Here is a 144,179-nt window from a genome sequence, read left to right on the forward strand (position 1 = left end):
AACTGGGAGATTAAGGAACTAGCACATTTTTTCTTAAGCAAAATCTACTTGTGGCCCTACTTTTTACACATTTATGGAAAGTTTTTCTTGTCTTGTAAATTTAGCAGCCTAAGCAATTTAATTCTGTCTCCCTTTTAACTCAGTTGTTTAAAGATGCTATTTCATTTACACTTGCAACAATTACATGTAGATACAAGAAATATTTTGCTATCAAAATCAGTTGTCATTTGAAAGTATTTCTTATTGCTAAATTTTAAGGATTTCAGGGTTGCATTTTTTTACAGTTTTTATTTTGAAGAATTATCAATAGTGTCCAGAAGATTAAACCAGATCTAAGACATCATCTAATAGACCATAATATGTTATCTTAAAATTTTTAGTTACTTAATAAGATAGACTATAATGGCTTCAGAGAATACATTAAAGACACATGGATATACTTTTAAGTTCCCTCTGTGGATTATAATTATCTTGCTCGGTGTGTGGCATAACATCAGTGTGGCCTGTCTAGTGCATAGCAGTGGAAATTTGTGGCAAAAGAAAACATAATAAGAAGACCTGGGACTATTCTATGCTCCTTTAAAGGCCATGAACTATGGGCTTTGAGGGATACCTTCAATAAAATTGGGTAAATTATTACTTCAATCATTATAGTATTGCTTGGTAATTCAGGAACAAGAACACCAATGTCCAAACTGACTTTGATCTAAACTATTTCTCTTAGTTAAGCACCCTTTACAAGAAAACTTTCTCAGTTGACCATTGTAAGAGTTTGTTTATCTGTCTTGTCCTGAAAAATCTATGTGCTCTATTATTTGAGTTTGGCACAACTTTCTAAGTTTACCCAGCTTTTGATTAGAAACTTGAATAAGAGAGGTCATATCTCCCAGTGATAAAAGAATGGATTGTTTCATAACTGCCTTACCATATGGAGAAAATAATGATGTATATACGACTTATACCACCCATAAGGCATATTTCAGATAGAATGAAGACCTAATGTAAAAAATAAAATTATAGAGCTATAAATTATAGAAACATTTTTGTAACCTCAGAGATGGGAAGAACTTCTTTTAAGGAAACTAATATGATAAAGTAGAGTATTAATGGTTTTGATTACATAAATATTAAGTTCTATTCAGAAATGACACCATAACAAAACAGAGAAATAGATTGGAAAAATGCATAGAATATCAAAAACTAATTAGGAGCCAAGACAATTTTATGGGGAAAAAATAGTCTTTTCAACAAATGGTGCTGGGACAATTGAATATCCATAGACAAAAGAATGAAGTTGGACTGCTTACTTAGACCATACTCAGAAATTAACTTAAAATAGATCATAGATCTAAATATAAGAGCTAAAACTATAAAACCCTATGAAGAAAATAATGGAGTCATTCTTCACAATTTTAGGCTAGGCAACAACTTCTTAGATATGAAAACAAACAAACAAGAAACAAGAAAAAAAAGAAAAATAGATAAAATGGACTTTATAAAATTAAAAACTTTTTTCTTCTTTTTTTTATTATGTTAATCACCATACATCATTAATTTTTGATGTAGTGTTCCATGATTCATTGTTTGCATATAACACCCAGTGCTCCATTCAGTACATGCCCTCTTTAATATCCATCACCAGGCTAACTAAATTTAAAAACTTTTGTTCTTCAAAAAAACATCATCAAGAAAGTGAAAACACAATCCATAGGATGGGAGAAAATATTTGCAAATCATATATCCAATAAGGAACTTATATATAGAATATATAAAGAATACTTACAACTCAAGAATAAAAAGATAAATAATCCAATTTAGAAGTAGACAAAGAATTTTAATAGGCAATTTATTTAAAAGATTTATTTATTTGAGAGAGAGAGTGTGTGAGCATGGGGGAGGGGCAGAGGGAGAGGGAAAGAGTCCCAAGCGGACTCCACACTTAGTGTGGAACATGAGGTGGGACTCGATCTCACAACCCTGCGATCATGACCTGAGCCAAAACCAAGGGGCAGATGCTTAACCAACTGAGCCACCCAGGCACCCCAATAGGCAATTTGAATTGGCATTTCTACAAAGGAAAAAACTAGCAAGTCAAAACTACAATGAGATAATACTTCACACCCACTAAGACAGCTATAATAAAAATATAGATAATAACAAGGTAAGCAGGGATGTGGACAAATTGGAGCCCTCATACCTTGCTGGTGGGAATGTAAAGATTCACCACACACATACAAACAAACACACAAAAGAAAGAAAGAACAAAATACTATGTGAGATGATGAATATATTAATTAGCTTGATTGTAGTAATCATTTCAAAAGGTATACATGTATCAAAATATTAAGCATTATACCATGATGAGCATTTCATGATGTATATATTGTTGAATCACTATGCTGTACACCTAATATAATATTGTATGTCAACTATATTTCAATTAAAAAACATTAAGTTATACACCTTAAAAATAAATAATTTTTAGTTATCAATTTTATCTCAGTAAACCTGAAAAAAAAAAAAAAAAGAGAATTCATCTTCCCAGTTCTCCCTGGGACTCCCTTCACCTGATGATCTTTCTCTCTACGATCTTCCTTCTCTTCCTACCCATTAATGGGAGACATTTCCAAATGCTTTGCCCTTAGTCATGTTCTCTTGCTCTTGATGTCTACATTCAGGTAAATAACTTCAGACATTACCTCAATATGACTGATTTCCTGCAATGTAGACCAGAATTTCCAAAATATCACCTTGTGAATGTTCCAGAACAAGCAGCATCTCAAATTGAACGTGCCTCAAATTGAATTATCTTCCTTTAAAGACATCCTCTTCCTATTATATATTTCATCTCAATAAGACTGTTTTGGCCACTTCATCTAGCAGCCTTCGCTAAGACATTCCTAGCATGCTCAATAGCCAACAAGTCATTTTTATTATACGTCCTCAGTCCTCAGAGCCTTCTAGTATCCCTCCCCTCCTCTTCATTCCCACTGCTACTCCCCTAACTTAGATCTCAGATCTGCATTTCCTCTCAGATGGATTTTTCCTATCCCTTCCTAACTTGACCAACAGATAGTAATTCTACTTGGGTATATCTTTGAGCCAAAAATACAAAGTATCTCCCTAGAGAAAAAGTATGATGGTAAAAGCAGGAATCATAATAGGAAAAACCCTAAGGAAAAGGACAAAATTAGGCGAAAGACCTATGAATCCCTTTTTCAGGGAGATTAATTTTTAAGAGTGCTTTTCTGTTAAAATATTGGCGAGTTTTTGCTTTATTTTCATGGGCATGTCATTCTCTCACACACTTATTCCTAACATGTATCAAGTCTATTTTGAACGCTCTGCTTCAAAATAGTCTAACTCCTCACTATCTTGATTAACTTTGAATAATAGTCTCCTAAAGGAATTTTTCTGGCTTTAGTTTCTTACCTGTCATTCAAAGTTTAAAAACCTCATTCTTTAAAGAATAGATACTATTTTTCACCTATTAGATTGGCAAAAAAAATAAAAAAGACCAGTATAATGCAAGTATGGCGGAAAGAGCTCCATCTCCATAGGACTGTAAATAAGGGCAGCTTACCAGAGATGAATTTGGTAAATACAGTAATGCTTTTTAAATATGCATACAATTTGACCCTGGGATTCCACTTTAGAACTGTGTCCTACAGAATTGCTTGCATAGGAAAGCAAGAATGTTCTTTGCAGCCTTCTTCATAGGAGGAGAAATTTGAAAACCCACTTAAGTGGCCATCAGTTTGAGAATATTTAAATTATGGCATGTCCATATTATGTAATACTATTTACATTTTTAAATGATGAAAAAGATCTACATACACTGGTATAAAAGTATACCCATGAAAAATAAATTTATAAAATAATTTCATTTTTTTGTGAAACAAAGAACAAAAATATATACAAATTGAGTGTGCACGTGTTATGTGTATGTGGTATAAATATTGCATAATTGTGTGTGTATGTGTATTGCCTAAAAATTTTAAAAAGGGGTATGTATTACCAACTCTACCTCTCACAATGTTTCCAGCTTATTCTTGCTCCCCTTTCTCTGAATTCCTATGGCATGTCCCAAGCCTGTCACATGGATCTTGTCCACACAAACAATTGTAAGCTTGTTGAGCTAAACTGAGTTTTATGTATATCTTACATTTCCTACATTGCTTATATAGGTACTAAAGAATACTTGCTAAGTTGGGTTAGATACTTAACCTCTGTAACATTAGAAGTAAGTATTTTAAAAATATGCTCCAAAATATATAAGTTTATGCTTGACTCAGTTTAGAACTGATGGCTTAGTAAGACCCTTTGGATGGATTTCATAATCCACTAACTTACAAAAAAATTGCTAAGGAAGGGAACTAATTACCAATCAGTCAAAAATTAGACATGTATTTGGTATTCTGCAAGACAGCATAAATCTTTCTACTCATTGAGTAATAATTTGGTTCTGTTCAAGAGCCTGATAATTAAGAACAAAAAGAAAGTGCATCTTGTGGGCCTGTAGGGGAGGGGAAGAGTCCATATTCTGATAAAGGAGTGCCAAGGGAAATTTGTTACCAGGAACGATATTTAGTAAGTCAACAAAACTCAAAATATGTTTTCTTGGGGGAAAATATGGCACTAGAATTCTCCAGTATTACCAATGCTTCTGTCTCCTTATATTAAGTTCCAAAAGTTTCCCAGAGCAAATATAGCAAGTAACATTTATAAAAAAGAATGTTAGTATTGTTGTAAGCATTTTCACAACTTAACATTTTAATAAATATTTTCTAATTACCTAAGTGTGTATTTCTCATAAAATTCCTACAAATAAATAAGTACTGTAACATTTATATTATATATGTGATATGTATAATACTCATATACCCATTTTCAAATAAGGATTGGCGAGGTTAACTAGCTGTTCAAAGTGACTCAGCTGTAGGTTTCAGTACTACCTTCTAGCCTGAACTCGTATAATTCTGAGTCTTTTCCAGCTTCCCTCTTATTCCACTGTCTGATACAACATCCTAGTGAACTCTAGGAAGAAAGGAAAATGAAGCGCCAGCATATTTCAAATAAGAAGTCCCATCACTACTCAGATTTTGACAATTAAATAAATACATCATGTGAAGGTTCATGTAGAAACCTTGCTGTTAACTCTGACTCAGCATCATCAGCAATTGTGACCAGTATACAATATAGACAGCTGTTACTCAGCCACGTCTGCAGACCATGGATGTTTCAGATAGCCTCTGGAAAAGTTGTTAATTGCTTTTCCTAGTTTGTGCTTTAATTTCATGTCCTCTACTTTTATGGGAAAGCTACGCAAAAATCAGCAATGAGACATTGCTTCACCTTTTTATAAGACTGTCATTGATAACTTGGCATGGTGGCTCTCAGCTCAGACAACTACTTGAGTTTGAATCCTAACTCTGCCACTTACCATATAACCTTGGGTGAATTGCTTCATCTCTCTGAGCCTGTTTATTTAGCTATAAAGTGAGGATCACAATACTACTGATCTCATAGGAGTAACTGAGGTCATGTGTGTATGGTGTTTATTTCAGAAGCTGGCTCATAGTAAGGTCTCAATATCAAATCACTCATGTTTTATTAAAATTTGTTTTAGAAATTATTGTCAGGAAATAGTCACGTTGCTCCCTTACACCCCAACCTCTAAAGAACTGGGTCGTGACTCTTCCATCCTTAAAAAGAAGGCTAAGTCACCCAGGGTAGTGATTCTCAAATGGGAGGCAATATCTGGAGACATTTTGGCTGTCACAGGAGGGGAGGGAGGGAGCTACCACAGGCATCTAGTGGTTAGAAGCATCCAACAATTCACAGGACAACCCTCTACATCATAATATTGTTCAATCCAGAATGTCAAAATGAGGTTGAAAAAATGCCTGACTTCGGGTAGCTCTCTCCTTGCCAGGGCTACAGAGAAACTCACAGCCAAACTCCCACTCTCTCATCATTTTACCATTTCTTACATTGTTCAGATATCTTATTTGTATATTATAATCTTATCATTCTTTTGCCATAAAAATGCTTCAAATTATTTTTGGTAAGTACTGAGTTACATGTAAATTCAATAAATTTAATTTAAAATGTCTAGGTGAATCCTTCAACCTCATGTGCCATCTTTCCTGATGAGTATGTCAGTCAATGTCCATTCAGTTATTCTTATACTTTTAGAACTCACTGCTAAATTTTAAGTAGCACCCAGAATAGTGTCATGAACAGATAAATGATGTTTATGATGATTATGATGACCTTTCAGCATCTGAAATATTAAAAGGAGTCACAAAACAGAATGCTGGCAATCAATCAATACATGTACAAGCATTCATTGAGCTCCTGTGCTAGATGCTATAAGAGAAGAGAAGTATGTCTTATACTACTTTTATATCCCTTGAGGAAGGCCCACTCAAGTTCAAAAGAGAAAAAGAGTGATACTTTACAACATGAAATACACATAATACTATGTGTCCCTAAGTGCAAGGTTATACAAAACAGTTAAGTTTTAGTGGATTTCTCATATGGTAATTAGATAAAATAATTTAAAAAAAATTATTAGAGGGGCTTTTTTTTTTTTTACAATTAAGTAATGTAATCATATGATGGAGTCATTGAAAATATAGGTAGCCCCCCTTTTTTACCCATTATGTTACCCCAAATTAAATAATTTTAATTTCTAAAAATAATTTACACAAATTAAGATAGTGCTTTTGCTTCCTGAATGTAACGTAGGGCCATTTGACTTGTCTCAGTTTAATCTAAGAACTGTTGTGGGGCTGATGTTGTATTCGATAAATCCCTAATACATCTAAAGTCCACCCTTTTATTCTCAAGATGGTTATTTTTCAGATTTTTAATATCTTTGGCATCCATATAGAATGTATAAATTTAAGAGGCAAGAGAACTCTTTCTTGGTTTATCATATTAAATCAATGATATTCTTCAGGCCAGAAATTGAATTGTTTATTCACAACAAACTAGCTTATGCAAACCAACAAACCTTGTCAAGAAAAGAGCAGGTATTCTCCAGAAAGATCACATACAAAAAGTGAAGATGCAAACTAGTTCCCTGGACTTTTTCTTTGGATGCATGAAAGGAATATCTGGCTCTGAGATAGTTCAGGATGTAGCTGTGTGTTTTGTGGGGGATACTCAGCATTCTTTACCTTCAGGGTGGCAATTACCTTCACAATTGCATGCACATGGAGAAGAAAATATACTCCAAATTACATTGTGAACTCTGGAGATTAGTGCATCATTTCATGGACAGTTGAACCTGTGTCCCATATAAATGTTTCCATAGCAAAAACAAAGAACATCATTATACTGTCTTCTGGGTTTCCAAAGAGTTTGCATTAGGGTTTTGCCACCTGACTTCCATTACAGAGAATGGCAGTCAGGGGGCTGAGACCGCAAGCCAGGCTTTGAAAATTTAGGGGGATGTGTCAGTGTCTGGACTTAAACATTCATCTTTGTGTTCTTTGGTGGCAATTGAGTATAAGATGCATTGCCTCTTCCATGCCTTTTGGGAATGGAATTATATACAAATTGTACCTGTGTAGTCAAGTATATATGGCATAACATATGTAGGTATAGAGCACTTTAAGCCTGCAAAAGGAGTTTAAAATGCTTTATAGTTTGAAGTCAACCTCTGAGGTATTGACCCTATAGGAAAATTTGTATAATGACTTCCTGTGTTATTGAAATTGTGAATTAAGGCAGTGTTTCCCATTCTGAGGAGCTGTATTGTCAGGGTGAAGAAAATCTCTATTTGATTGAGGTGAGAAGGTTTCTCCTAGTTTTTAGCCACCATCACTCCCCCTTTGCTTCACTTTTACTTATACTCACTGGGTCCTGCCCCTCATTTATGTAACACAGAGTTGGGCTTAAGTTCATGGTTTCGGTTCCATTGTGCTCAAAATGCTTGTAATTAAAGCATCCAGAGTTTTGGTTATTGTGTGCTCTTTTCCCTGAATCCTTCCTCCTACCTTACTGTCTTCCCTTAACTAGTTCAGTCTATTTTCTTTGCACAGAAATTTAAATATGATTCTGACACATAAAAGCATATGAAATGTTCAGTAACAGTGGTGAGAGTGGACATCCTTGACTTGTTCCCGACCATAGAGGAAAAGCTCTCAGTTTTTCCCCATTGTGGATGATGTTAGCTGTGGGTTTTTCATATATGGTCTTTGTTATGTTGAGGTATGTTCCCTCTAAACCTACTTTGTTGAGAGATTTTATCATGAATGGATGTTGTACTCTGTCAAATACTTTTTCTACATCTAATGAGGGGATCATATGGTTCTTATCCTTTCTTTTATTAATGTGGTATATCATGTTGATTGATTTGCAAATATTAAGCCACCCCTGCAATCCAGGAATAAATCCCACTTGATCATAGTGAATGATTTTTTTAATGTATTGGTGGATTTGGTTTGCTAATATTTTATTGAGAATTTTTGCATCCATGTTCATCAGGGATATTGGCCTGCAATTCTCTTTTTTAGTGGTGTCTTTATCTGATTTTGGTATCAGGGTAATGCTGGTCTCAGAATGAATTTGAGGTTTTCCTTCCTTTTCTGTTTTTTGGAATAGTTTGAGAAGAATAGTTATTAACTCTTCTTTAAATGTTTGGTGGAATTCATCTATGAAGCCATCTGACTCTGGACTTTTGTTTTTGAGGAGTTTTTTGATTATTGATTCAGTTTCTTTGCTGGTTATTGGTCTGTTAAAAGTTCAAAAAAAAAAAAAGTTCTCTATTTCTTCCTGTCTCAGTTTTGGTCATTTATATGTTTGTAGGAATTTATCCATCTCTTCCAGGTTATCCAATTTGTTGGCATATAATTTTTCATAATATTCTCTTATAATTGTTTATATTTCTGTGGTGTTGGTTGTTATTTCTCCTCTCTCATTTATGATTTTATTTATTTGGATCCTTTCTCTTTTCTTTTTTATGTCTGGCTAGGAATTTATCAATTTTATTGATTTTTTCAAAGAACCAGCTCCTGGTTTCTTTGATCTGTTCTATTGTTTTTTTGTTTTTGGGTTTTTTTTTAGTTTCTATATCACTTATTTCTGCTCTGATCTTTATTATTTCCTTCCTTCTGCTGGCTTTAGGCTTCATTTTTTTGTTCTTTTCCTAGCCCCTTTAAATGTAAGGTTAGGTTATTTATTTGATATTTTTCTTGCTTCTTAGGTAGGCCTGTATTGCTAGATACTTCCCTTTTAGGATGACTTTTGCTGCATCCCAAATCCTAGAGGAGAACACAGGCAGTAACCTCTTTGATATCAGCTGTAGCAACTTCTTTTTAGATATGTCTCCTAAGGCAAGGGAAATAAAAGCAAAAATAAACTATTGGGACTTCATTAAAATAAAAAGCCTCTGCACAGTGAAGGAAACAATCAACAAAACTAAAAGGCAACCTATGGGGTAGAAGGAGATATTTGCAAATGACATATCTGATAAAGGGTTAGTATCCAAAATATATAAAGAACTTATAAAACTCAACACCCAAAAAATGAATAATCCTATTAATAATGGGCAGAAGGCATGAATAGACATCTTTCAAAAGAAGACATACAGATGCACAACAGACATGTGAAAAGATGCTCAACATCAGGGAAATGCCAACCAAAACTACCATGAGATATTACCTCATACCTGTCAGAATGGCTAAAATCAACAACATAAGAAACAGCAGGTGTTGGCAAGGATATGGAGAAAGGGGAACCCTCTTGCACTGTTGGTGGGAATACAAACTGGTGCAGCCACTCTGGAAAACAGTATGGAGGTTCCTCAAAATTAAAAATAGAACCACCTTACAATCTAGCAATTGCACTACTAGGTACTTACCCCAAGAATACCAAAATCCTGATTCAAAGGGATACAAGTGCCCCCATGCTTATAGCAGCATTATTTACAATAGCCAAATTATGGAAGCAGCCCACATATCCATCGAATGATGAGTGGATAAAGAAGATGTGGTATATGTATACAATGGAATATTACTGAGCCACAAAAAAGAATGAAATCTTTCCATTTGCAATGACATGGATGGATCTAGAGAGTATTATACTAAGCAGAATAAGTTAGTCAGGGAAAGACAAATGCCATCTGATTTCACTCATTGTGGAATTTAAGAAACCAAGCAAATGAGCAAAGGGAAAAAGAGAGAAAGAGAAAGGAACCAAGATAGCCAAATTATGGAAAGAGCCTAGATGTCCATCAACAGATTAATGGATAAAGAAGATGTGGTATACACACACACACACACACACACACACACACACACACACAGAGGAATATTATGCAGCCGTCAAAAATGAAATCTTGCCATTTGCAATGACATGGATGGAACTAGAGGGTATTATGCTAAGCGAAATAAGTCAATCAGAGAAAGACAATTATAATATGATCTCACTGATATGTGGAATTTGAGAAACAAGACAGAGGATCATAGGGGAAGGGAGGGAAAAATGAAACAAGACGAAACCAGAGAGGGAGACAAACCATCTCAGGAAACAAACTGAGGGTTGCTGGAATGGAGGGGGGGTGGGAGAGATGGGGTGGCTGGGTGATGGACATTGGGGAGGGTATGTGCTATGGTGAGCCCTGTGAATTGTGTAAGACTGATGAATCACAGACCTGTACCCCTGAAACAAATAATACATTATATGTTAATAAAAAAATAAAAAATAATTAAAAAAAATAAAGAAAAATGTTAAAAAAAAAAAGAAACAGATTCTTAAGTATAAAGAACAAACTGATGGTTATCAGAGAGGAGGTGGGTGGGGGATGGGTAAAATAGGTGAAGGGGATTAAGGAGTATATTTGCTGTGATGAGCACCAGGTATTGTATGGAAGTGTTAAATCACTGTATTGTACACCTGAAATTAATATTACACTGTATGTTAACTAACTGGAATTGAAATAAAAACTTTTTAAAAAGAAATTAAAATAGAAAAAAATAGATTAAATGTTCAATAATGCCTATAAATTCTGACCAGTTTCCTAGAGAGTACACAATTGTAAAACAACAATAAGAAAAATGAAATACAAAGATGAAGAGCCAAAAGCAGAAGTGCACACAGGGGCAAAGCCATTATGCCCAGATGCCAAAATCTCCACTGACTAGGATCCCCCAGTCCTCCACCAATCTTACTTCCCCATTAATCCCTGGTTATTGGGTGGATGCTCAGACAAGGTCTTGGTTCCTGAGCCTATCGGATATTTGTCATTGAAATGATCTCCATCATATCACCAATGGACTTATCTCTTTTTGTTTAATTTCACTGCTTGGAATTTGAAATGGGATCTTATGATCGGGTCTTAGTAAGATATGACAATACTAATGGATTTAGTCTAAAGGATCTGAAGAGAGGGTCCCTTAGTCTGGGAATTGCATTATTTGAAATGTTCAAACAGATGTCTAAATGACAAAATACTGACAAATAATATAAAATGTCAGGGTCATAAGGAATTCTGTGGAGCCAGCTACTCTTCTGGTAGTTGATCAATAGTCAGAACAACCCTAAAACCTCATCCAGCTTTGGAAGACCTGAAATAACAACCATCAAAGTAGAATGTGTCCCTGTAGGATTTTCTATGTTATGTATCAGTCTACAGTACTATTTCTCAAAACATTGTCCAGAACCCCTGAAAGGCCCTTGTCTTGCTTAAGGCTGGAGGTGCATGGGTTGGTCTCATAGCAATAAAATTTATAGTACAGTACTGCCTATATTTATGGTACTGTGAGAAGTAATTATTCCTATTATATATTTATTTTTAAAGTCAACATGCCCTTTTCAAATTAGAATTGTTTTTCAGCAGCAGTAAATACAGCACAGAATTAGGAGGCCCATAGTCCTCAAGATAAATCTGTTTGATGACTATTTCTCTGTTTTAAGTAATGGAATCACAATTTAGATGTACATTCAAATACACAGAGAAAGTGCGCTCTATCACTTTGTATTTTTCAGAGATAATTAATTTTCCTCATGACCACCCTCCCCCCAAAATAAGGAAAAAGCAAGCTTAGTAGAATATAATAACCATAGTCCTATGCAATAATTTAAGCTATTTTAAGGTAAAATACCCTGGTGGTAGGTAGTCCTCAAAGATGTCCATGCCCTAATCCCTGGAACCTATAACTGTGTTATATTACATGGTAAAAGGATCTTCCAGACAAAATTAACATTATAGATCTTAAAATAGGGAGATTAAATTCTAATATCCAGATGCCTCAAAGGTAAATGATACGGGCCTTTAAAAGTAAGTCCTTGTAAGTAAGTAAGAAGAGGAAGACACAAAAATCACTCAGAGATATGATGAAAGAAAAGGCAGGAAAGATCTAAAACATGAGACAGACCAAACCCACCACTGAAGCTTTGGAGATGGAGGAAAGGCCCACGAGCCATGGAATGTTGGCAGCATCTAGAATCCTGGAACAACTCTCAGCTTATAGCCAGAAAGGAAATGGAGACCTCAGTCCTACAAATGCAAAGCACTGAATTCTGCTTGTAACTTGAATGAGCAAGAAAATGGATGTTCCCCTAGAGCCTCCAAAAATAAATGCAGCTCTGATGACATTGGCTTAAGTCCAGTGAGCTTTGTATTAGACTTTTTACTTCAGAACCATGAGATAATACATTTGTGTTATTTTAAATTGCTGAATTTATGGTAACTTGTTATGGAAGCAATAAAAAAAAATTTCATACTCTTCCCTCTTTTTCCTCTCTCTCTGTAAAAACCCCCAAAATGGTGTTTGGGTGTATGGACAGGAGTATGATTTTTCTGAATTCAAGACAGTGGAGTGAAGGGTGTAAGAGCCTTCTTTCAGAGCTAAAGGTGGGAGCTGGTCTAACCTGTGATCTCTCAGCTGGTTCCCATAGTCAGCCTTGTGCTGTCCAGGCTCACTGGGCTTCCAAAGACTTCAAGAGACCCAGAAACCCCTCTCATCCTGGGCCTGTCATAGAAATCCCCTAGGTTAGAAAATTAACCTATCTCCTTGTTGGTGGAAAGGGTGAGAGAGTTTGCTGAGGGAGAGAAACAACACGAAAAAGAATCCATGACTAAATGAATATTAACAAATTATCTAACTGTATAGCTTTTGCACTATGCCAATCCCCAAATATCTGAATATAAACAATAAGTATAGAAAGTGAGGAGACTTTATAACCCCAAACTAATATAACACTATGTTAACTATACTGGAATTAAAATTTTAATTATTAATTAATTAATTTTAAGAAAGAAAAAAATGAAAAGGCAACCTACCAAATGGGAGAAAATATTTGTTAATCATATATCCAGTAAGAGGTTAATGTCCATCATATATAAAGAACTCATACAACTCAATAACCAATAAACAAGCAATCTGATTTAAAAAATTGGCAGAAGATCATCTTTCCAGAAGACATACAGATGGCCAAAAAAAAAGCACAGGAAAAGATGCTCAACATCACTAATCATTAGGAAAAGGAAAATCAAAACCACAATGTAATATCACCTTACACCTGTCAGAATGGCTAGTATCAAAAAGACAAGAAATAACAAGTGTTGGTGAGGATGTGGAGAAAAGGGAACCCTCATGAACTGTTGGTGGGAATATAAATTGGTGCAGCCATTGTGGAAAACAGTATGGAGGTTCTTTAAAAGTGAGAAATAGAATTACCATGTGATCAAGTAATTCCACTACTGGGTATTTACCTGAAGAAAATAAAAGCAGTAATTCAAAAAGATATATGCACCTCCATGTTCATTGCAGCATTATTTACAATAGCCAACATATAGAAATAACCTAAATGTCCATTAACGGATAAATGGATAAAGAAGATGTGGTATATATATACAACAGAATACTATTCAGACATAAAAAAGAATAAAATCTTGCCATTTGTGACAACATGGATAAATCTTGTGGGTGTGGTGATAAGTGAAATAAGTCAGAGAAAGATAAATATAATATGATCTCACTTATATGTGTAACTTAAAAAGCCAAAGAAATACACAAAACAAAATAAAACTCATGGATAGGGAGAACAGAGTGTTGGTTGTGAGCAGCGACAGGGCTGAGGTAGGAGAAGTGGGTGAAAGGGGTCAGGAGGTACAAACTTCCACTTATGAAATGAATAGACCATGGAGATGTGGTGTGCAGCATGGCGACTACAGTCAATGGTGTTGTAGTACATATTTGCTGGAAGAATAGGTCTTAGAATTTCTAATTACAAGAAAAAAATGTTTGTCACTTTTTATGGTGATGGATGGTGACTGGAATTATTGTGCTGATCATTTTTCTGTGTATACAAATGTTGAATCATTATGTTGTACACCTGAAACTAATACAATGTTGTATGTCAATTATACCTCAAGTTTTAAAAATGTGTAACATAATACCTCCTTCATCAGATTGTTGTGATGAGGAAATGAATAATGTAAGTTAAGCATCTGGCACCCATGTTTGTCTTCCTTAACAAAATTCTTTTATACCTAGTAGTTCATATTTATATCTGCCTCATTTCCTTCAGGCTTTGGGTAGAAAAGGCACTATTCTTAGGTGCTTTTGCATTGGATTTCAGTTTATCTCTAAAAGATTTTACGAATCCCCTATTCTACAGATAATACTTATCCTGCTAGACCACTGATATACTTACTTGCATATATACCTCCTTGAATATAATTTATGAGAAAATATTTTATCTTTTTTTTTTTAAAGGTTTATTTATTTGACAGATAGAGACACAGCGAGAGAGGGAACACAAGCAGGGGGAGTGGGAGAGGGAGAAGCAGGCTCCCGGCCGGGCAGGGAGCCCAATGCAGGGCTCGATCCCAGGACCCTGGGATCATGACCTGAGCCGAAGGCAGACGCTTAAAGACTGAGCCACCCAGGCGCCCCTATGAGAAAATATTTTAAAATATATCATTCTATCTTGACTAAATTTACTATGTACTTCTGTTAAATACGAGAAGGATGGATTTTGTGATTATTATTTTTACCTGATTTTTTATTATTATTAGCTTTTCAATCATTGGAAATATCTGATACTTTCTGTTGTAAATGAAAACTGCAAACACAGCCTCCTTAGATTTTTGTATTGAAAGCAAATTTTAAAATTACTGTGTAATGAACAGATACATTCGTAAGTCTTTTTCAAAAATACCTGCACAAATAAAGTATCAGTGACGTTTAGAAAAATTTTTAATGATATTTTAACAGGATATGAATGAAGTTCCACAAGTAACAGGAGGGGAACCCAATTATTGCTCATCAGCAGACCAATAAAATTAAGTAATCTTATAAAAATGGTCTACTTTAAGCAAAAAAAGAATGTAGGGCAACAGGGTTGGGTTCTTTTTTTCATGTAATGTTTTTATGAATATAAAATGCTTCAATGGCAAGTAAAATTTAAATTTAATTAAATTATTATAAATCCTTTCCAATTAGTCACCAATTATAAACATAAATCTCTTTTATAGTTCAAAGATACACACTGGTAGGAGCTTTGGTAAAAATTGAAGTAAGGCTATCAGATTTTCTTAGCTTTTGCTTTTAGAAATAGTTTTGATCCATTTTTCTCTTGTGTTTCTTAGTTAATACAGATGAAAAATGTACTTATTTCTATCTAAGGTGATGTTACATTTTTTGGTCATAACCTTTTAGTTTTCTTTCATAAAATAATTTAATAACAGAATTTCATAAAACTATCAGTGACTTGATATGAAAATAGAACTTGACCAAATAAGGTAACACAATTAATTTATATCAGCACTGAACTTACTCACTTTTCTATTTGTTTTTATATTTGCTTAAATCTTTGTTGATGTGGAATTGTTATGCATGCTTGTTAGAATTAGAGAGAGGTAAGTAGACCAGGAGGAAGTGATAGCTTTGATTAGTGTGAATTCCAACCATGAAAACTCAGTGGTGTAGAGAGAACTTTTGAAATATAATCCTAAAGCTAGTCTGCTCTAATCTCCAGCCTTGCAGCAAAATGACACTTAATCATCCCAGACTAGTATCTTTCATAATCGTAGGAAGAGATTTTACAGTGTCCTAAATAACACATTTCAATACCATAAGATGTTCTTGATTCAGAAGTTTCCTCTTCAATGTCTTCTTGAAGTGATGGGTATCTCCTCCCTGTTTTTCTGCCTGCACCAGAAATGCAGAATAACTCCCACTCCACTCCTAAAATCATATCCCTTCAATTTTTTGAGGACAAAATTACAGTAACATTCCTGAATTTTACGTTGTTGCAGAGAGAACCCTCTATTGCTCTGAAACTACCTCTTCTAGGTGTATTATGAAATAGCCATATGATTAGTTTTAAAGAAAGATTGATATACATAGCCTATGTTAGCATGAGTTGGATATGTTTGATCATTTGATGGACTCCTTTATGAATGAGGCAAATTTTTAACCAGACTTGAGTTAAAGATGCATAGGGCATCCATGTTAGGTTAGTCAGCAAAACAGCCAGTAACATGCTCATAGTTATTTTTTATGATCTATCAAATTGAATCACCAATCCATTAAATTTACACTTCTAGCATATAGCAAATCTGTAACTAAGCTAAACTAATTAACATTTTATCCTCATGTGAAGAATGCATTTACTCTGTATGGGATTATAAGATTTTCTATAGACCATCTGCGTGGTCTCTTCTAAAGCACAATCTATCTTGTAGCATATTCCTTAGCAAAAAAAAAAAAAAAAAAAAAAGAAAAGTCTGTTGTCAGCACAGGATATTTATTCACCATTAAAAAAGCATTTTCTAATTTAGAGACAAAAAAGAGGTACAGTATATTGTCAACTAACTCTTACCGCCTAGAGAAAGATTGATTTTGTTTGTAAACCATATGTTTGATATCTAAATCATGTTCAGAGTCTTTCATTCATGATTGCAGATTGATACAGTCCTCCTCAAAAAATGTATTTATCTTTTCCAGCACTCATCAAACACTAAATACCTAACTAGGTTGCAAGAAGTATCTTTAATTCCATCATTTTACTCTGGTAATTGCTTTTCCTTCCTTATGTTTAACCAGAGTAAATTAACTATAATTTTAAATTTGTCTTGACACTTACTATCAGATGCTGTATAAAACATGAACAAGGTGAGGAATGATGAAAAAGGTAACAGAAATAAGTCTTTCCTGCAAGAAAAAAGAAGGAAGAAGGTATTGCTTACGTGGGTCAAAATGATTACTACAAAGATATCCAGATGCCTTAAATCACCTTAATCCCGAATCAGAATTCCAAACTCCAGTGCCTCTAGGGGCCACGTGTAAATTGAAGAACAAGTGCCCCATAGAAAAGGGGGGCCACCTCTGCGTTCCCACTGCATCAGTACTGGGGGAGGGGGGTTTCCAGCCTTGCATGCCTACATCCTCTACTTTTTAAAAAAATTCTAATATCTTTTGTAAAATCTCCTTACTTTAAAATGTGGTCACCTAGTCTATTTGTTTTTGTTGTTATTATAATGCTGTTGAGACCAAGCAAAGCATAAGTGCAAATGATTTGATCAGCCCTTGATCTCTCAGTTTACAATCTCTTCCTTACATTTTGTTGCCAGGCAATATCCTCAGCTGCAGAAGAAGCTTATGAAATAGACTTTCTAATATTAAGGATGAGCTTTTCTGCCTTACATATATTTAATTGGTATCATTGGCAAGGTATTCAGCGGGAAGCTAGGAAATCTTAGTTCAGTTGCAATTCTGCTACTGTCTAGTTTTTAGTCTTATGGTGTTAGCAACAATAACAAGCACAAACATTGAAGTACTTGCTGTTTTCAGTTCACAACATGATACTAAGTGCTTTACTTGAATTCTGTCATCTAATCCTCTTAACAATTCCATCAGGAACTGTAATTATAATAACTCCCACACTCTGTTATAAGAAAAAGCATTCTTAGCCCCTAAGATATGCCAGACATCACATAATATATTAACCATTATTAATTAATGGATTAATTTGATTACTAATTAATCATAATTATTAAAACATATATTTCCTGCAATCCTGGATTATTATGTCCAGTAGAGAAGACTATAAACAGTAAACAACTGTGCAATACAAATCATGATAAATGTCACAAAGTGCTTAGAATAAGTTGTCTGAAGGCACACAGTTAATTCATTGCAGAGGTAGAATTTAGAATAACACTTATTGAGCACTTACTGTATGCCAAGCACTATTCTAGATGCATTACACAGATTAGCAAATTTAAAACATCAAAACAATTTTGTGAGTAGGTGCTACTATTATTCCCATTTTTTCAGGTGAGCTACATGGGGCAATAAAAGGTTAAGTGATTGATTCAAAGTTGCATAGCTAGCAGTGATGAAGCTAGGATTTGAATCCAGTCAGCCATGTTCTTTGCCACAAACCATTCTGTCATAGTTAAGCAAGTCATTTATTCTCTCTGCAGGCTCAACTGGAAATTCCTCACCTAGTTTACTGAAGTAAGTGGGGAAGCCTAATAGGAGGAGAGGAGAATTAGACTCAGTGATTTATAAACTGTCTTTCTGATTTCTGATTTAAAATTTGAATTTTTGGTAAAGGATGTAGATTAAGAGTGTGTTTCTTATACCTTAGGAATTTTTGTTGTTGTTATTGTTATAAACACTGTAAAATCCTTCTTAGGCCAGATATGTCTCACATCAAATATTAATAAAGGTTAGTTTATACTTTTAATGTGAAATCAACTTACTACTCTATCAGATTATTAGCCAGGAGATCTCCATATCAACAACTGTTGATTATCTTTTGTGCTCTGGGAGCATAAGTAATCCATTTTCTTTCTCAATCTTCTGGAATACAAACTTGTGGTATCATTGAGTTCAAGCTCCCAATTCTTTAAAAAGTAGATGTTTATATTTTTACTAAAAATATCACAACATCATTTGTCATTTATTGCAAAGAACAGCCATTCACCTATACCCCAGCACCTGATTCTTTTGGTAATAGAAATAGCCGGAACAGAGTATTATTATGAGAACTTAGATGCTGTGTGAGGAACAATACCTGTAATATGTATATTGCTTAAGACTCTTACTAAAGTATAGTTTTGATATGAAATGATCAAGTCCTATATAACATCAATTACATAGAATGGGTATATTTAATTATTTCATTTGGCTACTGGGATTTGACTACAAATCATAACACATCAAAATATTCCAAAATGCATCCTTTTTGTCATTGCAAAATAGAATATCAAACACAGTGTTTGTCAGTATCACCATATCTTGTCCAGTAGGAAAAACACTTGATATATAGGCTTAGAATAAATTCTGTGTAAACAATAGCTAACACATTCTAGGAAAATTAAGTGTGGTCTACCTTTATGGTGGAACAAAAGATTTTCCTTTTAATGTGGCATGTAACATGCTCCTGAGATGTGATGTTGTAACAGCATTTCCAAATGGCTTATATTTGTCATAGACTAGTGAGGAAATCTAGATAATAGCATTTTATGTTGATGGCTGTATATCAGTTCCAGAGAATTTACACACAAGAAAACAGTCTTCTAGGTGAAAGGAGAACATCTGGCTCTTTACAGGGCCTCAGAGGAAGTGACCTAATATGATGGAAGCCATTATAATCACAAAGTCCTAATGCACTTTAGAAGAAATGGCATAGTAACCTATGAACTACTATAGCTAATTAAAAATCTCCAGGGAAAACCATTAAACTTATGGTAGATAAATATTCATTATTAACATTTTATGTTCTGTGTTTTCTCAGGGTACACTGGTAAAATCTTTTATTCTTCACACAAATCCCTCCTTGTGAAAATATGAATGTGTTAGTTGCAAACACTGGTCTCTGGACATCATAGTTCAGTTTTGGTGGAATTAAATTATTCACCCATTAGTTATCTGAAGATTTTTTTTAATTGAAGTATAGTCAACAAATAATGTTACATTAGTTTCAGCTGTACAACACAGTGATTCAACAACTCAATACATTATGCTGTGCTCACAAGTGTAGCTACCATCTGTCATCATAAAACACTATTATAATACCATTGCATATATTCCCTACATTGTACCTTTTATCCCTATGACTTACTCATTCCATAACTGGAAACCTGTATCTCCCACTCCCCTTAACTCATTTTGTCTGTAGCCCCCCTCCTCTCCTCCAGTAACCATCAGTTTGTTCTCTGTATTTATGGGTCTGTTTCTACTTTTGTTTATTTGCTCATTTGTTTTGTTTTTTAGATTACACATGTAAGTGAAATTATGTGATATTGTCTTTCTCTGATTTATTTCATTTAGGATAATACCCTCTAGGTCCATCCATATTGTCACAAATGGCAAAATCCTTTTTTATGGCTGTGTAATATTATATCATATGGAATTTTATACATCTTCTATTCATTCATGTATCAGTAGATACTTGGGTTGCTTCCATATCTTGGCTACTGTAAAAAATGCTGCAATAAACATAGAGGTGTATATATCCTTTCAAATTAATATTTTTGTTTTTTGGGGGGTAAATATGCACTAGTGGAATTTCTGGATCGTATAGTATTTCTATTTTCAATTTTTTGAGGAACCTCCTTACTGTTTTCCACAGTGGCTACACCAGTTTGCATTCCCAACAGTGCACGAGGGTTTGTTTTTCTCCACATACTTGCCAACACTTGTTATTTCTTATCCTTTTGATACTAGCCATTCTGACTAGTGTGAGGTGGTACCTCATTGTGGTTTTGATTTGCATTTCCCTGATGATGAGTGGTGTTGAGCATCTTTTCATGTGTCAGTTGGCCGTCTGTATTTCTTTGGAAAAATGTCTATTTAGGTCCTCTGCCTATTTTTTAATTGGATTGTTTGTTTTTATTGTTATGGTTGAGTTGTATAAGTTTTTATATATTTTGGATATTAATCCTTTTTTGGATATATCATTTGCAAATATCTTCTCCAATTCAGTAGTTATCTGCAGATTTTATTATTTTTTTCTTTATTTAAAAATTTTTTTTCTTTTCTTTTCTTTTTTTATTTTAATTGTGGTCCTTCCAATTTTTTTCTTGTGGTTGACTTCAAGTTTCACAAGCATTAGGGTCTGAAAATATGCATGGTATGATCTCATTCTTTTTGTACTGGTTGAGTCCTGATTTGTGACCCAGCGTGTGATCTATTCTGGAGAATGTTCCATGTACACTTGAAAAGAATGTGTATTCTGCTGCTTTAGGAGGAAAAGCTCTAAATATATCTGTTAAGTCCATCTGGCCCAGTGTGTCATTCAAAGCCCTTTTTTCCTTGTTGATCTTCTGCTTAAATGATCTGTCCATTGCTGTGAGTGGGGTGTTAAAGTCCACTACTATTATTGTATTATTATCATTGAGTTTCTTTAAGTTTGTTATTAATTGATTTACATTTGGCTGCTCCCACATTAGGGGCATACATATTTACAATTGTTAGATCTTCTTGTTGGATAGACTCCTTTATTATGATTTGGTGTCTTTCTTCATCTCTTATTACACTCTTTGTTTAAAAATCTAGTTTGTCTGATATAAGAATGGCTACTCCAGCTTTCTTCTGATGTCCATTAACATGATAGATGGTTCTCCACCCCCACACTTTCAATCTGGAGGTGTCTTTGGGTCTATAATGGCTCTTCTGTAAGCAGCGTATCAATTGGTCTTGTTTTTTTATCCATTCTGACACCCTGAGTCTTTTGATTGGAGCATTTAGTCCATTTACATTCAGAGTAACTATTGAAAGATATGAATTTAGTGCTATTGTATTACCTGTAAAGTCATTGTTCCTGTAGATTGTCACTGTTCCTTTCTAGTCTTTGTTACTTTTGGACTCTCTTTCAGCTCAAAGAGTACCCTTTAATATTTCTTGAAGGGCTGGTTTAGTGTTCACAAATTCCTTTAGTTTTTGTTTGTCTTGGAAACTATCTCTCCTATTCTGAACGACAGCTTTGCTGGATAAAGTATTCTTGGCTGCATATTTTTCCCATTTAGCACATTGAGTATATCATGCCAGTCCTTTCTGGCCTGCCAGGTCTCTGTGGACAGAGCTGCTCTCAGCCTTATGTGTTTACCCTTGTAGGTTAAGGACCTCTTGTTCCAAGCTGCTTTCAGGATTTTCCCTTTATCTTTGTAATTTGCAAGTTTCACTATAATATGCCATGGTGTTGACCTATTTTTGTTTATTTTGAGGGGAGTTCTCTGTGCCTCTTGAACTTGAATGCCTATTTCCTTCCCCAGATTAGGCAAGTTCTCAACTACAATTTGTTCAAATAAACCTTCTGCCCCTTTTTCCCATTCTTCTTCTGGGACTCCTATAATATGGATATTATTTCACTTTATGTAACTGCTGAGTTCCCTAAGTCTACCTTCATGATCTAATAGTTTTCTTTCCTTCTTCTTTTCAGCTTCATTATTTTCCATAATTTTATCTTCTGTTTCACTGATTTGCTCTTCTGCTTTGTTCATCCTCGTTTTTATGGCCTCTACTTGGGACTACATCTCAGTTACAGCATTTTTAATTTTGGCCTGATTAGATTTTAGTGCTTTTATCTCTACAGTAAGGGATTCTCTAGTATCATCTATGCTTTGTTCAAGCCCAGCTAGTATCCTCATAATAGTTGTTTTAAATTCTAGTTCAGACATCTTTATCCGTATTGGTTAAATCCCTGGCTGTGAGGACTACCTCCTGTTCTTTCTTTTGGGGTGAATTTCTCCATCTTGTCATTTTGTCCAGAAAAGAAGAAAGAAAAAGAAAAAACAATAACAACATTAACAGCAACGACACAAAACAACAACAAGAACCTAGATCCTGATTGTGTTTTGGTCTACTTGTTAAAAAGAAACTAGATTCCAGAATAAGAAAGAAAGGGGAAAAAAAAAAAAAAAATATATATATATATATATATATATATATATATAAAATAAAAAAACAATGAGGGGCACCTGGGTGGGTCAGATGGTTAAGCGTCTGCCTTCAGCTCAGGTCATGATCCCAGGGTCCTGGGATCAAGTCCTGCATCGGGCTCCCTGTTGAGCAGGGAGCCTGCTTCTCCCTCTACCTCTGCCTGCTGCTACCCCTGCTTGTACTCTCTCTCTCCTGTCAAATAAATAAAATCTTAAAAAAAAAATGAAAGGAAACAAAAAATAATATATATATAAAGTATATATAAAATATATAAAAATAAAAATTAGAAAAGAATAAAAAAGAATAAGATAATATTTGTCATTCTAATCATGTTCTAACCATCAGATCCTTGGTTGGGTCTTTGTCAATCTCTAGATTCCCTCCAGCAAAGGGAATGTGGAACATTAGGGGGCTTCAGAAGATAGTGCAATCATAATTCACATTGAGGGTAACAGATAAAGTATTGAAGCCTTCAGCAGAAAACAAAGGGAACATTTTTTTTTTCTCTGTAATAATGTATAAGCTGTATTTTGGTATTGTAGAGGTGTCTTTTCTTGCTCTTTGTGCTAAATGGAAGCCAAAGACCAACCATCCACTAAAGATAGAATAAATGTTGAACTTAGAACAACTTCAAATAATTCTCATGTTACATGTAAGAAGCAAATTTCTAATGAGTCATTAAATGTAAAACAAATCTGAAATTCTTAGAGTATTTTATAAAACAAGATTGCCTCTTAACTGTTGCAGACATCATATAGGCCTTTCACAATGTGGGCTATTGCACTCATTCTTTGGATCTTCACTCCCTGCCACCTTTCTCACATACTCTACAATGAATGTAGCTGGGATCATTCATTTTCTATATAAACTTGGCTGGGTTAAGGAATGTCCAGATAGCTGGTAAAGCATTATTTCTGAAAGTGTCTGTGAGGCTCTTCCTGGAAGAGATTAGTATCTGAATCAGTAGACTAAAGATATCCAATGTGAGTGGGCATCATCCAATCTATTGAGGGCTCAAATAGAACAAAAAGGTGGAGAAAGAATATCTTCTCCCATTCTGTACGTTGCCTTTTAGTTTTGTTGATTGTTTCCTTTACCATGCAAAAACTTTTTATCTTGATGAAGTCCCAATAGTTCATTTTTGCTTTTTGTTTCCCTTGCCTTTGTAAACGTATTCATTTTTTATTCTTTATTTTCAAACTCCTGGCTTCTGGCACAGTATCTAGCAGATGGTGGGAGCTGAATACATGTAAACTGTTATATATGTTATTATTAGATACTTAATAACAATTTAGGGATGAAATGTTACATAATAACTAAAAATAGTATTTCATATTTGCATAAGGCTTTATTTGCATGAATTTAATAGTAAATTATTTTATTGTTGCACAATACTTCAAATACTTCACCTTTTTAATATTCAAATAATCCTGTGTGGTAACCAAGGCAGATATTATATTCATTTTATAGATGGAAGGACAAAACAAGGGAACTATAGGTGCTAACTAGATAGCACTAAGATGTTTTCTAGCTTGGAAAGTCTATAAAGGGATAACAGGTTTGTTAAACATGGCAAGTTATATACTTGCTTATCTCCCCTCTCTCTTGAAATTCCATTAAAATTGAAATAAAATGTTTTTAAAATGTGAATTTAAAAATGAAAAAGGGAGAAATTATGATAGTAGAGATGGTAAAATATTGAAGACTAGATAGTGGTAACTGCCCTAGCTGGCTTGGAAGCCTAAATTTACAAGTCAGGGATGGGGAAAGGAGGGGAACCCAAAAGAAGTCAATTCCCACTCTAGACCTTTGGAAGGCTGGGGAATTTGAGGCTCTGAGTACCTCTGAAGGTAGTGCATGGTGAGGCTTAAATCATAAAATCTAAATGGAAGATTGTAGAGACTAGCTAGGATCCCGAGATTCTCTTGCAACCCTCTGTTGACTCCAGCAGAAGACTAGAGATTCTAGAACTAGAATTCATCTGGAGTTGATAGTAGGCATGTCTCAGGGCTGAGTGGGGTGTCATTCTTAAAATAGGGAAATACGGGAAAGTCCACATCCTAAAAGAGGAGATTGTGGACATAGTTGAACAAGTAAACTGGAAGCAGAGAAAAATGTGATCAGAGAAAACAGCATACTTGAACTAATAATTCTGGAGTGAAAGGAAACACTGGTAATGCTAAGATCCAGGCATGCCAGGAAGTAGATTGCTGAGGTGGAGTGGAGACAGAGGTCCTTGGAGTTGTAGAGGTCATGGGTCTGACAGACAGTATATTAGATCACCTTTCATTTAGACAATAAGACACTCAAAATAATCATGGGATTTTAATGCCCAGATTCTTCAGTTGCAAGCAACAACCTGGTAAATTAACTGATTCAGTTAACACTGGTAATGTAAGCAAAAAGGAGGAATGTAATATAAAGATATATGGAGAAGTTTATAGCTCTATAGAAAATACAGAAGACATATTCTTCTGGAAGAATGAAAACCAGAATGGCTCTAGGATTCTTGAAACTGATAGTCTTTTTTGGAAGAAAAGTCCACTTTAGAAGTAACTCAGCCCCACATTTCATCCTTCCTCAAAACTCAAAATTCCCAGAAAAAAAAAATTAAACTCCTACTTCTGATCATGTGCATCTTGGCTAGTAGAGGGTAGGGAACCTTCATTGACATTAAGAATGCACATAAGGAGAATGCTTCCAGTTTTCTTGCCCAAAGTGAATGAGGGTGCTACTACCAGAAAAAGAGGGAATCGCTACTGGGCAGACAGGAGTAGGAAATGTCTACTACAGATGCCTACTGTTGGAGCATATGAAATTTATTCTAACTTTGTATAATAAATACTTTTCTGTGTAAAAACTCACTATATCCTAATGAGAAAACACTTTAGCCTTCTTCTGTTCTTTAACTTCAATTGATGAAAATAATCATAAAATTATAATATGACATTCTGAAAATGCAAGCCTTAGTCTAGAAAAGAAACTTTCCAGAATATGGAAAATAATAAGAATGCAACTTTATGAATTTAGTAGCTAAAAAAGTTTTTAAAATCTTTTAAGACACCCTTTCTGATGCTTCATTTGATTTGTAGTACATAAGAAAAAGAATATATATTTCCCAAAAAGTTAATAGTAAAAAAACCTCAATAACAAAACAGGTTCCAGAGTCCATATTTCTTCATGAACTCTCAATTTATACACATTTTATGCTGTCAAAAACAATAGAGTCAGCTATGCTTAAGTTATGGCTCTGGGAAAGCTTGATAAGATTGAGCATTTAACAAAACTTGTGACAGAATCAGGATGAAGCCCACCCATTTGTCTTGCTGGCCCACACTGACTAATTTAAACGTTCACCCATATAAACTAAACTGGTAGCAGGAACGAATCATTTTGATTGGTTTATGTGCTTACACAAAAACCAAAGCTGCCAGGTGGAATGAAAGCTAAAAGTGAACAGAACAAAATGTCAACAATCTCTCATTTTTAAATTTTCATTCAAGAGTAAAGGTACTTTCTGTAATAGTTCTGTGGTTCTTTACTTTCCTATCACCTAACATTTACTGAACAGATGTTGTTGAAGTAGTATGGTATCCTAGGTGCTAGGTTAATAAATAAGATAATGAGGAAAGAAAAGCAATAATGGCTATGTTCAAACATGCTTATGGTAACCTAGAGATACAGCCTTTGAATCCCAGGTTACTCTCCCTAAGCTAATTTAGTTTCTTTATTCAAGTCTGAGTATGTTTCTTGAATTTCTTGAATTCTTGAATATTCATTTCTTGAATATGTCCTTATATTGACTTTTTATTTTGGCTTTCTTTCTTTCTTACTATTTTTGTCAGCTTTATCAAGTATAATTTGCATGCCATAAACAGTGTCAATTTTAAGTATCAGTTTTAATTCAATGAGTTTTGACAAATATATATATTCATATGATCACTACCACAATCACAATGTAGAACATTACCACCATGCCGAAAAGCTTTCCTGTGCCTCTTAGCTACCCGTCCCTGAAGTCCCTGGCAAACACTGATCTTTCTCTTTGGGTTATGTTTTTTTGTTTTATTTTGTTTTGTTTTTTTAGCATAATACTTTTGAGAGTCATCCATGTTATTATGTGTATCAGTAGTTTATTACTTTTCATGGTGGATGGCATTCCATTTTATGAATATACCAAGAATTGTTTGTGCATATACTACTTGATGGACATTTGGGTTGTTTCCAGTTTGGGGCTATTATAAATAAAGTTGGTATGAACATTCAAACACAAGTATTTATATACAAATAGATATCATTTCTTTTGAGTTATCACCTAAGAATGGAATTGCTGGGTCATATGGTAAGAATATTTTTATAAGAAACTGTTAAACTGTTTTTGAAAACGGCTGTGCTATTTTGTATTCCTACCAGCAGTGTATGAGAATTCCAATTGTTCCACATTCTTACACTTATAGTTTTACAGATTTAGCTCTTCCGGTTAAATTTATGATCCACTTCAGTTTCAATTGTGAATATAGTTTGAGGTAATGGTTGAGATACTCTCTTTCTCTCTCTTTCTCTCTCTCTCTTTCTCCCTTGGTACATGGATACCCAATTTTTCCAATACCATCTGTTGTTAAGATAATAATTTTCCCTTTAAATTGTCTTGGCACCCAGCTTGAAAAATCAATTTATGGACTTCTATTCTGTTCCAGTGATCTATATTTCGATCTTTATGCCAGTCCACCTGTCTGGAATGCTGGGTCTTGATACTAGATCTCGAAATCAGATAGTATAAATCTTGTACTTTGTTCTACTTTTTCAGAATTGCTTTTGGCTAATCTAGATTCTTTCATTATATAGGAAAATTTTAGAATCAACTTTTAACATCTACAAAAAGTCTGCTAGGATTTGATTGGAATCAAGCTAAATTTGTTGATCAAATTGAGGGGAACTGACATCTTAATAATGTTGCATCTTCTAGTTTATAATCATGGTATTTTTCTTCATTTGTTTTGGTCTTTTTATTGTGTAGTTTTCAGTGCATGTGGCTTACACATATTTTGTTAAATTTATCCCCAAATATTTAATATTTGCAATATTAAGATAGTATTTTGAATAGTGTGGTTCCCTTACTTTTGACTTTCAATTGTTTCTTGCTAATATATAGAAAAAAATTGATTTTTGTGCATTAACCTTGTATCATGTGACCCTGTTAACTTCAGAGTTCTGTAGATTCTTTATAATTTCTATATATATGATCATATGATCTGTAAATAAAGGCCATTTTATTCTTTGCCTTTCCAATCTGTAAGCACTTTATTTCTTTTCACTTCCCTATAGCACCGGCTAGGAATTCTAGTAAAATGAATGAAATTGTTGAGAAAAGACATCTTTTCCTTGTTCCCTCTTTTAGGAGTAAGGAATTTAGTATTTTACCATTAAGTATAAAGGTACCTATAGATTTTTTTTTCATAGATGCCTTTAACCAGATTGAGGATATTCCCTCCACCTGCTAATAGGCTTCAGAGTCTTTATCAAAAATGGATTTTGGATCTTGTTAAATGCTTCTTCTCCATCTGTGGAGATGATCATATGGGTTCCTTTTTTCATCTGTTAATATGGTGAATTACATTGATTCATTTTTGAACATTAAGCCAACTCTGCATTCCTAGGATAAACCCCACTTGGGCATTATTAATCATCCTTTTTATATATTTCTGGATTTAATTTGCTAACATTTTATTAACTCTTTTTTCATCTATGTTCATGCTGAATTCTGACCCTTGGTTTTCTTTTCTTATAACATCTTTGTCAGGGTAATGCTAGACCCATAGAGTTGAAAAGTGTTTTTTTCCTTTTTTTGTTTTTTGGAGGAGATTTTGTACACTTTCATCTTTAAATGTTAGAATCTGCTAATGAAGTTACTTGAGTCTGGAGTTTTCTTTGTGGGGAGATTTTAACTACAAACCAATTTTTTTTATTATGTTAGTCACCATACAGTACATCATTAGTTTTTGATATAGTGTTCCATGATTTGTTGTTTGCATATAACACCCAGTGCTCCATGCAATATGTGCCCTCCTTAATACCCATCACCAGGCTAACCCATCCCTCCATCCCCCTCCCCTCTGAAACCCTCAGTTTGTTTCCATAGTCTCTCTTTACAAACCAATTTTTAAAATAGATCCAAGATTGTTCAGGTAACTAACCTCTCCTTGAGTGAGCTTTGGTAGCTTATATCTTTTAAGGATTTGCTCATTTCACATAAATTGTTCAATTTATTGACATAAAGTTATTCATGATATACTCATACTTACGCTTGAAGGGTCCATAATGATATTCCTTTTCTCATTCCTGATCTTGACAAGTTGTGTCTTTTTTCTTTTATCCTGATCAATCCACTAGAGATTTATCAATTCTATTGATCTTTTCAAAGAAACATGTTTTGTTTCAATGATCTCTATTATTTTCGTTTTCTATTTTAATTGATTTTAGCTTTTATATTATTTCCTTCTTCCTGCTTACTTTGTATTTAATTCAGTGCTCTTTTTCTAGTTTTGTATAGTATTTTAGCTCATTGACTCAAGACCTTCCTTTTTTACTGAATTATAATTCACATATACTATTCTATTAATTTCATTTTTATAACAGTGATTGGACATTTGTACACATTGCAAATTGATTACCACAGTGAGTCTAGTTACCATCTCTCACCATACATAGTTAATACAATATTATTTACTGTATTTTTTACTGTACAACATTATTCCCCATGCTGCATATTATATTCTCATAACTTATTTATTTTATAGCTGGAAGCTTGTATCTCTTGATCACCTCATCCATTACACACACACACACACACACACACACACACACACACTACATTCTCCTCTGGAATCACCTCTCTGTTCTCTTTATCTATGATTCTGAGGTTTTTTTTGTTTTTTTGTTTTTTTTAAATATTTTATTTATTTTTTTGACAGAGAGAGACATAGCGAGAGCAGGAACACAAGCAGGGGGAGTGGGAGAGGGAGAAGCAGGCTTCCCGCAGAGCAGGGAGCCCGATGTGGGACTCAATCCCAGGACCCTGGGATCATGACCTGAGCCGAAGGCAGATGCTTAACGACTGAGCCACCCAGGCGCCCGATTCTGAGTTTTGTCTTGTTTGTTTGCTTGTTTTATTTTTTAGATTCCACTTATAAGTGAAATCATATAGTACTTGTTTTTCTTTGACTTCTTTCACTTAGCATGATATCTCCAAGGTCTATCAATGTTGTCATAAATGGCAAGATTCCTTCTTTTTTATGTCTGAGTAGTTTTCCATTATATATATACCACATCTTCCTTATCCATTCATCTCTAGATGGACATTTAGATTGTTTCCATATCTTAGCTATTGTAAATAATGCTGCAGTGAACATAGGGGTGCATATATCTTTTTGAATTAGTGTTTTCATTTTCTTTGAATAAATACCCAGAGTGGAATTGTTGGATGATATGATAGTTCTACTTTTAATTTTTTGAGAAAACTCCGTACTGTTTTCCACAGTGGCTGCACCAATTTACATTCCCACCAACAATGCATGAGGGTTCCCTTTTCTCCACATCCTCACCAACACTTGTTATTTATTGTCTTTTTTATAATAGCCATTATAACAGGTGTGAGGTGATATCTCACTGTGGTTTTGATTTGCATTTTCCTGATGATTAGTGATGCTGAACATCTTTTCTTTTCTTTTTTTTTTAAAGATTTTATTTATTTATTTTGACAGAGAGAGAGAGACACAGCGAGAGCGGGAACACAAGCGGGGGCAGTGGGAGAGGGAGAAGCAGGCTTCCTGCTGAGCAGGGAGCCCAATGCGGGGCTCAATCCCAGGACCCTGGGATCACGACCTGAGCCGAAGGCAGACGCTTAACGACTGAGCCACCCAGGCGCCCCTGAACATCTTTTCATGTGCCTGTTAGCCCTCTATATATGTCCTACAAAAATGTCCATTCAGATTGTCCATTTTTCAATCAGATTGTTTGGGGTTTGTTGTTGTTGTTGTTGTTGTTGAGCTATATGAGTTCTCTATGTATTTTATATATTAACCTCATCAGATGTATGATTTGCAAATATCTTCTCCCATTCAGTAGTTGCCTTTTTGGTTTTTTGGTGGTTTTCTTCACTGTGCAAGCTTTTTAGTTTGATGTAGTATCATTTGTTTATTTTTGCTTTTGTTGCCCTTATCTTTGGAGTCAAATCAAAAATAATAATCATTAATAAAATAAATTTTTAAAAATTGCTAAGACCGATGTTGAGGAACTTACCACCTGTTTCCTTCTAAGAGTTTTATGGTTTCAGGTCTTACATTCAAGTGTTTAAACCATTTTGAGTTCATTTTTGTGTATGTTGTAAGGAAGTGGTCCAGTTTTACTCTTTTGCATGTAGCTGTCCAGTTTTCCCGGCACCATTTATTGAAGAGATTGTCCTTTCTCCATTGTCTATTCTTGCCTCCTTTGTAGCAAATTAATTGACCATATATGTATGGATTTATTTCTGGACTTTATTCTGTTTCATTGATTTATGTGTCTGTTTTTATGCCAGTATGATACAGTCCTTCTTTTTTAGCATAAGCATTTACTGCTTTAATTTTTCCTATAAACACTGACTTAACTATATCCCACAAATTTTCATATGCTGTGACTCATTTTCATTAAGTTCAAAATATAGTCTCATTCTCCTAGTGATTTTGATTAGAGTGATAGCTATGGAAGTGGTGAGAAATGATAAGATATAAGATATTTTAAAGATATGTATGTGAATTGAGATGAATTGATAAGGAATGAGAAGATGAAAGACAAGTTTGACCTTCTTCACGATTTTGTTATGGATGGCAAATGGGATAGTATTTCACATGATTTTGGCAGCATATATTGAGATTACTTTCAGTTTGAAGGTTGCACATTTGGGGGAATATGCATGGTCTAAGACCCTCAGAAAACATGTAAAAATTGCACCGTGGTACACTGAATAATGTATGTAAACTACCATAGCTAAGAATGAGAATATTTTGATAGCTTAATGGCTCTGACAAGTGGTAATATATAGACTTACCCGTTGTGATATATGCTGTCACTGAACTGCTTGAACTAGCTCAGACCCCTTCACAGCAATATTTCATGTGGTTGGATTTGAGTGCTGAACAAAGTTTTCACCATATATATACCTTGTCCCCAACTTACCTTTGCAGCATCTTCAAAATTCTGTCCTCAATGCAAAAGTCCATTATGCTCCTTACCATTCCCTGCTTAACAGTGATTTCTACATTTTTTTGATAATCCCCCTATCTCCAAAGCTCTTCCCCATCTGTTCCACAGGAAAAGTACTTTTCACTCTTTTTGTTCTGGAAAATTTTCTCCAAAGTCACTTGATGTGAAAAGCATTGCTAAATCTACCTCTTCTGCTCACCTTCTCATCCTAGGTAGATTTTGTCACTTCCAGCCCTCTCCCCTGCCCCATACAATGGGTGTCATTTGCTTGGTACTATGTATCACTTCTCCAGCACCATCATCTCCCTAATTGTGCAGACTCATATCTACAACACTTCTTAGCATATGGTATAAAGTTCAGTACTAATAACAATGGTCAGCATTGAGTCTTTGACGATGTACCAGACACTATGCAATGCATTACCCACAACAAACCCATAGGTAGGTCATCATTTTCTCACATGAGAAAACAGAGCCTTAGAGTGGTTGAGCAGTTTTGCCAATGTTACTGCTGATATAGGCAGGGCCAAGATTCGGATCCAGGCTATCTAACTTTGCAGCCAGTCTCTGAAGCAGTAAGCATAGTGCCTCTCCAGATGACTGGGGAATTGAGCCAGAGAGTGCTCTAGAGTGTGTCAAGGCAGTAACAGTGTCTCCCAATATTAAGTAGATGCCCTTTCACAATGAAGGATGAAGCTTTCTCTTCTATCATGTCACAAATATACCCAAGTACAGCAAAAGTCACTTCTGGTGATAAAACATACCAAAATTGATCATGAGGTCTATCCATTTAAATCTCTCTACAATGGCAGCACATATCACAGCAGTTTCTAGTGAAATGCTCACCAATTTAGATTATGAGGAGATGCATATAGTCACTTGAAATAAGTCTTGAGAGATTCGTGCATAACACTGTGAGTAGGGTTATCAAGTTCTGATTAGTAACTTGAGTGAGATAATCTCAGTGAAGGGAGTAGAGCCACATTTAAGCATGAAAATAGGTTGGGATGGTTCTCCTTCCTGCCTCCTGGAAATGGATCTTCCAATGGAAGAGTGTAGTTAGCATCCAGGTCAGGATGCACTGTCACAAAATCTGTTATTTGGCTAAAATTAGAGCTGCAATTAAACCTTCCTTGAAAATGAAGCATATGAAACTGAGCTCAAACTTATTCAAGAAGAATAAATAAAGATAATGAAGGTAAATTGTCAAATTATAATAAATTGTCTAAATACAAATATCTCATCAAGCTTTAGCTGCACTTCCAAGGCCAAGATGAATAAAGGCCCTGGAGAAACAATGAACACTACAGAACTTTCTTTCTTTTTTTTTTTTTTTAATTTTATTTTATTATGTTATGTTAGTCACCATACAATACATCACCAGTTTTCAATGCAGTGATCCACGATTCATTGTTACTACAGAACTTTCTTGAAGTCAGGGAGTGGCAGCAGGTCTTTGTTTCATTAAAGCCATAGAAAATTATACTTCTCCAAAAAAATAAAATAGAAAGAAGATCCAAGTTTAATCATATAGCCTGTAGTATAAGAAAAAATGACTAAATTGAAGAGAGTATCCTCAAATAGAATTTGCTTGTCCCACTTCAGCTTAAAAGTACTTCCTTGAGGCGTTCTTCTCTCACTCCCCTGACTTAGGTTAAATCTACTGCCATATGTTCTATCTGTATTTTCCCTCAGCAGCACTTAATTGTATTCATATTGATGTGTTCTTTGTATAACTGTTGATAACTGCTCCCCCACTAGACTATAGGTTTTTCAGGAACAGATATCATGTCTCTCTCAATCACCATGAATCTCCAGTTTTTCACACAGGCCCGAGTTGACAGGTGCTTAAAAATTACTTGATAAATAAATGAATGACTATTCTCATGCAAACCTTAGATGGTGTGGAGAGAAAACATTAGTATGATTAACTTTTAAAACTAACATAGAGGAGGGGGGAAAGATGGCGGAGGAGTAGGGGACCCTATTTCAACTGGTCCCCGGAATTGAGCTGGATATCTACCAGACCACTCTGAGCACCCACGAAACCAGCCTGAGATGTAGGAAGATCTGGATCTCTACAAACAGAATATCGCAGGCAGTTGGTTTTGAGGTACGAAGCAGGGAGCCGTGATTCCGCGGGCAGATATCGGAGGATAAACGGCGGGCAGATATCGGAGGATAAACGGTGGGTGCCTGGCCGTGGGGATCCTGCACCGCCGGTGAGTGACAGCCTCACGTGCTGCGGACGGGCACAGACTTGCAGACCGGTAGCGTTGGGAAAGGACTTTAGGGCAGCCCCCGGGGGGGAAAACCAGACTGGCGGGGTCTTGCGCACGTGAACCGCAGCCCCCCGCGGACAGAAACCCGGAGCGACGGTCGCGCGCACACAAACTGCAGCCTCGGAGACGGAAACCCGGTGCGCGGGGTCCCGCCGGTGAACTGCAACCTCCGGGGTGGAAACCCCGAGTGGCGGAGTCGCGCGCACGCGAACTGCAGTTCCCGGGACAGGACCCCAAGCGGTGGAGTCGCGCGTGTGCGTGAACTGGGAGCGGCTGGTGGTTTTAGAAGCACAAACGGCAGAGACGTGCCCCGACCTGGAGGCAGGACTGGGAGCACTGTGGAGGGGCACACAACCCAGGACGCTGCAGTTTATAGCAGCACAGACAGAAACGGAGACGGTGTGGCCTGGAGAGCTCACTGAAGAACAGACTGCGGTCTCTCTGCTCTGAGGCAGAGGGTTGGAAACGGTCTCTTCTGCTCTGACTCGCGGGAGAGACGCGGAAAGCCGCCAGGGAAAGCCACCAGAGAACAAAAGCCCCAAAGACTGATTCCCACTGAGCCCATCCCCCGCCACAGGGGCGCAGGGCAACTCCGCCCAAACAGGGTTGCCTGAGTAACAGCGCGGCAGGCCCCTCCCGCAGAAGACAGGCTGGGAAAACAAGAGGCCAGCAACCCTAAGGTCCCTAGAAAACAGGTGCATCTTGCTTGGGTTCTGGTCAATAATTTGGACTCTATACATTCCCTCAAACACCCATCAACAGAATGACTAGGAGGAGGAGCCCCCAAAACAGAAAAGACTCAGAGATTATGACTTATGCTGCAGATTTACAAATGGATGCAGATATAACCAAGATGTCGGAGATGGAATTCAGGCTAGCAATTATGAAGACAATGGCTAGAATGGAGAAATCAATTAATGGCAACATAGAGTCTCTAAGGGCAGAAATAAAAGGGGAATTGGCAGAACTTAAAAATGCTATCAATGAGATCCAATCCAATCTAGATAATCTAACAGCTAGGGTAACTGAGACAGAAGAGAGAATAAGCGATCTGGAAGACAGTATAATAGATAAAAAGGGAAAAGGAGGCCAGGGAAAAACAACTCAGAATCCATGAAAATAGAATCAGAGAAATAAGTGACACCATGAGGTGTTCCAATGTCAGAATCATTGGAATCCCGGAGGGAGTGGAGAGAGAGAGAGGGCTAGAAGATGTATTTGAGCAAATCGTAGCTGAGAACTTCCCTAATCTGGGGAATGAAACAAACATTCGAGTCCTAGAGGCAGAGAGGACCCCTCCTAAGATCAAGGAAAACAGGCCAACACCCCGGCATGTAATAGTAAAACTTGCAAATCTTAGAACCAAGGAAACCATCTTAACGGCAGTTAGGGGGAAGAGATTCCTTACGTACAGAGGGAGGAACATCAGAATAATGTCAGACCTATCCACAGAGACCTGGCAAGCCAGAAAGGCCTGGCAAGACATAGTCAGGGTACTAAATGAGAAGAACGTGCAGCCAAGAATACTTTATCTGGCAAGGCTTTCATTTAGAATGGATGGAGAGATGCAGAGCTTCCACGACCGGCAGAAACTGAAAGAATATGTGACCACTAAGCCAGCCCTGCAAGAAATATTAAGGGGGGTTCTATAAAAGGAGAAAGACCCCAAGAGTGATCTACAACAGAAATTTACAGGGACAATCTATAAAAACAACATCTTCACAGGCAACATGATGACAATTAATTCATATCTTTCAATAATCACTCTCAACGTGAATGGCCTAAACGCTCCCATAAAATGGCACAGGGTTGCAGATTGGATAAAAAGACAGGACCCATCCATATGCTGTCTACAAGAGACTCATTTTGAACCTAAAGATACATCCAGACTGAAAGTGAAGGGATGGAGATCTATCTTCCATGCCAGTGGACCTCAAAAGAAAGCTGGGGTAGCAATTCTTATATCAGACAAATTAGATTTTAAACTAAAGTCTGTAATAAGAGACACAGAAGGACACTATATCATTCTTAAAGGGTCTATCCAACAAGAAGATCTAACAATTGTAAACATCTATGCCCCCAACATGGGAGCAGCCATCTACATAAGCCAACTGTTAACCAAAATAAAGAGTCATATTGATAACAATACGTTAATTGTAGGAGACCTCAATACTCCACTCTCAGCAATGGACAGATCATCTAAGCAGAAAATCAACAAGGAAACAAGAGCTTTGAATGATACATTGGACCAGATGGACCTCATAGATATTTACAGAACATTCCACCCTAAAACAACAGAATACTCATTCTTCTTGAGCGCACATGGAACTTTCTCCATAGACCATATACTGGGTCACAAATCAGGTCTCAACCGATACCAAAAGATTGAGATTATTCCCTGCATATTCTCAGACCACAATGCTCTAAAACTGGAACTCAATCACAAGAAAAACTTTGGCAGAAATTCAAACACTTGGAAGCTAAAGACCACTCTGCTCAAGAATGTTTGGGTCAACCAAGAAATCAAAGAAGAACTTAAACAATTAATGGAAATCAATGAGAACGAAAACACATCGGTCCAAAACCTATGGGATACTGCAAAGGTGGTCCTAAGGGGGAAATACATAGCCATCCAAGCCTCACTCAAAAAAATAGAAAAATCCCGAATTCACCAACTAACTCTACACCTTAAAGAACTAGAGAAAAAGCAACAAATGACGCCTAAGCCACACATTAGAAGAGAAATAATTAAAATTAGAGCAGAAATCAATGAATTAGAAACCAGAAACACAGTAGATCAGATTAATGAAACTAGAAGTTGGTTCTTTGAAAGAATTAATAAGATTGATAAACCACTGGCCAGACTTATCCAAAAGAAGAGAGAAAGGACCCAAATTAATAAAATTATGAATGAAAGGGGAGAGATCACGACCAACACCAAGGAAATGGAAACAATTATTAGAAATTATTATCAACAACTATATGCCAATAAACTGAGCAATCTGGATGAAATGGAGGCCTTCCTGGAAACCTATAAGCTGCCAAGACTGAAACAGGAAGAAATTGACAACCTGAATAGGCCAATAACCAGTAATGAGATTGAAGCAGTGATCAAAAACCTCCCAAAAAACAAGAGTCCAGGGCCTGATGGATTCCCTGGGGAATTCTACCAAACATTCAAAGAAGAAATAATACCTATTCTACTGAAGCTGTTTCAAAAAATAGAAACAGAAGGAAAACTTCCAAACTCATTCTATGAGGCCAGCATTACCTTAATCCCCAAACCAAGCAAAGACCCCATCAAAAAGGAGAATTTCAGACCGATATCCCTGATGAATATGGATTCCAAAATCCTCAACAAAATCCTAGCTAATAGGATCCAACAATACATTAAAAGGATCATCCACCACGACCAAGTGGGATTTATCCCCAGGATGCAAGGGTGGTTCAACATTCACAAATCAATCAATGTGATAGAACACATTAATAAGAGGAGGGAGAAGAACCATATGGTCCTCTCAATTGATGCAGAAAAAGCATTTGACAAAATACAACATCCTTTCCTGATTAAAACTCTCCAGAGTATAGGGATAGAGGGAACATTCCTCAAGCTCATAAAATCCATCTATGAAAAACCCACAGCGAATATCATCCTCAATGGGGAAAAGCTGAGAGCCTTTCCCTTAAGATCAGGAACACGTCAAGGGTGCCCACTCTCACCACTGTTGTTCAACATAGTACTAGAAGTCCTAGCAACAGCAATCAGACAACAAAAAGAAATAAACGGTATTCAAATTGGCAAAGAAGAAGTCAAACTCTCTCTTTTCGCAGACGACATGATACTTTATGTGGAAAACCCAAAAGACTCCACCCCCAAATTACTAGAACTCATCCAGCAATTCAGTAATGTGGCAGGATACAAAATCAATGCACAGAAATCAGTTGCTTTCTTATACACTAACAACGCAACTGTTGAAAGAGAAATTAAAGAAACGATTCCATTTACAATAGCACCAAAAACCATAAGATACCTCAGAATAAACCTAACCAAAAAGGTAAAGGATCTATACTGTAGGAACTACAAAACACTCATGAAAGAACTTGAAGAAGACACAAAAAGATGGAAAAATATTCCATGCTCATGGATCGGAAGAATAAACATTGTTAAAATGTCTATGCTACCCAGAGCAATCTATACCTTCAATGCCATCCCGATCAAAATTCCAATGACATTTTTCAAAGTGCTGGAACAAACAATCCTAAAATTTGTATGGAATCAGAAAAGATCCCGAATCGCCAAGGAGATGTTGAAAAAGAAAAACAAAGCTGAGGGCATCACGTTGCCCGATCTCAAGCTATATTACAAGGCAGTCATCACCAAGACAGCATGGTACTGGCACAAAAACAGACATACAGACCAATGGAACAGAATAGAGAACCCAGATATGGACCCTCAACTCTATGGTCAAATAATCTTTGACAAAGCAGGAAAAAACATGCAATGGAAAAAAGACAGTCTCTTCAATAAATGGTGCTGGGAAAATTGGACAGCCACATGCAGAAGAATGAAACTCGACCATTCTCTAACACCATTCACAAAGATAAACTCAAAGTGGATGAAAGACCTCAATGTGAGACAGGAATCCATCAAAATCCTAGAGGAGAACATAGGCAGTAACCTCTTTGACATCAGCCACAGCAACTTCTTTCAAGATACATCTCCAAAAGCTAGTGAAACAAAAGCAAAAATGAACTTTTGGGACTTCATCAAGATAAAAAGCTTCTGCACAGCAAAGGAAACAGTCAACAAAACAAAGAGGCAACCCACAGAATGGGAGAAGATATTTGCAAATGACACTACAGATAAAGGGCTGGTATCCAAAATCTATAAAGAACTTCTCAAAATCAACACCCCAAAAACAAATAATCAAGTCAAAAAGTGGGCAGAAGAGATGAACAGACACTTCTCTGAAGAAGACATACAAATGGCTAACAGACACATGAAAAAATGTTCATCATCATTAGCCATCAGGGAAATCCAAATCAAAACCACACTGAGATACCACCTTACACCAGTTAGAATGGCAAAAATGGACAGGGAAAGAAACAACAAATGTTGGAGAGGTTGTGGAGAAAGGGGAACCCTCTTACACTGTTGGTGGGAATGCAAGTTGGTACAGCCACTTTGGAAAACAGTGTGGAGGTTCCTCAAAAATTTAAAAATAGAGCTACCCTATGACCCAGCAATTGCACTGCTGGGTATTTACCCCAAAGACACAGATGTAGTGAAAAGAAGGGCCATATGCACCCCAATGTTCATAGCAGCAATGTCCACAATAGCCAAACTGTGGAAAGAGCCGAGATGCCCTTCAACAGATGAATGGATAAAGAAGATGTGGTCCATATATACAATGGAATATTACTCAACCATCAGAAAAGATGAATACCCAACTTTTACATCAGCATGGATGGGACTGGAGGAGATTATGCTAAGTGAAATAAGTCAAGCAGAGAAAGTCAATTATCATATGGTTTCACTTATTTGTGGAACATAAGGAATAACATGGATGACATTAAGAGAAGGAAGGGAAAAATGGGCGGGGGGAATTGGAGGGAGAGATGAACCATGAGAGACTATGGACCTGAGAAACAAACAGGGTTTTAGAGGGGAGGGGGGAGGGGGGATTGGTTAGCCTGGTGATGGGTATTAAGGAGGGCACGTACTGCATGGAGCACTGGGTGTTATACGAAAACAATGGATCGTGGATCACTACATCAAAAACTAATGATGTATTGTATGGTGACTAACATAACATAAAAAAAAAAAAAAAAAAAACTAACATAGAGGTGCCTGGCTGGCTCAGTCAGTAAAGCACATGACTCTTGATCTCAGGGTTGAAAGTTTGAGCCCGACGTTGGGTGTAGAGGTTACTTAAAAGTAATATAGAAAAAGGGGCGCCTGGGTGGCTCAGTCATTAAGCATCTGCCTTCGGCTCGGGTCATGATCCCAGGGTCCTGGGATCGAGCCCCACATCGGGCTCCATGCTCCACAGGAAGCCTGCTTCTCCCTCTCTCACTCCCATTGCTTGTGTTCCCTCTCTCACTGTGTCTGTCTCTGTCAAATAAATAAATAAAATCTTTAAAAAAAAAAAAGTAATATAGAAATGGTCACTAAAATGAAGAGAGAAAATAAAATTTCTAAATCTAGAACCTAGGTCCACTAGAGCCAACACCACTGAGTCTACTTCCAGTTTCTAATTAGAACTTTTATTTATATCTGTAATGGGGGGGGGAGGCTCTAGTAAGAGCTTTCCAGCCTTGCTCAAAAATGTTACCATGTAACCTAAAGAATCTCCCAGAATATTTACAATGTAATCTGGATTATTTGAACATAGAATTCTCCTAATGTAAAAAATTCCCAAATCAAAAATTGTATCTTTATAAAAAACAAATTAGAAAAGTGAAGATATACCTAGGTAGGTATGTAAATGAGTTCAATTGTCTGTGTTGTTTGATAGGCTAAATATGCTAAACACAAATGTTTTAGCTAATAACACTCTGGGCAAGCTATGAATTTATGGTATCCCATACGTTGTAGTTATTGATTTATGTAAGTATTACAATTTCTCTACTAGTGTAACAGATTTTAGCTTGAAAGGACCATAAACTGAGAGGCTCACTACGGTTTAAAGTTGGCAGCTGGCAAAGAGATGAATTTCAAGCCAGAAGAGAGAGTAGGCAGGAGGTTCCTGCTGTTTCCTAAGGAGAGTGTCCCTGGGTGATACATCTGCTGTTGAAACATCAAAACACATTTCACTATGGAATCCTCCACACATACTTAATCCAGATTTCTTAGATTTTAAGTTTATTTGGCAAAATGAAAAGACATACATATTTCCTATTATTAAGAAAAAAATGCCAAACTCAGTAAATATTGACTCATGTGGCTGGCGAGGTCAATGTTCTAATCTCTAAAAATGTGATATGTTACCTTACATGGCAAAAGAGACTTTTCACATAAGAGTAAGTTAAGGATCTTAAGTGGGAAGATTATCCTGAATGATCTCAGTGACTCTAAGGTACTCAAAGGGGTCCTTATAAGAGGGACACAGGAAAATCAGTCAGAGATGTAGATGTGACAATGGAAGCAGAGGTGAGAGGAATGCCATTGGTGGAAAGGAGCCACTAGCCGAGGAATGCAGGCAGGTGACAGAAGCTGGGAAAGACAAAGGAGGGATGTTCCCCTAGAGGCTCCAGAAGGAACACAGCCCTGTCAACACTTTGATTTTAACTCTCTAAGACCCATTTTCAGAATTCTGACCTATAGAATAAGATCACTGATGTTGTTTTAAACCACTAAGTATGTGGTAATTTGTTACAGCAACTATAGAAAATGAATACAATTTATATTTATGTTATTGACCTCTACTTTCTCTAGCAATAATTCCTTTCTATAGGCTCATTTTCTTTATTGTGTATTTTATTTTTAATCTTACTTTCGTTGATTCAGTTCAGTTTATCCAGCTGATCGGCTGATCTGGGAAGGCAAGATATAGTGGTCAATAGTAAAGCCACAAGTAGAGTATTTATTGGACATTTGCTGTATTTAAGTATTACACTACATAGTCAATGCTATGCTTTTTTATTTGCCATATTGTTCCACTATTTTAGTTGCTACGAGGGCAGAAAAAATATGCCAAGTTCTCTACTTCTGCAAAGCTTACAATCTTGTTGGTAGAACTGCGATACTTACACATAGTTATTTTGTTAAGGAAGAACTCTAAGACCCCACTGCTTTTGTGAAATATGATTAACACAGTACCAAAAACAGAGAGTTATAGAATATTCACCCTTAAAAGGTAAGCAACTGTTCTCCTGGTTCATAAAACTATTTTTTAACTAATTAATTATCATTTTTTTAATATGAGTATAGTTGACATACAATGTTACCTTAGTTTCAGGTATACAACATAGGGATTCAACAAGTTTATACATCATGCTATATTCACCACATGTGTAGCCACCATCTGTCACCATATAACACTATTACAATATTTTTGACTATACAACTTATGCTGTGCCTTTTATTCCCATGACCTATTCTTTCCATAACTGGAAGCCTGTATCCCCCACTCTTCTTTACCCATTTTCCCCATTCCCCCACCCTCTCCCTTCTGGTAACCATCAGCTTGTTCTCCGTATTTATGGGTCTGATTCTGCTTTTTGTTTGTCATGAAACCGTTTCTATCACATAAGTCTCCTAAATAGGCTTGCATTTATCTTTACATATTTCCATTCAACATTAAAAAAAAAACTTCTAATAGAAATTCTTCATCCTAGAGATTATGTAAATATCTTCATTTGATCAATCAAGGTAACATAATTTCTTAAAGATAGTGTTTTAATTCTACAAGAATTCTTTAAGCATTTTCATTTCATTTTTAAAAATATAATGAGTATAAAATGAAACCATTGTGTCAGAAGATAATTATTTTTATTATAAGTACCCAAACCAAAATGAAGTAAAATATTAGAGTATGTGTTAGTCAGGATTCTCCAGAGAAACAAAGCCAATGGATGTGTATATGCATAGAAAGAATTTTATTATAAGGAATTGATTCATGTGATGATAGAGGCTGGCAAGTCCAAAATCTGCAGTCTGGGCTGGCAGGCTAGAAACTCAGGAAAGCTGATGCTATGGTCCCGTCTGAAGGCCAAAAGGCTGGAGACAGACTTACTTTCCTCCTTTTTGTAAGATCCCTTTTGATTGCATTAGAGTCACTAGATAATTCAAGATCATCTTCCCAAGTTTCCTAATCACATGAAAATCTCTTTTTTTTTTTTCAAAAAGATTTTATTTATTTGACAGAGAGAGACACAGCGAGAGAGGGAACACAAGCAGGGGGAGTGGGGGAGGGAGAAGCAGGCTTCCCGCTGAGCGGGGAGCCCGATGTGGGGCTCGATCCCAGGGCCCTGGGATCACGACCTGAGCCAAAGGCAGACGCTTAACGACTGAGCCACCCAGGCGCCTATGAAAATCTCTTTTGCTATGTAAGGTAACCCATTCACCTCTCAATGGTGTAGATGATGTCTGAAGGTGGTCTGCTGGAGTACTGCCTCTTGCTCAGGGAGGTCAGTCTTTTTATTCTGCTCAGAACTTCAACTGGTTGGATGAGCCTCACCCACATTATGGAGAAAACCAATTTAAATGTTAATCTCATCCAAAAGTACCCTCCCAGTTGACACATAAAATTAACCACCACAAGCCCACCCTTTATCAATTTGGCACCCATACAGATCTTCTTAAACCATACCTAATCTCCTGATAAAGAGAATAACAAGGTTATAATTCTGTCTGAAATGGTACAACTGTTCTGTATACAACTGAAAATACACTAACCTTTTCCCCAAAAGAGGATGCAAAGTTTTGAATTGATGTTTACTCTTCTCCTTGGTGTCTTATAACTTAAATACCATAATATTAGTAAAGTTAACAATCCTTAAATTCTATGATATAAAGAAAATACATCTTATGTTACATGATAAAGGGATAAGAAAGAGAAGAAAACAAAGATATTATACACACACATACAAGACAAACATTCATAACAAAGTAAGGAGGAAATACTCATGACAATTACAGTCCTCATTTCTGTAATTAGTCATATGGTTGTAGCTGGTGTTCGTAACTATCTTCCACTACCCATCCCATATTACCTTTGCCTTAAGCAAGAACCTCAAATGGCCATGGTTTTTTTACCTGTTGAGGTGAGCCAAGTCTTTATTCCTGAAGGGTCTCTTTAGTTCTCTTGCCTGAACTGGGTTGTTATAGTTTTCTATTGACTTTCCATCACAGGGCATGGTAATACTAAGAAATACCCTAAGGGATCGCCTATATACTAAACGTATTATTCCTTACCGCCATTGTGGAGTTCCAGTCCAATTTCCCATTGGTAGTCAGGATCAAGCACCCCAGTCAACACCGTATCTCCCTCCTTTGCCTGTAGATCCAGAGGCATGAGGGATCCATAATAGTCAGATGACAGTCTTAACTTCAGTTCAATGGACTCATTGTTGTCTTCTAGTGGAAACATTTCTTCCTTCCTCTAAACCAACAAAGTATAAGGTTGCAGGTATAGGAAGCAAAAATTCTTCCAGTGGATCACCAGGGGTAATAGTGAGAGCTGCCACTCTCCCTTGAATCCTAGACCCATGAATCCTGGCAATTGGAGAAATAGTACCATATATTTGATGCCAATTCAGAACATATATAGCCTTCTAGAGGACCTTGCCTCCGCCCTGCAAGCTACTGCCAGGAACTGCAGCTGGCAGTCTTCGAAAGGCAATTCCACCACTCTATCAAACCAGCTGCTTCAGTGTTGTGGAGCAACATGGAAAGACAAGTGAATTCCATGAGCATAGGCCCATTCATGTACTTCTTTTGCTATGAAATGAATTTCTTGATCAGAAGCAATGCTGTATGGAGTACTGTGATGGTGGTTAAAGTGTTTCGTGAATCCACAGATGGCAGAAGTATTGCATGCTGGGAAGACAAAACTATATCCAGAATGTCTGTTCCAGTAAGAACAAAATTCTTCCTCTTCCATGATGGAAGCAGTCCAATGTAATCAATCTGTCACAGGTAGCTGGCTGATCACCCTCGGGAATGGTGCCATATTGGGGGCTCCATGTTGGTCTGGTGCTGATGACAGATTGGGCACTCAGCAGTAGCTATAGCCAGGTCAGCCTAAGTGAGTGCAAGTCCATGTTGCTGAGTCCATGTCTAATTTCCATCTGTGCCACCATGGCCACTTTGTTCATGTGTCCACTGGGTGATGATAGGGGTGACTGTTGATAGGGGATGTCCCAGAAAGTGGCTGTAGTGATGCAGCTCTTTACCTTCATGTGCTGCCTGCACATCATGCAGAACCATCCAAAAACCAGGCCTGAGTCTTCTCTACCTCTGTCAACTGTCATAGGGAACTCTTCATGAGGCCATAGGTGCATACTAGGAGAAAGAAGGTAGTGTGGCAGAGGTGGGAACCATAGACATTTAGGCCACATCATGTAAGTGACTTGTATCTTTAGGACCTGCGCAGGCCCAGTGTTCTATCTACCACTTCCATTTGATGATGGAGTGCTGCCCAAGTTTATGGCTTGGTGCATCAGGTAAGTCATGATGGGCAGCTTATGTTGCATGGTAACTTGGTAGCCATGGTTAAGCATTTTGTTTCTCAAAAGGAGAGTAATGATCTGCAGAGGATCTCAGAACTTTGCCTCAAAATCCTAAGAGCCTGCACTTAACAGAGACTCACCTATCCCTATCTGCCACTGACACCTCAAGCATCATTGGATCTGCTGGACCATAAGACACAAGTGGAAAAACAGTTTACACAACAGCCTAGACCTGTTGCAGAGCCTTCTCTTCCTCTTGGCTCTACTCAAAACAAGCAGTTTTTCATATCACTCAGTAAATGGTCCAGAGTAACACCACTCTAATGCGTAGTATGTTGTCTCCAAACAGGCCCACTAGGCATTGTGTCTCTTCTTTGGTTGTAGTAGGATCCAAATGCAACAATTTATCCTTCACCTTAGAAGGGATATCTCAGCATACCCCACACCACTGGACCTCAAGAAATATCACTCTAGAAATTCAGGTAGAGGGCCTCTGAGGTTTGTTGTTGTTTTCAGCTTTATTGAGACATATTTGACAAATAAAATTATAATATATTTAAAGTACACATCATAGTAGACTCTGGAACCCAGAAGGCCCCTGAATTCTTGTTGGAGTGATTTCTCACCTTCTGACACACAGATGTCTTACAAGTCTAGAGTAGTTGCTACCTCTCGCTCACTAGGTCCAATAAGCATAATGTCATCGATAGAACGGACCAGTGTGATGTCTCACAGAAGGGAGAGGTAATCAAAATGCCTATGGACTAAATTGTGAAATACGGCTGGAGAGTTTATATGCTTGAGGTAGGACAGTGAATGTGTATTGCTGGCCTTGTCAGCTGAAAGCAAACAGCTTCTGGTGGTCTTTCCTAAAGGTATTGGGGGTAAAACAATTGCCAGCTCAGCAGCTGCCTACCAGGTGCCACAGGATATGTGAACTTTCTCAAGCAGTGACACAGTTCCAACAGCAGCTGCAGTTACTCTCCTTGCACCGAGGCTTCCCAGTTCAGTGGCTACAGTTCCCACTGTACGGTATGGTCTCCGGACAAGGATGACCACAGAGCTCTTTAAGGATCCTGGTACTCCCCTCACAAATTAATTTCTACCCGTAGTGGTAAAAGGTGTGTCTTCTGTTCTTCCCCAGGATGGGTAAGTTGGTCTTAAATGACAAATCCTCTCTAAGCTTCCAATCTCCCTAAGTTTTTTTAATTCTTTCCTCTGCAGTAAACCCAGGCAGGTGGACATTTTCAGCTCTCTCATTCTGAGCCCCTCTGTTTCATTCAACCAACCAAACTGTTAGAGCCCCTAGCTGCAATATTAAATACTGAATCTCTGCTTAGTGGCTCCATATCAATAAGTTCAAGAGGAGCAGTATGTGCTATGTTTAGGAATGTCTTAGTGTTTTGATGTGATCATAGCAATAATTGTTGTAAATAAGGAGGTAGAAGATGGGGATACAAGGTAGACTGGATTCAGATATAAAGAGTAATACTCTTGGTACAAGACTTGTGGAGCACGTAAGGTAACTATACTAAAAATATCACCCACCAAGTCTCAAAAAATCTTTAAGGTGACTTTGACCAAGTTTTCAGCCTTTAATCAAGACTTGTGAAATTGAATTAATACATCATTTCATTTAAATAGTTTTCCATTAAGTCTTCCCTTACACCAGCTTGGTTCTTCCCCCTTCCAATCTTTGTTTTATCTCTCCTTTCTTTTTTCTTGCCTTCTTTCTCTTTTCTTTTCTTTTTGAAATAGATATTTCTTAAAGCATTAAACACTTCTGTATTTCTGATAACTCACAGTTTTAGATAACACTTGCGAAATGCATTTTCATGAGGTGCTTTTTTGGAGAGTGGTGGTTAAAAATCATTTGACTCAAAGCTCTTTCTCATTGTGTGCACTTCAATCCTCAGAATATAAATCCATTTTGTAATTACTCTAATATTCTCATCTTGGAAACTTTGCCTGACACACCATTCCATATGTTTATGATTCTCTGAATGAAAAAGTGTTCCCTGACAACCATTCAGATTTTTCCCTTTAATTTCCATTTATGCCTTATTGTCTTATAATGTTCAACTGAAAATATATGTTGCAATATTGTGTGACATTATCAGTATTACTTAAGATTTTATATACCCATATATCAGCCAAACATCAGATAAATCTCGCTATTCTCCTTTCCATACATCTTCCTTCCTGGAAGAGTACAGGTAATAGATTCAATTTCTCCTTCATGACAAGTTGACTTTAAGCATTTCTTACAAACTGAAGACAAGAATCAATTTGCATTTTGGTTTGAATTATTTTTGAAATGTGAACTGGAAATGGAATTTGGTTTAACATTTGTACAATTAAAGTGATGGTGCTAACTGCAATGCTTTTAGACAAAACTTATATCCGGGTTGATTTTAAGAATAGTGTAAAGCCAAGACACAAGACTAATTTGAAGGTCTTGCTAATAAATAACATTGTTGGAAAAAAGGGGGTATTCTGATGATATTTAATTCTGCAATAATGGCTTCTAAATAGTTAAGATTAGTTTGAGAGATGAGCACCTTTCTACCCTCTCTGCCATATGCCAGCAGGGGACAAAAATCAATCTTGCAAGGGCTCTGATTACTTCTGCTCCAAGTTTCTTGTCAGCAGATTCAAAATGTGCAGAGCAATGAATCTTCCACAAGGTAGAGGTGCTGCCCATCAGCTGGAAATCTTTTTTCCCAACTTCTGGTAGAATATCTGCTTGTGATAAATTAGGAGAGGGAAAAATAAAAGACTATTTGGTGCAACAATTTTAATCCTGTGTTATCAGTACAGAGAGAAAGTGACACTAGTTCCTGTGGCTTTGAAATGAAAAATGTACCCTTGGAGGGAAGAAGCTTGAAAGTTAAGGAACAAATAAAATAATGGTCTTTGTCAATCTTAAAATACCATGCTGCTTAGCAGATGATCAAGAGAGAACCACATTAAGTGTCGATACCTAAATTAATAAATACTAATATCTGAAGCAAGATGTCTATGTTTGGATCCACACTAGAAGATATAAGGAAAAAGAAGTTGAAGTTCAATTATAATAAAAGACACAGGGATATAAGCAATAAGAGGAACAAGGACAATGTGGTTAACAGAGTAATGGTTTCCAAAAATGTCCACATCCTGATCCCCCCAAGTGGGAATTTGTTACTTTACATGGCAAAGGGACTTCATAGATGTGATTAAGTTATACATGTTGAGCTGGGGAGAGTCTCCTGGATTACCCAGGTGGGCCCAATGTAATCACAAGGGAGTAAAAAGTAAAGTAAAAAGGAGACAGAAGAGGCTAGAGTGATGCAATGTAAGAACTTGACTTGCCTTTGCAGGCTTTGAGGTTAGAGGAAAGGGGCCATGAGCCAAGGAATGCAGGTGGCCTCCAGAAGCTGAAAAGGACAAGGAAGTGCATCCTACCAGGAGTCTACAGAAAAGAATATAGCCTGCAGACACCTTGATTTTTAGCCCAGTGAGACCCACATGAGACTTCTGTAAAACCGTATATACAAAACTGTAAGATAAAAATGTGAGTTGTCTAAAGCCCTTAAATTTATAGTAATCTGTTAGAGTAGTGATAGAAAACTAATAGAGAAAAGCTATAAAAAATTAAAACACGAAATAAATTTTAAAATTATATATTACAAATTTTTCCATGTACTCTTATCATTGCCCACAGAAAGATATTTTGGTACAAACTTTCTTTTTGTTTTTGGTTGTCTTTCAGTAGTTCTCAAACACAGTACAATCATAAATGGTCTTTGACCTAGAAATTGTATTTCTGGGAATTTAATAAAATAATTAAAGGTGTATGGAATTATTATTCACAAGCATGTTTATAATAGCCTAAAATTGAGACTAGACTAAATGTTCAACATTGGTGGTTCTTTGACTAGATTTTGGCATAACCTCAAGCAACATACTACGTAGTCATTAAAAATTAGTTAAATAAGAACTTGTCAAAATTAGAAAAGCATTCTTAATATGTTGAGTTGAAACCAGGTACAAAATACTAGTATGGTATGATAATATTGGTGTATAATATGGATGAGCTTTATACCAATTTTTCATATATATCAGCAAATACATACATAAGTAGCGAGTGTGGATTATGGAAGGTATTTTTATCCCATTCAGACTAAGAAAAACATTCAAAAATGTATCTTTAGATATAAATTTGTTCTTCTCATAAATATGCGTGTGTGTGTGTGTGACATTTTACATTTTTATCACTTCTAACTGGTAGGAGAAGTACAAAATGTACAATTGTCCATATATTTAAACTTTCCTCTAACAACATTATAAAGTCCAATTCATTCTGAAAAGGGAAAAGCTTTGTCTATACTAAAAACCAAAACAACTCAAGGGTGGAGTGAATTGTGTGATTTTTTTTCTGGGCTCAGGGCTCTTGAATCCAACATCAGCACCCTAAAAGGACTGTGGATGGATCGGAGTGTAAAATGCTAAAATCTTTCCAGAATACAATTTGACAAAATATATCAAAAGCCATGAAAAATTATACCCTTTGAACCAGTAATGTCATTTCTAGGAATCTAAAGAAATAATAGGCGAAGGATATTATGAATAAGAATATTCATTGAAGTCTTATTTATGTAGAGGGAAACTGGGAAACAACCTTAATACCCAATAAGAGGGGAACTGGGCAGTAATTTAAAATGATATTTTCAAAGAATATTTAATTACATGGGAAAATGTGTTCAATATGTTCCTAAATGAATAAAAGCAGGCTGCAAAATTGAATATACAATATGATTCCAATTTAGAAAATACAAAGGAAAAATATGCCAAATGTTAAGAGCAGTTATCTCTGGGTAGTAGAACTGGGTTTTAGATTTTTTTTTTTTAACTATGTGTGTATTTGTGTGTGTCTATTGTGGTTTCCATTTGTTCCGTTCTGCCGTGTGGAAGCAGCTCAGAGTCAATAAGACTACCTACCAGAATTAAGTGGAAAGCAGGGTGTTCCCTCTCCTGTTGGCCCACCTGCCTTGCTCGTTCCTGAAATTTGGTTCTCTTTGACAACGATGACTTGAGACTCTCTCACAGAATCTGTGGAAATAGTCCTTTTAGGGACACTGGTGAAGAACCACAGTCTTGTCCTAGGAAGTGCACCCTCTCCTCCCAGACTCTGCTGCACAAGAGAACACTGTTTGAAGATTCCAGCAAGTAAAACAGATACCTTTTATATTATTCCTGGTCATAATCAGTCCCTGACTGGAGAAGTCACAATTTAAAATACATCCGTCCTAGGTTCTGGCACTCTCCTGGGGTCCATATATGCCACCACCTATGGCACGAGCAGTGGGTATTAGGATGCAGACTGGTATAGTAAGTGTCAGCCCTTTTGAAAGGAATATGAGATTAAGAGCCTTGAGAAAATATTTTCTCCACATTTGGAGCTCCTAGAAGGCAGAGGCTCTGTCATTCCCATGTGCTCCTCCCAGCATCTAGCATAAACCCTTGCACATAGTCAGTACTCAGTAAGTACTTTTAATTAATGGAATGATAAATGATACTTTTAAAGAATTCTTTTCGAGATCCTAATGGCCACTTTTGGTGTGTACGTATATGTGCGTAGAGCTACGCCATCCCTTTTATTTAATGGCCATGCAAGATGGGGAAAAGTAATAATGTCTTCCTTTTTTGAAGGTTTACTGGGCCACAGATAAAAGGGAAGAAATAATTCCACCTCATTCTAAGGAAACTACAGAGTCTTTCAGTTCAGGAGATCAAAGCCGGAGTTACTGCCATTTGCCATTTACTATCATTTAGTGCTCTGGAAAAGGTAATCTACTAAATAGTACCCAAGTGGCCTGGCAATTTATTAAGTGAGCAATTTATTCTTTTCTTGCCACTAAGATCAAACCATTCACCATTCAGATTCTTCACATTCCTCAGAGATAACAAGGTGAAAAAATATCTTTGTCTTACAGATGGAGAAACTAAGGTTTAGTCTTGAATCAAATCAGCAAAAGGGCGGGGGGAGGATTTTCCACTGCTTACCCTAATTTGCTAGTACCCATTGTCTCTTCCTAAATTTAGAATTGAGTCATTTAAGTTTTTCAGGCTCTGAGAAAAGGCTGTAGCCTTCTCTTTGACCAAATCTACGTAAAAGAAGAGCTTCAGTGATAGTGTCAGTCTGTGGCTCTGAGGAAGAGGGCATTGATAGAGATGGATGAGAAAATGGACTAATTCAGTCAGTAAAGTGATAGACAAGAGAGAGTATGCTATTGTCTCATGAGACAAGGAGGAGTTGAACAGATTTGAAGATATTTATTCTCTGCCAGCAGTTATCAAAAGTAAAATTCAAGCTGAAATCATGCTGGTATTTAAACCAATCATTTTAAATTTATCCATGCCTCGCATTGTTCAGAAAAGAGTGATTCCTCCCCCACCTCTCGGCTGACTAAGGCCAGGTGGCCTCAAACCAACACGCCTCCCACTGCAAACTGAAGACGTTGCTGGTGTCCTCAGAGCCATGACAGTAACCAAGCTCCTGGACTGCTTTATCATCCTGTCAGGGGCTCCCAGGGGCCCTCCTGCTTTGCGAAAACAAGAGCAGCAAGAACCACAATGTAAGGGCAAGCTTCATAATATGCACTGTCTTATTTAATTATCGTGGAAAACCTCACAAGGTAAGTATTATCATCACTATCATACAGATGAGAAAAAAAGGCACAAAGAACTAAATAATGTGCCCGACTCCACACAGTAAATGGTAGAGTTTGGTTTTAAACCCAGGTCTATAAAATCCAAAACACATCATTTTCTACATGAGATGGTGCCTCTGCGTTTTGCTAACACCGTGTAGACTCTTCTGGTGAAAATTTGAAGTAAGGTCCCAGGATGTAAATTCCATTTTAATGTACTTTTCAAAAAAAGTAAGAAAGCTTATTGCTGCAATTCCATGGGCTGGTGTTGCCAAGATGCAGACCAGAGTCCTCCAAAACTAACCAAATATATATATTCATTAATGTATTTCTAAAATGTGACTTAGGCCACAACATGATGCCACAAAAGGGATATTTGCTGAGTGCCAAAATTATAAAATACATTATTATTTTACCTTTATAAGATCAGAGAACTATGTTCCCAGTCCCAGAATTCCTAGTACACAATCTATAGCCAATGAATACCGTGTTGAGTATATAATTTTTTAAAGAAAATACACAAAAAGCATTATGAAGATGTTTGCTGCCTAAGATTATGCTCTGTAGATAACTTGGTTGCTGGTATTTATCAAAAACCTTTAGGGGCACCTGGGTGACTCAGTTGGTTAAATGTCTGCCTTGGGCTCAGGTCATGATCTCAGGATCCTGGCACTGAGTCCTGCCTCGGGCTCCCCGCTCAGTGGGGAGCCTGCTTCTCCCTCTCCCTCTGCCCTGCCCCACCCCCACTTGTGCTTCCCCCCCAAATAAGTAAATAAAATTAAAAAAAACTTTAACTTGACCCTAAAATTGTCACTATCATGTTAAAATTGTTAACTAGAATTGAGCATGCCTAAGTGACTGGTAACCTGTCTGATTCACTACCCATCACCAGTAGAATAAAGCATATTAATTGTAGACCCAGGATAATTATATCTATTAGCTGAGCCATACTCATGGTTCCATAAAATATGCAGATACATGTCTGGAGCACCTGGGTGGCACCGTCAGTTAAACATCCAATTTTTGGTTTCGTCTCAGGTCATGATCTCAGGGTTGTGAGACTGAGCCCCACGTTGAGCCCCACGTTGGGTTCTGTGCTCAGTATGGAGTCTCTCTGGGATTCTCTCTCTCCCTCTCTCTTTGCCCCTCCCACTCATTCTCTCTCTCTTTTTCTAAAATGGATAAATAAATATTAAAAAAATAATTTAAAAAATATGCAGACACATGTGTAAAATATCCTTTCAGAGGGATATATCTGAAAATATCAATAGCAGTTATCCCTGGGTGTTTCCACTGCCAGTCGTAATTATTGGTTTTCTTTATTTCTGCATTTTATTTCTCCTCTTTATTTCTATATATATTTTTTAAAGATTTTATTTATTTATTTGACAGAGAGAGACACAGCGAGAGAGGGAACACAAGCAGGGGGAGTGGGAGAGGGAGAAGCAGGCTTCCCGCCGAGCAGGGAGCCCGATGCGGGGCTCGATCCCAGGACCCTGGGATCATGACCTGAGCCGAAGGCAGACGCTTAACGACTGAGCCACCCAGGCGTCCCTATTTCTATATTTTAAAAGAACCTATGTGACTTTTGTAATAAAAATTTAAACATATAAACTTCCAAGAAAATATCCTTTCAGATATACAGAAACACTTCTAATTAATAACAGCTAAAACTTATTGTGCATTTTCTATGCGCCAAGCACTGTTCTATGTATTTTACATGCAATAACTTATTTAATGTTTATAACTCAGTGAGGTGGAAAGTATTATCCCCATTTTACAAATGACAAAACTGAGCCATAGAATGGCTGAATAACTTGAGCAAGATCAAACACACTAAGCAAGTTGAGAAGCCAGAACCGAAAAGGGCGCTCTCACCCCAGCGTGAGCATTCTTAGCCATTCAGCATTTCACCACACAATGAACAAATTTACAGTGATGCAGCAATTAATATAGTACTCAGAGTACAATTTAAACAAAGACAAATAATTACCAAAATGCCCATGAATAAACACACACACACACACACACACAGACACACACACCCAAAACAATGAAAATGGAAAAAGACATCAAAATATTAGTGGTGACTGTTTTTCTGTGGTATAATCTGAAACAGTTTCTTCTTCTAGTTTCTTATGTTTTCCAATATTTATTTAACAATAGTGTATCTTTTGTATTCTTTTATTCTTAAAAAACAAAAAAATCCATAAACAAGACTAAAAAATAGGAGGGCCCTTGATTACACTCTCAAGAAAACATACATATTGAAGAGCTTCAAATTTAAACTTAGGAGTCCAGCGTGCCCCCTAGAAAGTGAGCAGAAAGACAGTGTGCTTCCAACAGTTAAGAGTATTAACTTCTTATAATGGGATCATCTCTCCTACCAACTTGTACTGGTCTGTGTCTTAATGGCTACCACAAAGCTATGAATCTGATGGTCATCCATTGCTAAACTTGATTTGATTTGTGCTTTGTTATACATTTTTCCTGGCTGGCTTGACTTAAGAAGTAGGTAAGAAAGGGGGAAAAGTAACCTAGCAAACAGTTGAGCATTACTTTAGAAAATCATGTATGCATTCTTGCTGGATTCTTTTCAAATTTATGATTACAGATCTCAATCTGGCACTCAAAACTACAGGATGCTAGGTTGTTTGCCTATTAAATTCAACTTTCTCCTCTTCCAAATATCTATTTCATGCTTTCACTGTCCTCAAATCCTCAACTAATATTCCTCTATTCCCTCACTCTTAGATGATGCTTTCACTATATGTTTTATGGACAAGATAAATGCAATCAGGATTACTACACATTTCCATTACTAATTCCAATAACCTCCCTGCACCTGGAATCACATAGTCTAGTTTCTCTTCTGCACAGAGGTAAGCAAGGTCTCCATTCTTATCTGAGACCAACTGTTCCACTTACTCTGCATCCAAGCTCCTTTCCTTTCACTTCCTATCCATTACTCTCCTCTTCTGCATTATTCATTTTTCCCTCTCTAACTGATCACTCCCACAGACACACAAATATTCCTTAATATCAACTTTCTTTTTATAAAAAGGAAAGATCTTTCTGGAACACATTTGTTTCTCCATTTCTCTGCTCCCCATTGCAACAAACATTTTTTTTTTTTTTTTTGTCTATATTCCCTAACCCAGTTTTAAACTTCCCAATGTCTCCTGAAGGTACTACATCTTTCCTATCACTCCACTGAAGGAATCTGATCTTCAGTGGTCAGCAATAACCTCCTTTAAATACTACCTTATCTAGGATTTAATGATATCACAAATGGCTAATTTTCCTCCACCTCCACTGATCACTCCTTCCCAGTCTGCTTTGCTAGCTTCCCGTGTTCTACCAAATTTGTCATGATAGAGTATCAAAGTTCTATCTCTGGTTCTCTCTTCTCTAACTGTGATCTCTCAGATGATCCATTCAGTTCAAATACCATCTATATGCTAATGAAACTCAACTTATATCCCATTTTATATCTTCTCCTTGAGCTTTGTCTAATCCAACTACCTATTTGACATCTCACTTGGCTTTCCAATAGATGCCTTAAACTTAACAAAGGCCAAACAGAACTATTGGGTTTTTCCCAAAAATGTAGTTCCTACTCTCCTGGGTCTTTTCTATAGCAGCATTCAGCCATCTACCCAATTGCTCAGGCTCAAAACCTGGAAGTCAGTCTTGAATTCTTTCTTACCCTCAGCACACTTATATTCAATCCATCAGGAAGTCCGTTGTCCTACCTTCTAAAATTCACCTAAAATTTGAACAGTTCTCAACATACCGATCATTACCACTGGTCCAAGCTACCATGCCTGGGTGCTGCAATGGCCTATGATTTTATCCTCTGCCACCACTCTTAACTCTATGATCCAGCCTCCACAAAGCGGTGAATGAGCAATTCAAAGCATAATCATTTCATGTCACTCAAATCCTGCCTCTACACACATATACATACCCTATCACCACCTGCTTGCCTCTGCTTAAATCCTTCCCATGCCTTTACGTTATACTTAAGTAAAAATCAAAACTTATCACTATGGCCTACAAGACTACATGATCCTACATGACCAGGTCCCTGCCTGCCTCTCTGATTTTCTCCTAATCTTTCCTTTGGTTACTGTATGCTGGTATTCTTTATATACCCTGAAATCAGGCTCATGCCTATCTTTCCTTTGCCTGGAAGGTGTTCCACTAAATCTTTAAAACGTGGAGTCCTTATCATCATTAAGTATTAACCTAGATGTCACCTCCTCAGAGGAGGAGCTAAAGCTGCTCATGTACCCGTATGCATACACACAAACACACACACACACACACACACACACACACGCACACACACCACTTACCCTCTCCCACATTAACCTATTTTATCTTCCTCATAGTATTTGCCAGGATTTGAAATTATTTTCTTTGTCTATGTTTATTGTCTTTCTCCCCTACTAGAACCTAAGTTCCTTGCAGCTAGGAATGTTTTTCTTAGGCATTGCTATGTTCCCAGGCCCTAGAATAGTGTGTAGCATCTAGATGTCACAAAATAACAATTTTTGACTGGTCACAGGGAAAAATATTGTGTCTACTTCAAAAGAAAATAAGTGGCCTATTTCAATAAGATGATAAGACTAAAAACTATGAGGATAGGGGCGCCTGGGTGGCTCAGATGGTTAAGTGTCTGCCTTCGGCTCAGGTCATGATCCCAGGGTCCGGGGATCGAGCCCCGCATCGGGCTCCCTGCTCAGTGGGAAGCCTGCTTCTCCCTTTCCTTCTCCTGCTCCCCCTGCTTGTGCTCTCTCGCTCTCTCTGTCAAATAAATAAATAAAATCTTTAAAAAAACAAAAACAAAAGAACTATGAGGATAACATGTGGTTAACCAAGGGAAATCTGGAACAGAGATGGCTAGAGAAGAAAAAGAGTGGTTATGGTCATTGCAGATAATTAGTCTTGTTTGAATATGGTTGTAAACAAAATATACTTATTTCTTTAGAGATGTACTGAGCCTAATAAAACAACGTGCCATGATATTAAACTTTGACTCTCACAGGAGACTGGTGAGTAAAGAAATATATGTGCTAGAACATGGAGCTTTTGAAGCGTTCTATAGGCAAAAAGGGATCATCAGGAAAAGATTATAATGACACAAATATCAGAGTCACCTTTGGGATATAATGATCTGAAAGAACTTATATTTTTAAGACATATTTATAGGAATATTAGGTTAAAGTCAGTCTCCAGTTTACTGTTCATATAGCTTAAAAAATCTCCAACTCTCCCCTTCCTAAAATATAAGTAACATGGAAGTCCCATGAGAGTCCCCGAAAGGGAGAAAGTCAACTTTAGTATTTGAACTGCAAAGTAGTGATCAATTAGTTTATTAATAATCAGATAATTGAGCAGGGGGTTCCTGAATAAAATGAAAAGTAGAAATAACCAGCAGGACAATTTTAAGAACCATCTCTCAGCTTTATAAACTAATCCTCCTCTAATGGCCCTTTTTAATGTAATTTATAGTTTCATCATTACCCTTTTTGTATTAGTAATTATTTCTAAAATACCAAAGAACCATCTTTTTTTCAAGGTCCTTCCCTCAGTCTGATTTACAACCCAGCTCAAGTTGGACTCTGTCTTTCTGAGGTTTGACATTTCAAAATATTTATTGCTCTTTCACATTAATGCCTTTCTCATGAATCTGAAGGTGACCGTTATTTCTTTCATCGTGTTGTAATTAAATGGATCAACTATTGCTTTATTATTTCCACTATTTGTCTGCACAGCACATTAAAACTTTCAGATTAGAAAGTGATATTGAGTACTGTGTGAACTATAACAAACAAATATTTCCAAAAATATAGGGTCCTCTTGATGCATTGCTAAAGGAGCTGTTCCAAGCGAAAGCACAAAATCTTTAATATTTTATTGATCAGATCTAAACCTTCTGCCCAAAGTGGCAATTAAATTTCAATTAAACTGACTGAAAGCATCATATTAAATTTCAGCACTTTACGAGCTATCAGATAATGCTGCAGGACAAATCTTTAGTATGATCACACTCTTTTCAAATTATATTATCCTGTTCATTCACAATAAAAGTGACAGTTTTAGGTATACTTTCAATATTTCTTGAATATAAACCCTCTAATGAACACATTTTATTGCCTTTAAATCAATTATTATTGGATATTTTAATAAAGTGAATTGAGCACTTTGTTTTACACACTGCTTAGAAGTTATTATATTTTGCAGTCTGCACAGCAAAGAACTGAATCAGAGAGAGAGAGAAATGGCCAAATATCTGACAGTATAGGAAAAACGGAATGAGCCATTTATAAAGAGGTGGGCTTCCTGTCTCACTCTATAACATTTAATGATACATGCTAATTACCATCTGATTAATGGATTTTTTTCTTTGTGAAATGTAGGTGCAAGTTCTAAAAGTAGCTCTTAGCACGAGAGGAAGATGTTAGAAATCACAAAACCATACGTGAATATAATCATGTATACCTTGTTTTGGAAATTAGGGACTTTAGGTTTTTGTTTCCTTGTTTCTGTCACCCTTGCCCTTTGGATTTGTGATTAATAACACTCTATCAGAGTTTTTCAGAACTAAGTTCCTGTTAAATGTTGACCAAAATTGTGCCCATCTGAATGATAAAAATGGGATCCTGAGGCATTTTGTTCTTCACTTTGGCCACCCTTGTGAATAACACAGACTCCAGACTTCAGCATACAGTATTGAGCCAAGATGGCCAGAACAGATGCCTTGGCTCTGTGCTGCCCAGATCCCTTATCACATACTTGAGACATCCCTTCATATTCACTTTGCATGAAGTTCAATGTACTGGTCCCATTTCATGCATAGATGTACACCATTAACATACATACTGGACAAACATAGCATAGAAGGGCGCTGGTAAAGAGAAGACGAGGCAAGAGAATGCCTTCGACTTTGAAAGGACCTAGCCACATATAAGGATTTTGCCCTGCTTTTGTGAATGCAGAGATGCCTTTATTGGTGAAGTTGAAAGGATACTATAATAACCTCAGTAGAATTCATTGGAGTGGATTAAATTAAAATTTAGATGAAATCATGATTTCTTATTGAAATGATTCAATTAGATTATGGTCCCTGAATTTGAGTAATTGAGTCTCAAGGCGACAAGGGACTTTAACAAGTCATTAAAACTATCCCTCTGTGTGGAGCTGGATTAAGGAACCAACAGCAAGTCTGTTCATGGGCCTGGCATCAGTCTATAAGGATGCAAGAATATTATTTCAAGAAGTGTGGGGCAAGTTAACTCTGGCTTCCATATGCAACCCGTGTAAGAGGTAAATTTCAGATTGCCCAGCTCCTGCTGAATTTTTAAAATATTAAAACTTTTAATATTAAGTCACAATTTAAAAAATATTCCTTCCTAGCACTGTTCTTTCCATTGAGCATGGTCCACATCAACTGAAGTTAGGCAGATACAGTCAGCTGTTTACTGTTTACCTGGAATGAGTGGTATAGGATCTGCTTCCCAGCGGTGGCAAGAAATTGCAGTTTAAAAATAAAATAGGTAATACAAGCAATTTAAAAAGTAGGAAGTGCTTTGCCTAACTACTTTAGAATATCAACTGTACTTCAAGCAGTTGAAGTGAATTAAGACACTGGTCTCTATATAATTTTTATTAAGACAAAATCAGTTCCTCCTTCACTCAGATTTTGAAAGGACCCAAAGAAATGTGCTAAGCAGGACATCCCCCCCCCCCAATTTCATTCTCGCAGACCCCAAATATAGGAATGGGAATTATTAAAAACACATTCTAACCTTAAATAATCAATCCTATCAGCAAATCCCCATACACATAACTGAGGCCTTAACTATAGCTTCAGCCTATTTATTTGGGCTCTGTTTTCAGTTAAGCAAAGACAGTTAACAACAGGCAATCCTGAAAATGATCACTATCATATCTATCATATCATATCACATATCCTATCTTGGTGTTTCACACATTGACAATAGTGGTATAATATGTGTGGGGGAAGGGAGGTGGCCTCTGTTTGGACAATTTTTTTTAAAAAATAGGCATAGCAGAAAATATTTTTCCCCCAAACAGTTGAATCTTTCCAAGCTGAAAACCTGGGAGCCTGCCCACATGGTCTCCCTCAGGTGAAGCCAGATGAATGGAAGGAAACCAGGATCACCTTCCTAGCCACTCTGCTACGCTCAGCCAGGCCCTCCAGAATTCATTCCCTCTCTCAGAGGTCTTCAGAGTGTTCAGGGTGAGCCACTGAGCTGAGAGAACACCTGAGAAATTCTACCTACATTTATGTTTATCTAAAAATAAGAAAATTCAAAAAAATAAATAAAAATAAGAAAACTCATCGTTACTGAAACAATATAGAGTTTGACACTGACAACCTCCTTCGGGTACATGTCACAACAGGAGAGTAGGGGGAGCGAAGGGACAAGGCCACAAGGTCAGGGAAGGGCCCTGGTTGCATTCACTTGCTCCAGCCTATCCCAGCACATATCGTTTGTATCTACCCAGTTAGACAGGCCTCCAGATCATGTTGTCTAGCTTTCACCAAACTAATCCTCGCAGGCTGGCCATGTGACTTGGAAAGATTCCTGCAGAAAAACTGTGGTCATGCAAACATATGCAAGTAATTCTCTTCTTCCTAATTGAGTGCTTCCTCATTCATACTACAAGTTAAAAAAATAACTTTTTTTTTTTTAGCTTTCATTCATCAAAGATTTTATTCAAGCTCCCAAAACAAAGTTGAGGAGTTAAGTTGGGTTTCAATTGAAGAACAAGGCCGAGTGAAATCTGGAAACCAAGTTTTCGTTTGGTGGAAGTTGAAATCCGTGTACACATTCTAACCAAAGGCCTGTCCCATGTAGGAGTTTTCAAGTTTTTAAGAGTCTACCAGGCCAAACCCTTTGCTGCCTTTACTTTGCTTTTCCCCTTCCCTTTTTCTTGCTTTGCCTTCATCCTTTTCCTCTGTCTCTGGTTCATCCATACGGGGTACTGTCCATGCTTGTCTAGAAGACTCTTCTTGTTTCTCTTAATTTCAGTCTCCATTTTCATGTCATCTTTTTCATCTTGTACCACACATTGAGTTTTCTCTTGACAATGTTTGGGTACCACCACAGTTGCTATCATTATTTTTTTAAGTTGGTCTAACAAAAACTCAGGTAAAAATTTTTTAAATTATCAGGATGAGTATTTAAAATATAAATTTATGTCCACAACTACTAATAATGACCTTCACCCTATTCATGTGACAAATATTTCCTGAGCACCTATAGTGGGCCAAGCACTGTTCTAGGCCCAGGAGATGGCAGTGAACAAAAAGACAAATCCTTACACTCATGGGAAGAGGGGGAGGGTGTGTAATAACCTAAACAAGTAAATTATATAGAGTATTCAAAGGTAATGTGAGAAAAATGAAACAGGGAAAGGAGACGGGGAATGCCAAGGAAGGGCTTATGATTTTAAGCAAGATTATCAGGAAGGCCTTATTGAGATGATGATACGTGATAAAAATCTTGCAGTGATGACCAGTGACACATATCAGAACTAAACACCCACTGCATGAAAACAAATGTCTACGGTTTTAAAACAGAGGCATTGGTGTGATTAAAAAGTGAAATACTATTTTTAAATTTTTAAAAATGTACCTCAAAATTAGGTCATTCCATTAAATCTTTAATTTTGTGTATGTTTTAAAAACAAACATAATAGTACAGTGGGAACAGTATATTGTTTATAAGAAAGAAAGATTCATGTATTAGAAATAAGATCTCCAGAAAGCTTTACTGATGGGGTGGACGATGAAAGAATTTGGGGGCTACTCCTCTCAGCTACAACCAAAATAATTTTTCTAAAATAAATATTTGATTATCTCCTTGCTTATTTAAAGCCCTTTGATAGTTTCTGATTGCCCTAAGGAATATATCCAGATTCTTGGCTCTTGTGACCCTACATGGCCCGGTTGCCCTCTCCTCCCTACTTCAACCTACATTTCAGTGAGACTGAACTCCCAGTTCCTAGGGTAGAAACATGTAGAACCATGGCCTTCATACCCTATTCCCTCAACTGGAAATACTCTTTCAGGGACCACTCTCTCTCTCCGGGGCCCTCCCCACTCTTTACCTAGCCAACTGCTCTTAGTCCAGGATGGAAGTCACTTCCTCTAGGAGACCTTCTCTGACTCCTCAAGCCCAGCTTAGTTGCTTAGTTGCTCTCATAAATTGTCATCCCACAGCTTCCCTGTGAGCAATGGAGGGGCATGGATTTAGTCTGGGTCACTGTTGCAGTTTCAGAACCTAACCCAGTGATGCCCATAATAGGTATTTCACATGTATTTGTTAAATGAGTAAGTGAATAAGCAAATGGATGTAGATATAGCATATTTAATATTGCTACTAATTTCGTATCTTCTTCCCAATCTCATATAATAGAGTTCCATTGATTGTATTGTCATGATATTTTCTCTTATATCTTTAAAACAGAACATTTTACCTTGGATTTTAATTATTTTCACCTTGGACAGTGTGATCACTGGTGAGATTTGACAAGTCCATAGTGCTTTGGATTGTGCCTGATCTATAGTGAATACTCCAAAAATATTTATCATATTAATTTCCCTGATAACGTAAGATACAGTCCTCAGTTAGGGCAAATATATGTTCACTGATGATTAATTTTCACAAGGCACAATGTCTTGTGAATGGGCTCTGTGATTTTATTTTGCACTACTGCGAAGGTTACCTCTCATTCAAATTCACGAACTGGAAATAATTATTTCTTTTATATTTTTAATTTATTTTACAATCACACTGTAAATATGATAGATGGATGATTGTAAAGTAGTAACAATGCACCATATCTATGTAATATGTTTTATGTGTATCGTGTGTGTGTGTATGTGTGCATCCAGATGTGTCTTCCCCTGGTAACCAAAGGCTGTCCTTACCTCACTGACACCTGGTGGAGGAACTTAGTCTGTGGTTCCATAAGATCCCACCTTATTTATGATCTGCTCATTAGGAAAATACATGAGAGTAAATGGGACTATAAGGAATCAGACCTTCCTCTGTAAGAAAGACCAGTCACATCCCCCCTGCTGGGAATTATGTAGGTCTTAACTCCTCCCAGTTGTAGCAATCTGCTAATTGCTGAAGCCTTGGAGCAGCGAAATGACATGACAAAAGAAAAATGTTACGAGCAGACATACCTGGACTGACTCTTGTAGTCAGGCTACATTCTTTCCAAAGACTACTCTTGACTTTTTTTTTTCTCTTCATTTTTTCCTAAAAGCAACACCAATTTTTAATGGATAGTTAGAGGCAACTCCTAGCTTTGACCAGAAAAAAAAAAATCAAATCAATGAATGTAAACATAGAGAGAGATGCTGTTTGTTTATAAGGACACACTCTTGGCATTTAAGCAGACAGTCCGCAATCTGAACTGTGTGTTGTGTTGATAAAGTACATGGAATCTGAGAGAGCATTTTTTTCCATGATTCAGTATGTTTGGTTTACCCTTAGCTATAAAACACCTTTTCATACAAATCTGTCTTTCCTTCTCAGACATACATATGTAACCAATCTTGACAAACTGATCAAGCCAAGCTGCTAATAAATTTATCTGATAGCTATTTGTTGCTTATCCTGAACCTCCTAAATATCTAAATTCCCAAAAGTAATAACAGACTAATTTTTATTGCATTTTAATGGAGTGATCTGGCAATTCTTCACGCTTGTGCTTTATTTTAACTACAGTGAGAGCCTTCAGAAAAGCTTTGTGTAAGAGATAGAAGTAGATGGGGCAGGCAAGGCAGGGAGAGGAGATGGGAGGTAAAGGCGTTTGCTGTGCTCAGAAAGTGCTTTGCATTTCATTGAGTCCTTACAATTCATTCTCAAGTACAGTAGCTCTGTTGTGTGAGCAAATCTCTTTGCCTAGACCATAATAATTGAACTTTTACAGATTTCTCAAGTACATCGGAACTGCTGCTAAATCAGAAAGGGTGAACTGAAGCCCGCTCCACTATACCACACTTACTCATCTCCAATGCTATGCTGGATTTATTTTTGACACTAAGAAAAGAACCATGAATTTTTGTCAACTGCAGCATGGGAATTTACATTTGTTCTATAAAATGCACTGAAAGGACCAGCCTGCTCTTTGAGAATGGGAAATGTAATCTATCCAACTCTCAATAAACTTGAGAATATATATCTGGTTAAGCCCATCTAAAATGAGATGCAGTCCTGGCAATATGGTGGGCTCAGAAAGGCTGGCAATAAAAGTAGATATACAGTATCTGACATCAGATTGTTTCAAGCTTAATTTCAGTAAAGTAATAATGTCAGGAAAAGAAACGCTCTGTGATGCACAGATTGATACCATTAGATAGAAACTATGCAATGCCTTATGAATGCAACCATTTTTGACTTGATATTATGAGTAAAGAATAGAGCAATATTCAATGTGCCAGCTTCAGATTTGTAGTTATAAAAGTTGACCAGAAGAGTGGTCAGGGAAAGGGACAAAATATGGCAAACATATTCTTCTGTAAATAAAATCAAATAGGATTGTATTACCCTAAAATATGTTCTGTATAAATGCCCTACACAGTTTGCCCTAGGTAACAAGTAATTGCCCACAATCGATGAGAAGGAGCTCTCAAACACATAATATTAAACAAAGAATGCATATGTATCATAGTGAAATGAAACAAAAGCACCTCAGTGGCACTTTCTAGACTCAACAGCAGAAATGCATGAAATAATTGGTGTAAGGCGATGGATATCTTGAGAAACCCAAGCAATGAAAGCCCAGTTCCATTTATTTTTCTCTTAAATTGCTTTTTCCAGTCAATAAATAATCACATAATCACATCCTACTTCCAGGAGAACATACATGGTTGCCGCCCTTAGCAGGTTTCATCTGTGGGCTCACACCTCTATTCAGGATTCCAAGTGTCAGGTCTGCCTTTGGTTTTCATCTTAACAAATGTCAAGTGCATTCCGTCTTCAAAAACAATGGTGTTTCTGGTTTTTCTTGTCCTGTATGAAAGATTAGTCCCTATTCTCCTTTCTCTTTTGGAGAAGACAATATAGCATGTTCAGGTACTGATCAAGTTTGTAAAAAAATGAAGTTGAGCACACCCATAGAGGTAAAAACACACATAGAAATATACATTCCATTCCCCCCTCCCATAAGCCCCCCCACACACACATTTGCTACCCAAACATGGCGAGATGCCCTAACAAAGAGATTGCTTAGATATGCACTCTTGAAAACCAATAACAATAATCCTTAAAAGAAATAAATAACCCATAAATAATTACCCATTGTAATTTTGGAAAATATTATGGCAAGCTTAAATCAATAACTAATACCACAATTTAAAAATTATTTCGAAATCCATTTCATCAAATATTATGTATGTTCTCAATTATGCTGTGAAATGAATAAAAGGGAGAAATTAAATTTTTTTCTTTCACCTCCGAAATAAGGAAAAGATTACTGACAAATCAATATTGTCGCTATTAATAGTTGCATCCTGAAGCCATTTTGGGGGAAACATTCTGCTTTCCCTATTTGTACACCATGAGTCTGTCCTCTGTCATTCCCTTTCTCTTTAATCTTGTTTGAGTGTACAGCTCACTCGTCCTTATTTTATTGACTCAATCACAGGCGTACTGTCACTTTTTATAAAATGGTCACTGCAGAATCACATCAAGCAAATTTTTGATTCTGCAGTCAGTAATTTAGTGCCTTTATGGAATTGCAATTTCAGGGCTCACTGCTTGTTTTTCTAAAATGTACTTTAGGAATTAGTTACTCCAGCCACAAATCAGTTGAATTTATGCACAGTTGTAATACAGTTTATGGCCTCATGGTACATTGCTTCAAAAACAGCAGATGTGAAATTATGATAAATATAATGAGTGTTTTTTTGCCTGATCTAGTGGAGTAGAGAAGGATCTGGAGCGTGTTTACCTATCCCATACAGTACATTTAATGTCTTAGTCAGGAGCCCTGACAATGGCTGATTAATGTCCTCATCTCCTTTATTAAAGATAAGAGTAGCACTGCAGTCAGGAGATAGAAAGCACACCATAAATCTTCGTAAAATGAGCAGTCAAATAATCACTCATCAGAAATAAAATCTACATACATTAACACTAACACTCAGCCTTTCGCGCACACTCCCATCAAAAGCAAGCAGAGATGGCGGTCCCGAAGTTTTAATTTGAACTAGTTCTTTAAGTTGAGTATTACCAGCCCTGTAACCTGGATGCAAAAGCTGGCATTTAAAAGCACATGTGAAAGGAACAGATGCCTCATCATTACATTAAGAGCATGAAGCAGGCAACAATTAAGCGATTCACTGGAAAGACATAATGCTGATCTATGCTAGCAATTAATCACAGAATACATTAGACAATGATGGGTGACCTACAAATTTTTGACAAAATAATTTTTCATCATGTTGGCGATTTCTTAGCCTAATATGCCTGCAAGGCACAGAGTCAAAACCTGTCATTTATTCCATCGCTCCTTGACAGGCGGCAACCTGTCTTCCAGACAAAATGAACATTATCTGTGCTCACTAGACATTTAGTGCAGGGCTTAGCTTATGACTAATGATAATCGGCAGACAGAAATGTTAGAGTCTGAAATAATGTTCTCTTTGTTAAAGAAATTTCTTGAGGTAGAATTTTCTTTCCCGAAAGATGTATAAGATAAAAACTGTTTTTTATCTGCGTTTTAATGCAACTCCAAGAACCAATATTTCCTTTCGACCAAAATAAACAGAAGGATGTAACAATTTCTTTAAATTAACATCTCATTTGAATAGCTCCTCTTGCCTGAAAATTTCTCGTGTGGTTAGAAACCGAGATACAAAGGAAAGCTCAGGAGATAGAGCCTTAAACAAGAAAATATGGGCAAGCTGTTTTGTGTTCCAGGTTTTATTTTGAATCTGGTGGAAATAAGTTTGAAACATCATGAGTGCGTGTGCCGCAGCATATAAATAAATGAAGACCGTGTTGAGAAATGTACTCCCACCTCTCCTATATCTCTTGGTTTCTATCCGGCACGAGGTTCTTCAAAGCCAGAGACAACCTAAAGCATGTTTGAGGAAAGCAATTTTGAGTGAGAGAAATGCATAAAATTGCAAATTTATTAAATGGGTTTAAAATTCCACAAGCACGTACTTTATCTTGTACTTACAATTAATATAATTGTTTGTGCACTTTGGATAAAGAGAAATGGATTTTTTTTTTTTTTTTTAGTTATTTTTCTTGTGTGTTACATGTGCAAAATGCCATCCCAGGGGGAGATTTTTCTTTGGATTCAGGCACCAAATTCCTATTAGCCTTAATGGGACTTACACATGCACATTGATAGGAGAATATACCCCTTAGGCTGGAAATTTAAAAGAACAAATGGCAAGGACATCAAAATAGTAAAGTCTAATTTAGATGATCCATAAGCCTGCACAGTTACTTTCCTGAGAAGGCAAACAAATGTTATGCCTTATGATGTTTCTGATTGTTTTGATAGCCCTGTAAATACATCCTCTAGACTCATTACTTAAGGGAAAAGTCTGTTTTTATCAAGCAATGCGATTTTTGACCACACATGTTTGGTTTAAATTATCTATATTTTTTTCAATTTTGCATAATGTATTATTGCCAGTTAGTGCGATATAATTCATCCTTTCAATCCTAACATCCTGCTTTGTATCTCTCTATGCCTATCATTCAGCCTGTGTGTCATTCTTTTCTCAAAGATGAAAGGGAAGAGGAAAAACCTAAAAGGCTTTAGGTGTTTTATTAGATTTGCCCCAAATTCCTTCCAGAAAGAATCTGGTTGGTTCATAGTCCAAATAAGTCCACGTTGTTGGTGAGATGGTTGCTGGTATTCTATAAATCACACGAGGTTTTTTTTTATCAGCATACAAGGCCAGATAAAAGCTACCTGGCAAAAGTGGGGCTCATTCTGTTATTGTTCCAAACAATTCAGTGAAAGATGCTGAGAAAATTACCCCTTCCTCTCTAAACATAACCAGGGTTTCCAGTTCAAGGATCTGGGTATACTGAGTATGAAAGCTAATATTTAAATGGCTGTCTAATCTCGGGATAACAAACAACTTTAGCCTTCAGTGATCACAAATCCCTCATTTTCTGGGCTTTCATTTTATCTCTTGCAAAACAAATATGAAAAAATTATCACCTTTTTCCCCCATCACTGGGCCTCATTGGCCTCATTGTTCTCTGTCACGTATGTACTGACTCATCAGCACCAAGAGGCTTCTAAAACTGAGGGCCATGAGAACCTGGATGTTGGTAACAAGTCTCCTCCAGGAGGCTACAATATTGCCACTTACCAACTCCCTCAGAATTGCTGCTTTCATGTAAGGCAGAAGCTAGTTCTGTCTGTTATTCTCACCTCCTTATGGAAATCTCCAGGAAATCCTTTGTGTTATTCAAAACTTTGAAATTTTACCTCAGTATACATAGGAATGAGTTATATGGGCTTGTACAGTTAAATGGTCACTTGATACCAGTCGCCCATTAAATGTCATGAAAGTGTAAATTAAATTTGAGAAAAATAAATTAGTACATTAAAATGTACAAAGTAGCCTGCGTAGCTGGGAGCTAAGGAACCAGAGCTCTGGGCACGCTAATTCTAATTCTGGAAATAGCTTATTTTGTGAGCTTGCCCTCACTTCTGTTTACTCTCTTCCAATTCTTACTACATCTCTCCCTTTCCCTCATTTGTCCTTCCCCTCAGTGTCAGCCCATGGACTCATCACACTGTCTCTCCAGATGTAAAACGGAGACAGAAGGAACACACACCAATTCAAACATCTGGTATCTGGATCATAATCACAGAGTGTTGCCTAGGAAGAAAAGTTTGAAAACACGTAGAAGAAAATAACTATCGAGTGACTTTCATGAGTACAGAGATAATGACACTGCCCAGGGGACCAGTTACTTTGTTTCTGTTTTCAGACCCACGCTTTATTGACTAAGGAAGACTCACGGATTGTTTTAAAATCATGCCTTCAATTTTCTGTGTTCTCCTCAAGTTCGCAGGATAGTAGCGACAATATCGGCTAGAGGACAAAGTCGTAACATCAATGTCCATTTGAATTGAGGGGATTTAGAAACCATCCACCCCGTGCATGATTTCCTCTCTACAACATCCAGATGTAATGGCCATCTGTGTTTGCCCTTGTTCTGCTCCCATGCTGTGAAATGTACCTTGAGTGAGACTGCCTTCCCATAGGAATATAAAAAATTTAAAAATAATACCTACCATTTATTGAACATTTACTATATACCAGATGTTGGGAGAAGACCTTTACCTACATACCCTCATCGAAATCCATTTGAAGTATTATAAGCCATTTTAAGGATGAAGTCATGAAGACAGAGTTTAGAAAACTTCCACAGGGACCCAGCGCTGCTTAGTTCTATCTGATTCTAAATACACTTCTCACGGTGAGCACTTTTTAATGTGTGATTGTTGAATACTATGTTGTACACCGCAACTAATGCAATCTTTTAAAATAAATAAAATATTTAAAAGTCTTTGCAAGAAAACTAAATTCATCATAAATCAGATTAACAAGATTAAGGTCTTTGAGCCTAAACCATACGCAGTAGTTAGTTCTTCTAGGGATCACCAGAATCAGATATGTTTTCAGATCTCTGAATGAAGCTGCATTTTTGACAAAGTAACTACAATATATTCACCTTACTGCTGTCCTGAGTATAAAGACAATACAGAGATTTTCTGAATCATTTTGATGTTTTTAGCACTGACAGTTTTTCATCATTTTTGACGAGAAGATGGACTAGCATAGAACAGGGAAATTTCAGGTAAGATTCTCTCTTCTTTAGGCTTCCGTGCTTCTTGCAGTCTTCCAGGAAACAACAGGCCCTTGTGTCCTTACTCTTTGCCTGAAAGATAACCAATTTACTTCTGAGAGCTCCGGAAGTAGATGTTTTTGAGAGAATTATTCTGCCTGAGCCAAAGGGGGTCATAGAATCCCTGAATCATAACTTATATTTTGGGATCTCATCAATTACTTAAAATATAACAACTGCCTAGGAAAGGTTCTTACCACCATTACTTTTGCCTCAATTTTTCCCATCTTTATTTTTTTTATTTTAATATGCTGCTTCACTTTATTTTTTTATTATGTTCAGTTAGCCACTATATAGTACATCATTAGTTTTTGATGTAGTGTTCAATGATTCATTAGTCGTGTATAACACCCAGTGCTCATCACCACATGTGCCTTCCTTAATACCAATCACCCAGTTATCCCCCCCTACCCCCCTCCCTCTCTGAAACCCTGTTTCCCAGGGTCCATAGTCTCTCATGGTTCATCTCCCTCTCTGATTTCCACCCCTTTCAGTTTTCCCTCACTTCCCGTATGGTCTTCAGTGCTATTGCTTATGTTCCACATATGACTGAAACCATATGATAATTGTCTTTCTCTGCTTGAGTTACTTCACTTAGCATAATCCCCTCCAGTTCCATCCATGTCGATGCAAATGTTGGGTATTCATCCTTTCTGGTGGCTGAGTAATATTCCATTGTATATATGGACCACATCTTCTTTATCCATTTGTCTGTTGAAGGACATCTCGGCTCCTTCCACAGTTTAGCTATTGTGGACATTGCTGCTATGAACATTGGGATGCATGTGCCCCTTCTTTTCACTACATCTGTATCTTTGGGGTAAATACCTAGTAGTGCAATTGCTGGGTCATAGGGTAACTCTATTTTTAACATCTTGAGGAACCTCCATACTGTTTTCCAGAGTGGCTGCACCAGCTTGTATTCCCATCAACAGTGTAGGAGGGTTTCCCTTTCTCCACATCCTCGCCGACATTTGTTGTCCTTGTTTTGTTAATTTTTGCCATTCTAACTGGTGTAAAGTAGTATCTCATTGTGGTTTTGATTTGTATTTCCCTGATGGCTATTTTTTCCCATCTTTAAAGGAGATGTGGTCATTTAGTTCTTTTCATATTTTGAAGGAAACATATACTGAATGATGAGAGCATGCAAGTAAAACTTCAATTGATAGAAATATCAGAGGTAAGCTAATATAAAACCTTGTTCATTCAATATTCCGATGATATGGGGGCAGTCTTAATATGCCACTAACATGCAGAAGTCCTCAAATGTCAAGACACAGACTTCTGTTTTTTGTGGATGGGGACAGAAAATCACAAATAATGTTGTGTACTTTTTGTCTGGGTGCTCTTGGACAAACCAACGAGGATTTTTATGTAGCCAAAGACAATGGTTACTTTTCTGGTCCTATGTTTCCTGATTATTTCAATGGCATTTACCACAGTAACAATTTCCATCTTCTTGAGACATTTTTTTCTGGCTTCCATGGTATCATGATCACCTACTTTTCCCAGTGGGATGCTAATTCTCCTTTTCAGACCACCTTGCTCTCTCTTCATCCTCTACATACCTAGGCCCTCATTTCTTCAGTGCATATACATGCTTTCTTCTCTTTGAAGTCACTCAGTCACATGGCTTTAAATACCATCCATAAGCCAGACTTTTAACACCTGACTGTGCCTAGCTGACATTTCCACATGGATGTCTATTAGTCATACCAAACACATGTCCCCAAAACTAAAGGTCCCCCCAAGCCTGCTCTTCCTTCTCCCTTTCCCAATTCAATAAATAGCACCACCATCTCCCCAGCAACTCAAGCTAAAATTCTAGAAGTTATCCTTGACTTCTATATTTTGTTCACCCTCAGCATCCAGTTTTTCATTTAGGTTTGATGATTCTGCCCCAAAACAAATTTCACACGCAAACAGTTCTTTCTCCACTATCATGAGTATAGGCTAAACCATGTCTGCCTTGGACTCATGTCGTGGCATTCTAACCTGTGACCTTTCTTCTTTTTTTTTTTTTTTTAAGATTTTGTTTATTTATTTGACAGAGAGAGAAACGATGAGAGAGGGAACACAAGCAGGGGGAGTGGGAGAGGGAGAAGCAGACTTCCCACTGAGCAGGGAGCCCGATGCAGGGCTTGATCCCAGGACCCTGTGATCATGACCTGAGCCGAAGGCAGACGCTTAACGACTGAGCCATCAGGCACCCCACTTCTGTTCTTTTCTTCTTTGATACATTCTCCACACAACAGTCATCCTGTCCTTTCACTGTACAACCATACCATGTCACTCTCATGCTTAAAACCTTCCAGTAGTTCTCATCAGAAAAAGAAAAATCTAAATTTTCTACCCTGGCTCATAAAGCTAACATTATTTCCTATCCCTGCCTATCTCTTCCTTCTTTCATGGTCCTCTTTTCATTATGCTCAAGCCACAGTGAGATTTTTCCCTCCCCCATTATTCATTTGTGGCTTATTCATACCTAACAACCTTTCCTTAATTGGTACCTCTGCCTAGAATGCCTTTCTCTCCATCTTTGCCAACTGGTTCCTTCTTATCATTCGTCAGTCAGCTTAAATACCATCTCCTCAAAGAAGACTTTCCAATCAACCAGGCAAACTCCATAGAGAAAGGCCCTCGTGCATCTTGTTCTTAGCTCCATTCCCAACACCTACAACATGACTAGCCCTTGGTGAGCACTCAATAAATATTTGTTCAATGAATGAATGAGCTTCATTTTTCTTAACTGTAAAATTTAGAAATTAGGTTGGATAATGGCTAAACCCACTTTAGTTCAATCATATTAAGTATATGAGTTGGTCATCAGTAATTGGGGCACTCATATTGAATCCATTCTATCCAATCTATTTCTCCACTTGAAAAGATTTTCTTTTCTAATAGTAAAAGCAATTAATAACCGATATTGTTGAGCATGATGTCATATCTTCTGGAGGTAATATTAATTATGGCTATTTTTATTATCCAAAAATACCAGCATGCTTTCTTAAAAGCTGCTTTGACACACATCCACTGTTAGTGTTTGCTTTATTTGGCCATAGCAAAAAATGTATATGCCAATAGGCATGTAAATAGGGATGAGGCAGGGATACCGGGCATTTTATAATTTATCATTATATCAGATCCTATGCTCTATTCATTTATTTTACTGCCTCTACATGACACATACCTATTTCAAGATGGTGTGATTTAACTCATCTAATCCAAGCTTTTAATAACTTTTTGCTGTCCAGTTTTATGATTATCATTACCTATCAACGTTTACCATCTGTATGAATTTCTTGAAAACAGTATATATATCATACTCAACTGTGTCTCAAAATACCCATATCACTTGAGGACTTGGTAATAATCTCAAATATAAACACGAAATAGTTGTCCATATATTTCAGAGATTTAGATGGCTAAAGTTTCCTATTTTATACTTTTCTCTGATTGCTTCATTTGCCAGGCTCACCTTCTAGATCTTCTTAAAAGAAATGATTGTGTCTTATACAGCCCTTTGCTGTTTAGAGTCTTGCATGAAAACTACATATGCATGTGAAGAGTTAAATGTTAAATAGCTAAGCAGCTTCTTTAATTTGGTTTTATTAAAACACTTCCATTTGATCTTCCAAACTAAATTTACTTTTATGTTTTATCTATCCAACACAAAAGTATCAGTGCCATCATGGAATTACGTCTTATAATTCATTACATTAAATGGTGGCTATAATTATAGACACATCCCAGTGAATTTTCAGCTGTGTCCCTTCTTTGGCATAGATGCCAGTCCATATCCTAGGGTTAAGCAAAAGGCTTGTATTGTTTTGGTCACCTTCCAGTAGGTCATTTTTACAGCATTTTCCCAGAGTGAGACATAGTCGGTCTCAAGCACACAGAGCCTATGACCTTATCCTATGATGATTTTTTAGTTATTTGTGAAGGATTGTTGACATACAATGTTATATATGATTTAATGTTAGTTACATGGAGGCAAGTCTTAAACCAAAATATCTGTGGGCCCATATATGGGAAACATGAACACATTGTCATTATCACTTGAGAGCTGATAGTTATAGTGGAAAACAAACTACCCTTTCCTTTTCGGGAAAATACAATTTTTAAGCCACATTCCATTTATCTACATCAATATTTGTAGAAGTATCTTACGGTACCACCCACATAGTTATTTGTTGATTCATTCCTGTAGTCTATCAATCTTTTTTCAATTCTGGGTGCACAGCGATGGTAGTGTAGCAGTGTATATTGCATCTCTATGATAATTTAATTTAACTGTAGTGTGCTAGGGTCTAGATTGTTCCTCTTAGCAGCCAGAGGTGACCGCAAACAGTGCCAGAGCCTAGATTGTTGTCAGCAATAATTACTGGCTAAAGAGAGCTTTGAGAGAAAATGACATTCTACAGAAATATCCATCAATAAGACTTGGAGTGTATGTGAGGATATATATAAGGGTATTTTAACAAAACCATAAATTTCTTTGCCAAATAGTTTGTAATTTATTAGCTGACGAAGTTTCTAAACTGCATTTGCATCTTTGTATAAGTCTATATGGTATCTATTTGCTTCAGGCATATTTCCTTAACGGGTTGATATAGGCTGATAATTTGAAAATGAAGTAAATGTCTGGGCTAAATACTAGAGAGAGTACAAATGGAAAGAAGGAAAAAAAAACAATTTTGTTCGTATATTTTCTCATTTTCCTACTCACACAAAAGTAAATTCAGCTTTAAAAATCAAAGGAAAGAAACAAATGGTTCTTCCCCCTCTTTAATTACCACACTTAGGAAGAACTATAAGTATTTCAGCAAATGGCACTGGATCTGAGTGATGCCATATGATGCTGAACTAAAATGTTTTTCTTAGAAAGTGCTCTTTCGTCATGTGCTGGCTTTCTCAACCCTTATTTCTGTGAAATAGAAGTCAAAAAATGATAGAAGTCCAACACTATGACTGCATAATGCTCTAATTTTTTTTTCTTTTCTAAGCTAAACTTGTTGGAAAGTATTTATCTATGAACAAAACAAAATAAAAACCCACTATTTGGTTAAGTTAATATATCTATAGGTGGCTATAGAAACAAATTTATTTTCATATAGTTTTACATTAGCTACAAAATACTGACTAAAGTGCTCCAGCCTACCGATGCTGCCTAGCAATGGCTCACCGAAGGCTGTGGGATTTCTGGTTAGCAATTTAGCCTTTCTGGGAAGAACTAGTAGAATGTTTGTTTACACAATCCATTTGAAAAGAAGAATGAAATTAGCCCCAAGGCTATTTTGAACATTAAGGAGAAAAGATTTTGTTTGGAAAACTTCATCTTAGTTTGAAAATTTTCTAACACTATTGTTTCAAAATGAAAGGAGAGGAAATCAGAAGCCTGTGCAAATGTCCACTAGCTTGCCCTTCACGAGACCCAGGTCCTGATGACTGAAACATACTCTCGGACAGAGGACATTATCACGTTCTCCTCTTCCTGGAGCAACTCTCACCATTCAGCCCAACATGGTTATTGCCTCATAGTTATGAGAAACCTCAAGGTTGTAAGTGACTTCAACTTTCATCTTATCAAGTACTCAAACTCTCATTCCAGGGTTAATAGTATGCAGTTCTTTCATTTCTTTGTGTACTCCATGAGAAGGCTTTAACAGTAAGAGAATTTCTGGAAGGAGTTATTTCAAACCAAATGTTCCTACTTGAGGTATTTACTCACTATGAACTTGGTCTGTAACAAATAAGCTAGCATATATTACACACTACCTTGTATTTTTCCTACTGATCTCATGAGTATATATCTTGCTTCTCAAATTGCATTGTAAATTCATCAATGATAAAGTCTGTATCTCGTACACAAGCCATTGCATTCCCCCAAAACACCTGCAAGCATGAGTCTTTGGCACCTGGAAAATACCTATAAATACTTGGGGCTTGCTATGACAGGGACTATTTTGTATGTGCCAGGGCAGGATATAGATCTCAGTAATCACTTTTATTTATTTATTCCACAAACTCTACTGAAAGTACCTTAGTTTCCATCCATGGGGATAGAACAATGAAAGAAAAATTGCCCTGACCTCAGTGAGCTAATAGTCTATAAGAGGAAATAGGCTTCATATAAATAATTAGAATGCCTTAGGATACATGCTACAATCAAAGTTTGTATAAGGTTCAGAGAAAGAAAAAGAAGTAGAGGCTTGAGTTGGTTCTTAAAGAACATATTCAAAAGGTGGAAGGTATGGGGAAAATGTTCAAAGCAGAGGGAAAAGTAATCATTGGTATAGCTGGAATATAGTGAATGCTTGAATTATTGAAGAAAGAGCTGAAGAGTTAAGTGTCCGAAAATTTGAACGCACTCTGCCCACAGACTGTTTCATTCTTTAGAAATTTCTTTAGGTGCTGCTTCCAACATGACACACCTCATTTAATCTCATCTCCATGGCAGGCTTTTTCCATCAGATTCCGTTCTAAAGCAGTGCATTTATCCCTGAGCATACCTTCATCTGGGACAAAAACATGAGCTCCCCTTTGTTCTTTCACCCATGATCATGGGACAGATTCTGAAGAACCCCTCCTCAGGAGAGTCCAAGCCCCTCCCCCATCCACTTATACTAACAAAAGCCTAGACAGCAAAGTTGGCCAGGAAAGTTTTGTTGTATGCCTTGCCAGAGAGTTTGGACTTTATCCTCTAGTCTAGGCAGTAGAGTTCCATTTTTATACTTTGTTCAGAAAGTTAAAGATGAACATTTAATAGGATACAACTAAAATGGCATTAAATCAAGATCATAACCTTTGACTTGCATTATGGTCTTCTGAGAATTAATAGAATAATTAACTTAAACCATTAATCCAGGTAAACATTTGATCCATTGTTGTTCAGATTTTGGAAAGAGCATATGAATCAAGTCTTGGAAACATGCCAGTATTCTACTCTGCAGATTTCAACAGTACTCAGAGAACCATTTTTCTGATATCCATATGTCATTACACATGGATGATTTATTAATCATCAGATGTATTTTAAAATACTGTACATACGCAGATTATAATGTGCCCAATAATCATGCACTGTAGTGAATGATTTATGTTACAGACTTCCCTATTTAACATCGGAGTCTTGTTTTTTCTGGAGGCGATCTCTTCAGAAAAGACTGGCTTCATGGCTCTGCTGTTTTTCCCTGGGTAAAGGAGCTTTACATTACAATCCTAAGAGAAGGAGCTGTTTTTCTTATCCTAGCTAACAACCATTTTAATCATTGGTGCAACACTATCTCCCATTGAACTTCAAGTTCAGTTTCAAGTGTCAGCAGTCAGAGTCAATCTATAAAGATGGCATTCCTTCTGTGAAAGTGTACAACTATAATTAGAGCAACTATGTTTAGGTAAAGGTAAGGACCCTTCATGTCTCCTGCATACAGTGGGACAGATTGTGCACTGACCAACTCCAGGGAGAACCATTCATAGGCACTGTAGGTTTCTTTATTTATCAGGACTAATGTTCTAGCAGATAGGAAAACGTCTTAAGGAAAGAAGAGCTTCTTCTAATGTACACAAATGTGCCATATAGGCCAGTAAGTGTAAGAGATGGAATATTACTGAATTTATAAATTAGTAGTATTTCTTCTTTATTCCCAAACCTATGAACAATGTTTTGATACTATGCTTTAAAGTGGGACCAAGACCAGAAATGCTTGGAAAGTTTGAGAGATGTTGAAGGAGACTGAAATTGAAAATTATTTAAACAGCAATAACGCAAAACAGATTAAAATACGAAACTAAAGTTCAAAAGAAAAAATCAATCTAGAAATATGATTACAGGGCTAAGAACCACAACGACCTTGAAAGCAGAAAGGCCTGACCCAATGATTTTTCACTAATCACAACTTTACTAACAAAACTGAGCTAAGAATGGCCAAAATCCCAGAGCATACCATTAGTGATTTAATTAAGAGTGTCCAGAAAAATTTTCCAAGTCTATAAATTGTCTTAAGATCCAAACTCACTGGAAGATATCATGTCTTTTAACCTTTTGAGGAACACCATTTCCCCTCTATGTACAGTAGGGAAAACACCAGCTTGGAGCAAAGCATCTTGGAAGTTGGAGATAAAATGCAGCACTCTGGAGAGTAGTGTTAAAACAACAGTTGTCTTGACTGTCAGAGTTAAAAGACCTCTATAGAAAGACTTCACTTTTTTATCCTTCCCATTCATGTTTTTATTTATTTTTGAGAGTAAGCAAATGGGGGGAAAAAAGAAAATTATATTGGCAGAGGGCTGACCTCTATTTTATATAATTTGTAGCTAAAAAGCTTACAGGCTAAAACATGTAAATATATGCAGATCTGAGAGCAAGACCTCAGAAGGGAAATAGCTGAGCAAGATTGAAGAGAATGTGGGCCATACATAGGAAAACCGCTGGGGCTCTTAGCAACCTGGAAACCTGAAATGAATTATTATCTGGTCCTATTGTGACCTACTTAGTCTCCCTGCAGCTTGTTGGCATAAGGAGAAATTTGGGGCTGTAGGAATGGCTTATTTACTTGACCTTGAAGTTACACAAACCAGTCGGATGACTGCTGATTCGGCCCAGTGAGCAGACACTGCTGTAGTTATAGGCCAATCACATTGTGCTAAGATGACTCACCATGTGTCGTGGACAAAGGCGGCCTGAGCCTCTGTCCTCTGCTGAGTTTCTCTTTTATTGGAATATGCTGTATCTAAGTTGTAAGCATTGCTGATAATAGCAGAAGGAAAGCAAAATACACCACCGACGTTCTTACTTTTTTCAACTCTACTGTGTTTTTTTTATTATGTCACAATAAGAAGAGAAACAGAGCATGAATTTCAGATTACAGTTAGAATGAGAAATCAGTTGCTTTGATCAAAAGAGCAAAGCATTTCTCTGAAAGGGAGACTGTAGGTGAATGGACACAGGAAACATTTGTAGAGAAGTAGAGAAAATCAACATAAGACATCCTCAAACCTCAAGAATTCCTTCCCATGTACTTCGATCACATTAAAGAGCTGGAATGATCCAAAGAGAACATCAGTCGTACCTGTTGGGGCTTACAGAGGAGGAACACAAGGAATAAAATCGTAATGCTACCTAAAGTGCCAGAGCAGAGCTCAGTTCTCCAGATGCTCAGAAGCCTCTATGCCTGTGCCCCACACTGCTCCCTGCAGTGAATATTCCTGCAGAGTCCCCTTGAATGTAAATCTTTTCTCAGGCTGCTATGAATCAGCGGAGTTTTGAGTAAAGTGAGCTGAGGTAAAGGCAATGCCTCTCAGCCTTATTTTCCTCTTTGGAAAAAGAATCTATTGAGGGGCCAAGTTGTGCCCTCCACTCAATCAAAGCAGACATGAATCAGAGTTGAAATTAGATCCTACACTTAATTTTGCTTGTGTATGTCTAGTGTATAATATATGCCTCACAAATGGATTCTTTCAGAAGAGCCAGGACCTGAGATGCTATGATTGATGGAAAATTCCAAGTAACCCAATTAGCATGAATGAAGAAGTTATCAAATGTGAAAACTTTAGGTGAATTAACTGTCATCCAGTATGTTATGATGTGATGAATAATGGGCATCTAGGTTTTTATTAATGAGCATCTAATGGAAAAGATGGAACTGGCACTAACAAGTTTAATTCCCAGTAATGTGTAAAACAAGCCTAAGTCAGAATCAGGAGATCTCTTGGCACCAGGCCCTATGACCTACAATGGGAAGCATCTTAACTCATAAGTGTGTTACCAGAAAGTCACATGCCAGCCAGCCCACAATGTTTTCATGGGACAGGAACCTCAGCCTTAAACCACTCCAGCCATGACTCTATTGTCTTGACCATCACAAGTGCGTCTCAGGGTATGTATTACCCAGAGAATCACCAAAGTCAGTGGTTGTTATCTGTACTTAGCAGAGTAAACAGCAGTGGAGGGCGATAGTTGTACTGAGATTTCCAAATAACATTAGGATAAACTCTTGTACGTGGCATAGGTATCACTCACAACTGGATATACTTAATTTTTCTTCAGAAAAGCTTTCTATTAAGATGATTTCATTTAGAACTGAAATCTGGCTTCTTCGTGGCCAGATAAATGGCTATCTATGATGAATAGTGTGAAAGATCCCAAAACACCTCCGGAACAAGTTGTTGCTGTTGTTGCCTGAAATTCCACCATTAAAGGTTTGTCCCATTAGGCACGGCCCCTCTTTGGGGATAGGAAAGATAGCGAGTACAGTATCTTATAAGTCAATGGCAAATATTCACGCGAAGGTGTTAGTGTCTTCCCACAAATAGCTATAATGAAGAGAATTTTCGTGAAGAGGGAGAAGAAAACAGAAAGGTCCTGACCCTAGTCCACTGTGAAAGGGGAAACCATATGGATGGTTTAACCTCCAGTTTTTACCCTGAAGTGAGTAGATTCAGTGCAGAGGATAAATAATTCCAACTGAATCCTTGCAAGTCATGTTCTTCCTTGCATTCCATCTCCGTACAAGTTCTGTCCTTATGGAAGTCTCTTCAACCCGTGCCACTTTTCCTTCACTATTCCTGGCTAACTGAGAACTTTTTTTTTTAATTTAATTTAATTTTTAAATTTTTTAAATTTTATTATGTTAATCACCATACGTTACACCATTAGTTTTTGATGTAGTGTTCCATGATTCATTGTTTGCGTATAACACCCAGTGCTCCATTCAATACGTGCCCTCTTTAATACCCATCACCAGGCTAACCCATCCCCCCACCCCGCTCCCCTCTAGAACCCTCAGTTTGTTTCTCAGAGTCCATGGTCTTAACTGAGAACTTTTTAAGATTAGAGAAATTACCTGATTCTTTTACTCCATTAGAATGTTACGTATGTTCAACAGTTTTTCAAATGAGAACATTGGAATTAAGAAAATACCTAGGATAAATCCCCACTTAATTCACAATTTTGCCTTAGGCCACCCTAATTAAATGAAACTTATTTTTCTAATGTGTTTACACCATTAAATTGTAAATGCATTTGGCTAGAAAAAACATTACCAATGATATGATTATATATTAAAATGAAATGCATAAAAACCTTTCAATTAAAAAGCATCAATGCTATCTTCTTTCCTTTTGATGGCTGCATAATATTCCATTGTATATATATACCACATCTTCTTTATCCATTCATCTGTCAATGGACACCTTGGCTCTTTCCATAGTTTGGCTATTGTGGACATTGCTGCTATAAACATCGGGGGGAAATTGGAGGGGGAGATGAACCATGGGAGACTATGGACTCTGAAAAACAAACTGAGGGTTCAGAGGGGAGGGGGGTGGGGGGATAGGTTAGCCTGGTGATGGGTATTAAAGAGGGCACGTTCTGCATGGAGCACTGGGTGTTATACACAAACAATGAATCATGGAACACTACATCAAAAACTAATGATGTAATGTATGGTGATTAACATAACATAATAAAAAAAAGGATCAATGCTAAAAATAAAAAAAAAATCATTGATGTTCCTGTGCCTATCATGAAATATCATGATATTAAAATAACTAAGGAAAATACAAAACACTAATTCAAAGGGATATGTGCATCCCTATACTTATACCAGCATTATTTACAATAGCCAAATTATGGAAGAAGCCCACATGTCTATCCATTGGTGAATGGATAAAGAATATGTAGTGTGTGTGTGTGTGTGTGTGTGTGTGTGTGTGTGTGTACTGGAATATTATTCAGCCATAAAAAAGAATGAAATCTTGCCATTTACAACAACACAGATGGAGGTAGAGAGTATAATGCTAAGCAAAATAAGTCAGTCAGAGACAAATACCATATGATTTCACTCATATGTGGAATTAAAAAAAGATGAGCAAAGGGAAAAAAGAAAGAGAAAGAAACCAAGAAACAGACTCTTAATTACACAGGACAAACTAATGCTTACCAGAAGGGAGGTGGGTGGGGGGATGAGTGAAATATGTGAAGGGGATTAAGGAGTGCACTTGTTGTGATGAGCACTGGGTGATGTATGGAATTGTTAAATCATTATATTGTATACCTGAAACTAATGTAATACTGTATGCTAAATAACAAAAATTAAAATTAAAAATAATAATAAAGAAAAAAGAAGGAAAAACACAGGAACTTATCAATGTGATTTTTCTAACTCATATTATGTAGCCACTTTTTTTTTTTTAAGTAGGCTCCATATCCATCATGGAGCCCAACATGGGGCTTGAACTCACAACCCTGAGATCAAGACCTGAGCTGAGATCAAGAGTCAGACACTTAACTGACTGAGCCACTCAGGCACCCCTGTAGCCAGTTTTGAAGGGAAAAAATCTCTGACTTTCTAATATTTTTATTAGCCAGAAACTTCCCCAAATTCTAACTTTTACTTAAGAAAAGTATTTTTGTCTAAATGTTTTGGTTTCCTTTCAAATCCCTTAATTCAGTAAATTAAAAAAATATATATCTTTGTCAAGAAAGGATAAAATGCATACAAAAAATTAGAGATTAAAAGCTTCAGTGAAGGTCAAACAAACATCTATTGGAATACATGCTATTTTTCTGGTGATGAACCTCTAATTGACAAGAACTAGTGAATTGAGAACGGGACTATGGATCATTCTATTCTCAACTTACTAATGATTGACGACCTTCTTAGACATTTAGTAATCATCAACTAGATTTAGGAGGTTTACAGTATATGTATTTCCTTCTGAAAGAAATGAAATATCATTTAAAGTCTATACAATGATTTTCCCTAGGAAAATGTTCTTAATGGACACTTTAACAGGAACAAGATGGCAGGCATAGAAATGACAACATGGAATCCCAAAATTCTAAAGGTGAGTGGTCCTTTCTCCCAAAGTGAATTAATGCCAAGTTTAGAAATTACTTATATTTATCATTAACTGAAGTAAATTTCTGTTAAGGAAGATTCTGCACTTAAGAAAAATAAAAAGATGCTTTGCCCTGTATTTGTCTAAAGAAATAGAGAAATAAAGGAATAAAGGAGGGAGGGGAAAAAAAAGTAAGAAAGGGACCCAACATACTATCAAAGGATATTTACATTTGTAGTTAGGAGTCATGAGACAAGAAAACTAGAGTCATTTCTTTTTTTTTTTTTTCCTTCTTCCCAGTTTTCATTTAAATTCTGGTTAGTTAACATACAGTGTAATGCTAGTTTCAGGGTGTAGCACATAGTGATTCATCACTTACATACATCACATAGTGCTCATCCCAAGTGTCCTCTCTAATTCCCGTCAACCATTTAACCGATCTCCCTGACGTCCTCCCCTCCACAACCCTCAGTTTGTTCTCTGTAGTTAAGAGTGTGTTTTATGGTTTGCCTCTCTCTTTTTTCCCCTCATGTTCATCTTTTTAGTTTCTTAAATTCCACATATGAGTGAAATCATATGGTATTTGTCTTTCTCTGACTGACTTATTTTGCTTAACATAGTACACTCTAGCTCCATCCATGTCATTGCAAATGGCAAGAGTTCATCCTTTTTTATGGCTGAGTAATATTCCATTATACATATACCACAACTTCTAATACAAGCTTATTGAGAGGTGATTTTACAATATAAGCCAAAGTGTTCAAAATCTGCATAACATTTTGACTCAGTATTTCTGCATGAAGGAATTTATGTCCACAGAATCATCAAACAAGTGTGTTTCAATTTATATATCTGGATGTTTTTCTTTGCTATTTTATTTATTATAGTAAAACAAATCTATGATTGGTTAAATAAATGATATTCCATGATGACATAGATACATATTTATTGACAGAAAAATGTTTGGTGTCTTTTGTTATATAAAAAGAGCAGATTATAAAGTGACATATATGTACAATCCCATTTTGTATATATTTTTGTGTATTTTACATATTTTCCTAAGAATATTTCATATATATGTGTGTGTATAGAAGTCCATGTAAATATATATACCATATGCCTAAGACAAAACCAAAAAAGAAAAATAGCTAATACTAAAAGTAGTTTTTTGTGGGTTTTTTTTTTTTTTTTTTTTGTCATATGGTTTATCTTTAATAGTTTAGCTTGGTTCTCATCTTCTTCATGAAGATTTTGATAGTCATCATTGCCAGAAGATGCATTCTAAAAGTAGTTATTAATAAAGGTTGAAATCCATAGTTAGTATTTGCATGGTACAGCTTTTAACTAAGAATGACACATAATAAGTTTAAGAAAAATATTTTTAAAAATTATTCTTAAAATCTACTACAGATATTAAATTCAGGGAAATATATTATGATGATATTTGCCTTTAATGCTGACAACACTATTTTTACTACAGTTTTTATTCAAAACTAGAAAAAGGCCATAATGATTTCACCCTGTAAGTTTTCTTCCACGTAAGTACTTCTCTCAGACTTACTATTTATTTACCATATCTTCTGGGACATGACTACAAATCAGTTCCCAACCTGGGAATACACAAACCCCCCAAACTAATATGTAAAACAAATTGTTCCATCATCCCATGGTTAACAATTGTGAAGAATTATTGGTCTTATAAATAACATTCAATTGAAATTTTAGAACAGATATGGCTCTGCCTGAGTAGTTTATTGGAAAATCATTTGTTTCACATCAGTTTTGGCATCCAGTATTCAATGTGAATTATGTAGTTATAGCCCAGTTTATTATATTTCTGTTTGTGCCACTGTGTATATATGTGTCTTAGGCTTTAAAAAGGTAGTTTGTGCTCTCAAAATGTATTATGTAACAAATTGTGATTCATGCAAATCACTTTGATTTGTTTTCCAAAAATGTAACTGGCTTCAATTAATCAGTTGCTATTCATTTTGTATGTTTCGATTGCACTCACAACAAAAGCTCCAGTGGGTTATCACTTACATGGGGGGGCTGACCTCCAGAGGGTATGAAAGACACAACAATCAGACATTGTACCAACCATACAATTATAGCATGTGTCCCCACAAATTCCAGTAAATCACACATCACATTATGTTGGACTCCTACCTCTCTCAAGTTCTCCCTTACCCAAGCCACCTACCTGCTGTAATCAGAGCACTCTGCAGTACGTGGGTGCACAGCTCTCAGCCTGCTGGGACCTATTCCATGATTCTCAGTGTGTAGCAGAAGTCAGCCAAGCAGATTGCCATATCTGTGTTCTGTTGCCTGCCCATCATGATGTATCAGTAGCTAGAAGTGCTGTGCTCCCGTACGTGGACTTTGTTTTGGAGAGAAGGAAAGTAAAAACAGCATGTCAATTGCAATTGTGCTTAGACATTGATGATACACAATACTGTCACATAGCTTTTATTACTTGAAATGTAAAAATGGACATAGTGAAAACTTGCAAGAGATGTTATAAACTACGGAAAATATTCTCTTTTATAAAGGTTTTATTTTAATTATGGGACATCTTAAAGTATAATTACCACTCTTGCTTTTACTTAAGTGTCACATTGTCTCAACCCTATCCCATAGGATGAACTAATAATAATGGACTGGGATTAGCATTTTGTAAGAGGTATATTATTATTTATTTTCCTAGGAATAACAGGGTACTTAGTGTCATCTAAAATAGAGGGCATTATTAAACCAAAACCACTTTTTCTATGCCAGCTATTTATAAACCAACATATGAATAGTTCTAAAATATAGGGTACTGAAATGACTAATTGTACTGAGTAGATACTCATTAGGGGTAAAACTGCCCACAAAGGGACGATTTGTATATGGAGTTCGGATATCACTCTGTCAGCCATTGCCAAGTTACTCTGATGACAACACACGATTTTTTTTCTTCTGTGGCCAATTACCATGGAAATAAGTAAGGGTTAGAGGAATGTAGCATTAGACATATTTCCACCATGTAGGGATATCGGGTCTCCAGAGTTCTCAAAAGAGTAGACAGAACAACAGGATGCCAATCATATGGCATATAACTCTGTGAACTTTTACATGGTTGAATATCCATAAGATAAACCTCAATTCCACCAAGGTAAAGGCCACAGATAATAGTTGGCAAGTATTTCAAAAGGAAACTCTCAACTTTGACACTGTTGCCATTGCATGTTTGGAGTTCTAATTTTCTGTTCTTATTCTAATTTGATACATTGAAGAAAAGAGAAAATGAAGTTTTGATCATATTCTGTTTTTTTTTGTTTTGTTCTGTTTTTGTTTGTTTTTATCTTTTTCTTTTTCTTTTTTTTTTTTCTTTTTCTTTTTTCTTTCATTCCCTTTCTTTTCCCCCAGCTTCAGGTCTTTTCTGATGTGTTTAGAGTATATTTTCTGGGGACATTGTTACCCTGTTAGCATTTTGTTCTCTCATTAATCTATTCTCCTCTGCACAAAATGACAGATTGGAAAAAATCACCTCAACAAAAAGAACAAGAGGTAGTACCAACTGCCAGGGACCTACTCAATACGGACATTAGTACGATGTCGGATCTAGAGTTCAGAATCATCACTTTCAAGACACTAGCTGGGCTTGAAAAAAGCATGGAAGTTATTAGAGAAACCCTTTCTGGAGAAATAAAAGAACTAAAATCTAACCAAGTCGAAATCAAAAAGGCTATTAATGAGGTGCAATCAAAAATGGGGATGCCAACTGCTAGGATAAATGAGGCAGAAGAGAGATTCAGTGATATAGAAGACCAAATGATGGAAAATAAAGAAGGTGAGAAAAAGAGAGATAAACAACTACTGGATCACGAGGGCAGAATTCGAGAGATAAGTGATACCATAAGACGAAACAACATTAGAATAATTGGGATCCCAGAAGAAGAAGAAAGAGAGAGAGGGGCAGAAAGTATATTGGAGCAAATTATAGCAGAGAACTTCCTTAATTTGGAGAAGGAAACAGGCATCAAAATCCAGGAAGCACAGAGAGCCCCTCTCAAAATCAATAAAAATAGGTCAACACCCCAACATCTAATAGTAAAACTTATGAGTCTCAGAGACAAAGAGAAAATCCTGAAAGCAGCTTGGGAGAAGAGATATGTAACCTACAATGGTAGAAACATCAGACTGGCAACAGACCTATCCACAGAGACCTGGCAGGCCAGAAAGGACTGGCATGATATCTTCAGAGCACTAAATGAGAAAAATATGCAGCCAAGAATACTATACCCAGCTAGGCTGTCATTGAAAATAGAAGGAGAGATAAAAAGCTTCCGGGACAAACAAAAACTAAAGGAATTTGCAAACATGAAACCAGCCCTAAAAGAAATATTGAAAGGGGTCCTCTAAGCAAAGAGAGAGCCTAAAAGCAACATAGACCAGAAAGGAACACAGACAATATACAGTAACAGTCACCTTACAGGCAATACAATGGCACTAAATTCATATTTCAATAGTTACCCTGAATGTAAATGGGCTAAATGCCCCAGTCAAAAGACACAGGCTATCAGACTGGATTAAAAAACAAGACCCATGGATATGCTGTCTGCAAGAGACTCATTTTAGACCCAAAGACACCTCCAGATTGAAAGTGAGGGGGTGGAAAACCATTTACCATGCTAAGGGACACCAAAAGAAAGCTGGTGTGGCAATCCTTATAGCAGACAAATTAGATTTTAAACCAAAGACTGTAATAAGAGATGAGGAAGGACACTATATCCTACTTAAAGGGTCTATCCAACAAGAAGATCTAACAATTGTAAATACCTATGCCCCTAACATGGGAGCAGCCAATTATATTAGGCAATTAATAACAAAAGCAAAGAAACACATGGACAATGATACAATAATAGTGGGGGACTTTAACACCCCGCTCACTGAAATGGACAGATCATCTAAGCAAAAGATCAACAAGGAAATAAAGACTTTAAATGACACACTGGACAAAATGGACTTCACAGACATATTCAGAACATTTCATCCCAAAGCAACAGAATACATATTCTTCTCTAGTGCCCATGGAACATTCTCCAGAATAGATCACATCCTACGTCATAAATCAGGTCTCAACTGGTACCAAAAGATTGGGATCATTCCCTGCCTATTTTCAGACCACAATGCTTTGAAACTAGAACTCAATCACAAGAGGAAAGTCGGAAAGAACTCAAATACATGGAGGCTAAAGAGCATCCTACTGAAGAATGAATGGGTCAACCAGGAAATTAAAGAAGAATTAAAAAAATTCATGGAAACCAATGAAAATGAAAACACAACTGTTCAAAATCTTTGGGATGCAGCAAAGGCAGTCCTAAGAGGAAAGTATATAGCAATACAAGCCTTTCTCAAGAAACAAGAAAGGTCTCAAGTACACAACCTAACCCTACACCTAAAGGAGCTGGAGAAAGAACAGCAAACAAAGCCTAAACCCAGCAGGAGAAGAGAAATAATAAAGATCAGAGCAGAAATCAATGAAATAGAAACCAAAAGAACAGTAGAACAGATCAACGAAACTAGGAGCTGGTTCTTTGAAAGAATTAACAAAATTGATACACCCCTGGCCAGACTTATCAAAAAGAAAAGAGAAATGACCCCAATCAACAAAATCACGAATGAAAGAGGAGGGATCACAACCAACACCAAAGAAATACAAACAATTATAAGAACATATTATGAACAACTCTATGCCAGCAAATTAGATAACCTGGAAGAAATGGACACATTCCTAGAGATGTATCAACTACCAAAACGGAACCAGGAAGAAATAGAAAACCTGAACAGACCTATAACCACTAAGGAAATTGAAGCAGTCATCAAAAATCTCCCAAAAAACAAAAGCCCAGGGCCAGATGGCTTCCCAGGGGAATTCTACCAAACATTTAAAGAAGAATTAATACCTATTCTTCTGAAACTGTTCCAAAAAATAGAAATGGAAGGAAAACTTCCAAACTCGTTTTATGAGGTCACCATTACCTTGATCCCAAAACCAGACAAAGACCCCATCAAAAAGGAGAATTACAGACCAATATCCTTGATGAACATGGATGCAAAAATTCTCACCAAAATACTAGCCAATAGGATCCAACAGTACATTAAAAGGATTATTCACCACGACCAAGTGGGATTTATCCCTGGGCTGCAAGGTTGGTTCAACATCCGCAAATCAATCAACGTGATACAATACATTAACAAAAGAAAGAACAAGAATCATATGATCTTCTCAATAGATGCAGAAAAAGCATTTGACAAAGTGCAGCATCCTTTCTTGATCAAAACTCTTCAGAGTATAGGGATAGAGGGTACATACCTCAATATCATAAAAGCCATCTATGAAAAACCTACAGCGAATATCATTCTCAATGGGGAAAAACTGAGAGCTTTCCCCCTAAGGTCAGGAACGCGGCAGGGATGTCCACTATCACCACTGCTATTCAACATAGTATTGGAAGTCCTAGCCACAGCAATCAGACAACAAAAAGAAATCAAAGGCATCCAAATTGGCAAAGAAGAAGTCAAACTCTCACTCTTTGCAGATGATATGATACTTTATGTGGAAAATCCCAAAGACTCCACCCCAAAACTGCTAGAACTCATACAGGAATTCAGTAAAGTGGCAGGATATAAAATCAATGCACAGAAGTCAGTGGCATTCCTATACACCAACAACAAGTCAGAAGAAAGAGAAATTAAGGAGTCGATCCCATTTACAATTGCACCCAAAACCATAAGATACCTAGGAATAAATCTAACCAAAGAGGCAAAGGATCTGTACTCAGAAAACTATAAAATACTCATGAAAGAAATTGAGGAAGACACAAAGAAATGGAAAAACGTTCCATGCTCATGGATTGGAAGAACAAATATTGTGAAGATGTCAATGCTACCTAGAGCAATCTACACATTCAATGCAATCCCCATCAAAATACCATCCACTTTCTTCAAAGAAATGGAACAAATAATCCTAAAATTTGTATGGAACCAGAAAAGACGCCGCATAGCCAGAGGAATGTTGAAAAAGAAAAGCAAAGCTGGCGGCATCACAATTCCAGACTTCCAGCTCTACTACAAAGCTGTCATCATCAAGACAGTATGGTACTGGCACAAAAACAGACACATAGATCAATGGAACAGAATAGAGAGCCCAGAAATGGACCCTCAACTCTATGGTCAACTAATCTTTGACAAAGCAGGAAAGAATGTCCAATGGAAAAAAGACAGTCTCTTCAACAAATGGTGTTGGGAAAATTGGACAGCCACATGCAGAAGAATGAAACTGGACCATTTCCTTACACCACACACAAAAATAGACTCCAAATGGTTGAAAGACCTCAATGTGAGACAGGAGTCCATCAAAATCCTAAAGGAGAACACAGGCAGCAACCTCTTCGACCTCAGCCGCAGCAACTTCTTCCTAGAAACATCACCAAAGGCAAGGGAAGCAAGGGCAAAAATGAACTATTGGGACTTCATCAAGATAAAAAGCTTTTGCAAAGCAAAGGAAACAGTCAACAAAACCAAAAGACAACTGACAGAATGGGAGAAGATATTTGCAAATGACATATCAGATAAAGGGCTAGTATCCAAAATCTATAAAGAACTCATCAAACTCAACACCCAAAGAACAAAGAATCCAATCAAGAAATGGGCAGAAGACATAAACAGACATTTTTCCAAAGAAGACATCCAAATGGCCAACGGACACATGAAAAAGTGTTCAATATCGCTCGGCATCAGGGAAATCCAAATCAAAACCTCAATGAGATACCACCTCACACCAGTCAGAATGGCTAAAATTAACAAGTCAGGAAATGACAGATGTTGGCGGGGATGGGGAGAAAGGGGAACCCTCCTACACTGTTGGTGGGAATGCAAGCTCGTGCAGCCACTCTGGAAAACAGTATGGAGGTTCCTCAAAAAGTTGAAAATAGAGCTACCATATGATCCAGCAATTGCACTACTGGGTGTTTACCCCAAAGATACAAAAGTAGGGACCCGAAAGGCTACGTGCACCCCGATGTTTATAGCAGCAATGTCCACAATAGCCAAACTGTGGAAAGAGCCAAGATGTCCATCAACAGATGAATGGATAAAGAAGGTGTGGTATATATATACAATGGAATATTATGCAGCCATCAAAAGGAATAAGATCTTGCCATTTGCAACGACGTGGATGGAACTGGAGGGTATTATGCTGAGCGAAATAAGTCAAACAGAGAAAGACATGTATCATATGACCTCACTGATATGAGGAATTCTTAATCTCAGGAAACAAACTGAAGGTTGCTGGAGTGGGGGGTGGGGTGGGAGGGATGGGGTGACTGGGTGATGGACACTGGGGAGGGTATGTGTTCTGGTAAGCGCTGTGAATTGTGCAAGACTGTTGAATCTCAGATCTGTACCTCTGAAACAAATAATGCAATATATGTTAAGAAAGAAAAAAAGAAGAAGAAGAATGTAGCAGGAGGGGAAGAATGAAGGGGGGGAAATCGGAGGGGGAGAAGAACCATGAGAGACAATGGACTCTGAAAAACAAACTGAGGGTTCTAGAGGGGAGGGGGGTGGGAGGATGGGTTAGCCTGGTGATGGGTATTGAGGAGGGCACGTTCTGCATGGAGCACTGGGTGTTATGCACAAACAATGAATCATGAACACTATATCTAAAACTAATGATGTAATGTATGGGGATTAACATAACAATAAAAAAAACTCTTCGGAGTATAGGCATAGAGGGTACATACCTCAATATCATAAAAGCCATCTATGGAAAACCCACAACGAATATCATTCTCAATGGGGAAAAACTGAGAGCTTTCCCCCTAAGGTCAGGAACGTGGCAGGGATGTCCACTATCACCACTGCTATTCAACATAGTATTAGAAGTCCTAGCCACAGCAATCAGACAACAAAAAGAAATAAAAGGCATCCAAATTGGCAAAGAAGAAGTCAAACTCTCACTCTGCAGATGATATGATACTTTATGTGGAAAACCCAAAAGACGCCACAGCAAAACTGCTAGAACTCATACAGGAATCCAGTAAAGTGGCAGGATATAAAATCAATGCACAGAAATCAGTGGCATTCCTATACACCAACAACAAGTCAGAAGAAAGAGAAATTAAGGAGTCAATCCCATTTACAATTGCACCCAAAACCATAAGATACCTAGGAATAAATCTAACCAAAGAGGCAAAGGATCTGTACTCAGAAAACTATAAAATACTCATGAAAGAAATTGAGGAAGACACAAAGAAATGGAAAAACGTTCCATGCTCATGGATTGGAAGAACAAATATTGTGAAGATGTCAATGCTACCTAGAGCAATCTACATATTCCATGCAATCCCCATCAAAATACCATCCACTTTTTTCAAAGAAATGGAACAAATAATCCTAAACTTTGTATGGAACCAGAAAAGACCCCGCATAGCCAGAGGAATGCTGAGAAAGAAAAGCAAAGCTGGCGGCATCACAATTCCGGACTTCCAGCTCTATTACAAAGCTGTCATCAAGACAGTATGGTATGGGCACAATAACAGACACATAGATCAATGGAACAGAATAGAGAGCCCAGAATTGGACCCCCAACTCTATGGTCAACTAATCTTTGACAAAGCAGGAAAGAATGTCCAATGGAAAAAAGACAGTCTCTTCAACAAATGGTGTTGGGAAAATTGGACAGCCACATGCAGAAGAATGAAACTGGACCATTTCCTTACACCACACAAAAATAGACTCAAAATGGTTGAAAGACCTCAATGTGAGACAGGGATCCATCAAAAGCCTAAAGGAGAACACAGGCAGCAACCTCTTCAACCTCAGCCGCAGCAACTTCTTCCTAGAAACATTGCCAAAGGCAAGGGAAGCAAGGGCAAAAATGAACTATTGGGACTTCATCAAGATAAAAAGCTTTTGCACAGCAAAAGAAACAGTCAACAAAACCAAAAGACAACCAACAGAATGGGAGAAGATATTTGCAAATGACAGATTAGATAAAGGGCTAGTATCCAAAATCTATAAAGAACTTATCAAACTCAACACCCAAAGAACAAAGAATCCAATCAAGAAATGGGCAGAAGACATGAACAGACATTTTTCCAAAGAAGGCATCCAGATGGCCAACAGACACATCAAAAAGTGCTCAACATCACTTGGCATCAGGGAAATCCAAATCAAAACCTCAATGAGATACCACCTCACACCAGTCAGAATGGCTAAAGTTAATAAGTCAGGAAACGACAGGTGTTGGTGGGGATGCGGAGAAAGGGGAACCCTCCTACACTGTTGATGGGAATGCAAGCTGGTGCAACCACTCTGGAAAACAGTATGGAGGCTCCTCAAAAAGTTGAAAATAGAGCTACCATATGACCCAGCAATTGCACTACTGGGTATTTACCCCAAAGATACAAATGTAGGGATCCGAAGGGGTACGTGCACCCTGATGTTTATAGCAGCAATGTCCACAATAGCCAAACTGTGGAAAGAGCCAAGATGTCCATCGACAGATGAATGGATAAAGAAGATGTGGTATATATATACAATGGAATATTATGCAGCCATCAAAAGGAATGAGATCTTGCCATTTGCAATGACGTGGTTGGAACTGGAGGGTGTTATGCTGATCAAAATAAGTCAATCAGAGAAAGACATGTATCATATGACCTCACTTACATGAGGAATTCTTAATCTCAGGAAACAAACTGAGGGTTGCTGGAGTGGGGGGTGGGGTGGGAGGGATGGGGTGGCTGGGTGATAGACACTGGGGAGGGTATGTGCTATGGTGAGCGCTGTGAATTGTGCAAGACTATTGAATCACAGATCTGTACCTCTGAAACAAATAATGCAATATATGTTAAGAAAAAAAAAAGATAGCAGGAGGGGAAGAATGAAGGGGGGGAAATCGGAGGGGGAGACGAACCATGAGAGACGACGGACCCTGAAAAACAAACTGAGGGTTCTAGAGGGGAGGGGCGTGGGAGGATGGGTTAGCCTGGTGATGGGTATTAAAGAGGGCACGTTCTGCATGGAGCACTGGGTGTTATGCACAATCAAGGAATCATGGAACACTACATCAAAAACTAATGATGTAATGTATGGTGATTAACATAACAATAAAAAATAAAAATAAAATAAAGAGTTTTCTTTGTGAGGTTTAGAATAAAACTTATTATTTTAAATGACATACTGATCTCCAATTTTTGTTAGGAATAGGAAGTTGCAATAGACCACTGTAGCAGACTGAATAATGGTCCCCCAAAGATGTCCGTGTCCTAATCTCTGACATCCGTGAACATGTTACCATACAGTTAGCAGAGAGAAATTGCATACGTGATCAAATTAAGGATGTTGAAATGTGGAAATTAGCCCATATTATCCAGGTGGGTCCAGTGTAATCACAAGGGCCCTTGTAATTGGAGGGAAAAGAATCAGTGAGAAAGTAGGAGATATGATGAAAGAAGCAGAAGGGGAAGGGATGCTCTTTAAAGATAGAAGAAGGAGACAAGAGCCAAGGAAGGCAGAAGCTGGAAAAAGCTAGGAAATGAATTATCCCCTAGAGCCTCTAGAAGGAATACAGCTCTGCTGACATCTTGTTTTGAGCCCTGTAAAACTCATTTAACATTTCTGACCTCCAGAAGTGTAAAATATTACTGTGCTTCGCTTTATTTTTTGCAAATTGAAGGTTTGTGACAACACTGAATGAATCTATTGGCACCATTTTTCCAACAGCATTGGCTTACTTCCTGTCTCTGAGTCACATTTTGGTAATTGTTGCAATATTTCAAACTTTTTCATTATTATTATATTTGTTATGGTAATCTGTGATCAGTAATCTTTGATGTTACTATTGTAATGGGGGGGTGTGCACTGCAAACCACACCCATATAAAATGGCAAACTTAATGCATAAATGTTGAATGTGTTCTGAATGCTCTACCACCAACCAGCCATTCCCTCAATTCTCTCCCTCTCCTTGGGCCTTTCTATTCCCTGAGATACAACAATTTTCAAATTAGGCCAATTAATAACCCTACAATGGACTCTAAGTCTTCAAGTGACAGGAAGAGTCTCATGTCTCTCATTTTAAATCAAAACCTAGAAATGATTAAGCTTAGTGAGGAAGGCATGTTGAAAGCTGAGGTAGGCTGAAAGCTAGGCCTCTTGCACCAAATGGTTTTCCAAGTTGTGAATGTCAAGTTAAAGGAAATTAAAAGTGCTACTCGAGTGAACACATGAATGATAAGAAAGTGAAACAGCCTTATTGCTGATATGGAGAAGATTCTAGTGGTCTGGATAAGAGGTCAAACCAGCCACTATATTCCTTTAGCCCAAAGGCTAATCCAGGGCAAAACCTCTCTTCAATTCTATGAAGACTGAAAGAGGTAAGGAAGCTGCAGAAGAAAAGTTGGAAGGTTGGTTAGCAAGGTTGGTTCACAAGGTTAAGGAAAGTTAGCCATCTCTGTAATATAAAGCACAAGGTGAAGCAGCAAGTTCTGATGTAGAGGCTGCAGTGAGTTATCTAGAAGAGCTCGCTAAGACCATTAATGAAGGTGGCTACACTGAACATCAGATTTTCAATGTAGGTAAAACAGCCTTATGTTGGCTTCAAAGCTTCAAAGGACAGATTGACTCTCTTTAGGGGCTAATGCAGCAGGTGACTTGAAGTTGAAGCCAGTGCTCATTTACCATTCCAAAACTCCTAAGGTCTTTGAGGATTATGTTAAATCTATTCTGCCTATACTCTAGAAATGCAACAGCTAAGTCTGGATGACAACACATCTGTTTACAACATGGTTTACTGAATTTTTTTTTTAAAGATTTTATTTATTTGACAGAGAGAGACACAGCGAGAGAGGGAACACAAGCAGGGGGAGTGGGAGAGGGAGAAGCAGGCTTCCCGCCAAGCAGGGAGCCCCATGCGGGGCTCGATCCCAGGACCCTGAGCCCATGACCTGAGCCGAAGGCAGATGCTTAACTGACTGAGCCACCCAGGCGCCCCGGTTTACTGAATATTTTAAGCCCACAGTTGAGAACAGTTGCTCAGGAAAAAAAAAAAAAAAAAAAGGTTTTCTTTCAAAATATGACTGATCATTGACAATGCATCTAGTCACTCAAGACCTTTGGTGGATATGTACAATGAGATTAATGTTGTTTTCATGCCTGCTAACACAATATCCATTCTGTAGCCCATGGATCAAGGAGTAACTTTGATTTTCAAGTCTTTTTATTGAAGAAATACATTTCCTAAGACTATAGCTGCCATAGATAGTGATTCCTCTGATGGATCTGAGCAAAGTGAGTTAAAAACCTTCTGGAAACGATTTACCATTCTAGATGCCATTAAGAACATTTATGATTCATGAGGAGAGGCCAAAATATCAACCTGAATAAGAGTTTAGAAGTTGATTTCAACCCTCATGGATGGCTTTGAGGGTTCAAGACTTCAGTGGAGGAAATAAGTGCAGATGTGGGAGAAAGAGCAAAAGAACAAGAAATGGAAGTGGAGCGTGAAGATGTCACTGAATTGCTGCAATCTCATGATCAAACTGTAATGGAAGAGGAGTTGCTTCTTATAGATGACCAATGACAGTGGTTTCTTGAGATAGAATCTACTGCTGGTGGAGATGCTGTGGAGATTGTTGAAATGATAACAAAAGATTTAAAATATTGTATAAACTTAGTTGATAAAGTAGTGGCAAGCTTTGAAAGGATTAACTTCAATTTTGAAAGTAGTTCTACTGAGGGTAAAGTGCTATCAAATAGCATCACAGAGAAATCATTTACAAGAGGGAGAGTCAATTGATGCAGCAAAATTCATTATTGTCTTAAGAAATTACCACAGCTGCCCCAACCCTTAACAACCACTACCCTGATCAGTCAGCAGCCATCAACATCAAAGCAAGATGCTCTACTAGTAAAATGATTACAAGTCCCTGAAAGTTCAGATGATGGTTAGCATGTTTTATCAATAAAGCATTTTTTAAATTAAGGTATACACATTATTGTAGACATAATGCTATTGCATACTGAATAGACTACAGTATAGCATAAACATAACTTTTATATGTGCTAGACAACCAAAAAATTCATTTGACTCGTTTTATTGTGATATTCACTTTGTTGCAGTGGTCTAGGACCAAACCTGCAATATCTCTGAAGTATGCCTATAATAAATTTACATTGTATAAGACACTAAATTTGTGGTAATTGTTTACAGCAATAATAGGAAACTAATACAACCATCATCCCTACCCTAAAAATCAAAACAGAACAGGTAAAAGTACAAAATTAGAGTTTTTAAACATATTAGAGAGTTAATGATAAAAAAAAAGAAACAAGGGAATTAAATTTTAAAATGGACAAGTTTTTCTTAAAAGAGAGTCCTATAGCTGTTTTTAATGCTAAGAGAACAGTAGTAGAAATGGAGAAACAATTCTTCCATAGATGGAAGTAAGGAGAAACCAGCTCAACCTTTAACAAACTATGGATAGCTACATGTGGTTAGTATGACAGATTACAGTCCCGAAGAGCCCTAGTCACGGAATGAATCTGTACCCACTCACCAACTCTCTTCCAAAAGGCCATCAGTAAGTGTATAGGGACAATGCTAAAGACTGGGAGCAAGAAAAGAGAATTGAGAGCCATCTCCCCCAGGCACACAAAGCCTTCATCAAAGCACAGGGCAGAAGGCACTAAACGCTGCAGGCTGCAAGGAGGGAAAGAGTAGAACAGTGATTCTTTCGAGTTACATAGGATATTCACTGGGTCTTTCACTGATTTGGGGGCAGTAGCCCACTGAAGGCTGGGTAGGGGGGTAGGAAAACTGAGCAATCCCCGAAGGTGCATCAATGGGTTAAAGAATCTGCATAGACAGAGATGTCCTCAGATAGAGAAAGTCAGGACAAGTCTGGAGAAAGAAAGAACTTCTGATAACTCAAAAAGTTAGGAATTGAGTTCTTAAACACGGAAGTATCTCTAGAAAATTACTGGTGCTCGTATCTCAAGCTCTACTGAAAATAAAGTGCTGATCCTGACTTCAAAGTATTTGAAGCCAGTGGCAAATTGGATCTAACTAAATCTATCACAAAGCCTAGGTTCAGCTCAACTACAGATTGGACTAACTCAGCACCCATCCTAGCAACCGGACAGAGGAAGGGGAAAGCCCTTTGTTGGTAGTTTCTAATGTTATTGACACAAAAGACTGCCATAGAATAAAAATTATAACACATATGAAGAAGTAGTAAAATGTGACCAATAAGGAAGAGACAGAAACAACCTGAGAGATAACCCAGATATTGAATTTAGCTAACCTGAACTTTAAGATAATTCTGGTAAATGTGTTACAGAATCTAGTGAAAGCTGCTAAAGGAAGAGATTGAAAATTTCAGAAGGTATACAAAATTATTTTTAAAAGCTAAGTAGAAATTCTAGAACAATATAAGAAGTATAAAATTCATTCATTGGACACAAGAGCATACTGGACACAACAGAAGAAAAGATCACTGAACTGGAAAACAACAATAGAAATAAAACAGAAATACAAAGAGAAAAAAATCTAAACTGAACAGGGAATCCAAGACTCACTGAATGATTTCAAATCATCTAGCATATGTATAATTTGAGTTCAAGAGAGAGAGAGAGAGAGACAACGGGGCAGACAATTATTTTGAAAAGATAATGGCTGCTAATTTTTCAAAACTAATGAAATATATCAACCCATACATTGTCAGCATAACATAGTCAAACTATTAGACGTACACACAGAAAATAAATAAATAAGAGAAAATCTTAAGGACAGCTAGATAAAAAGACAACTTACATGCAAGAGAACAGAATAATAACAATAATGGTTTAATACTCATCAGGAAAAAAAAGAAAAGACAGAAAACAATGGAATAACATTTTTAAAGTACTGAAAGCAGAGAAAGAATGCTGTATGTAGCAAATTTATCCCTCAGAAATAAAAGCAAAGTAGACATTTCAAGTAGACAAAAGAGGTTTTAAATCAATAAATGCAATCTATGCAAAATGCCAATGGAAAATTTTGGGTATTAAAAAAATACAAGCTCGATGCCTGTATTTACAAGGAAAAAATAAAAATCACCAGAAAGAGTAACTATGTGGATAAATATAAGAGATTTTTACATATATATATAAATATATATTCTATATTATATTAGTTATTATATATAAATATTATATATAAGTAGAAGGAGAGAGTAATATATTATTATATCTATTCTTAACTATTATTACTCTACTGATCTATTACCTATAATTAATTATATCCATTATTAGATATTATATAAATATGCATTATATTACATAGTACATTTTGTACTTTTATACATTATATATTTAAATATATTTTATATATGAAATTCTCTTGTATTTATAATAGTATACTTAAATATAATATGTGCATTTGCATATATATTTATATTTAATTTAGGACAATTGACAATGTAAAGCAAAAATAATAACAATGTATTTAAAATAATAAGATATAAGAAAGTAAAATATATATAAAATCACAAAGAATAGGAGGGAGATTAAATAGAATTAGCTGTTGCAAGTTTTCTACATTGTTTGCACAATAATATTTGAAGGTGGACAGTGATAAGTTAAAGATGAATATTATACTCTCTAGAACATACACTAAAAAGTAACAAAAATAGCCCATTAAGGAAATAAAGTATAATTCTTAAAAATATTTGATTAACTGAAAAGAAGACAAAAAAAGAGAAACAGAAGAAGATCAGATGGTACAAAGAGAAAACAAATGCCACAATGATGTAATTAAACCCAATAATTTAAATAATTACATTAGATATAAATGTACTCCATGAAAAGGCAGAGATTTTCAGACTGGATTTAAAAAGTTAGACCCAACTATATGTTGTCTTTAAGGTACACACTTTATGTACAATGAGGATATAAATAAAGACACAGATATACACTGAAATAAGAGTGGAAAAAGCTGTTGTAGCTTTCAGAAAAAATAGACATTGAAAAGAAAGATAGAGATATTTTCCAATGATAAAAAGGCCAATTCATTAAAAAGCTATAAGAATTTTAAACATAAGCACTTAATGACAGAGCTTCAAAATACATCAACCAAACATTCAACACAACCAAAATGATAAATAGACAAATTCATAATGATAGAGATTTTAACACTCCTCTGAATAAGTAAACAAATTCACAATGATAGAGATTTTAATTGCTAGACCAAAGAACTAACTACGGTAAAAGTTAAGTAAAGATATAGAAACTGAACAGTACTACCAACCAAATTGAACAAATTAATATTTATAGAACCTTCCATCCAACAACCCTGAGATAGAAATTCTTTTGAAATGCACATGAGATAACCAAAACAAATCATGTGCTGGGTCATAAAAAAAAAGTCTAAAAACTGTCAAGAAAATGAAATCACACAGAATATTTCTCTGACTACAACAGTATTAAATTAGAAATCATATGTAGAAAACCTCAAATTATTTAGGAAATAACCTACACACATCTAAATAACCCATGAGACAAAGAATAAACCACTATGGAAATTTTTAAAATACTTCAAACTGAGTAATGATAAAGATACAATAGATCCGAATTTGTAAGATGTAGCTAAGGCAGTGCTTGAGAGAAATTTACTGATTTGAAGTCCTGATTAGAGAAGAAATGTTTAAGATAAATGATCTCAGCTTTTATTTCAGAAAATTAGGCAAAATAGAGGAAATTAATTTGAACTAAAATTTAAGTTGTTTAGTAGCTATGTTGTTTTTTGTTTTCTATTTCATCAATTTCTGCTTTTAACTTTATTTTCTTACCTCTATTTAAAAAAATAGAAAGCAGAAATTGATGAAATAGAAAACATAAAACAGCACACCAACTAAACAACTTAAATGTTAGTTCTTTGAAAAGATTAATACATTCTATAAAATCCTAGCAAAATTAGCCAAGAAAAATGAGAGAAAACACAAATTGCTAGCATCCAGAATGAAAGAGGCAGTAGTGCTACAAGGCCTATAGTTATTAAAAGAAAAATAAGAGGATACTTAAACAATGATATGCCAATAAATTGACTATAGATGAAATGGAAATTCCTTGAGAAATACAACTTACCAAAACTGAAACACAAAAAAATAGAAAATCTAAAAGCCCTATATATAACAGAAGTAATTTGAATTAAAATTTTACAGACACACACACAGAGATACACAAATTTGAGATCCATATGGCTTAACTGGTGAATTCTACTAAACATTTCAGAAGAAATAATACCAGGCTTACACAAAACTTCTTACAAAATAGAGGAGAAGAAAAGAAACATTTTCCAACTCACTTATGAGGCCATGATAGCTCAAATTACAAACGTGACAAGGATATTACCAAAAAAATGTTTAAAGGAAGTAAAATTATAGGTAAAAATCACGTATGAATATACATAAAAATCCTCAACAAAACTTTAATAAATCAAACCCAGTGATTTTTATAATGGATGATATATTCCATAATTAATGGCATATATACAAGGAATGCAAAGGGACTTAATAATCAAAAATCATTATAGTTCATCACATTAACATAATAAAAGGGGAAATCATATGACAATAAATGCATAAAAAGCATTTAACAAAATTTAATGCTTATTTATGATAAAATTCTCAGCAAAATAAAAATAAGAGTATTTTCTCAATCTAATAAAGGGCATCTATTAAAAACATACAGTTATCAACAAATTTAATGGCAAAATATTGACCACTTTCTCCCCAAGAGGTATAAGAATGTCTATTCTCACTATTTTAACGTTGTACTTAGTGGAAGTTATAGTCATTGCAATAAGGCAAGAATAACAAAAGTCATAGATATTAGAAAGATAACAAGAAGAAACCAGGTTTTTTTTTCCCCAAGATGATATGATTAAATACATAGAAAACTAAGAAATTCATAGGGGGGGACAGCTATTACAACTAATGAGTAAATTTAATGCATTGCAAGATATAAGATTGAAATACAAAAATTAATTTTATTTCTCTATACTAACCAAAAAAATGAAAAGTGATATTTTAAAAAAAAATGATTTATAAAAGCATTAAAAAATCAAATACCTAGGAATAAATTTATCAAAAGATGTGTATTATATCTGTGTTGAAAACTATAGAACATTGCTAAGAAATTTAAAGATCTTAATAAACAGAAAGAGATACCATGTTCTTGATTGGAAGACTTCAGACTATTAAGTATTCATTAGCCCCAAATTGATCTATAGATCCCATAAAAGTAAAATACCAGCAACATATTTTGAAGGAATTGACACAGTGATTCTAAAATTTATTTGGAAATACAAACTATAGTGAAAACAACCTTGAAAAGACAAAATTGAAGAATTTCCACCTTCTGAATTCAAGACTTGCTCTAAAGCTGAACTAATCAGACAGTTTATTACTGGAATAAGGAGATGTAAGTAGATCTACATGTAAACAAGCAATTGATTTTCAACAAAGACACAAGATTCTTTGGGGAAAGCAGTGTCTTTTTAACAAATGGTGCTGGAAAGACTGTTCAAACGTCTAGATAAAAAAAGACCCTGGGCCCCTACTTCACACCATACCCAAAAATTAATTCAAAGTGGATTATAAACCTAAACATAAAAGCTAGAACTTTAAACCTTCCAGAAGGTCTTTGCAACCTTAGAGTAAGCAAATTTTCTTAAGTTCCAGAAGGGTATCTTAGAGATCATACCTTGGTTTTTACCCAAGAGGGATGAAAGTGTATTCCCACAAAAAGAATGTGTACTATATTGTATAATTTTAAAAAAATTAAAGACTTTATTTGAGAGAGAGAGAGCATGTGCGAGCGGGGGGCGGGGGTGGAGTGAGGGGCAGAAAGGGAGGGAGAAAGAATCTCAAGCAGATTCTGAACTGAGCGCCGAGCCCATTGGGGTGGGGTGGGGGGACTGGATCTCATGACCCTGAGCTCATGAGATCATGACCTGAGCTGAAACCAAGAGTCTGATACCCAACCAACTGAACACCCAGGTGCCCCTGTATAATTCAAAGTTGCTAAAAGAGGGGCACCTAGGTGGCTCAGTCTGTTGAGTGTCTGCCTTCGGCTCGGGTCCTGGTCTCGGGGTCCTAGGATCGAGGCCTGCATTGGGCACCCTGCTCAGCGGGGTGGGGGGCTGCTTCTCCCTCTCCCTCTGCCGCTCCCCTGCTTATGCTCTCTCTGTCAAATAAATAAATAAAATCTTAAAAAAAAAAAGTTGCTAAAAGAGTAGAACTTAACTGTTCTCACCAGATGAATGAATGAATGAATGAATGAATAAGGTAAGGCATGTGTTGATGAACTGGATACTGGGAATTCTTTCACAATGTATATCAAATACCATATTTGTATACTTTGAATATATTGCAATTTCATTTGTTAATTATATTTCCATAAAGCTGAAAGAAAAGAATGTTTAGAAACAAACTGAGGGGGGCGCCTGGGTGGCTCGGATGGTTGGGCGTCTGCCTTCGGCTCGGGTCATGATTCCAGGGTCCTGGGATCGAGCCCCGCATCCGGCTTTCTGCTCAGCGGGGAGCCTGCTTCTCCCTCACCCTCTGTCTCTCCCCTGCTCATGCTCTCTCTCTCTCCATATCTCTGTGTCCCAAATGACTAAATAAAATCTTAAAAAAAAAAAAAGAAAAGAAAAAGAAACAAACTGAGGGTTCTAGAGGGGAGGGGGGTGGGGGGATGGGTTAGCCTGGTGATGGGTATTAAAGAGGGCACGTACTGAATGGAGCACTGGGTGTTATATGCAAACAATGAATCATGGAACACCACATCAAAAACTAATGATGTAATGTATGGTGATTAACATAACATAATAAAAAAAAAGAAAAGAAAAGCTGTATTGATAGCAGCCGAAGAAAACTGGATACAATCCAGATGTTCCTCTGCAGAACTGATAAACAAATTGAGGCATAGCTGTACAACAGAATGCTATTCAGCAATAAAAAGGTAAAAACTACTGATTCATGCAACAATAAGGATGATTCCTAAAAATATTTTCTTGAGAAAAGGAAGCCATTTATATAAAATCCAAGAACTGGTAAAACTAGGGTGTGCTGAGTGGAATCAGAGAATGGTTGCCTCTGGAAGGGAAGACTGACTGGATAGAAGCATAAAGAACTTTCTCAGGTGGTGAAAATGTGCCATATCTTGTTTTCGAGAGTGGGTAAATGGGAGTATAGAATTGTTAAAGCTCATCAAATTGAATACTTGAGAACTGTCCATTTTATTATATGTAAAACATACCTCATTTTTACTATATGTAAAATTATAGACTCACCTGAGACACTAAATAATTCTATAACATACTGACAATTGTCTTTTGCAAGCATTCCTAAGAAATTTTAAAATGAGTCATTTTATGCTGAATATAACCAAACTTCTACATATTACTACCATTTATGGAAAGTAGAGAGCAAAGAAACAAGTTATTTGATATGACAAGGAAATAAACAGCCAAACGCAAAATATGGAATATTCCAAAGGACAAATGATCATACTTCTCCTAAAGAAATGAGGAGGACCTGTTACAGACTTAGACAACAAAATAAAGTGTACTGCTTGGGCCTTGTTTGGATCTCTTACTGAATAAACCAACTCTAAAAAAGATACTTTTTAGAACAGTTGAAGAAATTTGACTATGGACTAGGTACTGGATGATAAAATATTACTGACTTTGTTAAATGTGGTAATGGTATTATGACTACATTTTTTAAAAATCTCTCAGTTGTTAGCAACATATAGTGAAGTATTTAGAGTTAAATAGCATGATGTCTGAAATTTCTTTTAAAAGATTCTAGCAGGGCACCTGGGTGGCTCAGTTGTTAAGTGTCTGCCTTCGGCTCAGGTCATGGTCCCAGGGTCCTGCGATGGAGCCCTGAATCAGGCTCCCTGCTCAGCGGGAAACCTGTTCTCCCTCTCCCACTCCCCCTGCTTGTGTCCCCTCTCTCGCTGTCTCTGTCTGTCAAATAAATAAATAAAATCTGAAAAAAAAAGAGATTCTAGCATAAATAAAAATGTAAGGGATGGAGATAAATGGAACAAGTTTGGCAACAAGTTTGAGAATTACTGACTCTGGGTAATGGGAACATACGATTCATTATACTATTTTATTTTGTGTATGCTGGTAATATACAACACTAAAAATTTTAATAAATTATTTTATGTGAACCACAGGTTACTCTTCCAGTAAAAGAGATAGGTGGCTATCACTCAAGTTCTTATTCATTTGCTCCCAAATTACCTATAAATCGGGGCGCCTGGGTGGCTCAGTCGTTAAGCGTCTGCCTTCAGCTCAGGTCATGATCCCAGGGTCCTGGGATCGAGCCCCGCATTGGGCTCCCTGCTCAGCAGGAAGCCTGCTTCTCCCTCTCCCACTCCCCCTGCTTGTGTTCCCTCTCTCGCTGTGTCTCTCTCTGTCAAATAAATAAATAAAATCTTAAAAAAAAAAAAACAAATTACCTATAAATCATTCACTGTTTTTCAACTATTATGTTGTACCGATCTTTTTAAGTCATTAAACAATTAACACTAATGAGTTAATTAAAGCAAATATCATAGTTAATAAAATTAATCTCTTTTTATTATTTTCTATAGTATATCATTAAATGAGTTTCATATATATTTTATATTATATTACTATAATCAATACTATATATTTATATTTTTATATATTTTATATATGTATCTTATAACAGATACTATCCCTTTTCTTCTCCCAAAACCAAAACAATAAACCCAATCTCTGTGAAGCCTTATGGACTTAATAACCTGGATCTTTTTTCCAAAGTTTGATTTTTCAAATGTATAAAGTGAATGAAATTGATTTTTGCTAACATCAACTTCTGAACTCCAGTATGCATTTTTAAAGTTATTACTGAACATGTACAGAGCTAAAAGTAGAGGTAGACTGTCTTTTCCCATTACAATGACGATCTAAACTTGACACATTAACAAATCTCAACCTTTTATTCACCAAGTTAAAGACTCCCACTCTCTTCTTTCATTATTACCTCAAAGGACCTCTTTGCCAAGTCTTTTTTTTTTTTTTTTTGGTAAAATATACTGAATTGTTTTTCATACTGAAATATTTGGTGGTTAATACTTTCTTTGGCAATGTTAGGCACACATTGATTATGTGCTTCCATTTTTAAGGAAGGTTAATTATAGATCAAGACATACACACACATTATCTTAACACCCTGATGTCATGCAAGACTCCATTTAATGACCAACTACTCCACAAATGAATTCCTGATCCCACCTTCCCCACCCACCCATATCCCTTCTCTGCATTCCCAGTGGATTTGATCTGCATCACTTTTAGGATATGTATTATCTTCAGTCCACATTTCTGACTTTGGAGAGATTGTGAGTCATCGTGTAAAAATCCCTCTGCTTTGAAGTCAGAAAATTTAGTTTCTTCAACCTAGTCCAAAAATCCAAAGTCCCTGGACCTATTTCCTCAACTGTTATAGTGAAAGCAACATTAACCTACCCTGCAGTGTTATTCTGAGGCTTAAATGAGATTCCCTGTGATCGTCATACAATGTCCAGGACATAGTAAGATCTCTATAAATGTTAGCAGTTTGTATTGTCATATAGTTATTTCCACTCATCTGTTTCCCACAGTCCCCTGTAACTTCCTCAAGGATAAAATTTGTGCCAGTTAGTTCTTTGCATATCGTAAGGTCTTAAAAATAGCTCAGGAGGTGAAATAAAGGAAAAATGGCATTTTAAGTGGATAAGAAACATTAGGTAGCATTTTAAATAAAATGTTTTTACTTACAGAAATCAGGGAAATATATCATATTGGATGATTAGATTCTCTTCAGAGAATGCCAGCCAGTTTAAGATTGCAGAAGAAGGACGTGTTTTAGAAGTAATTTTAAATATGAGTTGTGTTTATTAGCAAAGATAGGAGTAGTTTCTCCTAGATTTACTACATTTCGTTTATCACACCATATTGAATAAGTAATTTGGCATTAAACAAAATAAAATCCCAGTGGTTAGATCAAAAGTTTCACTCTTCAGCAGTTGGTGCTGCCATTGTTGGAGGACTCCCTCCAACAATTTCCTTGGTGGCAGCACCAAGGAAATACAGAATGAATCTAAAATGAAAGGGCAAAGCAGGAAGCACAAGTAAAAAGATTTGAAAGAGATGACAGGCCAGAAGTCTGGGTGACTTTAAAGGATAAGAAGCTTCAATCTACCTGGATGGCAATAAAATACTCCTTGTTTCAATTGTGCCGAAAAAACATGTACCTAATTCTGCATTCACAACAGCATTGGCATGGCTGACCAACTATAGTTATACCTACAAGTAGAACAGGAAGAACAGAGTAAATCCTATTTCATTGGGAAAATACTAACAGTTGATTCCTTTCCAAAGCTCCAAGATGCCATATGGATGGAAAATATCCAAGTGCTCTGAGCTATAGAATTATCTGAAATGGTAAAATCTACAATCTCAAAAATGTAAAGGTAGATACAGTCTGCTTGGCTCCATGGCCCAAACTGGATTCAATTTTCCAAGTCTAGCTCATATCCAAGAACACAAATAATCATTGCCACACAAAATAAATGTGGGGAAAGAGCCACACTGATAAATAGTGATTCATATATTCAAATAGAAAAAGGGAAGACAGAAAACAAGTTAGGACATAGTCCTGGCAGAGGGGTCTAAATTGACATATTGTGGCCTTGTAGTTATCTGATTTATTCACATTTTTATAATTTGATTACAAAATAAAACCTTTTATTCTGAGCAGTAGTTTTACAAGTACTTAATTTTCAGATTTCCCCCAAAAGGAATAATTTTCCCTATTATAAACTATTATAGGTGGTCCTTTCTCAGTGTGTCTGAAAGAGACTTTGTAGCCTGTTCTTATCCAGTGTTATGGGAGTTTATACTTAAGACCTAAATCTTCACAGGTAGATGCCAAATAATGAAGCCATCTCTAAAAAGTTCAATCATCTAAAAGATTCCAATAGGATACAGGACCTCAGGTGCCATTGATTGAAAATGATGTTTGTCACACAATCTAGCTTTATTCAGTTTATTTATGTATGCTGCACTGATTGTAGAACAAAATTGTAATGAAATATATTTGCATTTATAACCTAAGTCTACTGCAGGTACCCTAGAATTTCTGGAGCATATCCAATTCCATATAATCTTATTCTTTTTAACAAATTAAATGTTACTTAATTTGTATGCCTTTGTAAAACTTTTCATAAAATAAATTTACAATTCAGAAAAAAATTATCTGCAAGTAGAATTCCTTTTTTCTTTTATTTAGAAAAACGCTATTATCACGCCTAAAATGTATTTTAAATCTAAATCTCTTTCTGTTTAAGATATAGTCCCAGAAAGGAATATCCAGAGACAACAGCCCCTTGAGACCCACTCCCAATCAGGCACAGTGTAGGATTAGCATGGAATAGCTCAAGTCAGTGACCATTTACCAACATCCCACTGTACCTTGTTATACACCGTGCTTCATTCTGAGCACATTAGAATGACTTAAAGCCTTCTAGGTTAGTCCTTCAGGCTTCAAAAGGACAATCCTTTTTGTTTCAGACTCTCCAGGAAATGGGGACTAAGAGCTGCACTGACTTCCCCTAACTTGTCCTTGGCAGCATCACTGGAATAAAGGTGCCCTGAGGGACCTGTGTAGACCCAACTATCCCCTGGAATAGCAACAGCTGTAACCCGGGAAAGACTTTTCAGTCTAGTCTTCTTGAATGGCTTACTGGATTGTTTTCCCCTCTCCATTTCGTTCTCACTTCCTGGAACTGCTGAGAAGATCAAAGTTTCTCATCTTTTCAGGTAGATTGTTTTTCTCTTTGCATTTTAGGTCTACTTTCTTGGCAATTTCCTCACTTTATCTTCTAATTTTTTTTAACTTCTTACTTTATTACTTTTCATTAACTCTTTTTGTCTCTGGTCTTCCTTTTTGTAGCAACCTGTTATATACTTGAGGGATGTAGTATTTTTCTTTGATAGGGATACAAGTGCTCATTTTTTGGAGTCTTCTTAGCCCAGTCTAGAGCCTTTCCCCCAGGTTGCATTTCTTTGTTTATTTGAGTCTCCAGCGTTGGCACAAAGCGATGCTTGATTTTCCACTCATCTATAAGCATGGGGCTGTATAAATTGACTCGAAGATCTGAGCTCCAGGACAGGCTTGCTTGTAAAAGTGAAGCAGGGGTTTCACTGTATGGTTATCTGACTGACTTGTTTTACCAGGTAACCCTGAGATCATTATCTCTAGCTCTTCTTAGGCTATCGAGAGTCCCCAAGAAGAATCCTACAAGCCACTGACCAGAGGGTCCAATACTGGCTGCTAAGATTCTGGAAACCAAATGGAATCAAGGGTTAGAAATGGAAATGTCTCATTCAGGTGGAAATATTCGCTTAATGGTTTTTCAATCAGCGCCTCCAGACTTAACTTAAAACAGATTTCCATACCGGGGCGCCTGGGTGAATTAGTCGGTTAAGTGTCCAACTCCTGATTTTAGCTCAGGTCGTGATCTCCGGGTTCTGAGATCGAGCCCCACATCAGGTTCTGCCAAAACAGATTTCCATACAATTTTGCTTTTAGCCCTACATTTACTGCCACTTTTGGAGATACATATGGTCACAAATTCTTGAGTCTTTTTATTCATTGTTTAATTATTTATCAGTTTTCCTGACTGCTGGCTTCAAATCAGCTTTCCAAGTTCTGCTAAGTCAGTCAGTCAAGACTAGTATATCTTCTTTTCAAGTTCAAAATTGTGAGGTTGTTGGCCCTCACCAGTTCTTTGGCCTTATGATGGTAAGCTTGTGGATCTCAATGGAGTAGTGTTGCTCCCAAGGGGTACACTGGAAGTTTGTAGAATGGTTTTTTGTTTGTTGGCTTTTTTTTGGTTATCACAATGATTCAGGGATACTGCTGGCATTTGATACACAGGAGATAACCTCATTTTTGTCATTCTGTAAGTATTTTGCCTGTTGGTTCATATCACAGTCCAGTCCTAGAAAAGAATTCTGGCTCTAGACACAGTTCTGAAATATAGACTCTGAGTTCAGCAGAAATGCCCTAAGTGAAAATTATTTTTTTACATTTGTAAAGGTAATTTTGCTTTTTTATTTCACTTTGATCTGATCACAAAGAAAATTTTTCCTTTTCTAATATCTATTTATCCACTCAGAAATGCAAATTAGTTATATTGATTTTATTAACAGTACTTAGAAAAATTAAGCAAGCTGAGTTTGCAGAAGTGCTAGCTGTTGTTTTTGTTTCTTTTCACATTTTTAATTGCATCCTCCATGAGAACGCATAAGTAAGCCTTGAGTCAAATTTATGATAAATGCAATTAATTCAAATATTTAAAAATAATTAATGGCAGCCTCAAAAAGAGCAAAATTAATAAAATCTACAAACCAATTTTAAAAACTTCAATTATTGTCTTATTTGGCTTGAACAACTCTAAAACATGAGTCCCCACTAGCATACTTAGGAACTGAGAAAAGGAAGGAAAAGGGGAATAGTTCATTTTTTTTCTCAAAAAAATAAAAATATAACACTATGAGAGTGCATTGATTATTCCTCAAAGGGACTCAGTGTACCGTCAAAAGAGTAATTCCCTTACTATCACTTCCTCGCAGTTTAAAAGCCACAAAATGGAGAAATGAGGAGTTCTCATGCCAATAAGGATTCTCTTTCAATACCCGGAAGTTAATATTTTCATCACACATATACTAATGTATATCTTATTTCCCCTGCAATTTGCATCATCTTGCATTATTCTACATAAACGAAGACTTCCAGAAAAGGATTAAAATGATGTTGTACTTAGTGTTTCATCTTCAAAAGTTCACATGAGGGTGCCTGGGCGGCTCAGTTGGTTAAGTGACTGCCTTTGGCTCAGGTCATGATCCTGGAGTCCTGGGATCGAGCCCCACATTGAGCCCCACATTGGGCTCCCAGCTCAGCAGGGAGCCTGCTCCTCCCTCTGACCCTCTCCCCTCTCATTCTGTTTCTCACTCTCTCTCTCTCTCAAATAAATAAATAAAATCTTTAAAAAAAAAAGTTCACATGAGAAGTCAAACTGTCAAAACTAATTAACCCATTATTTTTTGCAAAGGTAAGATAAATGTACATTGGTCATATTATACTAATGATTTGCCAGGTAATCTTGTTAAGTAATTTATACAATAGCCTGTTGGGCTACTGTGGTTAAAAATAATAAAAATACTTCTTATATAACATTAACAGAAGAAATTGCTAATATTAGAGAAAATTGTTTTTCCAAGCACATCACCATCAGTGGACTAACAGATTTAAACTGTTCAAAGCAATCACTCACTAAAGGGTTAATATATGGCGTATCTACCATGGCCACTTCTTGAGAATAAATCATTTATAATAATAATTTTATTGCTTGAACTATTTGCATAGAATCTCCCTCATTCAAGTCATCAGTAAATATCTTTGTTTTCAAGGTTAGCTTAATGTATGTATAGGTAACATTGCCACCTCATTCCCAGTGACACAATTTATATTATATTTTGAAGCAGGATTTCAATGCTTAGACTTTTGTGGGCAAAAAAATACTAGTATGCCCAAAAGTCTATTGTTTCTGTGCCTATAAATTACTCTTCTGGTAATTTCCCAGATGTTTCCAGCTTGCCACAGCTAGTTGAATACAGGCTAGTAAAAATCTCATTTCCACCATCCCAAGTCATTCATTCAGTAAATATTATAGAATGTCATAGACTTCCTTTTCCAAAAGAAGCTTCAGAGCAGCTCAGGGAATAGAACGAGGGGGCTATGCATATCAAATATTTTATCTCTAAAGAAAAAGTAAAAATGTATCGAGTATATCCCAAACACAAAATATTTTATTAATCCTTTAAAGACATATATATCTATGGGAGTGTATTAAAAAGGTTTGGAAAATGTCATTCACACCCAGCAATAATAAAAAGTCATATAAACCAAAAAATAATCACTTTTCTTGTATCCAGCAGAGAACTAACATCACAAAGCAATCAAGTAACCTGAAATCTAAGAAAAGACAGCTCTTCCAAGAAAGAAAGTGAGCTCTGGCTAAATTGTAGCAGAGTATGTGGGGGAGAGATACTCAACATACATACATAAGATTTCCTTTAAAATTTTTAACAAATTTCTAAGGGCTCATTGTGAGCTAGCAAGAGCATATAAAATCCCTGAGAACTGCTAACAAAAGGAGGGTCCACTTGCAGGTTCTTTTCTACCGACATTTACTGGGCACCAAGGAAAAAAGCTGTGGGCAGGGCAAGAGACCAGAGAAATCCTTTCTCAGTACTACAAACCTGGGAAGGAGAGCAACCACTGCTGTGGAAAAATCTCAAAGCTCCACCAGATCCTTCTCCCCTGTGGAATTAAACTCTTAGGCCAGTGGGCAAAGGGCAGAAAACCTGTTGCTTCTAGGGCACAGATGAAGCCCCTTTGAATCTGAAGAAAGGGTAAAAGAAAAAATTCCTGTATCCCTAAAGAAGGGATAGAAAACCCAGACCACGAATGGTCTCCTATTGCCGAAGAGGGGCTGAAAATTCTCACACATAAGATCCACCATGGCAAAATTTGGCTGCCACATAGAGGAGAAGCAGGATCGCTGAGAAGGCTCCCCACTGAGACCCCAAAACAGATGGCATCCCTCAAACTAAGCCTGGGCTAGGATACACAGAATAACCTTTGCTCCCACCTCTAGGCCAATAAACGCTGAGTAGCAAGCACTCACAGTTTTCCATCTTAAGAAAGTCAAGAGGATGGAGACAAAACCCCCTCTGAAGCATAAGCACAATGAAGGACAAAAGTAAAAGATGGAGAAGAAACATAACTCTGTAGCAACCCATACCATATATATAAGGTAATGCTAGAAAGATCTGCAATTGGTTTTGCACAGAAGGTAATCAGAGCAACACAAAACAACTCACTCCTGAGTACTTGGATACAAACTCCAACATTAATGACCTAGAAGAAAAGCCTTGCCCATTTCTAGACATTAATTCTGTTTACTTTGGTCTTTACTGTTCTACGTAAATATGAGCATTCAGAAGAAAAAAAAATCTCTTGTGAAGAGACTAAGGAGTAAGCATGACCAGACCCAAGATGAACCAGATATTGAAACTATCAGACAGGGAGTAAAAATAAGTGTTCTTAATATGTCAATGGCTCTAAGTCAGTCAGAGAAAGACAAATAGCATGTGATTTCACTCATATATGGAATTTAGTAAATAAAACAGATGAACATAGGGGGAGGGAAGGAAAAATAAAATAAGACAAAAACACAGAGGGAGAGACAAACCATAAGAGATCCTTAACTATAGGAAACAAACTGAGGGTTACTGGAAGGGAGGTGGGTTGGGGATGGGTTAACTGGGTGATAGGCATTAAGGAGGGCACCTGAAATAATGAGTACTGGGTATTGTATGCAACTGATGAATCACTAAATTCTACCTCTGAAACTAATAATGCAGTAAATGTTAATAAAAATTAAAAAAAAATGTCAGTGGCTCTAGTTTAAAAGATGGACAGAATGTATTGAGAGGAGAATTTCAGCCAATAGATGGAAAAATCTAATGGAAATACAAGAAATACGAAGCATAGTAACAAGATGAATACTTTTGACAGGCTCATAAGTAGACTCAACACAACTAAGGAAAGAATCAGTAAACTTGAAAATAGGACAATAGAGGGGCACCTGGGTGGCTCAGTCGTTATGCATCTGCCTTCGGCTCAGGTCATGATTCCAGGGTCCTGGGATCGAGCCCCGCATCAGGCTCCCTGCTCTGCAGGAAGCCTGCTTCTCCCTCTCCCACTCCCCCTGCTTGTGTTCCCTCTTTCACTGTGTCTCTCTCTGTCAAATAAATAAATAAAATCTTTAAAAAAAAATAGGACAATAGAAATTTCATAAATCAAAGCACAAAGAAAGAGCATCCAGGATTTATCAAAGAGTCTAAAATTTGTATAATTGAATCCTAGAGGAGAAGAAAGAAAGAATTAGGTAGAAGATATGTTTGAACACACAATGGCTGAGAATTTTCCAAAAATGATAAAACACATCAAATCAAAAGAATGAGAGATAAAAAAATTAGAACAGAAGATAGGAGAGAGGAATCTGGAGTATACAGTTTTAAGTTTCTTATACTACGCAGGAAGCAATAATATTATTTAAAGGTAGACTGTTATTAAAGATGAATATTTAAAACCCACTAAAAATTCAAAGGTGTATAAATAAAATATAATTGATTTTTAAACAAAAACAATAACATTATATTGTGGAGTTTATAACCTGTCATACATGTAAAACGTGGTAATAGCATAAAGTCAAGGTAGGGAAGAAATAGAAGTACACTATTAAAAAGTCCATCTCCTCTATATAGTATAATACCGCTTGAAGGTAGACTGTGATAAGTTAAAGATACATGTATAAACAAAAGCAACCACTAAAATAACAAAAGAAAGAGTTCTTTAGATTTAGAAAGTGTAGCAGCGGTTGCTTGGGGATGCCATTGGTTACAGGGACAAGGGTTTGCATGGAGTTCAGGCAGAAAAGCATGAAGTAATGGAGTGATACGTTCACTATACTGATTGTAGTGATAGTTTCATGTGTATACACCTTTCAAAACTTACCAATTGTACCCTTAAATATGTGCAGTTATTTATATCAATTATACCTCAGTAAAACTGTTTTTAGGAAACTCTAGCAAGCAAACAGCCTATTTTTTAAAAATGAGCAAAATATTTGAACAGACACTTCCCCGATGAAAGTATATAAATGGTCAAACAAAAGATGTTCATGAAAAGATGCTCAGCACCATTAGTCATTAGGGAAACACAAGTTAAAACTACATCGAGATGTCACTTCACATCCTTAAGGTGTCTGACAACACTGAGTGGTGATGAAGATTCAGAACAACTGGAACTCTGATACATTGTTGCTGGAAATGAAAAATCATACAGCCACTCTGGAAAACAGGTTGGCAATTTCCTACAAAGTTAAACCTACTTATCTACCATAAAATACAGTGGTTCTGTTCCTAAGGTAAATTTATCCAAGAGAAATGCAAGTTTGTGTTCTTATAAAAAGCTATACATGAAAGTTTCTGGAAACAATCTAAATGTCCCTAAACTCATGAATGGATACACAAACTGTGAAACACCCATATATAAGGGAACACTACTTAGAAATAGAAGGGAACAAATTGACACAACACAAATGAATCTCAAAAATATTTTACTGAGCAAAAGAAATAAAATGCAATGGAACATTTACTATATGATCCCATTTATATAAAATCCTAGAATAGGCAAAGCTAATCTGTGGATTGGCAAATAGATTGGGGGTTGCCCAGGGCTAGGAATGGAAAGAGAATGGCTGGAAAGCAGGGCAAGAGATCTTTTTGGAGTGATAGTGTTAGTCTAAATCTTGATTGTGGTAGTGGTTACATGAGTATAGAAATTTTGTCAAAATTGATCAGGCTGTATGTATACAAATGAGTGCATTTTATTTTATGTAAAGTTCACCTTAATATCTATTTCAAACTAAAAAAGAAAATTTAAGGTCATGGTGGTAGTCAGTGAGGGGAAAGAAATCATCCCAGTTCCTTTTATCTACACCAAACCCTGGACTTAATTTTATTAATTGGAATTTTATGGATGGATTCCTACACAAATTCAGAGATTCAGCAAGAAAAAAAAAATCTTACTTCCTCACAATACAGTCTCCTTTTAAAGGTCTGATAGAAGTAGAGACTAATGCTAGTTTATAGCATTTTATAGTTTTTAAACTATATTTACAAAGTTTTAACACTAAAGAAAAGTTTGTGATTTCTGGGCTGTGCATTCTACTTAATAGAACTATCCATTCTTATTAATCCTCTTAACCTTCCAAGGATGAAATGCTTGATAATTTCGACATAAGAAACACCACCAGAAGGCTTCATCTGTTATGTTGAGAATTGGTATGTTAACTTTCAAAAGCAGGATTCAAATTAATATGGACACTGACAACTATGTCAAATAGCAAATAAAATATGCATAGAAAAGAGATTGGAAAAACACACACCAAAATGTCAACTAAGTTGTGGTACTATGGGTGATTACTTTCTCTTCTACTTACTAGTATTTTATAGTTTATATAGTGATAATTGTATTACTTTGTGATAAAAATGAGTAAAAATTATTTGTAATTGTTTAAGCACAAATAGAAAGATAAATACATTTCTCATTGTCCTGCCTACCTCTTTATCTGAAAGTTTTATGCACCTGACACTGACAGTGTTTTAAGATGAGTAGAACATGTATGCTTTAGCTAACTTCTGAATATCTTTCCTAATTTTGAAAAGGGAGTTTTCCTGCCTACAGTTTCTATTTTCTAGCACAAAGCTTGACTTGAGCAGCTGTATAAACATACATTGAAAATTCATACGTTGGCAATAGAAAGTTAAGCAGAGGCAGAGAGCATATTCTACAGGCATCTGGCCTTAGATCCTCTTCCCCAAGGACACTGACCTCTGAATAGCGTTGACAGGGCAGCTCATTCATCTATCGTAACATGGCCCTCCTACCAGCACTTCCCTTAACTTCAGAAAAGAGTAGGGTGGCCAGCTCCACCGTCTTAATCTCCGAAAGAGCTGCCAAGTTACTCTCCGCAACCAGACCTAGGAGAGGTTTTCCTTATTTTTATATTCAAATTTCTACACATTTCTTATTCTATCTACAAACCCCAAAGTATTCTGCCTTGTAAGGTGAGAGCCTGAAATTTCAGTGCTCAGTCTACAGGTAACAAACGTATATCCCATGATATTCTTTATAGTCTCTGGTCCCTAATGTGAACTCAGACTGTTACACCAGGTAATTACAAACCAGCAGCAAATGACTTACGGGGGGAGGGAGGTTAAGGCAGGCAAACAACCTAAAGGGGAGAGCATAGCCTCAGCACTTTTTCTTTATGAAGCCCACCTGTTTTTGCTCCCCCCCACTTTTTTTATGAATATAAAGAAGACATTGCAAGCTCAGATAGAGGTCTGTTTGATTGCTTCAAAGCCATTCCAGACCATCAAGGCAACCCTGTGTCATCCACACTTTAATATTGATATGGGATTCCAAAGCAAACCCCAAAGCATGCCACTGTGCATTGTGTCTTCATTACTATCCTGGTCCTCTCTGACTTATCTTGCCTTAATAAAGTCCTTGTCTCCCTCTTCATCCCTGTTTTTTACATTGATATTCTTGGCTCCTTTGTGGTTGCTTCTGTAACTGACTAGTATAAAAATTGGAGTTAATTTATGTAAAAATTCAATAAGTGGTTATTATTGTTGTTTTTGTTAGTACCATAATCTACCTGGATTTTTCCCTCTCTAGTCTCAAAAACTTTGTTTTCCATCCTATCAAATTTGAAATCTTTTTATGCATTCTAGACCCTTGCTACTCAAAGTGCACCTGCAGACCAGCATCATTAGTGTCACCTAGGAGCTTGTTCGAAATGCAGTATCTCAGGCCCAAACCAAGCCTGCGAAATCACAATCCACCTTTCAACAAGATGGCTTGTACACACTCTGCACTAGAAAAGCACGGAGCTAGAGCACTCATAGTTGGTGCCATTTTGCTTGTTCCAGTTTTCCTCTAATCTTCACTATGCCTCCTAATATCAGCAAATGAATCTTGGTAGTCTTTCCCATTTTGTACTTTTCCCACATGCTATCTGACATTGCTGCATAAAATCAGTATCCTTGCCCCTTTTCTATGACTGTCCAGATTTTACTAGTTATTCAAGGCCCATCTCTAGGTCAACTTTTTCTTTGATGAAGAATTCAAAAACATTGTTTGACTTTGTTCTCTGGCCTGACCTCAGCACCCACTGGCTTTGCCAGACACCGGCACTTAATTTTACTCAATCTACCATATTATTACAGACTCCCTTCTTTCTGCTTCATATCTACTAGTTTCATGTATCAACTGTATTCCCACAAAAAGACTGTAGGGACCATATCATACAGCCTCTATTCAGGATTACTCTTACCTTTGGTACTTAGAAAAATACTGTTGTATTGATTTAGCTAAGTTCCTCAGACATCGAACAATAATAAAAATGTGAACTCTAGAAAAATGACAATATGTTTAGAAAAGTTATAATTTTTCAACTAGCACAAATTTTACCTTCTCAGTCATTCTTATAACTGGAAACTTAAGGAGCATGGGGATATTTTTCAGTTCAGTTACTGTATTCTTCAGTTCTGTGACTTCTCTTTGGTACTTTCTTGCATTTTCTGTCTTTTGGGTGGAGTTCTCACTCTTTACCCATTCTTCTCCCAAGTTCAGTGAACATCTTTATGACCATTACTTTGAACTCTTTATCAGGTATGTTACTTATCTGTGTTTCATTAAGGGCTTTTTCTAAGGTTTTATCTTATTCTTTTGCTTGGAACTTATTCCTATTACTTCATTTGTTTGACTCTGGGTTCCTTTATATGTATTAGATAAAACAGCCATCTCTTCTAGTCTTGAAGGAGGGGCCTCCTGTTGGAGATGAAATTTTTCATTCAACCCTACCTTAGTTCTTTGTTACCTCTTAAAATTTTGTGATTGTCCAAGCAGCCTATTTTATTTTTAATGACTCCCAGTAGTTGAGGGTGTGCCAAGGCTGTCAGGATCTCAAAGGGGAAAAAAATCTTAGTCAACACCTAGATTTAGGCTGATGGGAAGCTAGACTCTCAGGCAGCAGCTTCTGAAGTATGTTACTATATACAGTCCTATGGGCAAGCATAAACTCCCATGGTCACCAATGCCAGGTGATCTAGAGGTATCCCTTGTCAGCAGTCACCAAATCAGGGCTCCAGATGAGTGTAAGCGCCTGTCCCTGAGATACTACTGAGCTGTAGCGAGGCAGAGTGCCAAGAAGGTGAGCACTTGCCGACTTGCCCTGAAAGCAGCGAGAGCTCCAGGGCTCGTCCATCATCAGGCCCCTACACTGGAGCCAAACCTGAAGCCTCGGGTTGGGGCTCCCGGACAAGCAAAGAGGCCTTTTTCACAGAAACGCTGGGCCGTGCCAGTCGGCGGTCGGTGCGGGCCCCGGGGCTGGCAGCCTGGCGGGAGGGAACTACAGTCCCGTGGGACCCCGGAACACAAGCGCCCCTGGCCGCCAGAGCCAGGACATCACGGGCACCCCCTGGGCCGCAGCCGCAAAGCCCCGGGCACCAGATGCGCGTAAAAGCTCCCCTTCAGGGCCTCCGGGCGCTCAGGAGCGCGGCGCAGGGAGAGCGCGCAGACGGATGGCGCCCGCCACTCTCCAGCCTGGAGCGGGAGCGGGAGCGTGAGCAGGCCTCCGCAGGCGTTTCAAATCAGACGCCTGCCCCTCGGCCCGACGCTCCGGGACAAGCGAAAAGCAAGTGAGCCTTTCCCGCGCAAAGGCCGGCGTCCCTCCATCGGCTGCCTCCATGCTGGACCCTGAGGCGGGTAAGTCCAAGGGCGAGAGTCCTCCAAGACCTGTTTCTCAGAGCCGGTGGGCCTCATGGAAGCGAGCCCCCCCGTTGGTTTTCAAAGCTTCATGTTTTCGGGGCTTGTCTCTCAGGTGCAGGCCTTAAAAGTTGTGTTGACTGATTGGGGTTCAAACCCTTCGGTCCTCAGAGAGGAGCTCTGGGTTTTGGGTTCCCTCTAGACTCTGGGTCGCTGCGCCCAGGTTCATGGTGAAATTGTGTCCCAGCCTCTCCTAGCTGCTTCCCTGTGGGCCTTCCTTTGTTGATCCTGATGCCAGTTTTTAGGTTTTTTTCAGATGGAATTGTTCCATATGTAGCTGTAGATTCCGTGAAATTTGTGGGAGGGGGTGAGATTAGGATCCTCTTAGGTAGCCATCTTGAACCAGAGCCTTCAGTAGAGGGCTATAAAAACACAGTGAAACTACAGTATATAGGTATGTATGTATGTATTTTAAAGATTTTATTTATTTCAGAAAGAGTAAGAGAGAGCAAGAGAGGGGAGTGGGTCAAAGGGAGAAGTAGAATCCCCACTAAGCGGAGGTCCCGGGACTCCAGGATCACGACCTGAGCCGAAGGCTGTCGCTTAACCAACTGAGCCACCCAGGCGCCCCAAAACTGAAGTATTTAGATTATTCATGTTGAATACAGGAATTATCTGATTTTGTGTTAATTCGATAAGTATATATTGAGTGTTACCACAAACAAGGCACATTTTCGAGGAATGTGGTGTAGATCAGTGTACAAACATGAAATACCTGCCCTGGAGAATCTTATATTCTAGCCCTCTATATTTAAGAGTGGATTTTATCTTCTAACTCTGCATTTAATAGAAATACAGTTCTGGAATAATTGTTCACATTCGATTGTTGTATCACCAGGGACCTATTACTATGGAATATTTTTCTTAGACTGTAAAATTTGAAAGTAAAATGGAAGGCATTATAAATTATTTATATATTATCTTACTTTTACGCCTAATATAATTTTTACATGAAAAAAATCATTATCCATTTTTAGCTGGTACAGAATGAAATAAAATTCCTTAAGCAGAAGACATGTAAGCTGACTTTATCACTTAAAATATGTTTGTTTTGTTTTGTTTCATTGAATTCCTTCAAGTGATATGTGTATGTATGTGTGTGTGAACATTATGTGAGCATAATGTGAGCATTAACTTTCAGTTAATAGGCCGTACTATTCCTTTGTAGTAGACATGTCATCCAAGTATAGCATAAAGTGCACAAATATTAAGTGTATAGCTCAGCGAATTTTTACAAGGTAAACACGTCCATGTAACCATCATCTAGATTAAGAGATAGAATATTACAAGCACCTAGAAAACTTTTATGTTCCCTCCCAGTGCTTACTGCCCTCAAAGGTAACTACTAATCTGACTTCTATTCCCAAAACTCAATTTGTCTGTTGTTGAAATTTATGGAATGTGAAATACAGGAAACACTTATTTGCATCTGACTTGTCTTGCTCAAAATTACACCTATGAGATCCATCTATGTTGATGTGCTTGAGAGTGGTCTCTTCTTTTTTATTGCAGTGTACTATTTCCTTCAATAAACATAACAGTTTATATATCCAGTATACTGTAAATTTTTTTAAGATTTTATTTATTTATTTGACAGAGAGAGAGAGCACAAGCAAGGGGAGCAGCAGGTAGAGGGAAAGGAGAAGCAGACTCCCTGCTGAGCAGGGAGCCTCTTGTGAGGCTGGATCCAAGGCCCCTGAGATCATGAGCAAAGGCAGATGCTTAACCTACTGAGCCATCCAGGCGCCCCTATCCAGTATACTGTAGATGGGTATTTGGGTTGTTTCTGATTTGGGGTTATTATAAATAATGCTACCATTAATATTCTTATAAACATTTTTTGTCACACATCTATACTCATTTCTATTGTGTATATTCCTAGGAGTAGATTTGTTGGATTTTAGGTTATGCATATATTTGTGTAGATACTACCAAGTTATTTTTGAAAGTGATTATGCTGATTTACTCTCCAACCAGTATCATATGAGTTGTTCCACACCATTGTCAACACCTAATATTGTGGGTTGTTTTTTTTTTTTTCTTTAATTTTAGGCATTCTGGTGGGAATGTACTGATATCTCTTCTTAGTGTTAATTTGAATTTGTTGCCTTTTGAGCAACTTGTTATATGCTTATTGACCATCTGGGTTATCCTCCTTGCAGATTTTTACTTGGATTCTTATTTTTCTCATTGATTTGCAGGATTTTTTTTTTCTGGATATATGTCCTTTGTGTCTTAGCTTTCACGAGTTTATGACACTTAGTAAGCATTCTCAAAATCTCAGTGGCTTAGAACAACAAATACATATTTCATACTCACTTTACCTGTTGTTTGCAGATCTGTTCAGTTCTACTGGACTCTGCTAGACTAAGCTGGGCTCAGCTTGGCTTGGCTTCCTTGGCTTCATCTGTCTGGCTCACTATGAGATACCCTGTTCTCATGATTGAAGGTTAGAGCAAGAGGTGGGGCTAGCAGAAACTATTAATGCCTCTAAAAGCAACTCTTCAGGGGGCACCTGGGTGGCTCAGTAGGTTGAACACTCCATTCTTGGGTTTGGCTCAGATCATGATCTCAGGGTCATGGGATCGAACCCCACAGCAGGGCTCTGCACTCAGCACGGAGTCTGCTTGAGATTCTCTCCCTCTCCTTCTGCCCCTCCCCCCCACTAGTGAGCTCTCTCTCTTTCTCTCTCTCAAATAAATAAATAAATAAATCTTTAAAAAAAATACATATATAAAGTACCTATCAGTCATGGAAAGCATCATATCCATTTACACACCATTGACCAAAACAAGTCACAAGATCAAGCCCAAAGTCACTGGGGAAGGAAACTACCCTCTCCCTGGACGGGCGGATTAAGAGGACCAGGGAAACCTGGAATGAAAACAATGAACAAATAATACAGTTTACCACAGTTGGAGGTGTATTAGAAAGACTTTCTACTCTTCCTTAATAAATGTCTTCCAATAAACAGAAATTCTTAATAATAAGGAAGTATAATTTAACAATTTTTTATTTATGATTTGTACTTTTTGTATTTAATTTAAGAAATTTTCTCTCATAAGAACATGATGGTATTCTTCTATGTCAAGGATTGGCACTGTTTCTGTAAAGGACCAAATAGTAAATATTTCTGCTTTACAAGCATCTACTGTCTCACAACCATTCAATTCTGTCATTGTAGCACAAAAGCAGAGACAATATATAAATGAATGGGTATGGCTGTATTTCAATAAAACTTTATTTACAAAAATAGGTGGCAAGCTGGACTTGCTGACCCCTGTTCTATGTTATCCTCTAGAAGTTTTATTTTTTAACCTTGAGCAATTGGATTCATAATTAATTGGTCTGGAATTGGTTTTGTGTTTGATATGAAATAAGGGAAGAGTCATTTTTTATTTTATTTTATTTATTTTATTTATTTAAAGATTTTATTTATCTATCTGACAGAGACAGAGACAGCGAGAGCAGGAACACAAGCAGGGGGAGTGAGAGAGGGAGAAGCAGGCTTCCCGCTGAGCAGGGAGCCCGATGTTGGACTCTATCCCAGGACCCTGGGATCATGACCTGAGCTGAAGGCAGATGCTTAACTATCTGAGCCACCCAGGCGCCCGGGAAGAGTCATTTTTTAGATATGTATATCCAGTTGATCATTGCATCATTAATGGCAAAGACACTCTTTTTCTAATGTGTTACAGAAGTATCTTTATCATTAATCAAGTCATTATATGTGTAGGTAAGTTTAACAATTTTCATCTTCTTTTTCAAATATTATCTGTTCTCATTGGCCCTTTGCATTTCTATATGAATTTTAACATCAGCCTTTTTACTTGCAAACACACACATACACACACACCTGCTAGAATTTTTATTGGGATTGCATTTAAAAAAAAATACACAAACACACAAGTACACACACACATTGGAAAGGATTGACAACTTTTCAGTAGTTTTCCAACCTATGGATATGTCTATTTAATTAGTTGTTTTAAAATTTCTCCTAGTTAGGACGCCTGGGTGGCTCAGTCGGTTAAGCGTCTGCCTTCGGCTCAGGTCGTGATCCCAGGGTCCTGGGATCGAGTCCCGCATCGGGCTCCCTGCTCCACGGGGAGCCTGCTTCTCCCTCTGCCTCTGTCTCTCTCTCTCTCTCTGTCTCTCATGAATAAATAAATAAAATCTTTAAAAAAAAAAAAAAAATTTCTCCTAGTAATAATTTATAATTTTCTCTGTGGAAGACATGCAGATTTACCAGAAGTAAAGAACATTTTATAATGTAAAACAGTTCAACTGGAATATATAATAGCCCTAAATGTATATGCAGCTTAGAATATAACTTCAAAATATGTAAAGCAAAATGTGATAGAACCCAAAGGAGAACCAGAAGATCCATAATTATAGCTGGAAATTTTAATAGATCTCTCTGTAAAGAAAAAAGAGTTGAATGACAAGATTATCAATATATAGTAAACATATACTGGATCATAAAACAATCCTCAAGAAATTTCAAAGGATTGAAATTACATACTGTGTGTTCTGACTGAGTGCAATAAATTGAGAAATTAATAACACAAATTTAACTATGTCTACTTTATCTGACCTTAGTAGAAGAACTATATCAACTTTGTTTTGGTTAGTACTAGTATGGTAAGTCTATTTCATCCTTCTTTTAACCTTTCTATGGTTTTATGCTTAAAATATGCCTTTTGTAGCAGGCTATAGTTGTTTTTTTGTTTGTTTAATCCAGCCTGGCAATCAGTTTTTTTTTTTAAACTAATGTAAACTAATTAAAAGTATGTAGTCTGTTTCTTTTTAATGTGATTACTGATATTAAATTATCAACCCATTTTCTTTCTTTTTTTTTTTAAATTAGTTTCAAGGGTAGAATTTAGTGATTCATCAGTTACATACAACACCCAGTGCACATTACATCAAGTGCCTTCCTTAATGCCCATCACCCAATTACTGCATCCCCCCACAGTAACCCTCCCCTCCAGCAACCCTCAGTTTGTTTCCTATAGCTAAGAGTCTCTTACAGTTTGCCTCCCTCTCTGTTTTTATTTTTCCTTCCCTTCCCCTTTCTTCATCTGTTTTGTTTCTTAAATTCCACATGTGAGTGAAATCATATGGTATTTGTCTTTCTCTGACTTATTTCACTTAGCATAATACCCTCTAGTTCCATCCACGTCATTGCAAATGGCAAGATTTCATTCTTTTCGATGGCTGAGTAATATTCCATTGCATACACACACACACCCCCACCCACCCACCCACATCTTCTTTATCCATTCATCTGTCGATTACCAACCCATTTTCTACTTATCTCATCTTCTTTTTTTCTTTCATTCTTACTCTCTTTTGGATTATTCAAATGTTTTTATTATTCTAAATTAACACTGTAACTCTATTGACTCTCTGCCCTTTTTATGCTGTTGTGGTTTTTTATCATAATTCTACCTAAATTTTATTTTTTTATTATTTTATTTATTTATTTGAGAGAGAAAGAGAACAGAGGGAGAGTGAGAAGGAGAAGCAGACTTCTGCTGAGCAGGGAGCCTGACGTGGGGCTCGATCCCAGGACTTTGGGATCATGACCTGAGCTGAAGGCAGAAGCTTAACTGACTGAACCACCCAGGCACCCCTATAATTCTACCTAAATTTTAAAGACATCATTATTATTGCTTATAAAAGTCAATATACATATAGTTAGTTGTTTATCTTTTCTGGTGCTGTTATTTCTTTTTGCATTTCTATTCATCTATCTGTTACCCTTTTCCCTCTACCTAGAAAGCTCCCGTTCACATGTCTTTCAAGTGTGGACCTCCTGGCTGTGAGTTCTTTCCATTCTTGTTTGTGTGAAAATATCTTTATTTTGCTTTATTGTTTTAAAGATTTTATTTACTTATTTGAGAGAGAGATAGAGTGAGAGTGCATGAGCGGGGAGGCAGAGGGAGAGGAAGAAATAGGCTCCCTGCTGAGCAGGGAGCCTGACGTGGGGCTCAATCCCAGGACCCTGGGATCATGACCTGAGCTGAAGGCAGACACTTAAACAATTGAGCCGCCCAGGTGCCCCTTTATTTTGCTTTAATTTTTGAAGAATATTTTCTCTGGGGGTGCCTGGGTGGCTCAGTCAGTTAAGCATCTGACTTGATTGTGGCTCAGGTCATGGTCTCAGGGTTGTGAGATCAAGACCCATGTCGGGCTCCATGCTCAGCGGAGAATCTGCTTGGGATTCTCTCTCTCCCTCTCCCTCTGCCCCTCTGCTCTCTTAAAAAAAAAAGAATATTTTCTCTGGATATAGCATTTGAGATTGATAATTATTTTCTTTCAGCACCTTGAAGATACCATTTTTGATGGTTTTCTTGATTTCTCTTCAAAAGTCAACTGTTGCTCCTTTGAAGGTTATGAGTCTTTGTGAGGAGGGGCCTGCTTTTAAAATTATTTCTGTCTCTAGTTTTCAGCATTTTTACTATCATGTATCTAGGTATAACTTTCTTTGTATTATCCTGTTGGGGGTTTGTAGAACTTCTTAAAACTGTAGCTCAATAGATCCAGCACTTCTTCGAATATATCTTCAAATATCCTGCTCCATTTTGAGACTCCAATTACATATGCATTAGGACTTTCTTCCCTATGTCTCATATGTCTCTAATTTTGTCTTTTTTTTTTTTATTCTTGTTGCATTTCATGCTTCAATCTGGGTGTTTTCTACTTTTGAATTTTGCTCTTTCCTCCTTGTAATCTGCTGTTAAACCCAAGGATTAAATTTCTAATTTTAATTATTGTATTTTTCAATTCTAGAATTTCCTCTAGATTCTTTTTCTTTTTTTAAAATTCTAGTTCTCTGGTAAATTTTCCATCTTTCATTTATTTTCTTGAACATGTTAATCATAGTTACTTTAATGTCATAGTTACTTTACCCAATTTCTTGATATTCTATTGCTCTGGTTCTTTTGAATGTCTTTATTTTTGATTTTTGGTCATTTGGCCTTATTTCCTAGGATGCCTGATAATTTTGATTGAATGTCAAACATTGGGAAAAGACATAAAGGATCTGGATGAGATTATCTTCTACGAAAAATTTAATTTTCTTCTAGCAGATACAGTATGGGAAGATTACTCTGACCCACTCGAGGCTGTATAATTTCTGTTTGCTCTCACTCCTTGGGCATGGATCTTCAGGAGGTCTCAACTGAAGCCCTGTGGGTGTCATAGCCAGTCCTCCATAGTTGGCCTGAAACCAGATTGTGTCTCTCCAGAATCCTGAGAATGCCAAGTCTTTGCTTGGTGTTTTAGCTCTTAGCAGTGGCTTTCTACTTGCCTTTGGCTTCACTCAGTACAGTTTAGGAGTTAATACACGTCTCAAGGGGAAATTCCGTGTAGTGCATTGGGCTTACTTCTTTGCAGTTCCCATTATCCAGGATCTTGGCCCCTTGAGTCCTGGCTCTCCTGGTAACCCTAAACTCCAACTTCTGGCTGCCCAGCCTGCTGAAACTGATGTAAGCTCTAAACTAATGCTTTTGGTTAAAGCACCATGCTTGGAATTCGCATTCTCTAACCCTAAACAACTTTAACACTAATCCTAACAAATAGAATAAAAGCAGATAAGGTGTGGCTCATCTAGAGGTGTTTCCCTTTCTTCTGGATGCTTTGGTTGCTCTAATGCCTTCAAATGGTTGTGTGTGTGTGTGTGTGTGTGTGTGTGTGTGTGTGTGTGTGGTGTTATGTTGTTTTTAAATTTACCCTTTATATTTGTTCTGTGGAAGGGCTAGTCTGTCATGGACACAAGCAAAAATATCTGCCATTTCCTTTCATTTTATACCTGGCCAAATGTATGCATTTATGTATTATCCCTGTACCCTGTAAGGACTTAGGTTGTTGATCCCTGGTGTTTTTGAGCCATGCAGTGAATGAGTACTGAGTTAGAATGATGTATCTCTCCATAAGAAAGTGCCAAACACTCTGCCCTTTGGACATTTCAACATTATTACTTTCACACCCACCAGAAGTTGTATCCTAAACTCTGTCGAAGTACCTTTTCTAGCAAGATTTATTTTCATTATATTTCTCTTGATTCAAATGCCCTTACTATTGTAATAAGCCTTCGAGCTCAATTAGGAGAATAAAAAAGTAATAATTATAGCCTGAAACCCAGGGCATGGGTTAGGGGGATGGTGAGAATTAAGGACATTGATTATTGCTGATACATAGAGCTAAACACGGAAATACCTCGGTTTTATGTCACTTATGTGCCTTACCCATTATTTTTCCAATCAGATTGTATCTTTCTCCCCTGACCAATCTGACCCAGTTCCTCATCTCTCTCCTCTTTTTCCTATGCTGCCATGGCAGGCTTTCTCCGTCCCTTGTCGACTTAATGTGTGTGAGGGCTGTAACAAGAAGCTAAGTAGTTCAGGCACAGTAAAGAAGTGTGGAGGCAGTGCTGAACAGCCAGAGGACACGAGAGCTCTGCCATATTATACTCTTTGTCACTCTGTTGTGAACAATGGCTATGAGGTTATTAAACAGATTGTCCTGAGTTTTTCCTCTCATTAGGATTTTAGCATTCTCTCTCCATGCCTTTGTCCCAGGTTTCTTTCCATTGTAACCTCTTAATTATAATGCAGCCTTGAGAAGAAGGATGCACCCACTGGAAACCAAGCAGTGGTTCAATTGTTCAAAGCCACTTGGGTATTCATTTGTTTATTTGTTCCTAGGTTTACAATTCAGCTCTGTTAACTCATGGAAACTGCTCTGGGACAGATTTAAATCAAAACAGACAGTTTCCATTTTTGCTCTGAAAATCAAATGCGAAGATTTGTTTTAAATGGGTGGTTAGTGGATTGCCCCAACACACTCAGAATGTGTGTTTACTCTTTAGATATAGGATAATGTATTTTTTTACAAGTCCAAATGCCTCTGACAAAATAAGCAAAAAAAAAAAAAAAAAAAACCACGTAATGTGTTTTATGGGCTATAGTAAAAATCTAAAGGACAATGCCTTCCTGCTAATAAATACAAGTTTTTTAGCTGGATGAATGAAGTTTCCTTGAAAACTTATGATAAGCAAAACTTTTTATATAGGATTTTCTGTCAAAAAAAAATCCTTATTCTTTAAGCAGGTCACTCTACCTACTGTTACGAATATTTGAATATGTAAAAATAATTCCAATTTAAAATTATATTTGGGTTTTAGTTTTAAGTCTATAAACTGTGTTTCTAAGTGATGTTCAAATTCTTAGCATTCTATTGACTAAAGATTTACTTAGTAGCCATAATATGCTAGAATAATAACACATGAGGTTTATTCTCGTAAGTTCCTCTTTAAAAAATACTTAACATCCCTTTAGTTTTTATTTCATTTTTGTGTTGAAAGAATACCAGAATTGAAGTTGAAATATCTCACTACTCAGAAAGATAGGAATAAGCAGTGGTAACAACCAGTGTAAAGTTTAACTTTATCCTTTAATCATTGAATTATTTCATCTTTATTGACAATATGTTTGTCAATATGTTTCTGTTAGAGACGGAATCTTACCTTAAAAGAGCATACCAGAAAGGGGGGTGTGAATAACTTGCAGGAGTATGTTTTAAAAACATCTTTATTATTGAGATTAAAACAGTTTAAAACTGTGCAAAGTATTTTATAGAAGTTAAAATTTGTAAGCACAATTTCCAGTCTCAGCAGCTTAGAAATCTGCACAAGTTTTGTCTGCATGGGACTGCAAGGCACCTGGTCACACTCATGTATTTCTCTTCTTGCTTTTCTCTGTGCAATCCCATCTTCTCCAGGGAGCTCCTATGATCAAGTTAGAAATGAAGTAGCATAAAGGATTTGCACTAGTCAAGTCTCAAATTCAATCCACAGAAGCTTCCCTTTCTAGAATCTAGGGCTAAGCAAATATCATTCTGTCACCCCAATTTTTTTTTGGTATCAGACTGCTCCATAAAGTGTTTGAAGTCTGCAGGCTATAGATACAGGTGATTGGTACAACCTGATTATATATAGCAGTTTGAATATAGGTACCAAAACAATATTTGAAATATGAGTGTGAGGGGCGCCAGGGTGGCTCAAGTTGGTTGAGCATTCATCTCTTGATTTTGGCTCAGGTCATGATCTTGGGGTCGTGGAATTGAACCCTACCTACCTCTACCCCTCCCCCTCCCTCGGGCTCCATGCTCAGTGGGGAGTCTGCTTGAGCTATTCTCTCTTCCTCTGCCTCTCCCCCTACTTGTGTTCTCTCTCTCTCTAAAAATAAATAAAAATAATATCTTAAAAAAAAGAAAGCAATATATTTTTTAAAGTTTGCACAGTTATTTTTAGCCCTGCTCCTGAATCCCTGACTGATCTTTGATATATTCCAATGGGTTGTTTTGATCAGGTTGCTGGCCTTTACCCATGTAGCCACTCTGTAGAAAGGAGGCTCCATGGAAGTAGGACTCGCACCCAACCTGTGGCATCCTGTTGATCTGCTTTGACCCTCTGAAGGAAATGCTCTCCTTTCTCTGGCCTAGCAAAGAAGGATCCGTCTTTGTGAGGACTTGTAGGATGATAACCCTCCTCTTCCCTTTCTCCAAAATCTGCCTGTAGTGGTAGAAAAGTGGTCATCCTCCTCTGATCGGGATCCTCCTTTTTCTTTCTTGCCAGGCCTTGAGGTGCTTAGCGTTATCCATACCCTCTGTCTCTGTGTCCACCCATCTGGAATTAGAGAAAGAATCAACTATAATTCTGGAACTAAAAAAATTCTATTTTAATCAGACTAGTAGAAAGGATAGACAAGACCGATATTTCCTTTCCTTGAGTTGGTTATTAATACTACAGTGCTTGCAACTCTAGAACCTGTGACTCTAAGGAAACTAGTTTTATTGCAGAATTCCAGATTTCAACTAAGAGGTGAATTAAATTTTAGATGTTGATGAGCCTATCCATTATCACAGAAATCATACTGCATGAGGGTGGTAATCTGTGTACCTCTGAATAAAGCTTCTCTTCCAGCATGTAGCACTGTAAAAAATAATCTAGTGTGAAAATCAATATCAATCTAAGAGATATGAGCCATGTTCGTTAGTGATAATGTATCAGAGATGCCATTATTCTGTTTTCCCTCAGCCATCCTCCCTAGGCTTTATGTCTGTCTGTTTTAAAGCTAGTTTATAAATACAGATTCCTTTTAAGAGGGAGGAGGAGTCACTTACTTTAGTTCAGGTGCCCCATTTGGAGCCACTCTTTGTAGGCAGGGTTTCAGCTGCTGGGGGATTCCTCCTAATTTCTGTGACCATTCTCACAAGCAGTAGTTCCTGATGATGGCCACTTGTCACTTGGCTACTTTATCAAAATTCCAGGGGTATGGCTACTTCTTGATAAATACAAGGTTTATTTCATTCCTTTAACCCTCTCCCTTTCTGTCCACATTAATTGTGATTTTCTTTGCATTTGACAGATACTCATTCAATGTTCTTTACTTTTTCCTCATTGATATTTAAATCAGAAGTTTATGTTTCTTTCTTAAACTGACACCTTTTGCCCATGTATAGAGGATTCTCTTAAATATTTAGAATAAAAGATTACATCAATAATGTTAACACTTGATAGTTAGGCACAAAAAAAAAACCTAAAACCTCTTCAATCCCTTAAATGTAAACTTCCCAGAATTTCATTCTTCTTTAGCCCCCCACTCTTTTTTTTAATTTATTTTAAATTTATTTTTTTATTATGTTATGTTAATCACCATACATTACATCATTAGTTTTTTATGTAGCCCCCCACTCTTTAAGGTCATGTTAGAATGGGGAGCCGAAGACCACTGCATTTTACTTTATACATCATAAACTTTAAATTAGCCAAGTGATCATAGGTCCATTTAATTAAAAAAATATATAAGACAAGGGAAACAAAAGCAAAAATGAACTTTTGGGACTTCATCAAGATAAAAAGCTTCTGCACAGCAAAGGAAACAGTCAACAAAACTAAGAGGCAACCCATGGAATGGGAGAAGATATTTGCAAATGATGTTACAGATAAAGGGCTGATATCCAAGATCTATAAAGAACTTCTCAAACTCAACACTCAGAACACAACCAGTCAAAAATGGGCAGAAGACATGAATAGACACTTCTCCAAAGAAGATCTATAAATGGCTAACAGACATGAAAAAATGCTCAACATCACTAGCCATCAGGGAAGTACAAATCAAAACCACAATGAGATACCACCTTACACCAGTTAGAATGGCAAAAATTAACAAAACAGGAAACAACAAATGTTGGCGAGGTTGTGGAGAAAGGGGAACCCTCTTACACTGTTGGTGGGAATGCAGGTTGGCATAGCCACTCTGGAAAACAGTATGGAAGTTCCTCAAGATGTTAAAAATAGAGCTACCCTATGACCCAGCAATTACACTACTAGGTATTTACCCCCAAAGATACAGATGTAGTGAAAAGGGGCACATGCACCTCAGTGTTCATAGCAGCAATGTCCACAATAGCCAAACTGTGGAAGGAGCCAAGATGCCCTTCAGCAGATGAATGGATAAAGATGTGGTACATATATACAATGGAATATTATTCAGCCATCATAAAGGATGAATACCCACCATTTGCATCGACATGGATGGAACTGGAGGGGATTATGCTAAGTGAAGTAAGTCAAGCAGAGAAAGACGATTATCATATGGTTTCACTCATATGTGGAACATAAGCAATAGCAGGAAGAACCATAGGGAAAGGGAGGGAAATCTGAAGGGGGAGAAATCAGAGAGGGAGACGAACCATGAGAGACTATGGACCCCGGGAAACAAACTGAGGGTTTCAAAGGGGAGGGGGGCAAGGGGATGGGGCAACAGGGTGATGGGTACTAAGGAGGGCACATGTTGTGATGAGCACTGGGTGTTATATGCAACTAATGAATCACTGAACACTACGTCAAAAATTAATGATGTACTATACAGTGGCTAACTGAACATAATAAAAAAATAAGACAAAACTATGTATTGATATTTACTTGGTGAGGAGAGAAAAGTTCTGGAACCTAAGTATTTTAGTTCTGGTGATAATCAGAGCCAGTTTCATAGGCATATGACCTGGACAGTCACACAAGATCCCATACTCAGGCCCATGCTTGGTTTAATGCTCTGCTGTCCCCATTTGAAATTCTTCATAATTTTTGAACAAGGAATCTTGCATTTTCATTTTGCATTGGGCCCCACAAATTATAGCCAATCATGGTTATAATTCCCCTTGTGCCTCACAAATAGGGTAACAGTATGCCCCCATTTGCTCTGGGCAGTCATAGCTTATGCCTGTTTTCTGTAATAGTGATTTATTGGCATCTTCCCTTCACTCCCAGAAATGTTCTCTAGGTCGGATGATATGGGCACCTACCAAAAAAAAAAAAAAAAAGTGAATGACTGAATAAAAACAAAATGGTTGCAGAGTATCTATGACACAATGTATGCTGCACCAGGATCATACTTGTGGAATTTGAAAGTTCTATATTCACTTCATTCCAAGATGTTATTTAAATGTTGGAATTATCAGATCAATATATAATGTGATCAAATACACATAAACACAACAACCTGCTAAAAGCACACCCAAGGTAAAGTCAAGTCCTGGGTGCTTGAGGTTTGGTAGTTCAAATGGAGTTTATAATTGAGGAAGACCTTGTAAATACCTTTCTATAGATGTAAAAATATGAGTCCTTGTTTGCAAGATTGCTTTGGTCCCTTGATATATACTCCATAAGAGAAAGACTTTTCAGATCTAGAAATTAGCAGGATATTTTGCAGAGGGAACAAAAGGAGAAAGGAATTATCGCTCTGTATGGTAAACCAAAGAGAACACAGATCTTTTTGCTCAGTACTAAAAGAACTTTATTTTTCTGTTCCTCTGACTCCTTTTGTTTTTTTCCCATCACTTGAAGAACCAACTCAAAAGCATAACTTTCTATCTTATCTTCTTTCTTCCACCCCCCCTTACATTACCTTCATTAGAAATAAAGTACATTTTGATTGATTAAAGGGAAATATGTAGAAATCATTGGGGATTTTGTAACCAAACTGGATTTTTAAGACCTTATTTTTTATTATTCATTTTATTCTTTTTAATAGATTATATTTCAAAATTTTCAATACAAAACATTGTCTTTTCAAACTGGTATGAAATATATATGGCATATGCTATAAAATTGAGACAGATTTCTGCTGATAAAAAGGAAGGTAAAAAAGAAAGGAAAATGGGACATTGAAGAGATATCTGCACTCCCATGTGTATTGCATCATTATTTACAGGAGCCAAGATATGGAAATATCTTAAATGTCCATCAACAGATGAATGGATAAAGAAATTGTAGTATATATACAATGGAATATTACTCAGCCATGAGAAAGAAGGAAATCCTGCCATTTGTGACAACATGGATAGAACTTGAGAACTTTATGCTGAGATAAGTCAGACAGGCAAAGACTAATATGTGGAATCTAAAAAGGTTAAAACAGAATAGAATGGTGATTAATGGGGGCTGGAGGGTGGGGGAGGAAATGGGGAGATGTTGTTTAAGGGTATAAACTTGCAACTAGTAGATAAATAAGTCCTGGAGATCTAATCCACAGGATAGTGATTATAGTTAATAATACTATAGTATAAACTTCAAAGTTGCTAAGATAGTAGATCTTAATTGTTCTCACCAAAAAAAAAAAAAAATAATAATAATAATAATATGACACAATAGAGGTGTTAGCTAAGGCTATGGTGGTAATCATATTACAGTATATAAATCTATCAAATTAATACATTGTACATCTTAACTTAGTGCTATATGTCCATTATATATTAATTTTTTTAAAAAGATTTTATTTATTTATTTGAGAGAGAGAGAGAATGAGAGAGAGAGAGCATGAGGGGGGGAGGGTCAGAGGGAGAAGCAGACTCCCCGCCGAGCAGAGAGCCCGATGCGGGACTCGATCCCGGGACTCCAGGATCATGACCTGAGCCGAAGGCAGTTGCTTAACCAACTGAGCCACCCAGGTGCCCCATTATATATTAATTTTAAAAAAAGATTTTTTTAATAGAAGATAGTTTTGAGATGTATTCTCTTGAGTATAAGTTTTTTGATCAATAACAATAAAGCAAAATTCATATATATTTTATCCCTCAGACTCTCAGTTCCAAGCATAAAATGAAATGAATACTTTCATACACTGCTAGAAACAATACGTGAAACAACAATTATCAAATGGTAAAACACTAAAGTGCCCATATCTTTCACCTAGTTATTCACCACATCCTTCAAACATAATCCAAAATGTGGGGAAATGTCATGCACAAAAATGTTCATCACAGTAGTATTTTAATTCATGAATAATTAGCACATATATGTTGCACAGTAGGGAAATAGGTAAATCACAGTACATGCTGTATATATAATATATACATTTTTCTGTCGTTTTTTCCAGTTAATATTGTAACACAAGCATTTTCTAACATAATTCAAAGATCATAAAATGCATTTAGTGGCTGCATTGTATTTTCCTAATTATCTACACCATGAACATATATAATTTTTATAGTTGGAAATAAAACCTTTAAAAAAAAGATGAAATATCTTGCAGGTGGCATTGTATTTGAATAAAAAGCTGGCCTTGCTCTAAGATGTAAGAATGATGAACACTTAACTTTTTTGTAGTTATGCAGGAATGTTTTGGTTCTAACTATAGGGACAAAATTAAAGTATTTTTAGAAATATTAGGAGGAGCAAGTCACTTCATTTTATTCTCCACTAAGAAATCAAAATGTTCCAGAACCAGTTCTCTGACTAACGTTTTTAGGTTGACTGGATCTGCGTGATCATTTATTGCATAAAGTCTGTCTATGTATCTTGCTGGAGAACCATGTCAAGAATGTGGTGATTCAACCCAATTGATTACCAGCAGAGAATGATGTCCTTGTGATGCTTTCCATCCTTTTTCATTTTCTTCCAGCCTCTGCCTACATCTGACTAAAATTTCATATGAAAATCTTATACTAGAATGTGAAGAAAGCTCGAGGAATAAAGTCTGACTTTCACATTTCAGTGGAGGAAATCCGTGAGCTCCATCCTATGGTCCTTGCTCTAGCAAAGGACATATGAACTTCAGTGGGAATTCTGCCAAGAGCAACATGGTGAAGTGGGGCTTGGTGGTGTCAAATCAGATTAGTTCTGTCTGCCTTGGCCTAGCTGAGTGTTACACAAGATGGCACTCTTTTATTGTGTTTAACCACTTGTGGTTCAATATATTTTTATCTTCACAGACAGCTAAATAGGCAAAATTCAGTGCAACTGCCTTTTATGGAGGTGGTAAATTTACAGCATATATGCAATATGCATGTTTGTAAAAAAAAAAAAAACATATTGATCAAACCAACTTCCTTTATTATACTTAATATGCAGAGAGAATGCAACATTTCTTAGCATTAACGTATGTTGTCTCACTCAAACAAAATGAAAGAAAAACAATTAATAATACTTTGAGTTTTAGAATGGTCCTTAAAATATCTTCAGTAACTTTTGACAGTATTCTGTTTGAGGAGTGTATGCCCAAATGTCTCCTCCCAGAACATTATCCAGTCAAATCAATGAAGAGAAGTGAATGGTTGGACAGTTTTATTAAACAATCCAGTTCATTCTATCAAAACTTTTTACACTGGGAGTCCCATGATTCTGCAGGTCATGTTCCTCAAAAGCAGACCTGAAAGAGAGGCAGGTGTCTGTTAGGAATTGCTTTCCCATACCATACCTGCAAGGGAGTGAAGTAAGAAGAGGGAGATGTGAATTGTGGTTAGACTACAACAGGGGCCCTCTAGAGTGCTGAATCTGGGATAGCCTTTTAAAGATGTCCCAACTTGAGTCAAAAGGGCCAGGCCTCCCTACCCCTGCATTGACCAGTCATTGGATGGGAGCTGCCCCCAGGTAGAGAGTGGTGCCTGGGACAAGGTGGTTGCCTTCTGCAGAAAACAACCCTGGATTGAAATCAGCTGTGAGTCATCAACACACCTGGAAGCTGGGGAATGAGTGTCTTTTGTCCTAAAGGAGGAATTTGGGTGGCACATTCCAGCATCCACCATAGTCAAACTCTTTTACCACTCAGATTCACTTGCTTCAGACAATAAGTTCACCACATCTGGGAGTGGCTCCTCCAGGATCCTAGTTCATCTTTTCTCCTAAAGAAACTCTTAAGAGGAAGTTTTGTGAAATGAGCTACAGCCTACTCTACAACTAGTCTCATGGCCATGATTAATAATCACCATCTCCCTCCTCTGTAACCCACTCTAGACTTGCCTCACCCACGGTTATCATCCCTACTGGTCACTAGTTTACCAGTGGGAATGGGGGAGAGAGTGACCCAGATCAGATCCCCATTTGTCAGGGGGGCAGGGTGGAAAGCAGGAAAATTTGCAGATGGAATTTATTACAGTTCTTTCGGTAAATTAGTTCCTTCTCATGATTGTCACTTGTGAATGTATTTATTAGCATATGAATGCTTATGTAATTTTTTCAAATTTTATTGAGATATAATTGACATTCACCACTGTATGAGTTTCAGTATATGTACAGCATATATAAAAGTTTGACTTATCTGTATTGTGAGATGATGACCACAATAAGTTTAGTTAATATCCATCATCTTATATAGATACAATAAAAAGAGATAGGGGAAAAAGGAAAAAAAAAATTTTCTTTGTGATGAGAAGACTTAGGATTTACTCTCTTAACACCTTTCCTCTGTATCATATAACAGATTTACCCATAGTCGTCTTGTTGTATATTATATCCCTAGTACTTATTTATCTTATAACTGAAAGTTTGTACCTTTTGGCCACCTTCCTCCAGTTCCCCTCCCTATCCCCCCACCTCTGGTAACCACAAGTCTGATCTCTTTTTCTATGAGTTTGGGGTTTTCTTTTCTTTTTTGGTTCCACATATAAATGAGTATTTGCCTTTCTCTGTCTGACTTATCCTTGTTAACATAATGCCCTCAAGGGTTACGCTCTGTATTGCTGCAAATGGCAGGATTTCCTCATATTTATGACTGAATAATATTCCATTGTGTGTATATACCACAATTTATTTAGCCATTGTCTGTTGATGGACACTTAGGTTGGCTTCCATGTCTTGGCTACTGTAAATAATGCCGCTATGAACATGGGGGTGCAGATAATCTTTTTGAATTTGTGTTTTCTTTTCCTTTGGCAGATCCCCATCTTTGAGCCCCTGATCGCTATACCCTTCTCAGCTGATGATGCACTTGTCCATTTACCATCAACATTGGACAGGAGAGTACCAAAGGAGTACTGAATGCATGTTTCCTGTAATGGAATTTCAGAAATTTCCGGTGCCAGGGTGTGTGTGTGAGGTGACCAGGTGGCAATCATAGCTTAAAGTTTAATTGGACTGTTAACCATTTACCCTGGTAGAAGGTTCCCCTTTGGTGAACCAGGACCTCAGGGCTTGCAGAGTTTTGGGGACAGGAAGCACACATTTGCAAGTGGGTCACTGTACTGATGGGAGAAAAAAAAAAAAAAGCCCACTCCTACTTCTATTCTCGGTTTCCAGGCCTGTGTATTCTACCTTTTGGGTATATAGCCTTGCATCATAAAATGGCCATTGATTAGGGCAATTGGTTTATACTGTAGCAGTCTGTTTTTAGCATGCACTCACATATTGAGCTATGAACCAAACAGGTTCTCTTTCTTCTTGATCAGCTAATCAAAACTGTCAATCACATGTAGGCTTCCATGTGAGCTAAAAAATGAGGCACTGGTATAACAGTGGTGGGTGGATTCATGGGAATACGGTCCATCTGCTCGACACTTGATCATCCTCCGGCCTTGCTGGTTCTTGGCCAAAAATGTAGTACTTTCATCTTACAATAGATTGTTTTGGGCTCAGATCATGTTGGGCAGGCATTTCTGGCCACTTGGTCATGCGGTGTCCTAGGGTCAGCATCAGGCCCAGTAGAATGCCAGAAGCAATGTTTCAAATGGTGTGAAATTTTCTGCTGCAGAGCATATAGTCCTTCAGAACTCATGAGTTTGATGTTATGGTTTCCTATTGTGATTTGCCGTAAACTCCGCACAACTTTTTTCCCACCACTGATAATTCTCATACCAGGTCCTACAGCCCAAAGAGAAGGGCTGGTTGCACTGTAGCCTAGACCTGCTGTGGAGCCCATTCCTGCTCGGGATCCTATTCATATCTGGACATCTTCACTGTAACTTGGTCAACGGATTAGAGCAATACTCACATATATGGAACATGCTGTCTCCAGAACCCAAAGGGACCTACTAGGGATTGTGAGATATGCGAGAGAAAATGTTCTGACATCTCTAGACCATTGAAATCCTAAAATCTTTTCTGATATGGTGGACCCCTAAATCTTCACAAAGTACCTATCTCCCACCCTCTGGAGCACATGTGTCTTTTCAAGTCTTCCAACATACTTGCCATTTCTTGCTTATCTGGTTTGATTAACATAATGTCATTGATATAGTGGGCCAATGTGATTCTTTGCATAATTTTCTGACAGTCCAGGTCCCTTTGGACTATCGTATGACATAGGACTGAAGAACTGACATGGCTCTTGGGAAAGATTGTAAATGTACATTGTTGTCCAGCCCACATGAATCCAACTGCTCTATTGCATCATCCAGATAGGAATTAAAACACATTCACCAAATTAATAGATACATACCCTGTACTTGAGGCCAGGTAAATCTGATCTAGCAAAGATACCACAATTGGTACAACATTACAATTGCTTCTACTTGGTTGAATTTTCAGTAGTCCAACATCATCCTCCAGGATCAGTCTGGTATTTGTAAGGGCCAGAACACTGAATTAAATAAAGGTATGATAGGGCCCACTACTCTTTGTCTCTTGGTTCTTCAATGGTGGCACTAATTTCTTCCATTCACTCTGGTATATAATTGTTTTATTTGCTTTATTGTCTAGGAGGAAAAGCAGTTTTAAAGGCTTCCAGTTGACTTTCCCTGATACGATAGGTCTAATCCCACAGACCAAGGAACAGATGTGGGAATTCTACCAAATATGAAGAAGCGTCTATTCCAAGTATTTATGCTGGGACTGGGAAAATTGGACCCAGTGGACCAATTTTGAGCTTCCATCTGAGCCAAAACTTTATTTCGTAGCCTTAGTTACCCTCCTGCTAACGGGTCATAAATGATGCTTTGGGTCTGGGTCAACAACCCTCAAAATATGTGGGTAGTAGCCTTCTAGTGAGTAGCTACTCATATAAATTAGCCTGAAGTCACTTTGGGAAAGGACTAAGAATCATTACCGTATGCACTTTTTATGGTGCTGCAGGGTCCTCTGTCAAGAATTTGGGGTCTGACAACTGGCTCAGAAACTGGGCAAGAAATCATGACATACTTTTGGAGGAGTTGCTCTCATTCATTGTGGTTATCCATTCCTGTATTCCTCTGATTTTATAGATTGAGCAGTTTCCTCATCAACTACCCAACTATCTTGCCTTAGTGATCTGGATTCTGTTACCATCTCTGTAGCTCTCTGCCAGTGAGGACTCCCTGGCTGCTACTCCAAACTTGTCATTCATCATGACAATTGTACATACCTTGCTGCTGCTGATAAAATGTCACTCTCTGGCCTCTATTATATCTGTATGTTATCATCCCTATTATTATCACGGAAACAGTGTCTATAACAGAATCTCCTACGATGAGCCCTGGCTTAAAGTAGATAGCCACTGAGCATTTCATTGATACTCTTGTTCCTTTCTCCAATTCACACCTTATTTTAGTAAACAGTTTCATTTAGGCCTTCCCATGGAACACATTCAGGTGGTGGGTTTGGCCTTATATATATCTACTATAGGATTCCCGCTTCTCTGGATCTTTCGATCCCTTCTATAATCATCCATAGCACTTTCTACTTCACTTGGTGTGAGCTATCACTTTCTTTAAACTTCTAAGTGCCATTATGGTAGCATATTAGCTTCTTCTCTTGGAGTCCTTGACAGAGGTTTACATCCTTTGCACAGAATAGTGTTTTCTTATCAATAAATTCTCCTCTCCAACTTTATGTTCTGCCCCCTTAATTCAACATCTTTGGGATCCTGTTTCCAAACATACTCTCCTGGATCTCATAGCTACATATTGGCTGGATCTTGCAGCACCTCAGGTCCAACACCTCTCCAGCTGAAATGTGCTGTGCCTTAATCCTCATTATTGTTTTGGTAACCAGAAGGGGAGGTGAAAATAGGTTCTGAGGGAAGGGGCACATGCTCTCTTACTGGTCAGAGGTCTCTGCATTTCTTCAAATAAGGGAGGAACATTAGCTTTTGATGGGGAAACGTTGACCACTGCTGCAGGCTTAGAGGGTCAGGGAAATTGGGGGATTCAATATTTTGAAGGGTATTGACCCAGGGGTCCCATTCCTTCCCAGTCAGGACCCAAACTTTGGTAGAGACAACTCAGAGTTAAAAATTCAAACATCTCTGGAGATAATCTACTTGTATTATTAAGCCCTGAGTCAGAACCTCAGCTTTTTCACTTTCCGGCTGCAGGAGATGGGAGTCTCTTTATATGCTGCCAAGGGGGCCCTCTGGCTTTTATACCTCACCTTAATTTGGTGATTAATCACCCTCAGCCTTTCATGTCTTCTCCAGTGCATGGATAGCTTGCAGCAAAAGCTATCCAATTCTGCAGTCCTTTAATTACTATTTACTCCAAAACTCTCAAGCACCTAAGATATTACACTTTGCAATGCCTTCTTCTCTTCCACGAATATCCCATCACAATTCAACATCAGGAAAAGTTTTAACAGTTGCACCAATGCTACATCCCAGAAGAGTTGATACCATTTCTATCACCAGTGTTGGAGTCCTAATCACCAGCCAGCCAGTAGATAATTCAACCCTAAAATCCTTTAGAGCCTACCTCCTAGGTTCATCCCCAGTATCAACTGTCATATGTTGGATTTCCTGTAAGAAGCAATTCTAAGCCTGAGATTTGCATACAGGTGGTTTATTGGGGAATCCTCTCAGATATGATATGTGTAAAGGAGAGGTAAAAAAGATTTGTTGAGAGATGTTGAACTGTGATGCAGTCACAACAGAGGCTTCCGCCTCAGCCTCAGCCACTGGGTACCCTGAAGCTGGGATGATCCATCAGAAATCTCTCCAACTGAGGCATGGTTTAGTGATTGGATTCAGGCTGGACCTGGGGTAGGTTGAAACTTTGGGGAGGATAGCCTCTTCTGGCCAAGGGAAATTTCTAGGGAAGTGCTTGACTGTAAACTGGCAAGGAACACTCTGGCCCTTGGGGAATGAGTGCTTCCAGCTCAGTGAAAATCTGGTAGGTCCAACTGCATCTACTACACTCAGGAGGGGTAAAGGAGGCAGAGGACTATTAGGTAATCAACTCTTGGTTAGCTGTTCTAATGTACAGAATGTAAACTCAGATAAATGCAAAGAAACGAAGGATTCTAAACCCTACTCGCCTCCCAACTTAAGAAAGTGATACAAGACCCACCATCAAAGACAGGGAATACTCATCCAAATTCACTCTTGTCCATCCTTGATGCAATATCCTGGTCCTTTTAGTCACATCCCTGCTGGGCAAAAGAGTCAGGAAGACTGAGATTCCAGACAAGTGGCCACAAAAATGGCTTTTCACTTACAAATAATCAGGTCAGCTATTTTGCAAACGTATACATATTTATTTTTTAGCACCTTTATTCATCCTATAAAACTTCATTCAGCACTGCAAGCAGAATTCTAAAAACAAAGCATTTAAAATAAACCATGAAGCTCTAAAATGTGAGAGGAAGATATGACAATACCTAGCACAACGCATGAAATTCACAGTCATATTTCCCTGTAATAAACTCTTACTAATCAGTTCAGAGCTTTATAAAACAATAGGAGTGGAATGACAATGCTGTCATTTGTATATTCTCCTTCAGTTCTCTAATGGAAAGCTTTTTTTTTCTCTGCCAAGTCATTCCTGACAATGATAATGATTCACTATAAAGCAGTTTCTGGGCTATGATTTGTGACATTCAGACTGGTTAGATGGGAGGGCTCGGCAGGTTTCTGGGGAGTGTTTTGGATGCAGAAATGCCTTGAAGATAGCACTTTATTATATTTAGGACAAGTATGACATCCCACTTCAAGGAAGAAGCCCCTATACATATTGAGAAGGGATTTCTGTGGTTTAAGTGGGGAGGAGAAGGTGGGTTTAAAAGAATGCCTCTGTGTGTTTTTTGAGGCGACATAAAGATAGGAAGCAGAGAAATGGAGGCAGGAGGCAGAAGGATTATGGATAATGGAAGAATTTTGCCTGAGGGTATATGCCTGCTTTGCCTATTCCTGTATAACTAGAATATTTATAATTCAAATACTTATCTTTAATAATTAAAAACCAAGGAATATTAAAGACAAAAGGTAGAGAATATTATGTACACATGTGTAGGCATCATGCATTAAGTCCCCACCCTTGCAAAATACAGCAAGAAGTAGCTTTAAAAGGAGGTTAAAAAGTGAATATTTTAAATTGTCTTGAAAACAGAATTTCTAATTCACTCCAATTCTGCCAGGAGTGATACCCTTACTTCTGATTTCTACACACACCATCAGTCATGGGGATAGGTACTAAAAATACCCAGCGTGGTGGCTTGACATCAGCACATCAACAATTAAAAAGTGGATACAAATATTTCAGGTTTTCAAAACCATAAGGTTTTCCTCTAGATTTATGAAAACATTGGATTTGCACAGGAAAAGGAGAAGTCATTTTCAGTTGTTTTCACAGAATATTTAGTCGCACAGTCTATGTAATCTACTAGTTACAATGGAATGTAATATTCTGCCACCGCCAGAAACTCTCTCTGATCTTCTGCCTCTTCTCAGACAGCAAAGAAACAAAGAAAAACAGCCCTTGCTGTGGATGGAGAAGAGTGTTTGAAAAGAGAAAGAGACCTCAACTGTGCCCCCTGGTATTATAAAGCTGTCAATTACAGCCATGATTACAATGAAAATACTGAAATAAAAAAATTATTTATTTAAGGTAGGGAAAAAAAGGCCAACTACATTTAAAAAGGAAAAAAAAAAAAAAAAGAACAACCAAAAAACACATTGTTCAGTTTTAACCTAGCAATTCTAAAGTTAATGAAAAATAATACAAACTAATGGAGCTCAGTTGTTTATATTACAGTAGCAGAGAAGTGGAATGCTTAGCAGCCAAAATATGAACAAATGAAGATACTGGGTGAAATGGTCAGGTGTCACTGTTTTTGAAGAATGTGGCCTCTGTGGCAACGAGTTTATGAATAATAGTTTCAACTCCTATCTAGATCAGAGGTGTTAATATTTACACCTTTGCTAATTATGGCAAGGAAGAGATTAATGAAA

Source organism: Halichoerus grypus, chromosome 8, assembly GCF_964656455.1.
Source record: "Halichoerus grypus chromosome 8, mHalGry1.hap1.1, whole genome shotgun sequence".
Taxonomy (NCBI): Eukaryota; Metazoa; Chordata; class Mammalia; order Carnivora; family Phocidae; genus Halichoerus; species Halichoerus grypus.